Below are 142,975 nucleotides of genomic sequence, written 5' to 3'. Positions count from 1 at the left end.
TTTTTTTTAATACTATGACAAGACAATGAATTTTGTGGGATCATATCTCCCAATCAGAATGTCATAGAGAAATCGGGGCAGGCTCATTTCACTCGGGCTATCAATCAGTCTTTAAGTATCATCTTGGAATGGCATAGCCATGCCCTAGCAACCATTTACGGCACCCTAGCAATCGCCCCCATAGACTTCTATTCAAAATGGCTGAGAGTGATATCTTTGGATCAGAATGTCCTAGAGAAATGACAGTTGGCTTGTTTTACTTGAGTGAGCAATCATTCTTCAGGTATCATCATGAAAACTACTTAGCCACGCCCTAGCAACCATTTAGAGCACTCTAGTAACCAAACCCCATTGACTTCCATTCAAAATGCTTAGATGGTGATCTCAGGATCAGAATGTCGTAGAGACTTCTGGTTTCATTCATTGGACTCAGGGTAGCAAGGAGCCTTTTGAGTATCACCTTGGTAACTGCCTAGCAACCAGATGGGGTTACTCTAGCAACCAAGTAACAAATCACATATCTCTGCACCAGAACATCGTAGTGACTTCCGGTTTCATTCATTTGTCTCAGGGTAGTTAGGAGCCTTTTGAGTATTACCTTGGTAACTGCCTAGCAACCAGATGGGGTTACCCTAGCAACCAAGTAACAAATCACATATCTCTGCACCAGAACATCGTAGCGACTTCCGGTTTCATTCATTTGTCTCAGGGTAGCAAGCAGCCTTTTGAGTATTACCTTGATAACTGCCTAGCAACCAAATGGGTTTACCTCAGCAACAAATTAACAAATCACATATCTCTGCACCAGAACATTGGAGAGTCTTCCGGTTTCATTCATTTGACTCAGACAAAACAAATAAAATAAACAAAAATCACATTTTGGGCCAAAACTCTTGAATGATTTTGCTACAAAAGATATGGATTCAACCAATGGAGTCGTATTGATTAATTTTATTATTCCTTTATGTGCGTTTTACAGCTTCAAAATTTTGTCAATTTTGTAATTTCTGTCAATTCTGATTATATTGTTTATTTCTTCACATGTGTTTGGACCCCGATGATTGCCGTTTGCGGCTATATTTATTATTCTTTTCTGCCTTAAAAGTGTCTGAGCGTCAGAGACCGTAAGTCGCAGAGACTTGGTGGGATGGTCAGAAATCCCCCCCACTACTCAGGCACCCACACACACACCCGTCAGACACTAGGTGGCGCTATAATAAGCACCTTTGCATTTGTGGTCATAGCTCTGGTACCGTAAGGGCTAGGATCGAAATTATTTTTTCCTCTGAATCCTTGAGTTAAGATTTCATTTCCATCTATAACATTTTTCTGCCATTTTGAATTTTTGGAAAATTTTCTTTTTCGAACTCCTCCAAGGCCGTATGTCCGATTTGCATGAAATTTGGTATGCATCACCTATGGAACCTCCTGACAAAAAGCTATCAAAATAATTTTATTTCGTCGAAGTGTTACGAACATATAAGCCAACGAACTGGTCAGGCGTCGTCCATGTAATCGAAATTGACCTATATCTACCAAACTAAAAGTCCAAACGTTCTGAGGCTGCACGCCAAGTCGCGTCAAATTCCGCCTATAGGGGGCACTACAACTGAAAAACGCTCATAACTCCACAGCTGTATGATCAATGATGTTGAAAATCTTGGCCCAGGTCAGTGCTAGACCATGCAGGCGAAAGTTATCAAAATAATTTTGATCCATTAAATTGTCTAGAAGATACAATCTGATATATTTGACTAGTGTGGCCCATTATGACTAATATTCCTGTATCTTGTGTTCAAAAATGCCAAACTTCACAAAAATATGGAAAACAGGACATTCTGCGGAATCATACCAAATTTCATGGATTTATGATGAACGGGGGGCTAACAGCAAATTTTAAATAATCAGCCATTTCAACTTACCAATGAAAGCTGTAATACTATTTTTTGTCCACCAGAGGGAGCCACAGGATAAGAAATCCTTTTAAGTCTAAGGCAGGGGTAGTCAATTATTTTTTGTCAAGGTTCACATTTCTTGGTCAAGGTATAGCCAAGTTCTCATCCGAAAGTCAAGGTCCAAAACATTTTTCTTGCTGCAAGTGCCTCTGTCCAACAAACACATACAATGCTGTGAATTAGTAATATACCCAATTGCTTATATTTTTAGTCCATTAAAAAAAATCTAATAAATTAAATCTGAGACTTTGAGAAAGTACATATATAAAATGTCAAACAGATGTAAATATTAGCATTAAAAAAATTTCAGATAACCGTTTTAAGTTTTGAATTAGAGTTTACAAAGTGTTTACAAACTTTGGTTTTGTTAAATAAAATTATAGTAGGCATATATTAATATAGATAATCTACAAAGCCTTGTTGCGAGTTTGAAAGAAAATAATACATAGTACAGATGAACTCTATCTTAGCTTTATGATTAAAGTCTTTCCAATAACAAATACACACCCACACACATGTTTTAAGCAAAAGAATCATGAATAATTACTGTGAAATATCTCTTAACTATAGTATGGTATCACTACTGAAAATGTAATTTTATACAGCAATACAATTTGAAATAAAATATATTTGAATAATGCAGAATTATAATACTCACCATCAGTGGGAAAAATGACAGGTGCTCTGGTGGAGGTCTTGAAGTTTGGAGTGAGTTCAGTCAAGGCAAGACGGAGGCAGTTTTGATTATCAGTCAAAATGGAGCGATTACGCGATTTAATGTTGTTCATTGTTGAGAACGCAGACTCACACACGTATGTCGAGCCAAACGTAGTCAAGATGTTAAATGCCACCTTCCTCAAGTGTGGATACTTGGAGTCCAGCACAAGGGTTGTCCAGAAGTTTCACATGTAGTTTCAATGTGCCACATCTTAAGCACTTCATCAGATTGTAAATCAATAAGCTCCAGTTGTAGTTTTGCTTTTTCAACATCTGGAAAGGATGCTTTTGCTTGATCGCACCAAGTGCCGTTTGCTTGCCCCACGAATGGGTTCTTTACAAACAGGAAGACGTCTTTAACACTTTCAAATTCTTGGAACCTGTGCTGGAAGTTTTGAAGAAGTCTGTCCAGAGATGACGTCATCTGATTCAAGTCTGCAGTGTCCCGGCAGCTTATCAGCATTGGGAAATGCAGCATCCCCCCAGTTTCCAAATCACTTTTGAATAGACTCAGTTTGTTTTTAAATGAAGTGACACTACTATGGAGATCTACTACATTGCGATTTCTCCCCTGTAGCTTTAAGTTGAAATCATTTAAGTGGCCAGTCAAATCAACAAGGAATGCCAGGATGCTCATGCTTGCGACATTTCTCAAAAATGTGTATAGTTCTTCTGCCCTTTTCCCTGGAATTGTATGCAGATATTCTTCCACATGAACTTGAATTTCCCACAGCCTCCTTAGTACTTGCCCTCTGCTCAGCCAGCAGATATCATTATGGACCAAGAGGTCATCATAATCGGCAGCCACTTCTGAAAGAAAGCTTTTGAACTGCCTGTGTTGCAGTGCTGACTTTGACCGAAGGAAGCTGACAAGTTTTATCACCATTGACATCACATTAGAATACTCATCGCTGAGCTTTGCACAAAATGCGGTTTGGTGGATTGCAAAGTGATAGGAAATCAAATTGGGGTTCAGGTCTTGCAGATGTTTCACAAGCCCTCGGTGAGTACTGATCATAGCACCATCTGTTGTAATAGACACAATCTGATTCACGTCAAAACCTTCATTAAACAAAAAAGTTTGAACAGAATTAAACAAATCCTCACCTGTCGTGCGATTGTTATGTGGTGTAAGCAACAACAAATCCTCCACAAATTTCTCTCCATCAAAAAAACGGACATACATTGCTAGCTGACCTGAGTCCCTGATATCAAAGGGTTGGTCCACTGCCATGGAAAATGTTACCATTTTCAGTTTCTCACTTATCTGCTTAAAAACGTCTTGTGCCATGATCTCAGTGCACCTAATAGTAGTTATATCTGAGAGTGGTAGTTGTCTGAAAGCTTCAACAGTGTCTTTCTTCTCCGCGAAAAGGGTTTCAGCTGCAGTAACCATACATTGCTTAACCATGTCTGCATCTGTAAAAGGTTTCCTGTGTTTTGCCATAACCCACACACACCTCAGTGAAGTTTCAGTTGCCTTTTCTTGAGCACAAGTAGCCTTTGAAATAATATTTGTGCTATGAGAATATCCATCTTTTAATGAAGTGATCTTGTCTGATCTTTATTGGGAGCCCGGTGGATATTTGTGGTCAAAATCCATGTGCTTCTTTTCATAGTGCCGTTTGATGTTCCCACTTTTAATAACAGCAACAGCCTCTGTACATATTAAACATACCGGTCGAGCATTTGGTCGCTGTGGCAAAACAAAACAATAAGCATTGGTCTACTCTTCTTTAAATTAACGATTTTCAGTATCAACTTTCCTTTTTTTTTTTTTTTTGCTGCCATCACAATGCTGATAACTTGACATCGAAAGCACTGGAGGCAGGACTACAGCGTTCAACAGTGCGCACGAGTGTATAGTGGAAGGTGTATAAAAAAGGAACTCTTGTTCATTTTCTTTTTTATTTCTTGGAAACTGACGATAGTTCAAATTAACAGTACACTGGATCAGAGATGGCATTGTGAGGGAATGAGAGGGTAAAATTAAATTACAATAATGATAATATTAAGTAAATAAAACAATTTCGCGGTCCGTTCAAAAGTGTCTGGTGGTCCGGATTTGGCCCGCGGGCCACCTATTGACTACCCCTGGTCTAAGGGTTTCATTAGTGTAGTAAATATACATTTATTTGAAGAAACGTGGTACACTGGCAATGTCTTCTGACTTTTATAATATTAGCTGGCAAATAATTCTTTGATTTCCAAAATGATTATAGATAATCAAATGTCACCTTTTTTACATATCCTAAAAATATTGAAAATATATTTGTCAAGTTGCCAGACATGATTAACTGTCACATTGTTTTAGGGATATGTTTACATATGTCTGGAATTATATTATGTGTTTATTTTTCCATTATACCCGTTTCTGTCTCGCATCATTTCTATATGGCTGCGTCCGAAAACTGTAAAATGCTGCCTTAAAACCAGCCCAAAAATGCCCCATAGGCATACTATGGCAAGGCTTTTTCCCATGAAAACAATTGTTTTTCTTATGACAAGACAATGAATTTTGTGGGATTATATCTCCCAATCATAATGTTGTAGAGAAATAGAGGTGGGCTCATTTCACTCAGGCTACCAATCAGTCTTTAAGTATCATCTTGGAAATCACATAGCCACACCCTAGCAACCATTTACGGCACTCTAGCAACCACCCTTATAGACTCCCATTCAAAATGTCTCAGAAGGATATCTTCAGAAAAGCATTTTGTAGACACTTGGGGATTGGATCTTTTGAGTCAGATTAGTAATCATCCAATAAGAATCTCTCTGGTCACTGGCTAGCCATGCCCTAGCAACCATTTAGAGCACCCTAGTAACCAGCCCTATTGACTTCCATTAAAAATGGCTGAGAGGGATATCTTTAGAACAGAATGGACTACAGATATGATAGTTGGCTTGTTTCACTTGGGCGAGCAATCAGTCTTCATATATCCACTTGAAAAACTACTTAGCCACGCCCTAGTAACCATTTAGAGTACCCTAGTAACCAGCCCTTTTGACTTCCATTCAAAATGGCTGAGTGTGATATCTTTGGATCAGAATGTCCTAGAGAAATGACAGTTGGTTTATTTTACTTGGGTGAGCAATTAGACTTCATTTATTATCATGGAAACTACTTAGCCACGCCCTAGCAACCATTTTGAGCACCCTAGCAACCAAACCCCATTGACTTCCATTCAAAATGGCTGAGTGTGATATCTTTGGATCAGAATATCCTAGAGAAATGACATTTGGCTTGTTTTAAATGGGTGAACAATCATTCTTCAAGTATCATCATGGAAACTACTTAGCCACGTCACAGGAACCATTTAGAGCAACCAAACCCCATTGACTTCCATTCAAAATGCTTAGATGGTGATCTCAGGATCAGAATGTCGTAGAGACTTCTGGTTTCATTCATTGGACTCAGGGTAGCAAGGAGCCTTTTGAGTATCACCTTGGTAACTGCCTAGCAACCAGATGCATTTACCCTAGCAACCAAGTAACAAATCACATATTTCTGCACCAGAATATCATAGAGACTTCTGGCTTCGTTCATTTGACTCAGGGTAGCAAGGAGCCTTTTGAGTATCACCTTGGTAACTGCCTAGAAACCAGATGGGGTTACCCTAGCAACCAAGTAACAAATCACATATCTCTGCACCAGAACATAATAGAGACTTCCGGTTTCATTAATTTGACTCAGGATAGCAAGGAGCCTATTGAGTATCACCTTGGTGACTGCCTAGCAACCAGAATGGGTTACCCTAGCAACCAAGTAACAGATTACTTTTCTCTGCACCAGAACAACGTAGAGACTTCTGGTTTCGTTCATTTGTCTTAGGATAGCAAGGGGCCTTTTGAGTATCACCTTAGTGACTGCCTAGCAACCAGAATGGGTTACCCTAGTAACCAAATAACAGATCACTTTTCTCTGCACGAGAACAATGAAGAGTCTTCAGGTTTCGTTAATTTGACTCAGGGTAGCAAGGAGCCTATTGATTATCACCTTGGTGACTGCCTAGCAACCAGAATGGGTTACCCTAGCAACCAAGTAACAGATCACTTTTCTCTGCACGAGAACAACGAAAAGTCTTCCGGTTTCGTTCATTTGACTTAGGATAGCAAGGAGCCTTTTGAGTATCACCTTGGTAACTGCATAGCAACCAGATGGGGTTACCCTAGCAACCAAGTAACAAATCACATATCTCTGCACCAGAACATTGTAGAGACTTCTAGTTTTGTTAATTGGACTTAGGGTAGTTAGGAGCCTTTTGAGTATCACCTTGGTAACTACCTAGCAACCAGATGGGGTTACCCTAGCAATCAAATAACAAATCACATATCTCTGCACCAGAACATCATAGCGACTTCCGGTTTCATTCATTTGTCTCAGACAAAAAAACAAAAAACAAAAAACAAAAAAAAAAAAAATCACATTTTGGGCCAAAGCTCCTGAAACATTTTGCTTCAAAAGATAGGGATTCAGCCACTGGAGTCAAACATTTTTGTACCCAATTTTCAATAAATTTAGTTTAGGCAGGATCTATTCTGTCAATTTGTATTATTTGGCATCCACTGGATCATTTCTGTCAGTTCTGATTGTTTTATTTATTTCTTCATATGTGCTTGGACCCCAGTGATTGCTGCTTGCAGCTATATTTATTATTATTATTTATTATTCTGCCTTAAAATTGTCTGGGCATCAGAGACCGTAAGTCGCAGAGACACCAAACTTGGTGGTATGGTCATAAATCCCCCCCAATACTCAGGTACCCACACACACACCCGTTGGACACTAGGTGGCACTATAATAAGCACCTTTGCTTTTGTGGTTATAACTCTGGGGGCCGTAAGGGCTAGAATCAAAATTATTTTCCCCTCTGATTCCTTCAGTTAAACGCGATTTGAGTAATTGATAACTATCTACTCAACGCAAACTCCAAACGTAACCAAACTCGGGACACATGTCAGCAAAGTTTTGTACAATTCCATCCCTAGGGGGCGCTACAACTAAAAAACTGTGATACTTTTGCAGCCATTTGACCGACAATGTTCAAATTAAATATGGATATTCTTTGGTTCAAATACTAACATATTCTAAAAAAATTGATTCGACAAATTAACAAAAATGGCCGCCAGCAGCCAATCAAATTTCAGCATGTATTAACTTGAATTCTGAATGGCTGATGGTCCTGAAACTTATTATACACAAGGTGGGTCTCTACCGGAAGCTGTATATTCAATTTTGTGAGAATTGGCCACATGGTGGTGCAATAATAAGCTAATTTTTGTTTTTGCTAATAACTTCCGAACTGTATAGGCTAGAATATATATGTTTTTTTGTTTTTCCAAATCCGTTAGTACCCTTAAAGGATATGATCACATGGATTTTTGTTTCCACATGAAATCTTTTCTACTATTTAGATTTTTTGAAAAAACATACTTTTTTGAACTCACCTTAGTCCGTTTGTCCTATTTGCACAAAACTTGGTATATATCATCTGCAGACCCTCCTGACAAAAAGTTAACAAAATAATTTTGATATGTCAAATCATTTTAAAGATATAAGTGAATATGTTTTAGGGGGTGGCCTGTAATTACTAATTGGCCTGTATCTTGTGAGCAAAAAATTAAAACTTATCAAAACTTTCTGAGGTAACATGACAATTTTCATCAATTTGGCAGAGCTATAACATAAGAGATAGCTATTTTTACAGAAATATCTTCAAAGAGTACTAACAGTTAATACTAAAATATTTTGCCATTCAGCCACTCCTTGTAAATCAGACAAATAAATTATTACATTTACAGCTTTTTTATAATTAATTTCTTTTTTGGAATAATAGCTTCTGTTTGTCAGTTGCTTTGGATAAAAGCATCTGCTTAATGAAGAAAGGTAATAACAGGGTTCGCACAAGGTCCTTAAAGTGCTTGAATTTAGGTTTTCAAAATTTAAGGTCTGGAAAACCTGGAAAATCAGCTTGTTTTGTGGAAAAGTTCTTGAAATTAAAAATGGAATGTTTATGCGATTTGTACAAATTATAAAAAATCCATTAAAGTCTATAATGATATTTGTTATATTAACCGTAGGCAGGACACAAACTGCCCTTGATTGGAAGGGCTGTGTGACTGACAGTACAGCTGCCTTCTACCTTGAATTAGTCGTTAACAGTGGAGTCTCCCTCCCCCACCCTTTCACAACTACCACTGCGGTGGATGAATTTGATAAAATTTAGTGACATTTTCATGCTCAGATTCAGTTGATTTTGTGTGCTCATTTTTGTTAATCGGCTAATTTGAACCTTAGTAATGGTCATGGTTTAGATAACTATCATGACTGGTCAGTGTAAATTCAATCCAGCATAGCTGGACATTGCTCTTGTCTGGCAAGAGCCAACCATAATAAAGTGTCAATGTATATAGAGCTCGTTGTAATTTGTGCAAAAAAAGACTTCGGGCTGTCAAGTATGGGGAAGGCCACTGAAGAGCCACCTAAAGGGGGCGAAACATTTGGCGGCAATTTCTAAAGTTAGATCGTCTTCAATTTGTGACTTCGTGGGACATCCATCACATGCGAGAGAACAGGTAAGAATACAGAGCAGTTAAGTTAATACTGTGGGTGCAGTAGTAGTGTGACACGTCTATACTCTTAAAGTTGTGCAGCTTTTTCAACAAGTAGTGGAGTACCATCAGTGTCAAATTACTACATCACGTTTAAGTGATATTAATTTATGTGTTCCTAGTGATGGGTAGTTCATGAACGATTCGTTCATTTTGAACTAACCTTTTATATGACTCGGAAAAACGAGTAGTCTCGGAGAGTGATTCGTTCAATATTTTGTAGCTGCACATGCGTAAAATCCGTGCTCGTGATTATTTAATTTTAAAAACATTTGGGAAAAAAAACATGCACTTCCATTTAGCTATTTATATTAATACATGAATGTTTGTATTATTTGTATTAATTCAACTCATGTTCACATGGATTGTTATTAAAAGTACTTGTAGTCTGTTCAAGTGCTCTTGTATTTTGCAAGAATTTATTCATGTTCCTATGGATTATTAATATTAGTTGGAGTCTATTTTAAGTGCTCTTTTGTATTTTGCACTATTCCATGTTATGAGGGAGGTAGATATAGCCAGGGAACTAATGGCGATCAGGTGCCACTCACTGGCAGCAAGCTGGCATGATCAGCATTACTATGGAAACAATCACGGCTTCCATGGCAACGTAGATTACACGAGTCAGTGACACATGAACTTAACAGAGAACGTGATGACAAAAAAAAAAACAACAACAAAAAAAAAACAACAACGGACTCACTGAGACAGTGACAACAGATTCCTCACATCTCATTTCTACATCCCTTAATGATCAACATGGAAATTATTTAGCAATGCACTAGCAACCATTTAGAGCACCCTAGCAACCATTCAAAATGCTTAGTTGGGGATCTCAGGATCAAAATGTCGTAGAGACTTCTGGCTTCATTCATTGGACTCAGGGTAGCAAGGAGCCTTTTGAGTATCACCTTGGTAACTGCCTAGCAACCAGATGGTATTACCCTAGCAACCAAGTAACAGCTCAAATTTCTCTGCACCAGAACATTGTAGACACTTCCGATTTCATTCATTTGACACAGGGTAGCAAGGAGCCTTTTGAGTATCACCTTGGTAACTGCCTAGCAACCAGATGGGGTTATCCTAGCAACAAAGTAACAAAACATATATCTCTGCACTAGAACATCATACAGACTTCCTGTTTTTTTTATTTTATTTAGGGTAGCAAGGAGCCTTTTCAGTATCACCTTGGTAACTGCCTAGCAACCAGATGGGGTTACCCTAGCAACCAAGTAACAAATCAAATTTTTCCCAATTTTCAATAAATTTAGTTTAGGCAGGATCTATTCTGTCAATTTGTATTTGTCATCCACTGGATCATTTCTGTCAATTCTGTTTATTTTGGTTATTTCTTCACATGTGCTTGGACCCCGACGATTGTTGCTTGCGGCTATCTTTATTATTATTTATTCTTTTTCTGCCATAAAAATGTCTGTGGGTCAGAGACCCTAAGTCACAGAGACACCAAACTTGGGGGATGGTCAGAAATCCCCCCCACTACTCAGGCACCCACACACACACACCGTTGGACACTAGGTGGCGCTATAATAAGCTCCTTTGCATTTGTGGTCATAACTCTGGGATCGTAAGGGCTAGAGACAAAATTATTTTTTTCCAGTGATTCCTTGCGACATGCCGAAGAGTTTTGCCCCTGTCAGATTTTTGCTCCGCACCTTCGTTTTCCTGCTATTTTGGATTTTTTGAAAAAAATTCAAACCAAACTTGTCATTCGTCCAATCAGATCCAAACCAGTGCAGAAAGATTCAGCAGAGTCCCAGTATGATTTTTTTATTTTTATTTTATTTTGCTTCATCGTTAAACAGTATGCCAAAATGTAGGTAGAGGGCAGGGCCACTTTTACTTAAACGGTTATAACTCTTGGACGGAATGAGATATTATCACCAAATTTGGTATACTTAAGAAAGATGTCATTCTAAGGACACCCAAAAAAATTACACACCTCTTACTCTTGGGGCCAATATAATAATTAAAAATGGCAATAGGTATGGAACAATTGGTCCGATCGACTTGAAATTTTGCATGCAGTGTCTGTACAAGGTGCCATCAAGGTCTATGAGGACAGTCACATATATTTAAAAACATAGTCCTAGGCCGTTTACCCGATTAGAACCAAACCAGAGTCCCAAAATGAAAAGTTATCAAAGGAATTTAGAAATTTTGATTTATCATCAAACGATATGCCAAAATGTTCATGATGAGCGTGGCCACTTTTACATAAATGGTTATAACTCTTGAATGGAATCAGATATTGTCACCAAATTTGGTACACAAATGTAAGCAGTCATTCTAAGGACACACAAAAATAATCGTGTATCTCCACCTCTTGGTGGCACTATAAAAGTAAAAAACATTCAAATGGATCTAACTATGGATCGGCTGGGCCGATTGACTTGAAATTTTGCATGCAGTGTCAGTAAGGACAGTCACATACCTAGAAAAACATGGCCACCATAAACAAAATCATCTTTTAGCAGCTATTTGATCTAGTCCTAGTCCATTCAACTGATCGGAACCAAACCAGTGCAGAAAGATTCTCTGGAGTCCCTTTATTATTAATTATCAAAAAAGTGTAACCTTCGATACAATGTTACAAAGCTGCACCAAAACATACACTGTGGGCATTGTCACTTTTACTTAAACAGTTATAACTCTTGAATGGAATGAGATATTTTCACAAAATTTGAGACACGTATGTATGATATATGAAGAAAATTGCATACCTTTGCCTTTTGGTAGAGCAAAGTTCCCCTGACAACAGTCAGGAATGTAAAAAAATACCAAATCTGTGTGATACCTCACCTGATGTTTTTCGAAATTAAGGCATTTTAACATTGTTTTAGTTGTTTTCAGGCTAATTAATACTTAATATCTTTTGCATGTGATCTTAAAGGACCGTAAAGGCTTGTACCCCATAATCGCTGCTTGCAGCTATATTTATTATTATTATTCTCCCTTAAAACTGATCGTGCAGACCAAACCCTAAGGCCTAGAGATATGAAACTTTGGGGAATGGTAGTACTCACACAATAAACTCATATGCATGTTCTCAACCCGATCGTCCAATAGGTGGCACTATAACAAAGCAAACTCATTTTGGGCCATAACTACTGAACCATAAGGGCTAGAATACTATTTTTCCTCTGAATCCTTGAGTCAAGCCCTATAAAATATATCTCCTATTTCATTTCCGTCTATAATTTGTTTCCGCCATTTTCAAGTTTTTGAAAAACCTGCTGTTTCAAACTCCTCCTAAACCGTTAATCCGATCAGCACGAAATTTGATATACATCAGACCCCCTGTGAAAAAAATTATCAAAAGGATTTTGACACGTAAAATCGTTCCGAAGATGTCAATGATACAATTCCTTTGGTTTAACGCAATTTGAGTAATTGATCAATATCTACTCAAAGCAAATTTCAAACGTAACCAAACCCTATATACATAGTCAACAGAATGTTTAGAAGATGTCAGAAAAGTTTCGTACAATTCCTACCCTAGGGGGCGCTACAACTAAAAAACTATCATAACTTTGAAGCTATTTGAGCGACAAAGTTCAAATTATAAATGCATCTTCTTTCGGTTCAAATGCTAACATATTCTTAAAAAATGGATTCAACGGGGGCCTGGGTAGCTCAGCGAGTAAAGACGCTGCCTACCACCCCTGGAGTCATGAGTTTGAATCCAGGGCATGCTGAGTGACTCCAGCCAGGTCTCCTAAGCAACCAAATTGCCCCGGTTGCTAGGGAGGGTAGAGTCACATGGGGTAACCTCCTCATAGTCGCTATAATGTGGTTCGCTCTCATTGGGGTGCGTGGTGAGTTGTGCATGGATGCCACGGAGAATAGCATGTAGCCTCCACACGCGCAACAAGCCACGTGATAAAATGAATGGGTTGATGGTCTCAGGTGGCGAAGGTAACTGAGATTCATCCTCCGCCACCCGGATTGAGGCGAGTCACTACGCCACCACGAGGACTAAGAACACATTGGGAATTCCAAATTGGGGAGAAAAAGGGGAGAAAAAAAAATGGATTCAACAAATTCACAAAAATGGCCGCCAACGGCCAATCAATTACTTCTATTAATTGATCAATATCTACTCAAAGCAAACTCCGAACGTAACCAAACCCTGTATACATAGTCAACAGGAAATTTTAGGGGGTGCTACAACTAAAAAACTTTTAAGTTAAATTAAATATGCATCTTCTTTGGTTCAAATGCTAACGTATTCTTGAAAAATCGATTAGAAAAATTAATAAAGATGGCCACCGATGGCCAATCAATCTTCAGCACCTTATAACTCATATTGTGAATGGCCGAGGGTTATGGGAATTACTATACACAAGCAGGGTATCAAATTTTGTGACAATCAGCCATACGGTGGCTCTATAATTAGCTAATTCGTGTTTTTGCTAATAACTCTGGAACCATATGGGCTGCAATAAAACATTGTAGCTTTTCTGAATCCACCAGTGCCCCCAAATCATATGGTCACTTGAATTTCTATTTCCACAATAAATGTTTTCTACGATTTTGATTTATTTGAAAAACCTACTTTTTCGAACTCATCCTAGGCCGTTTGCCCGATTCGCACGAAACTTAGCATACATCACCTACAGACCCTCCTGACAACAATTTTTTGATACGAGAATTTTGATACGTCGAATCGTTCCGAAGATATAAGCAAGTATGTGTTGGGGTGTGGCTGATAATGAATAATTAGCCTGTATCTTATGATTGCAATTTTGAAACTTAACAGAACTTTGTACACATAGACAAGGGAACACTCTGAGTTAAGAGACTGAATTTCATTCATTTCTTATGCTAGGGGGCACTATAACTTAAGAAAATCCTAATTGTGCAACTGTGCTCAAAGCAGTTGAATTAACTCCAGAACTGTATAGGATTATATATATATATATATATATATATATATATATATATATATATATATATATATATATATTTTTTTTTTTTTTCTATGAATTCATCAGTACCTCCAAATCATTTGGTCACATGAATTTCCATTTCTGCAAAAAACTTGTCTACCATTTCGATTTTTTTGAAAAACCTACTTTTTCGAACTCATCCTAGGCTGTTTGCCCAATTCGCATGAAACTTCATGTACATTATCTACAGACATTCATGACAAAAAATTATCAAAATAATTATAATATGTCAAATCGTTCAGATGAAATTAGCTGATAGGTCTTTGGGTATGGCCTATAATGACTAATTGACCCATATATTGTGAACATATTTTAAAGTTAACAAAATTTAGTATGCTTGCTCAAAAGAACATTCTGAGGTAACATACAAAATTTCATCAATTTTGCATGGCTATAACATAAGAAATGCATAATTTCTCAACTGTATTTCAGGCAATCATAGCCATAAAAGGCTGTTGTAATGTTTTTCCACCAGAGGGAGCCATATCACAATAAATCATTGAATGTCTTCAAAGAGTAAATAAGGGAAATATTAAAATATCTTGCCACAGCTATTTACTGTAAATGAGACAAATAAAAATAATTATAATAAAATATTTTTTATTGTTTTATATATTCAGAGTGTGCTGATGTTTATATAATTTTATTTTTACCTTTATTATTTTCCATGTTCATAATTGTGTAGTCTTTTACACACTCAACAGATTTACCATTTATTTATCATCAAAGGTGTTTCCTTATCTTCTCAAGTTTATTATTTGTTTTAGATCTGCATAAGAACAGGTTAGTGTTTGACAAAGAAACGCTTGGTGCAGGTGTAACCTGACACCAGTACTCGCTCACACTGCAAAGCTTAATGCACAGATCCTATCTGATCATATCCAAAAAAAAATTATCCACCTGTTATTTACTTAAGACATATTTGACTATGTTTACAGAGTTTTTACAGAGTGTGTGCTCCTGTGCTGGTAAAAAAAAAATGCAGCATGTTTTATCTACTTACTATAAACTGCCCTGTAATTATTAAACTATTAATCGCCTTCGAACTGACACATTGGTAAAAAGCCTGTAAAAGCAGCACCTGTCAGCGATGTTGGTCAACAACAGACACCAGAAAATGTAGCTTTGTAACTTCAGATAACACTGACTGTTTTATGCTGCTGTGTTCACCCCACAAACCATGGATAAAAACAGACGGATGCTGCAGATTTCGGCTTTGTGCCATTCAAAACTGATAGCATCCATCTGACCAAAGTAAGTTCAATTTGTTATGTTAATGTTGCTCCATAAAACAATTTAACCATGAACAGAACTTAGCCAATGACATACGTGAAAGAATAAAACATTTTAACTTTCGCAGTGGGTTCCGCAATAGATGATAAAAAGTTCTCGTGAACGAGAATGACTAGCAGCGGTGCCTCTGTATACCATGCATACCGCCTTTACACGCTACTAAAAGATTGTTTGTCATTCTATGACCCTGCTCTATTTAAACATGGATCTTTTAGCTTGTACATCATTTTTCATTTTATTGGTTCAATAAATATTTATTTTTTATAATCTGTTACCCTAATTTGTATTTATTTAATCAAAATCTATTAATCAAAACAGACCATTTAAAATAGATTTACTGTGAAACTGTTGAGCACAGAAATGATGTGATGCTTTTTTCATGCTTTCATTTAGTTATAATACGTTTTGCTTACGCTTCAAGCAACACATCATTCATGCAGTAACAGACTAATATAATGATTGATCTATAAAGTAAATCCAAACACAATTGGTCAAAATAGACATATTACCTAATGTCCATGGTATTGGTGTCTTTTAATAGTTGCGCCTATATTTCTGCGACTGCTGTCTTTTTTTAATTTTTTTATCCCCTTTTCTACCCAATTTGGCATGCCCAATTCCCACTACTTTCTAGGTCCTCATGGTGGCACAGTTACTTACCTCAATCCGGGTGGCGGAGGACAAGTCTCAGTTGCCTCCACTTCTGAGACAGTCAATCCACGCATCTTATGTGCATGACACCGCGGAGACTCACAGCATGTGGAGGCTCATGCTATTCTCCACGATCCACGCACAACTTATCACGTGCCCCATTAAGAGCGAGAACCACTAATCACGACCACGACAAGGTTACCCCATGCGACTCTACCCTCCCTAGCAACTGGACAATTCAGTTGCTTAGGAGAGTCACTCAGCACACCCTGGATTCGAACTCACGACTCCAGGGGTGGTAGTCAGCGTCATTACTCGCTGAGCTACCCAGGCCCCCCTGCGAATGCTGTCTTAAGGTTCCTTGGGTCATGCTGAGTACACTGATACTCAATTTGCCACAACTAGCCATACTTCCTGTATGCCATTTTGAATTTAATTGAAAACCTACTTTTTCGTACAACTCCTAGGCCGTAAGTCCAATTCACTCGAAATTTGTCATGTGTCATCTAGGGACATTCAAAACAAAAGTTTTCAAAAGCTTTTTGATAGACTAAACAGTTTTTAAAAAGCACTTCAACAAATTAGATGGCAAGATGCCAAAAAGCATCAGAGGCTGTATCTCGGTGATGCTTTGCTGTATTGACATGAAATGTTGTGTCTCATTGGCATCAAACCCTGACAGCACCACACAAATTCAGTGACAGTGCCAACAATTGGTCAAAAGTTATCATGAAATGTTTTGCTTTATAACAATTTCTATTTGATTTTTTTACAGCTTTTCTTAAAATCATTATCAGAAATGTCCAATCATATTTGCTTACATGCTGATGGTTTGCTTGGCCCTGTAATTGCTGCTTGTTATTTTTATTCATGCAGACCAAACCATCTGCTGGGTGCTGGAATTCCTGTCAGGCAGACGCCAGGTGGTCAGAATGGGCAGCAACATCTCCTCCTCACTAACCCTCAACACTGGAGACCTGCAGGGCTGTGTTCTCAGCCCACTCCTGTATTCCTTGTACACACATGACTGAGTGGCAACACACAGCTCCAATGCCATTATCAAGTTCGCTGATGATCCGACGGTGGTAGGTCTGATCACTGACAATGATAAAACAGCCTATAGAGAGAAGGTGCACACTCTGACACACTGGTGTCAGGAGCACAACCTCTTCCTCAGCGTCAGTAAGACCAAGGAGCTTGTGGTGGACTTCAGGAGAAAAGACAGAGAACACAGCCCCATCACCATCAATGGAGCACCGATGGAGAGGGTCAGCAGCTTCAAGTTCCTCTGTGTCCACATCACTGAGGAACTCACATGGTCCGTCTACACAGAGGCCATTGTGAAGAAGGCTCACCAATGCCCCTTCTTCCTGAGACAGCTGAGGAAGTTTGGAATGAACCACCGTATCCTCACATGGTTCTACACCAGCACCGTAGAGAGCATCCTGACTAGCTGCATCACTGCCTGGTACAGCTACAGCACTGACCTCAACCGCAAAGCCCTGCAAAGGGTGGTGTGAACAGCCAGACACATCATCGGAGGTGAGCTTCCCTCCTTCCAGGACATCTATACCAGGCAGTGTGTGAAAAAAGCTCAGAGGATCATCAGAGACTCCAGCCACCCGAGCCATGGGCTACTCTCACTGCTACCATCAGGCAGGTGGTATCGCAGCATCAGGACCCGCACCAGCCGACTTCATGACAGCTTCTTCCCCCAAGCAGTCAGACTTTTGAACTCTTGATCTCTCAACATATATCAGCACTGCACTTTATTAATCTCACACTGGACTGTCATAAAGTCTCTTAACAACACACTGGCAACTGACTATCAACCGACAGCTTGAATGTCAATACAACACTATACAACCTTACTGCATATTTATATATATTATTTTTATTGTATACTGTGTGTTCTATATTGTGTGTATTGTATACTGTACATTGTATATTATTATTTGTATATTGTGTTGTGTGTAATTATGTGTATATTAGATGTGTAAATTGTGTTGTGTAAATCTTATGTTTATTGTAAATTGGTATACTGTATGTCTCATCACTGTCATGTCTGCTATGTTGCTTGGAACTGCACCCAAGACTTTCACACACTGTTGCACTTGTGTATATGGCTGAGTGAAAATAAAGTGATTTGATTTTTATCATAAATATCACAATAAAATAAATGAAAAATAAACAAATAAAATGATATTGCTTTAGTTCTATTTTAGGTGCTTACAAGCTATCTGAATAATGCTTTAACATTGTGACACAATTAAAGGCCCTATGCCGCTTGAACCATGATAATTGCTGCTTGCAGCTATATTTATTACTATTACTACTATTACTACTGGAACCTTTTTTTAGCACTATAATTACTATTATTTTCTTGTCACTCTTTTTGAGTCATTATCAAAATATGGTGACAAACATGCCCCTTAACTTTTCAGTCATGAAAAGGATTTCAAATGGCCAAAAAAAAAAAAAAAAACAGTTTAAAAGACATCGTTTTATAACATAGACTTTTGAACAGTACTGTATAATAAAAGGTTGACACATAAGATGTTTAACAAAAACATTTGTCTTAAGATGGTTATTTATATCTTTAGCTGTAGTGTGTCAGTAGGTAATATACATTTTAGACATTCCTTCTGCAAATAGAATAGAATAGAAGAACATGTAGCCCTGCAACAGATGGCATGGCCCCACAGAGACCCCCACTGAACATCAAGTCAGTCTGGGATTACATGAAGAGACAAAAGCAATTGAGATATAAATATATAGAAGAACTGTGGCGAATTCTCCAAGAAGCTTGGAACATCCTATCTGCCAGCAACCAAGAAAAACTTTGTCCAGGTGTCCCTAGGAAAATTTAGGCTGTTTTGAAGGCAAAATTGGTCACACCAAATATTGATTTAGCTTTTTTATGTTTACTAGACTTTGGATGATGTTAATTGAAAAATGAAAACTAATTATGGCACAATTTTTTGAAGAAATCCTCACTAGGCAACATTTTTCACAAGTGCCTAAAACTTTTGCACAGTACTGTATAACATGAAATGGTTTGACTCTATATGTTTTTACACATTTTGTTGAAAATATATTTGAATTTGTCAATTGCTTGAAAAACCTTCCTACAGTCCTACAGTCATAGCCTTACACAGATTATTGTTTACAGATTTTATTGTTGTTAATTTCAGTAAATTCACATCTGCCTCCCAATCTGATTATGCAGTATTAATATTGATAACTGCATTTGCAGTTTAATAATAATATCAAATATACTATATTATCAACCCTATTTCAGTGTGTTTTGTGATGCTATTGACACCATCTTAGAAAATGTATCTTTTAAGAAAATTTGTCACTGGTGTTACAACCCTTGCTTTATTCATTAAACAAAATCAAATAATTAAATAAACAACAAAAATCAAGTTGTCCTTAATGAGCACAAATAATGTCAAGATATTAAAAATGTTTATCCACAGCTTTTATGGGTGAAAACTGAGCTGACTTGAATGGAAAATGTTAACATTTGCAGTCGGAATGTTGAATTTTTTTGAATATGACCTTTTTGTTGTATGTGTTTATACTATGACAATTTTGTATAAAACAATCAAAGTACAAAATAAATAAATAAATAAACCACTCTTATACCCAGTCAATTTTAGAATGCCATCTTGTGGCGGAATGGCTCACAGATCCCCACCTTATGGAAGAATGTTGCTTTAAATCTTAAATACATGGGAATTTTCCCTAAAACACTTAACATTTTTAGAGACCCAGCATGTATATCTACCAAAAATGTATGTACAAAATGCCCAGATAGTGTAAACTATTTAAAATATTTTCAAGACAATATATATATATATATATATATATATATATATATATATATATATATATATATATATATATATATATATATGTATATTAATATATTTTGATGTTTTATTTTTCAGAATTTAAAAAGATAATGCAACAAATCAGGACAAATCAAGAACAGGATAAATTATTTTCACACTGAAATTTCATGAGATGCAACTGGCTGTCAAACACACATTGAGCTACACATAAAACATAATTTTGACAATTTTGTCAAATTGTCTAAATACACATACACGTATGTGTAACTTATGTGTAGCTTATCTGTATCTTATGTGTATTTTCACAGGCACTTGTTGAGTCTAAATACACATGTGTAATGTATGTGTAACTTATGTGTAGCTTATGTGTATTTTCACAGGCACTTGTTGAGTCTAAATAGACACACAACTTACATTATTTCAGTAGTACACCCAAATGACAATAGCCATATCATACTGTTCATGTGTTGTACTTGCTACAGTATTAGTTGACTTCAATGTTGTTTCTTCTTGAAATAGCAATGTCAAATGTAAATCAGGTCAATCACTGAAACAACAGCACTACCTTGAGTAAGAAATTGCATGTATATTATGCATGTGTATACGCACATATAATACTGATAATTCACCATTGTTGATAATTCATTGTTGCACAGAAAGTCAACATGATCTAGGATTTATTTGTATGAATATAGTACTCATTTCTCTTGTAAGACAAAAAGAAATATAGACTAACGGTCAAAAGTTTTGAAACACTTGACTGAAATGTTTCTCATGATCTTAAAAATATTTTGATCTGAAGGCGTATGCTTAAATGTTTGAAATTAGTTTTGTAGACAAAAATGTAATTGTGCCACCATATTCATTTATTTCATTATAAAACTAAAATTTAATTAAAAAAAAGAAAAAAAGAAAAAAAAAAGTTTTTGAAATTGTTGACTTGGACCAAATAATAAAGAAAATCAGCCAATAAGTGCCCAACATAGATGGGAGCTCCTTCAATACTGTTTAAAAAGCATCCCAGGGTGATACCTCAAGAAGTTGGTTGAGAAAATGTCAAGAGTACATGTCTGCAAATTCTAGGCAAAGGGTGACTACTTTGAAGATGCTAAAATATAACACAGTTTTGATTTATTTTGGATTTTGTTTAGTCACAACATAATTCCCATAGTTCCATTTATGTTATTCCATAGTTTTGATGACTTTACTATTATTCTAAAATGTGTTTCAAAACTTTTGACCGGTAGTGTATATCCTGTGATAGTAAATTTAAATAGATATGAAATCATTATAAAAAATATAAATTGAGGAATACTAAAGAGGTGTGGGCACAACTCCAAAAAATGGATGAGGTACAGGGGGTTGAATGAGGTCCCGGGTCTCTAAAGACCCGAGGTATGCATTTAAGGGTTAAACAAGAATGCAAAGCCAGCATTTATAAGAACAAACACTTCATAACTTTACATTGGCTACTTTTCCTTTGCACAGTTGCTTACTGACAGAGATCTTGTGCTAGCAGGAGGCAAGATACAAATCTTCAATATCATAACACATGTTGGAAATATCTCTCTGTATCTATGACAGTTTCTCTTTGGTTTGGTCACATGGTACAAATTGTTTTAGCTAGACCTGCAAGCTGTGAACATACTGTAGCAACAGTGATATAAATTAGTTTTAAAATAGGTAATTAATTAAAAATGAATTTATATCCAAAATAATCTGTTTTATCAGTAGTTTTAGATGAAGTTTACTGTAGATTTAGATTAGTAATTTGGTTAAACAGCATCATGTCAGTATTTTTTATGCTAAAGTTTGTGAGGTCATTTTTAATCAACATCACGTGTTGTCACTGTGACTAAACTAACAGACAGGAATTATTCATGATGTTTATCTAACACATATAAAGAAACAGTTTCACTTTCATGCAATGGCTTGTTAGTGTGACTGCAGTAATCGACAATAACTTGTCAAATCACAGGGCATGCCACATGCAGATAACTTCCTCCTTTCCTACATGCAGTGGCTGTTTGAGTCGCATGAGAAACACACTCGACTGGAAAGCACCAGATACATGCAGACTGCAGCTCAGCCCGACAGGTACGAAAAACTGCATCGCACAATGAAACTTGTGGTCATTTATTCTTCATTTATAATTTCTTGACATCAAACTTGTAGCAAATTTGCGGCATATATATATATATATATTATCTCATGCTTGCATGAATTTGTTGTAGAGTAAATTATTGTTGAATATTGATTATTGTAATGTAGATGATTATTGTAGTTTGTATTGTGTTGTTGCAATTCTTAATTGCTGTTCTATTTATCTGATGATGAAACATAATGCAGGATTGCTATACAAATTTTCATGAATTAAAAGTCAAAAAGCTTCAGAACAATGCCATATCATCAGTGTATCATCATAGGTGGGAGAAGAAAATGAATATAGTGAGTTCTAATAATTTGGAGAACTAAACTGAATTTATCTCAGTGGTTTGGTTGCAACACAGTTGTCTCACAGTGAGAAATAAAATTAGTCCAAAGAAAGAAAATGATAAAATGAGCAGTGTAAGTGTACTTGTGAAAACACAGTTCCTCCATTTCCTTTCTGTTTTAACCAGCACACCCGGTCTTACATGACACATCAATGCTCTGATGAACATGAGAATACTGTAATTCAAGTGAAATATGTGTTAAAGTGGAACACAAATGGAGATGTTCAGCAGAATGTGAAGGACTGACACTGTGCATGCACTGTATAAAGGTCCTAAAACTCAATTTCACAAGTTCCATAACTTTTTGTCGACAAAAATTTGAAAGATGTATTTTCAATGTTTCATCAGCTGAACAACCAACACCAATTTGAACAGACTGTACTTTCCCTCAGCCTTGTTTTCATTCTAGTGACGTCAAAAATTACACAAGGCGCTTCTCTGACTAAGGCCCAAAGTGAACACCTACACACACACACACACACACACACACACAAACACACACACACACAAACACACACACACACACACACACACACACACACACACGTTTTGTTTTATATCATCGTGGGGACTTTCCATAGACTTATATGGATTTTATACGGATCTAACGATAATTTCTAACCCCTAACCCTACCCCTAAACCTAACCCTCACAGAAACCTTTTTGCATTTTTACATTTTCAAAATAACATCGTTTAGTATGTTTACTAAGCTATTTCCCACATGGGGACCGATGGCTGGTCCCCACAATGTAGGTGATCTCAGGTTTTACTATCCTTGTGGGGACGTTTGGTCCCCACAATGGAGGTTAAACTTGCACACACACACACACACACACACACACACACACACACACACACACACACACACACACACACACACACACACATCCGTTAGACCTGTACAGGAAGGGAGTTGGCACTTGTGAAAGATGTCTTGATCTGCAGATGAATGATATTAATTTGCCCTGCAGAGGTTAAGATAATAAGCTACATTCAAAGTAACCAATCCTTTGGATATATACAACAAGTATATGTGTATATATATATATATACAGTTGTTGTATTGTTTGTGCACTGGAAGCTTCTGTCACCAAGACAAATTCCTTGTATGTGTAAGCATATTTGGCAATAAAGCTCATTCTGATTCTGTTCACTGTGAAGTCAGTATACTGTTGTCTTTTAATTTTAATAAATTGTCGAAATACTACTGTAAAATATACTGGGAAAGTCATGCAACTAGTAGCCAGGAATTTACTGTAAACTCACACTAAATTTTTTTACAGAGTACTTTGAGTTGTTATGACTGCACAAGTTGAGCCTGAAATACATTTTTACTCCAAATAACACTTAAATGGTTGTTGTTCTCTGTCTGCATTGCTATTTTCTGTAGTTTTTACATTGCTTCTCAAGACCAGATACAGAGAACAGGCAATTAGAATCATCATGGCGCCACCCAGTGGTTGCTCAGGAAAACTGTGGATTGATTACTTTGAATTTATATATATATATATATATATATATATATATATATACACTTGTTGTTGTATTGTTTGTGCACTGGAAGCTATATATATATATATATATATATATATATATATATATATATATGTATGTAAAAATACAAATATGTAATATTCAGATAGTGCGAGGGAATGTAATGGCAGAAGAGGTAGGATATGTTGGATAAATATAAACAGACTAAGCTGTGTATTGCACATAATTATTGCTCAATGGGGCAGTTTTAACTGTTCAAAACTGTTCTTCTGCCTGATGGTTCTGGTGCTCAGAGCTCTGTAGCGCCGGCCAGAAGGCAACAGTTAAAAAAGGTAGTGGGCTGGGTGAGAGAGGTCCAGAGTGATTTTTCCAGCCCTTTACCTCACTCTGGATGTGTACAGTTCTTGAAGGGAGGGCAGGGGGCAACCAATAATCCGCTCAGCAGTCTGAACTGTCCTTTGTAGTCTTTTGATGTCTGATTTCATAGCTGAACCAAACCAGACAGTTATTGAAGTTCAGAGTACAGACTCAATGACTGCTGAGTAGAACTGTATCAGCAGCGCCTGTGGCAGTTTGAACTTCCTCAACTGGCAAAGGAAGTACAACTTCTGCTGGGCCTTTTTCACAATGGAGTCAATGTGGGTCTCCCACTTCAGGTCTTGCGAGATAGTAGAGCCCAGGAACCTGAATGACTCCACTGCTGCCACAGTGCTGTTCAGAATGGTGAGTGGGGGCAAATGTGGTTGTGTTCCTCCTACAGTCCACTATCATCTCCACTTTTTAGAGCATGTTCAGCTCCAGGTTGTTTTGACTGCACCAAACAGCCAGCTGTTCAACTTCCCTTCTGTATGCAGACTCATCGTCATCCTGGATGAGGCTGATGACAGTAGTGTTGTCTGCAAATTTCAGGAGCTTGACAGAGGGGTCCTTGGCAGTGCAGTCATTTGTGTACAGGGAGAAGAGTAGTGGGGAGAGCACACATCACTTGGGGGCACCAGTGCTGGGCGTACAGGTGCTGGAAGTGAATTTCCCCAGTCTCACTAACTGCTGCCTGTCTGTCAGAAAGCTGGTGATCCACTGACAGATAAAGGTGGGAACAGAGAGTTGGTTTAATTTAGTCTGGAGAATAGCTGGGATAATGGTGTTGAAAGCCAAACTGCAGTCCACAAAAAGGTTCCTTGCATATGTCACTGGTCTGTCCAGATGTTCCAGGATATGATGCAATCCCATGTTGACTGCATCATCCACAGACCTGTTTGCTCAATAAGCAAATTGAAGGGGATCCAGAAAGGGTCCAGTGATGTCCTTCAGGTGGGCCAACACTAGTCTCTCAAATGTCTTCATGACCACAGGTGTCAGAGCGATGGGTCTGTAGTCACTAAGTCCTGTGATTTTGGGTTTCTTTGGTACAGGGATGATGGTGGAGCATTCAGGGAACTTCACACTGCTCCAGTGATCTGTTTAAGATCTGTGTGAAGATGGGGGCCAGCTGGTCAGCACAGGATTTTAGACAAGTGGGTGAAACACCATCTGGGCCCTGTGCTTTCCTTGTCTTTTGTTTCCAGAATACCCGGCACACATCCTCTACACAGATCTTAAGTACAGGTTGAGTAGCAGGAGGGGGGAGGAGGGTGGTTGCTGGAGGTGTTGATGTTTGTGTGAAGTGAAGGTCAAAGCGGGTGTGGGGTGTGAGACTGAGATTTCCAAATCTATAGTAAAACACATTCAGGTTATCAGCCAGTTGTTGATTCCCTACAGTGTTGGGGGATGGTGTCTTGTAGTTAGTAATGTCTTTCAGGCCTCTCCACACTGATGCAGGGTCGTTAGCTGAAAACTTGTTTTTAAGCTTCTCAGAGTAGCTTCTTTTAGCCACTCTTGTCTCTTTTGTCAGTGTGTTTCTGGCCTGATTGTACAAGATTTTATCCCCACTTCTGTAAGCATCCTGATGAAGCTGCCTGAGTTTTGCTGTAAACCATGGTTTGTCATTGTTGAAAGTTAAATACGTCCTAGTAGGAATGCACATATCCTCACAGAAACTGATATATAATGTCACAATATCTGTGAGCTCGTCCAGATTGGTGTCTGCAGCTTCAAAAACACGCCAATCAGTGCAGTCAAAGCAGGCTTGTAGTTCCAGCTCTGCTTCATTTGTCCATCCTTTTATAGTCTTTACAACAGGTTTAGCTGATTTAAGTTTCTGCCTGTAGGTCAGAAGAAGATAGACCAGACAGTGATCAGAGAGTCACAAAGCTTCTCTAGGGACAGAGTGATATGCATCCTTTAATGTTGTGTAGCAGTGATCCAGAATATTTCTGTCTCTGGTGGGGCATGTAATGTGCTGTCTGTATTTTTGCAGTTCATAAGTGAGGTTGGCTCTGTTAAAATCACAGAGAATAATAATAACTGAGCCTAGGTATTGTTGTTCCGTGTCTGTGATCTGATCAGCCAGCTGTTGCAGCGCTGCACTCACACACACTTGTAGGGGAATATAAACACTCACCAGAATAAACAAGAAAAACACAAGTGGCAAGTAGAATGGCTTACAGTTGATAAAGAGTGCTTCCAAATTAGGACAGCACATCTTCTTTAATGTTGTTACATCTGTACACCGACTTTAATTGATGTAAAAGCATGTTACACTGCCTCTCGTTTTACCCGTTAATTCCGCAGTGCGATCCGCTCTGAACAGCTGAAAGCCCGGCAGATGTAATGCGCTGTCCGGAATGGCTTCACTCAGCCAGGTTTCTGTGAAGCACAAGGCAGCAGAGTTTGAAAAGTCCTTGTTTGTATGGGTGAGGAGATGTAGTTCGTCCGTTTTGTTTGCAAGAGAACAGAAATTCGCTAGATGAATACTTGGCAGCCCTGTTCACGATGACGGAGCTTGGCCAGCGTGCCGGCTTGCTTCCCTCGCGTCTCATAGCGCGCTTGAACAACACAGCTGTGCCTCCAACTAAAATGTCCAGGAAAATGTTCGAATAGTCAAAAACCGGGAAAAAATGTTCTGCCGAATGTTCAGCTGTTCGTTCCTGGTAAAACTGATTGGAAAAAAAATGACCAAACACAGAACAAACAAACAAAACCAACAAAAGAATTGGAGAGCTCCACACCGAGGCTGCCATCCGTGGCGCCATCTTGAGTGTTGAACAGGGCCATGAAATGACTGTAATGTAGTAGTGCTGTGTTGTAGAATCACAGTGATCTTCTGTATTTTTTCTTTTATCTACAGTGTTTGTTAATTGTCACCATAGTTGAGCTTTGTATGCTCAGTTTTAATAATATCTGTGCATGCTTGGTCGACTATTTTATTTTTCTAAAAGTTCATTAAAGAAATATGAATCATATCACAGACTAGCACTGCAATCATCCCTCCCTCAATGTTCATTTAAACTGATAATATTTCTTTACTTTCAAATTTATCATATAGTGTAGACTACACATCATGGTCCGACATACAGTCAACGACTAAATTGTCTAATTTTCTCCATATATCACAGCACAATAACTTGTGATCTTAAACACAACTGCACTAACTGGGAGAAAATTAATTAAAAAATAAACAAGACAAGTTCCCATCCAAAGGGAACACTATACACCATAATGGTGACTTCAAATGAAACACCATTTTCCCACAATTCAGTGCGATATTCTACTTTCTTTTTTCAAAGTAATTTGTTGTGTTGTGAAAGAGAATGACATAGCCTGCATTGATTTTACAGTAAAATACTGAAAACAATATTTTACTGTAAGAATTTACTGTTAACCTTGTAAAATCCTGGCAATTTTTACATTGTAGTTAATGATATCAATGTAACTCACCTCTGACCATCGCTTCATGACATCTACACACTCAGGTGAGGATCTGTTAATACAAAAATGGTCATCTCGTCTCTATGATGTATCAGCACTATTCAGCCACAGGTTTTTTGGTAATTTTTACAAATGTAATACTCTAAACATCACATTACCCACTAAGAATAAACAAGATGCGAGTGAAAACACTGGAGACCGGAAATCGAAAACTTGCGAATTGTAGAACACTTCCGCCTTCAGGAAAAATGTGGATACACAGAGGGAAAATGTTATTGCTCAAAGCAGTTTGCTTATTCATTACTCTGGAGACTTAATGGAGTACATGGTTATGTTCCTTTTAAGTTCAAACTTTGTCTAGGATGTTTCTCATCCTCAAGAGAGAGAAAAAAAAAATAAATAAAAAAATAATGGTTAAACTGGGCATCTTAGATTAAAAATTAGCATGTGTAAACTTAACAGTAAAACTTTTTCATAAAAGTAATTCACACTTGTCAGTTGCGGATGCTGGTCAAGGTGGCATATTTGAGAGCAGCACCAGATGGCTCGACTCTGAATACATACGAGTGCTCCGCTGTCTGCTCTCTGTTCAGATAAATCACAAAATATGCCACCAACTGTGCACACATTTCTGGCAGTTACAGTTTTGCTTGGTTTATTAAAATGCTGAATAACCGACAGTTGAAGGGGTTTTGCAACCTGCTCTCATAAGAGTTGTGTGAAATAGTAAAAACTTTAAAAAATCATATGAGTTGGCTCGTATAAACCATTTCAAGACGGTTTAAGGAAATGACATCTTTTTGTTCCTTGAACATTTCCTGCTAGTTGTCGAACTCAGACTGCATTCCAAATGGGATAAATCACTCTCCGTAGGGTACTTTGAAGGGAGAACAATCATGATAGTCATGTTGTAAGATCATAAAATATAAAATATCATTATTAAAATGTGGATCATGCTCATCGGTGACTGGATGCTCCCTGGATGCCTGGAACTAACGGAAATTAAAGAGTTTAGATCTCCGAAAAAGCAATGACAAATGGACGCATGAACAGCTTCAGTGAAGCAAGACGGCTTGATATGTGCAGTAATAACAGCTGTACCACACGTCTTATCTTTAGTAGGTGAACAAAATGTATGCCAACTTATTGTAATTTTGATAGATAGAGCTCTAAAAGTGACTATAGATTGCTACAATTATAATGAATGAAGCTGCACAAGTCATTTACTACTATCACATTTATTAATTAAGCAGACGCTTTTATCCTAAACAACTTACAAATTAGGAACACAAAAAAATAAATCCTTCCCTTGTCCGCAGGTCACACAGAGAGCTTCACTGAATGGCTTCACTGATTATAACAGGAGCAATCCAATATACCCTGAGTTTAGATGCTCAGTTGTGAGCATCTAAACTATGATACAATTTCGTCGCCTTTCTCACATAGATGCTCAGTATCAACAACACGTCAGCATAAGACACTTAAGGTAAACATTTTATGTTATTTGAGGAAAATATGTACTCAGAACATTATTTAAAGGATCAGGTAATATATCGGAAGTGCTTCAGGAATAGTTCCGTTCTAATTCCTTTGTTATTGTTTACATCCTTGAAATGGCCTATAACATAAGACTGTTTTGTATAATGAAGAAAGAGAAACAGCTGTGTTTTGGAAGAGCATTCTGATGATTTATCTAAAGTTTACCCCTTAACACAAAACCTCCATAGGTGTAAAGTAATTATACTTCATTACAACACGTAAGTATTTTTGGGGGGAATTTGTATTTTACTCAAGTGTAATTTAAATTGAATACTTGTACTTACTTGTACTTAATCACATTTCCAAAGAAAAAAAAATAGTACTTACAATTAAATTTAGAATTTAAAAGTACTTGTTACATTTTTGCAGACCGTTTTCTTTAGTCTGACTGGACTGCAAATTGACAGTTCATTACAAATGCCACCAGGGGGAAAATATGACATATGACATTCGAAACATTGAAAGGGCAGTTTAATAAACTAGTCAAAATATTATTTATTTTGCCAATAAAATCAAATCAATCAAATCAAATCACTTTATTTTCACTCAACCATATACACAAGTGCAACAGTGGGTGAAAGTCTTTGGTGCAGTTCCGAGCAACATAGCAGTCATGACAGTGGTGAGACATATACCAATTTACAATAAACATCAGATTTACACAACACAATTTACATATCTAATGTACACATAATTATACACAACACAATATACAACTAATAATATACAATGTACAGTATACAATAAACACAATAAAGAATACACTTACACACAATATAGAATACACAGTATACAATAAAAAAGTATATATAAAATATACAGTAGGTTGTATTGTGCTGTATTGACATTCAGGCTGTCAGTTGATAGTCAGTTGCCAGTGTGTTATTAAGAGAAGTATAAAATGTGAGTCCAGTCTGAGGCTAATAAAGTGCAGTGCTGATATATGTATCATGAGCGATCAAGAGTTCAAAAGTCTGATTGCTTGGGGGAAGAAGCAGTCATGAAGTCGGCTGGTGCGGGTCCTGATGCTGCGAGACCGCCTGCCTGATGGTAGCAGTGAGAGCAGCCCATGGCTCGGGTGGCTCGAGTCTCTGATGATCCTCTGAGCTTTTTTCACACACCGCCTGGTATAGATGTGCTGGAGGGAGGGAAGCTCACCTCCGATGATATGTCTGGCAGTTCACACCACCCTTTGCAGGGCTTTGCAGTTGAGGGTGGTGCTGTTGCCGTACCAGGTGGTGATGCAGCCTGTCAGGATACTCTCTACAGTGCTGGTGTAGAACCGTGTGAGGATGTGGTGGTTCATTCCAAACTTCTTCAGTCATCTCAGGAAGAAGAGGCACTGGTGAGCCTTCTTCACAACAGCCTCAGTGTGGACGGACCATGTGAGTTCCTCAGTGATGTGGACACCGAAGAACTTGAAGCTGCTGACCCTCTCCACCGGTGCTCCATTGATGGTGATGGGGCTGTGTTCTCTGTCTTTTCTCCTGAAGTCCACCACAAGCTCCTTGGTCTTACTGACATTGAGAGAGAGGTTGTGCTCCTCTTTGTATGCTGTTTCATCATTGTCAGTGATCAGACCTACCACCGTCGTATCATCAACAAACTTAATGATGGCACTGGAGCAGTGTTGACACACAGACATGTGTGTACAGGGAATACAGGAGTGGGATGAGAACATAGCCCTGCGGGGCTCCAGTGTTGAGGGTCAGTGATGAGGAGATGTTACTGCCCATTGTAACCACTTGGCGTCTACCTTACAAGAAGTCCAGGATCCAGCTGCACAGCGAGCAGTTTAAGCCCAGAGCCCGGAGTTTCAAATCAAGCTTGGAGGGCACTATGGTGTTGAATGCTGAGCTGTAGTCTACAAACAGCATTCTCACATATGTGTTCCTTTTTTCCAGGTGAGAACACCACCAGTGTGTAGTGTAGATGCAATGGCATCATCAGTGGAGCGGTTGTTGTGGAAAGCAAACTGCAGTGGGTCCAGTGAGGCAGGCAGAACAGAGCAGATGTAATCTCTGATTAGTCTCTCAAAGCATTTGCTGATGATGTGGGTTAGAGCAACAGGACGCCAGTCACTTAATCAAGTGATTTTGGATTTCTTTGGTACAGGCACAATGGTGGATGTTTTAAAGCACGTGGGGACCACAGAGAAGGAGAGGGAAAGGTTGAAAATGTCCATAAAAACACCAGCCAGTCAGTTCACGCACGCTCTGATGATGCGGACTGGACCTGTGGCTTTACGGATATTCACCTGTCGGAAGGATTGGGTTACATCCGTGACAGAGACAGAGAGTGAACTAACCTCTGTAGCTTTGGCCGCGAGAGCTCTCTCCGCAAGGGCGGTGTTATTTCCCTCAAAACGGGCATAAAAAGTATTAAGCTCATCCGGGAGAGAGGCAGCAGTGATCACGGTGGAGTTTTTATTCCCTTTGAAGTCCGTGATGATATTAATTCCCTGCCACATGGTTCTAGATTCAGTGGTGTTGAACTGTCCTTCAATCTTGTCCCTGTACTGGCATTTGGCTGCTCTGATAGTTTTGCGGAGGGCATAACTGGTTTGTTTATGCTCCTCTGCATTCCCGGAATTAAAAGCAGAGTTCCCCGCATTAAGTGCCGCACGAACATCGCTATTAATCCATGGTTTCTGGTTGGGGTAGATCCGTATTGTTTTGGTCGGCGCTATGTCATCTATGTTAATCCATTTAACGTATAAGGTAATTGGCCACAACATGGTATAACGCTTAAAGAACCATTCAAATAATACATTTTTTATTTTACATTTAAAAAATGTTTATTAATGTTTATTATAGAAAATCAATAAATTTGCAACTACTGTAGATTAAACTTATACCAAACACCACAAAAAATATTATTACAATAAATATCACATTTAGCTTGGTCGATCTTTGGTGGAGTGAATTAACTCCAGATGATGTTTCTCTGTATGTCATTAACTCATGATTTGAGACTTTTGAATTCGTTCAAAAGAGACTATCACTCCGAAAATATTTTTTATTTTCAATAGAATAACCCTGGTAAAATAAAGGAATTATGAAGTATATATATATATATATATATATATATATATATATATATATATATATATATATATATATATATACAAACCCATAGAAATCTGAAATCTGATTTATCACAACATATGATATAAAAAAAAGTAGGCCTACACACAAATATGTGTCGGTTAGTTGTTTTCAGTGCAAATATTTTCTCCACTTCCATCTGCGTGGATGAGCATGAGGAGCAGGGTTTATCGCATGGACTGATTGACAGCGTATTAGACAAATCAGCGCTAATCTGAGCCAGTGTCTCCCCTCACGTGACTTTTCTTCTATATTCGGCAGTTACCTACCTCACATTCATGCCACATTGAGGAGCTCAATGATATTGCAATGAGCTGAAGGGAGGATTGAGAGACACTGCCTCACTCTGAAACTTTATCTGCTGGTGTCGCTGTTTGACAGAGTGACTTTAGAATTATGACATTATTTGAGCTCACATTTTGCAATATTTTATTTGTTTTATTTATGTACAGTCGTTAATTTTTCTCACCCAAATTTTTGAGGAGACACTGCCTCCCTTGCCTACTCCCAGAAATTGATATATATATATATATATATATATTTATATATAAGATTATTTCAGAATTGTTTACTTATTCGTTCAGGTAACCATTTATGTAAATCACACTTTTACGCCATGTCTTTCATATGTTTTGAGTAATTAAACCATTGATAAAGCACAGAGACCAATACAAGTCTAATTATCCTTTATTTAAATCAGCATGTCTACTAAGAGACTTTAGCAGTGTTTAAATATCACAAGCATTTTCCCTTCAAATGACAACAAACATTATCATTTTGTGAACTGCTCTGCATGACCATCAAGGAATATGCAAAAAAGATGACATAGCCTAAAAGTAATTACAGGTTTTAATTATGTCCTGTAGTCATTGTAATGTCATTAGTCCCTTTTACTCTTAATTAATGCAGTCGCTTTCTCTCCTTTTTAAACGAGATTACCGAACTAAATGAGCGACATGCCTCCTCTCTGTCAATCGGTCATAATAACGTCACTCGTTCATGAATCGAATTAGGAAATGGGTCGTATTCTTTCAGTGGGTCAAACAAATGATATGCTTCTTCACAGCCCACACTCCAATGGTATTGGCTCACACAACAGTCAGTCTTTACAGGTGGGAAAAGGCACCAAAGCGCCTCGCGATTCAAACCATTGCGGCTGCAGCTGTTTAAAACACTTATTAGCTGATTGCAAAGTCACATATTTTTAGGGGGGCTGAGATGAATTTTAGAGGGGCTGAAGCCCTCCTAAAAAGGGTCTAGTAACGCCTATGTTTAATAAGGATTCATTCAAGATGAATTGCTTCCTTTGTCTCCCACTCACCAAGGAAATTTCTGCCTTCAAAAGTTCACCATCAGAGCTTATCACATGTTGAGGTAAGTTGCTTTTTAATTTTTTACTGCTAATGTCATCCGAAAGTCTTTTAGTTATTTTCATCCATTTTGGCATTGATTAATTAAGACTGATTTTCTGTTATTTATCTGAACAATACAGTGCAACAATATGTTTCCGGAAGTAAAAATCCCCTTCAAAATTCCATTACCAATCTCCTTAAAGAAAGTAATTTTTAGTGATAACATGTAAACCTTTCAAGACAGGCCTACAATGAGCTTTGAGGTTTAAGAGGTGTGGTATATTTTTCTGTAGAAGTCAATGTGACTTTTTTGTGAATTTTTAAAAGTATTTAATAGGGGAGCAGTGACTGCCCACGGCACTAAGAATGACAATCAAATCAGTCCAGTCTTTCACCCTTACAGTAATGTGTTTCATTGGTGGGAATTGATAGAAAATTGCATATTTTGATGGCTACTTTTAAATTGTATGCATCTCCAAAAGTATTGAGTATTTAAGCTATTTAAAATGATAAATCCATTGTAAATGGCTCCTGTTTATTGATGAAGTGGTGTTTTAAATATTGAGTAACATTCAGCACTATTTATTTATTTATTTTTGCAGAGAATTCACCCACATGCCCTTAAAAACTACTCCAAATTGACATCTGTGGTGCAGAAGAGAAAGATTGATACATACATTCACACCAGCCACAAGCATCTGATAAGTGGATTCTGACTTCCCAGTCAAACATGTGTCTCAAGTCACTGTGAACAAAGTTATATTGAAGTACATAGTTCAAGGACTTTACTCTTCTAGCATTGTTGATCTGCCCTCATTTAAAGAGATGATTAGTACACAGCAGCCTGGCACTTCTGTATGAGGCCTGCTTTACACTCAAACATGATATACACATCATGATGGCGCTGCGGATGGCCGCCTTGGTGTGGAGCGCTCCTATTGTTTTGTTGTTTTTGATTGTTTGTCCTGTGTTTAGTAATCTTTTTCCAGTCAGTTCGACAGCTTATACCAGACAGTCTTTTCCCGGTTTTTGAATATTCAGATGTTTTGCTAGACATTTTAGTTGGAGGCGCGGCTTTGTTGTTCAGGAGATGCAGGCGAGGAAGACGAGCCGGTGTGCTGGTCAAACTCCGTCGGTGGGGCTTTCGAACAATGCTGCCGAGCATTCATCTTGCGAATCTCTGCTCTCTTCCTAACATAATGGACGACTCCATCTCCTCTCCCGCACAAACATGGACTTTTCAAACTCTGCTGCCTTGTGCTTCACAGAAACCTGGCTGAGTGAAGCCATCACGGACAGCGTGTTATATCTGCTGGGCTTCCAGCTGTTCAGAGCGGATCGCATCGCAAAGTTAACGGGGAAAACGAGAGGCGGTGGAACATGCTTTTACATCAATGAAAGTTGGTGTACAGGTGTAACAATGTTAAAGAGGATGTGCTGTCCTAATTTGGAAGCGCTATTTATTAACTGTAAGCCTTTCTACTCGCCGCAGGATTTTTCCTCCTTTATTCTGGTGGGTGTGTATATCGCGCCAAACGTGTGTTTGAATGCGGCGCTGCAACAGCTGGCTGATCAAATCACATACACGGAACAACATTACCCGGACTCAGTTATTATTATTCTTGGGGATTTTAACAAAGCAAATCTCACACGTGAACTGCCCAAATACAAACAGCACATTACATGCCCCACCAGAGACAGGAACATACTGGATCATTGCTACACAACAATAAAGGATGCATATCGCTCTGTCCCTAGAGCAGCTTTGGGACTCTCTGATCTCTGTCTGGTTCATCTTCTTCAGAAATTAAAATCAACCAAGCCAGTAGTAAGGACTGTAAAGAGATGGACCAATGAAGCAGAGCGGGAACTACAAGCCTCCTTCGATTGCACGGATTGAAGTGTTTTTGAGGTTGCAGCCACAGAACTGGACAAGCTCACAGATACTGTTACATCATATATCAGTTTCTATGAGGATATGTGCATTCCTAGTAGGACATATTTATAGTTCAACAACGACAAACCATGGTTTACCGCAGAGCTCAGGCAGCTTCGTCAGGCCAAAGAGGATGCTTACAGGGGTGGGGATAAAGTCTTGAACAATCAGGCCAGGAACACACTGAACAAGGAAATCAGAGTGACTAAAAGAAGACACTCTGAGAAGCTGAAAAACAAGTTTTCAGCTAATGACCCTGCATCATTGTGGAGTGGCATGAAACAACTCACAAATTACAGGACTCCTACCCCCAACCCTGTGGTGGACCAACAACTGGCTGACAACCTGAATGTGTTCTACTGCAGATTTGAAAGGCCCAATCTCACACCCCACACCCACTCTGACCTTCACTTCACACATACACCAACTTCTCCTGCAACCCCCCTCCTCCCCCCTCCTGCTACTCATCCTGCACTTAAGATCTGTGAAGATGATGTGAGCCGTGTCTTTCGGAAACAAAAGACGAGGAAAGCTTCAGGCCCAGATGGTGTCTCACCAGCGTGTCTTCGATCCTGTGCTAACCAGCTGGCCCCCATCTTCACACAGATCTTCAATAGATCACTGGAGCAGTGTGAAGTCCCATGCTGCTTCAAATGCTCAATCATTATCCCTGTCCCAAAGAAACCAAAAATCACAGGACTTAATGACTACAGACCTGTCGCCCTGATGTCTGTGGTCATGAAATCATTTGAGAGACTGATGTTCGCCCACCTGAAGAACATCACTGGACCCTTTCTAGATCCCCTTCAATATGCTTATCGAGCAAACAGGTCTGTGGATGATGCAGTCAACATGGGATTGCATCATATCCTGCAACATCTGGACAGACCAGGGACATATGCAAGAATCCTTTTTTTATGACTTCAGTTCGGCTTTCAACACCATCATCCCAGCTATACTCCAGAATAAATTACACTAACTCTCTGTTCCCATGTCTATCTGTCAGTGGATTACCAGCTTTCTGATGGACAGGCAGCAGCTTGTGAGACAGGGGAAACTCACTTCCAGCACCTGTACAATCAGCACTTGTGCCCCCCAGGGATGTGTGCTCTCCCCTCTACACTTCTCCCTCTACACCAATGACTGCATCACCAAGGACCCCTCTGTCAAGCTCCTGAAGTTTGCAGACGACACCACTGTCATCGGGCTCATCCGAGATGATGATGAGTCTGCATACAGAAGGGAGGTTGAACAGCTGGCTGTCTGGTGCAGTCAAAACAACCTTGAGCTGAACATGCTCAAAACGGTGGAGATGATTGTGGACTTTAGGAGGAACACCCCAACACTGACCCCCCTCATCATTCTAAACAGCACTGTGGCAGCAGTGGAGTCATTCAGGTTCCTGGGCACTACCATCTCACAGGACCTGAAGTGGGAGACACACATTGACTCCATTGTGAAGAAGGCCCAGCAGAGGTTGTACTTCCTTCGCCAGCTGAGGAAGTTCAACCTGCCACAGGCGCTGCTGATACAGTTCTACTCAGCAGTCATTGAGTCTGTCCTCTGCACTTCAATAACTGTCTGGTTTGGTTCAGCTACGAAATCAGACATCAGAAGACTACAAAGGACAATTCGGACTGGTGAGAGGATTATTGGTTGTCCCCTGCCCCCCCTTCAAGAACTATACACTTCCAGAGTGAGGAAAAAGGCTGGAAAAATCACTCTGGACCTCACTCACCCTGCCCACTACCTTTTTGAACTGTTGCCTGCTGGCCGACGCTTCAGAGTTCTTAGCACCAGAACCATCAGGCACAGGAACAGTTTTTTTCCCTCAGGCTATCCATCTCATCAACAGTTAAATTGCCCCATTGAGCAATAACTATGTGCAATACACAGTTTAGTCTTTTTTTATATCTATCCAACACATCCAGCCTCCTCTGCCATTTCATTCCTCTGAACTGCACTGTACATAACAGATAACAGATTTGTATTAGATTGCACTACGTATGTGTATGTGTGTATGTATGTATGTGTGTGTCTGTGTGTGTGTATGTACGTATGTGTATAACTATTTTTTTTTATTATTATCTATGTCTTGCTGCTTGTTGTACACTGGAAGCTCCTGTCACCTTGACAAATTCCTTGTATATGTAAGCATACTTGGCAATAAAGCTGATTCTGATTCTGAAACAGGGGCAGACTGGGAAGAGAAATCGGCCCTGGATTTTACATAGAAACCGGCCCAAAAATTGTTGAGTTGGGTTGCTGTCCTTTTCTGCATATCACGGTGCCATTTGGCGGCCCTCTTCAGCCAATCGTTGCCCTTTCGGCATAACGCGGCAAGCCGTTTCAGATTCTTGCCACCTGTTTCTGCCCCATTTCGCAGCCGGCCTACCAGGAAAAGTCCCGGCTCTCCCTATGGCCAGTCTGCCCCTGCACTCAAAGATAACTGAGGCTGCTCAAATCATGATACAGAAAGCGACAGCTGCCATGAGAAAAGTTGAATGGATTGCAACCACAGTTGATTGCTGGACTGCCAGAATAAAATAATTAATTTGTGTAACAGAACACTGAAAGTCTTGAAAGACATTCTGCTGCACTTGCCTGGAAAAGACTGAAGTGCTCCCATCCTTGTGATGCACTGGCCAGTGCTTTAAAGATATCTATTAAGAGTACACCATATGTGGCAAGATTGTCTGCACCTCTACAGATAGTGGTTCCAACTTCCTGGTGTTCAGAGTTTTTGGTACAGATTGTCTGCGCCTCTACAGATAGTGGTTCCAACTTCCTGGTGTTCAGAGTTTTTGGTACAGAAAACAGTGATATGGTGACTAGGGGTGTAGTGGCTCAAATTTCTCACTGTTCACTTTGTATCTCGGTTTTTGTACGGTTCGATACTTGCAATTTTCAGGAAAAAAATACTGCAAAATCCAAAGTAAGAATACTCTATTTGATAACAAACACTTCTACAGGTTGCCCTTACAAAAAAACATGGTTTTACTTCTACAACCATAGATTAACCATGGTATAGTAAAATCATAGTAACTAAAAACGTAACCATATTTACTACAGACATGGTTTCAGTATTACTATAGTAAAACTATGATTACTATATGGATACTACAGTATTACTGTAGTACAACCATGGTTTCTGGTTACAGCAGTCATGTTACTACAATATTTGTCGAACCATAGTTAATTTTTGTTAGGGTCCTAAACAAAAAATATAATTTAAAAAATAATAATAAAATAACTCATAAAAGATCAACCTTTTATCATAATACATGCATTATTATGCTTCATGTATCAACATAAAGTTAATTTCAAACTCAACTTTCTAAAGTTGGACATCACTATTGATGTCGTGCGCAATAAACATCCCGAATACCTTAATGATAAATTATGTCTGTCACTGAGCACTGAGTGCCTGCTTAAGTAAGGAAGGGAGTATGCGCAGGTTCTTTCCCAGAATGATGTCGGTGTATATGGTTAATCATATATCGATGTGTTACTAGCAGGCTTATACGGCACTCACGTTGAGCAGTGTCTGCAAACAGTGCCTGTTTTTTGACCATCACTGTTGTAATTGACTGCAAATCAAAAGCTTTCAGACAGGAGACTTGAATGATCCAGGGGGCTTCTTTCTCAGTGGCTTGTTTTTTCCACTTGCCATTTTCAACTACACACCAACACATGCAGTCAAGTCAAGTCGTTTTTATTTGTATAGCGCTTTTCACAACACACACATCGTTTTAAAGCAGCTTTACAGAAAATCATGCATTAACAGGAAATGAAACTGAACTATCTATAAAGTCTTAGAGTCAATTGTGTAATTGTAAATTGTGTATAAAAATAAATAATTAAATAATAATTGTATTTAGAACCCCATTGAGCAAGCCAAAGGCAACTGTGGCAAAGAACACAAAACTCCATTAAATGTTGGTTAATGGAGAAAAATAACCTTAGGAGAAACCAGGCTCACTATGGGGGCCAGATCCCCTCTGGCTAAACAGCACGAATATAATGCCAATATTACTTATTTATGTGCAGTGCAAGTCATGGTTTAGTAAATTAAGTAAGTGTAAAGGGCCAGTGTTTCAACAAAGATTTTGTAAGAACTGTCAGATTAATGACTAATGTCTTTGAAGTTCATCCTGGATTAACTGTAGAAGTTTACATAGATGCATTGTCCTTTGTTAGTTGGCTGATAAAGACTTTTGTTGGCAATTAAATGATAGTCTATGTATTCCATTTCAGGAGTGTGGTCCACCACTGTTGGGCCCTTGAGCAAGGCCCTTAACCCTATCTGCTCCAGGGGCGCCGTATCATGGCTGACCCTGCACTCTGACCCCAGCCTAGCTGGGATATGTGAAAAAGAAGAATTTCACCGTATATGTGCAAATGTATAATGTGTGATAAATAAAGAAAATTATTAAATTATTATTATTATTATTATTATTATCATTAGTCCAAGGTGATGCAGGCAGAGATGAGTGAGGTGCATCGCAGTTCAACCAGCAGGTCATTTTGGTGAGGTCTATCCTAAGTCCAAGGTTCAGGCAGTGGCATATGAAGTATTCCATGTCTTATGGTTGGAGAGTCCATTATAATAGACTGAAGTGATGTCTGGCTGGCATCGGGTTAGGAATCCCGAGGTTGAGACAGGGATACAAATAGAATAATATTAGCGTAGATGCCATTACATATTTTGCAGAGTTATAGATCATGATAAATGTTCTCGTTCCGGCAGACATAACTAAAGCAGCCTAAGAGTTGATGGATAAATTAGGTGTATGCCTGGCTAATTAGTTGAATCTTTAGTCTAGACTTAAACTCGGTGAGTGTGTCTGCATCCTAATGTAACATTGGGTACTAGGAGTGGAAGAGAGGAGTCACAGGAGTAACTTAAAATTTAATAAAATGATGCTGGAGTGGAAGATAACAAAACAAGGAATCGATACAACAAAACTACACAACATTGCAATACAAGAACTGACAGGATTAAAACAAAACAGGAGGGTATTTATACAAACAAAGGCAGATGACGAAATGGAGGACAGATGAGGATGATTGGAAACAGATGGAAGTGATGGGGCAGTGCACTATGGGAAATGTAGTCCGGGGGAAAACTTCAAAATAAGAGTCCTTGTGAAACATGAGGGAGAAAGACTGTGACATTACCCCCTCCCCCCAAAGGGCAACTCCTGGTGCCCAAAGATGGATTAGGAGGGTAGGGTGATGCAGAAGGTGAAGAAGGATCCAAGGAGGACGATCAGGGGACCTGGGGGGCGGCTTCAGGGCTAGGAATGGATCCGAGGGCATAGGGGGTGGCTTCAGGGCTGGGAATGGATCTGGGGGCCTGGGGGGTGGTTTCAGGGCTAGGAATGGATCCAGGGGCCTGGGGGGTGGCTTCAGGGCTGGGAATGGATCCGGAGGCAGAACCGCTAGAGGAGGAGACTCTGGGGAAGAGGGCGGAGCCGTAGAAGACTCTAAGAGTGGAGCCTTGGGAGGCGGAACCAGGGAAGATGGAGCCAGTGGAGGAGGAAGGGTAATCAGGGTGGGAACCAGGGTGGGGAGCAAGTCCAGGTCTACTAACATGGCAAGAGCTGGCTCAGAGGTGGTCGAGGCTACAGGCGTCGGCACTGGGACGGTCGAGGCTACAGGCACCGGCTCTGGGATGGTCGAGGCTACAAGCATAGGCACTGGCTCATTAACTGTGGCAGGTGTGGGAAATGTAGTCCAGGGGAAATCTTCAAAATAAGAGTCCTTGTGAAACATGAGGGAGACAGACTGTGACACCTGAACAGTGTTATGGAGACTATTCCATAGTTTAGGAGCCAAATAGGGAAAGGACCTACCTCCTTTTGTGGATTTTGATATTCTAGGAACTATTAACAGGCCATAATTTTGCAATCGTAATTAACATGATGGAATATAGCGTTGTAGATGGTCACTTAAGTATTGCGGTGCTAGACCATTGAAAGCTTTGTACGTAGTTAACAAAAATTTTAAATGAATATGAAATTTAACAGGTAGCCAATGTAACGATGATAAAATGGGGCTAATATGATCATATTTCTTGGTTCTAGTCAGCACTCTGGCTGCTGCATTTTGAACTAATTGAAGTTATTTATTGAACTTGCTGGACATCCTCCCAGTAATGCATTACAATAATCTAGTCTTGAGGCCATGAACGCAATGAATTAGTTTTTCGGCATTAGGAACAGAGAGCATGTGTCGTAACTTAGCAATATTTCTGTGGTGGAAAAATGCTGTTCTACAAACATTGGAAATGTGATTTTCAAAGGACAGATTGGTATCAAATATAACACCTAAGTTATTCGCTGTAGAAGATAATGTAACAGTACATCCATAAAGAGTCAAATTCTATTTTAGTGGCTTATTTTTAGAGGTTTTTGGTCCAATCATTAGTACCTCTGTTTTGTCGGAATTGAGTAGAAGGAAACTTCTGGCCATCCAGTTTTTGATTTCACTGATACACTCTGCTAATTTGGAGAATTGTGAAATTTTATCAGGTTTCAAAGAAATATAAAGTTGGGTATTGTCGGCATAACAGTGGAAACTTATTCTACGATTTCTGATAATATCTCCCAGGGGAAGCATATATAAGGAGAAAAGCAGAGGCCCTAAAACTGATCCCTGTGGCACTCCATACTTAACTTTTGTTTGATTTTACAATTCCTCGTTTACATAGACAAAGTGGTAGCGGTCTGCTAAATAGGACCTAAACCATTCTAATGCAAGTCCACAAATGCCAACATAATTCTTAAGCCTATTCAAGAGAATGTTGTGATCTGTGGTGTCGAAGGCAGCACTAAGATCTAAAAGCATTAGAAGAGAAATGCAGCCGCGATCAGATGATAGGAGCACGTCATTTGTAACTCTGATAAGTGCAGTCTCTGTACTGTGGTGGGGCCTAAATCCTGAATGAAATTATTCATATATACTATTTCTCTGTAGAAATGAGGACACTACCTTTTCTAGTATTTTTTACATAAATGGGAGATTTGAATTTGGTCTATAATTAGCCAATTCTCCAGGATCAAGCTGTGGCTTCTTAATAAGTGGTTTGATAACTGCCATTTTAAAGTTTCTTGGGACATGTCCTAAGGATAGTGAGGAGTTAATAATATTCAGAAGAGGTTCTGAGATTACAGGGAATGCAGAACTGTTATGTCATCAACTGACCCACGTTAGACACAGGCAGAGTGTAACCATCTACAGAGCAATACAAGTGCATTAGCTGAGGTTCAAACTATGACTGTCTATTTTATGCTTTTTCTTCGCCAAACACGACACACAAATGTGAAAGTGGCAACAATACTAATTCTGAAGACAGCGATGAGGGAAATGACTGTGTGGAATTCCAAGATGCCTCTCTACTCCTGGATCAGGATGATGGCTTTGAATTCCAACTACCAAAACTTCAAAGGTGTGCTTGCCACATCCTTAACATGGTCTCAAGTGTTGATGCCCAAAAAGCTTCCTCAGGATGTCTTCTAATTAATCTTGGCTACTTTAAGCATTAAAATGCTTCATGAATGACTCTTAGATTAAAATTTTAGGAGTCCTAAAATTAGCAGTGACACACCCCTAATTTTTAAGAGTTTTTCCTAAATTTTCATGTTAGGAGCTACTTTTAGCCTTAATTTTGTTTTTTGAATACGGGCCCTGGACAATATCAGACTGCATTTGGAGTCCATGGACCATCATCAGGAATCCCAAAACAGTTTACCTGATGATGACGATTTTTTTGCTCCTTTCAAGTCGATAGCACATGAGACCTGCAGAGAGCTGGGTGATACCTGGTCTGTGTGACAGACACCAGAGTGTCTCTGGTGACTTTCCGTGCTATTTGCCGCCTCTCCATCAGGACCAATACACCTCTTCCTGCATCAGCAGCCTCTGAAAAGCTTGGCTTGACTTGGCAACAACTTTGAAAAATCAGTTACTGCTGAAGTTAAACCAGAAGTTTAACAATTTTGAGTAGCACATTGACTATTATAAATCACATATTAACACATTGGCATGTCCTACAGTTGCAGGTTTATTATTATTATTATTTCTTTAACAACGTGCAACAAAATTTGGTTGGTTAAGTTAAAATTACAATGTTCAGTTCTAAAGTAGGACATAACATGTTATGCAATTAATTGTTTTAATAACTTTGCATTTACAAAATAATTAAAAGTACTTACTGAGTATTCCCCTCCTGGCTGACCATGAGGGTCATTTATCTGCGGCATACTCATGTCGGTCACCGTCCCGCAGGACTGCGGCGTCATGTTTCCTCTCTGAAAGGTTATGTTGTGTAGTGTGGCGTGATGGGACTCTGTTCCCCATATGCATCAGCTTAGTGATGCATGTCAAGTGTACTGAGTTGTGTTGGACCATCTCGGTTACGAATGCAACCTCGGTTCCCTGAGACGAGGGGAATGAGACATTGCGTAAGCTGGCTGCACTTCAAGACTCAGAGTTCTTTGAGATGCGAGTGATGCGCTCTTTGTCCCTCAGTCAGAAAATTCTGAGGAATGGTGTTTGCACGTCCGCTTTTATAGTGGACAGCTTCACGCCTAAAAGGGCGAGGCTCAAACACCATAGCCAATATTAGAATTGCCATTATTGTAGAGAGGTTTCAATTAGGTTGTGTAGGACACTCCCCACGTGCATCACCTTAGTGACGCAATGTCTTGTTCCCCTCGTCTCAGGGAACCAAGGTTACGTACATAACTGAGACGTTTCATCACAGGTATCTATTATCTTTATTATTATTAGTAGTAGTAGTAATGTATGGGTTTATAGGCTACGTTGTGCAAAAATACTGTAGAACTTATTGATCTGATCATGACACACTGATTTTAATTGACAACTCATTGAAATCATTATGATACACAGAACACAACATCATTTACTCTTGGGGTTTCCTCTCGGCTGCTTATCTTGATGCAAGAGCTGGGGGGTAAATAGGCTAATAGCAATAACAAAAATGTTTATTTACTAAACAATATTGGCAACATTCAAAGTCATTGCTTTTCCACACATTTTTTGGAGAAGATCAACCTCAATAATTTCAGAGAAGGCAGAAAAATCTGCATTGCATGTTTTGAAGTAACTCTTAAATATGACACAATTGCTGGCATCGAGGCTGTATGACAATGCAACCCTTGCCGCACACTGTTGTGCTGGAGCACCATGTTTTTTGGATGCCGTGTCAAGTTAAAAAGTATTTCAGATGTTAAAAACAAATCCAGGCCACCTGTGTTCTCCTCTATTTGTGGTGCTGCATCTAGTAAGGCGTCTTTTCCTATAGATCAAACAATTAAAAAACTGGGTGTGTTGAAAACATTCAGGAATGAAGCATTGTGGGGTCTGTTTTTTGTTTTTAAAATTAAATTTATTGTAGAATAATAATGTATTCATTTATTAGTTACCCTTACAAAAATTCAGTGTTCACCTCAAATTTGCAGCAAACTTGCTGCAAATTCACCACAGATAATTTTCACATGCAAATGAGCTTTGCGGCAAATTGTCCATTGTTGCCAAAGATTTGCCGGAGGTTCACCACTAGTGGTGAAGAGCTGCAAACTTCTGGCAAACATTTGCGGTGAATCACAAGCTCATTTGCATGTGAAAAAAATGAGCTGCAAATTTGTGGCACGTTTGCGGCTAGTTTACATTTTTGTAAGGGTATTCTTTTTTATTTTATATCATCATAATGTGAATCGGCCTGCTAATGTGAAACAACAAAGTTGTTTTCATTTCTTTCTGCAGATGTAATTTTCTTTGGTCTCCAATAACTGAAATCATAGTTACAGCATGACATCTATGAATTCATCGTGTGTAGTGGTGAACTACTCTAGAATCTCCTGTTCCTGTAACTGTACCACTAACATGACTGAATGGGATAAAGCCATGAACCAGCTCTACACCTACTTTTACCTGATCATCTTCATCCCAGGGCTACTGGGCAACACTCTGGCTCTTTGGGTGCTGTGTCGATTCATAAGGCAAGTCTTTCATGCACAATATAATGTAAACTTGTATTTTTTGGGAAAACTCATGACTTATTTTCAAATTGTACTACTTTCCCTGAGGTCCACATATTACAGTTTTTACAGTCATAGTTTTGTAATAGATTATAATTTTCCACCCTGTCTCTCAGGGATTAGGAACAGAATTCCGGTTTCAATGTTTCTAACATTTATGTACATTTTTTTGGGGGGGGGGGGTTATAACGGGAGGGAGTCAAGGACAACAACTCATTCAGTCTCACTCACGATAGAGATGGCTAAACATCATCGTGTGAGAGGAAACAAAAGCAAAAGAGTTTTGGGGCACTTTGCTGTATATAAATCATAGGACAAATGTATGAATGTGTAAAGAGTGAAGACGATAAAACAGTTTGCAATCAAAGATTCAAATATTTTGTTTAAACTTTTGGGAATGAAGTGAAAGCAGCACTCACAGCAGGCACTGTCACCAAAACCAGGATGGCTTAGAGACTTAATAAATAAAATAAAATAAATAAATAATTAAATGAATTAATAATTTAATTTGTGTGCCTAAACCAAGGGTGTCCAAACTTTTTCTATTGGAGGCCAAATGCAGAAATAAAGGTGTTGCAGGCACCTTACAAAAATAATTGGTGCTAATAGAATGCCGCTTTTTTAAAAAAACAATATTATTTTTTTATTTTTTTATTGTACACTTATGTGAGTAATGGTATGCTTGCATAGATGGTAATAAATAATAGGCTATTTCACTCACCAAGAACACTGGTAATGAACAGTGCTGTGTCTTCTTTACACATTTTTTTGTCATAGCCCTATGTCTAAATTTAAATATTAATAGGGCTGTGAATCGATTTAAAACATTTTAACTAATTAATTGCACAGTTTTCTGTGATTAATCGTAATTAACTGCAGTTAAATTATGGTACATGATACATTACAAGAAACATTAAAAAAATTCATAAAAAATAAATATATTTATTTTATACTTTGTCTCAAAGAACTTGCAAGAAATTAGTTAATCATCATTTATTTTAATTATTTAAATATGTACATATTAAAATGTTCTTTTTTGGCAGATAGTTAAAGGGGTCATGTCATGAGGAATCACATTTTCCTTTATATTTTGACAAAAAAGAGGTGTTTCTACTATAAAAACATGAATGTGAATTTCAGAACTCAAAACTTAATCCCCAATGCAATAAAAGCATTTATTGAAACCAAGCTACCAAAACGCCTCATTCTCTACTTCCGTAAAATTGTGATGTAACAAAGCGTACTCATTAATTCAAAATCCATGCATACTTTACATCATCGCACGTTTGGCCCCGCCCACTTAGGCTCAGTTAGTACTCACAGAGAGAGAGAGAGCAGGACAAACAGGCCTAGAGTGTCCTAACTATTCCTGAACACCTCCCATCTGTGCTATTTTTAATTGTTGGTGTATGTAAACACGCAGTAGATGGATGTCTTTGATAGTTTTAATGCATTTCCAGCGATGTGCATTTCAGTCAGGATGATACTGTAAACTGGATGTATGCATCTTCATTGTGATTTGGACTATGTGTGTGCGTCATGTGGATGTGTCTTCAGCATATTTAAGTGTGGATTGCATGTTTTGTCGACTCGTATCAGCATGATTGCTTGTGAACCTGTCATAAAACAATTCAAGCTTTGCTAAGGATGGGGAAGTTAAAAAACACGGGGACCAGATCAAAAACGTAAGTAAACAATTCCATTCATAAATATTTCAAATGTCATGACCGTTTGATGGTTTATGGTACTGACACACTGTTTACACTGGGCACATGTGTTGATGCGACGGGTCAAAAAGGCTTGAGGCTGTTTACACCGGGCGTGTCGACACAAACTTTCTAAACCGTTTATTTGTGTCATTGGCAGTAGTAGCACCAGTGCAAAATGGAACAGGACATCTGTTTACTGTCGGCGCGACGCACCACGCAGCAACGGACGCTTCCATGATAGACAGCATCATTGATTATAATGGGTTCTATTGCTTTTGACACGCCTCTTGCATCTGGTGTAGACAGGATGTGAGTTTTAACAGTTGTGCTTGAGATTAACAGTTTTGTATATTCAGATGTAATTTGTTGGATGCGCGTTATCTGTAAACCCTGAAATTTAGTTTTATAAATCTTGTGCAGTTTGTTCCTTCTCTTCTGACGGAGTTTCAAATATGACTGAATTTGAGGGGCTGCACAATGTTAGCCAATCAGAACAGTGGGTGTTGGCATTTAAAGGAGGAGCTGAGGCCAAAACCGAGTGTTCAGACAGAGGGCCTGAGACAGGGTGGTAAATGATAATATATAACTAGATTATGACTGTTTTATCCAAAAAACCTTCACTAACATTATCAGTGTACCTCAGGGAAGAAATAAAACTAATAAAAAAGAGCATTTCATGACCCCTTTAAACAAACATATTTTTACAGGTATTAATCTTTTATACAAGTACACTGTATGTGTAAAAGCCAGAAAATCAGTGGACATTCTGTAATTAAATGTTGGGCAAAATCTTCTGGTGTTTTACAGCAGACTTTTTTTTTAATAATATGATCAAATGGGCAGATTCAATTAATATCAAACTTAATTGGCAAGAGAAACTTAAGTGTACACTGCTAGTGTATTATTTGACACTATACATACAGATATAAAACATACTGAAAGCTGAAGTTTAATCTGCTTAAGTTTAAAATCTTAAAACTATTATTTTCTCTGGCTGCCGTTCAGTCTCTACAAGTATACCTGACTGCAGCTTGGTGAACGGCCATGTCCTTCTCAGTCTCTTTCGCACAGATGCTGGGTCTCACTCAGGCAGTTTCGCTTTTGACACTGGTTCAGATGAAATTCAGTGAGTGTTTTCTGGCAATGCGAAGAGATACGACAGCTTGCCTAGGGTTGCCACCCATCCTGTAAATTACGGGATCGTCCCATTTCTGGGAGAGTGTGCTCGACTCTGTACTCAATAAATTCAGTGAAGCCGCTCACACATTGTGTGGTATCTGGACATTTTAATCAAAAAAATTACATAACCTGTACCTGCAAAGTTTCTAACCTGATACCAGTCCTATACTATGGCACTTCATCCATGGAAATCAGAAGTCTTCTGAACTCCTGTTGAACTCTGACAGAGGATTAAGCTGGTGGCGACTGCGAAGAGAACGCACCAGTGGAGATGATGCACTGTGAAATATGATGGTATATGACAGCAACATCCAGTGTTCTAATATGAATTTAATATAGTTACTTAAAAGCTGGCCAAATTCTGTTCTATTTATAAAATCTCTCGCGGGATATAATTTTTTCAACCCAGGTCTAAACAGTGCTGCTTCATGTTTGGAGCGCTAGAGTAGCAAACTGAGGCCAACAAACCTGCTCGCTCTGGTTATGGACAGCAGTCCATTCTGATGACTACACCACTGTGTTTATTGTAAAATTCCACTCTCATATCTGTTCTGTGAGTGCTGTTGAACTTGAGCCAGCCAGGAACCACTGTCAGGTCAGTGAGTGATTTTGAATTCTCCGCTGTTATGCGATCTCATGCATGAGGTAAAACAGTGATTGTATGGAAGCGTTCCTTCTCATGAATAATGTGGAGAAATGCTCCGGATCTAATAATGTAGACATGTACTCTCTATTTAATCACATCTTAGACATTATGCATATACCTCACATTTTGTGTGTTCTATGCTTATCAATCACTCACACTGGAAAAAATTGGGGAGGGAAGTCACTTATTCTTGGCTTGTTTTTCTTGCGAGATCTGACAACACTGCAGCTGGTTTATTTAGAGAACGTTATTAACCGTTATTTTATTTTGTTCCAACTGGTTACTATTTGGAAAGAAGCCGTGGAATACCAGAGGCAGAATGAAAAAAGTATTGTTCCCCTTCTGTCACTCACTCGATGTTGTGTCGATGTAGTGACACTAGGGGTCGCTCTTGAGAGCCCCGATTACCTCAGATCTTTGAGCCCAGTGAGAAGGCCAGTGAGAATTGGCAAGTGGAATTTGCATGCCACTCCCCCGGACATACGGGTATAAAAGGGAGCTGGAATGCAGGATTCATTCAGATTTTTTCTTCGGAGCCGAGCGGTTGTACTATCAGCGAGCTGAAAACTACTGCTGTTCCATTCACTGCTTAAGAAGCGTATGCTGTTGGATATATGGCGCATTTCCAGCGGCTTTCTCTTCTTCTGCACGACGAATGCAGATTTCACCCCTGGGCACTTCGACAGCACTAAAAGAGTGTATATTCCTGCTAAAGAGTATATTTTCTCTATTAGAGCACACACATTGACATTGAACGTCTTTTTAAAGACGCGTCTTTTTAAAGATGCCTTTCCGTCTTTGTGTGATTCCTGGATACGGTCGTTATCTCTCTGCCTCCGATGGCCATGGGCACTGCCTCATGTGTCTGGGCAGCGATCACACTGAGGGAGCGTTTGTGGATGGTTCATGTTCTCATTGCGAGGATATGACCATGGCAATGTTGCGGTTGCGGCTTTCTTCTTCCGAGGGAAAGCCACTCTAGCCGCTCCCTGTGCTGTGCCTTCTACCCACGGGTGTGAGGTCGGCCCGGCTGGTGCTGGAGGTGATTTGGGGAGTTCAATGGGCGCGGTCTCGCCGGGTAATTCCCCGCGGATCTCCCATTCCCCAGTACGCTCGTTTGCTGTCCGGTTCCGAAATGAGACCAGCCTGCCTCATGGCCGGCTTGACGTCTCTTTCGGGGCCCACAAGAAGGATGAGTCTTTGATTTCTGCATCGGAGATCACACTGGCGATGTCGGATGCCAAGGACTCAACTGGGCGGCCACCTTTGGGTCTACCCGCCCAGTCTGAGGCTGACGCAGAGCTGACCGCCATGCTTGCCTGGGCTGCCACGAGTACTGGGTTGGACTGGAACCTTCCAGCCTCCCCTGAGCGCTCGTGGCTTGATGATTAGTTCCTGGGTTCCCTTCTTCCCGGAGGTGCAAGACGAACTCACGGGGTCGTGGAGGGCACCTTTTGCTACCCGAAACAGACTTCCGGGTTTGTCCGCTCTCACTACCCTCGATGGCAGGGCAGTCCACGGGTACACGGAGGTCCCTCAGGTGGATCAGGCGGTTGCAATGTACCTGTGCTTGCAAAACACCACCACCTGGCGGGATTGTCCGGCGCTCCCCTCCAGATCCTGTAGGACTACGTCATCTCTGGTGGCCAAAGCCTACAGTGCCGCTGGCAGGCCGCCTCTGCCCTGCATTCCATGGCCCTCCTGCAGGTACAACTGCACATGGGTAGTCCTGATCCTGATGTGTTGCAGGAGCTGCGTTCAGCGGCCAACCTCGCCCTCCGGGCGACGAAGGTCACGCCGTGAGCACTCGGGCAGGCGATGTCCACCTTGGTGGTCCAGGAGCGCCACCTGTGGCTGAATCTGGTCGAGATGAGGGACGCAGACAAAACATGCTTTCTCAACGCGGCCATCTCCCAGATTGGACTTTTCGGTGACACCGTTGAAGACTTCGCCCAGCAGTTCTCGGCGGTGAAAAAGCAGACGGAGGCCATCCAGCACATCTTGCCCCGGCGTGGCTCAAGATCCCGCACCCCGTCTGCTCGCCGAGGGCATCCCCCTGCGGCAGTGAAAGCCCAGGCGGCTCTGCCTCAGCCCAAACCTAGCTCTCGGCCCCAGCGTAGAGCCTCCCGCAGGAAGCTGACGCCCCCGTCTCTCAGGCCGGCACAAGGACCCGGAAGGCTCCTAAGCGCCCCTGAGACGGACGGCCCAGGGAGCGAGACGTCCGCTACGGAGCTGGTATCCAGACCACTCCATCCCCCTGGCCGGGAGGTAAATCCTTTGTTTCCTTTTCTTTTTTGTTTGCCGCACCCTGAATGGGCTGCAGTACCCAAATTATCAAAAAAGAGCGGTTTCCTCACTCCTTGGGTCACATAGTCGGTGTTCACAGCTGCTGTTGTCACGGCCGCCAGACACCGAGCATTCGCAGCCAGGGCCCTGTGAACACGCCCCCCCCCCGCCTTCGCGCACCCGGCCGCGCCACACCTACGGCCAGCCGGTTGTGACGAGTCTCGAGGACGGCCCAAGAAGCCCTCCTCCTCAGTCGCTAACCTGCCCTATGCCGGGTATGCAGAGCAAGGTAAGTGCTTTGAGGTCCCCCTCAGCGCAGCCGCCTCGGGTCGAAGCAACGCTCTTCGACGTGGCGTCACCTGCTCCCCCCTGCCACGAGGCCCCACCCCCAGATACGTCAGACGTGATCGTCCCCTTAGTGCCCCTCGCCCGGAGCTTGGACGTGTGGTTAACGCTTTCCAATCTGTCGCGATGGCTGGCCAGGACCATCCGACTCGGCTACGTGATTCAGTTCGCCAGGCGCCCACCCCGGTTCAGCGGCGTCCTCTTCACTTCAGTGCAGGGCGAGAATGCCACCACCCTGCGTGCGGAGATCGCGACCCTTCTACGCATGGGCACGATAGAACCTGTCCCTCCAGCCGAGATGGGGAAAGGGTTTTACAGCCCTTACTTCATTGTACCAAAGAAAGGCGGTGGGTTGTGGCCAATCTTGGACCTGCGAGTTCTGAACCGGGCCTTACACAATCTCCTGTTCAAGATGCTAATGCAGAAACACATTCTGGGGTGCGTCCGGCATCAAGATTGGTTCGCAGCGGTAGACCTGAAGGACGCATTCTTTCACATCTCGGTTCTACCTCGACACAGACCCTTCCTACGGTTTGCTTTCGACGGCCAGGCGTATCAGTACAAGGTCCTCCCCTTCGGCCTGTCCCTGTCCCCTCGCATCTTCACGAAAGTCGCAGAGGCAGCTCTTGCCCCGTTAAGGGAAGTGGGCATCCGCATACTCAACTTGCTGTGCGCGCACAGGGATTCGGTGCTCTGGCACCTCAGCCATCTAGGGCTTCGGATCAACTGGGAAAAGAGCAAGCTCTCCCCGGTTCAGAGCATCTCTTTTCTCGTCATGGAGTTAGACTCGGTCTCAATGATAGCTCGCCTCACAAGCGAGCGCGCAGTTGATGCTGAACTGCCTGAAGTCATTCAGGCAGAGGACAGTGGTTCCACTGAAACACTTTCAGAGGTTCCTGGGGCATATGGCTTCCTCAGCGGCAGTCACGCCACTCGGGTTGATGGATATGAGACCGCTTCAGCACTGGCTTCAGACTCGAGTCCCGAGATGGGCATGGCACTGCGGCACACATCACATAGCTATCACGCCGCTCTGCCGCCACTTATGTGTCGTGGTCACCACAGACGCCTCCAAACTGGGCTGGGGCGCCATGTGCAACGGGCACGCAGTCACTGGTTCCTGGTCAGGACCGCGACTGGGTTGGCACACCAACTGCCTAGAGATGCTGGCTGTACTACTCACCCTGCGGAGGCTATTGCCATTGTTCCAGGGCAAGCATGTGTTGGTCCAGTCCGACAACACAACGACAGTAGCATATAAAAATCGCCAAGGCGGCGTACACTCTCGTCACATGTTGCAACTCGCCCGCCGTCTCCTCCTCTGGAGTCAGCAGCGGCTGAGGTCGCTGCGGGACACTCATATCCCGGGCAGCCTCAATGACACAGGGGATGCGCTGTCGCGGCAGGCAACGCTCAGCGGAGAGTGGAGACTCCACCCCCAGGTGGTCCAGCTGATTTGGAGTCGAGCCGGCAAAGCACAGGTAGACCTGTTCGCTTCCCGGAAATCCTCCCACTGCCCGCTCTGGTATTCCATGACGGGAGCCCCCCTCGGGACATACGCGCTGGCACACAGCTGCCCCGGGGGCTGCGCAAATACACATTCTCCAATTGAGCCTTCTTATACAGACCCTGTGCATGGTCAGGGATGATGAGGAACAAGTCACCCTCATGGCCCCATACTGGCCCACTCAGACTTGGTTCTTGGACCTCATGCTCCTCGCAACAGCACCTCCCTGGCGGATTCCCCTGAGGAAGGACCTTCTTTCTCAGGGACGGGGCACCCTCTGGCATCCGCTCACAAGTTTGTGAACACTTCTGGGAATTAATGGCGCACATCTTCAGCTCCAAGGGAGATGGAAAGCGCTATGTGCAAGCGATACACCCGGTCAGCTATCCCGGGCTTATCCGCAGTGTTGCGTGCCACTACCTGGGACAAAACTGGTTCCACCCGGAGGCTGTAGAACCTTGCACAGGTGTTGGGTGTTGCCCAGCCCGCTGCTCTGCAAATGTCTGTTAGAGAGGCACCCCTGGCCAGGGCCCAGGGAGCCGCTACACCCCTGGTAGAATGGGCTTGTAGCCCATGTAGGCATGTCCTGGGCGACATATGCAATAGTTATGACAGTGGGCTATCCTCTGCTTGGAGACAGTGCTTCCTTTCCACTGTGCACCAAAGCAGACAAAGAGCTGCTCAGAGATTCTAAAGCTCTGCGTGCGATCCAAATAGATGCGTAAAGCACGAACCAGACATAGCGACGACAGGGCTGGGTCTGCCTCCTCCTGGGACAGCGCTTGCAGGTTCACCACCTGGTCCCTAAAGGGGTGGTGGGAACCTTGGGCACATAGCCCGTCAGGGTCTCAGGATCACATGAGAGTAACCCGTACCGAACTCCAGGCACGTTTCGCTGACAGAAAACGCTTGCAGGTCACCTACCCTCTTGATGGGAGTGAGTGCAGTCAGGAGGGCAGTCTTCAAAGTCACGAGGAGCTTGAGGTCCGAAAACCATGCCTGGGTGGGCCAGTAGGGTGCTACTAGGACGACCTGCTCCTCGTCCTCCCTGACCTTGCACAGGGTCTGTGCAAGTAGGCTCACTGGGAAAAATGCATATTTGCACATGCCAGGGGGCCAGCTGTGTGCCAGCGAGTTTATGCCGAGGGGGTCTCGGTCAGGGCGTACCAGAGCAGGCAGTGGGGAGGATTCTTGGGAGGTGAACAGGTGCACCTGTGCCTGTCGAATCGACACCAGTCAGCTGGACCACCTGAGGGTGGAGTCTCCACTCTCCCCTGAGGGTAACCTGTCATGACAGCGCGTCCGCTGTAGTGTTAAGGTTGCCCGGGATTTGAGTGGCTTGCAGCGATTTAAAGTGCTGCTGACTCCAGAGGAGGAGACGGCGGGCAAGTTGTGACATACAACGAGAATGCAGCCCACCTTGGCGGTTGACATATGCTATCGTTGTCGTGCTGTCTGTCTGAACTAACACGTGCTTGCCCTGGATCAATGGCCGAAACCTCCACAGGGCGAGCAGAATTGCCAACAACTCGAGGCAGTTGATGTGCCAATGCAGTCACGGACCCGCCCAGAGGCCGGCGGCGGCGTGCCCATTGCAAACAGTGCCCCAACCCGTTTTGGAGGCGTCTGTTATGACCACGACGTGCCTGGAGACCAGTTCTAGAGGAACGCCTGCCCGTAGAAACGAGAGGTCGGTCCAAGGGCTGAAAAGATGGTGACAGACTGGCGTGATGACCACGCGACGTGTCCCGTGGCGCCATGCCCATCTCGGGACTCGAGTCTGGAGCCAGTGCTGAAGCGGCCTCAGGTGGCCCCCGCCGAGGATGCCATATGCCCCAGGAGCCTCTGAAAAAGTTTCAGTGGAACCGCTATTTTCTGTTTGAACGCCTTCAAACAGGCCAGCACCGACTGGGCGTGCTCGTTCGTAAGGCGCGCCGTCAAGGAGACTGAGTCCAACTCCAAACCGAGAAAAGAGATGCTCTGAACCGGGAGGAGCTTGCTCTTTTCCCAGTTGACCCGAAGCCCTAGTCGGCTGAGATGTGAGAGCACCAGGTCCCTGTGTGCGCACAACATGTCTCGAGAATGAGCTAGGATTAGCCAGTGACCCCTAGTGCGAATGCCCACCTCCCGTAGCGGGGCAAGGGCAGCCTCTGTGACCTTCGTAAAGACGCGAGGAGACAGGGACAGGCAGAAAGGGAGGTCTTTGTACTGATACGCCTGACTCTCGGATGCAAACCGCAGGAAGGGTCTGTGTCGGGGAAGGATTGAGACGTGGAAGTACGCATCCTTCAAGTCTACCGCCAATCTTGATGCTGGACGCTCGCCAGAATGCGTTTTTGCGTCAGCATCTTGAACAGGAGTCTGTGTAAAGCTTAGTTCAGTACTCACAGGTCCAAGATTGGCCGCAACCCATCTCCTTTTTTCAGTACGATGAAGTAGGGGCTGAAAAACCCCTTGTTCATCTCGGCTGGAGGGACAGGTTCTATCACACCCTTCCGTAGGAGGGTAGCGATCTCCGCGCAAGGTAGCAGCGTTTTCGTCCTTCACCAAGGTGAAGTGGACACCGCTGAACCTGGGCAGATGCCCGGTGAAGTGAATTGCGTAGCCGAGTCGGACGGTCCGGACCAGCCCTCAGGACGGATTGCAAAGCGCAAGCCATGCGTCCAAGTTCTGCGCAAGGAGGACCAAAGGGATAATGTCATCGGACATACCGGCAGGTGGGGCCTCACGGCGGGGTGGAGCTCGAGGTGTCACACCACGTCTTGGCCGTGCTGAGTCTAAGGACATCGAAGCACTTACCTGGCTCCTTGTGACCCCCAGAACAGCCTGGGACGGGGGAGGAAGAGGCTTGTCCTCATGACCCATGGAGACTGTCACACCGTGGGCGGATTTGTGCCACAGCTGGGCGCTCAGGGGCAGGAGACCACCGCTGGAGCGCCAAACCTGCCAAATAGAGTGGTGGACAGTGGTCATGATGACGCCTGTGCACACCGGATACGTGACCCAGGGAACAAGGAAACCGCTTTTGCTGACCTCTTGAGTACTGCAGCCACTTGGGCATGCAGCGCAATTAAATGCAAAAGGTAACAAAAATATGGAGAGATCTGCTTACCAGCTCCAGAGCAGCGGGTTTCGTTGTCCCTGGGTCACCCGTCTCAAGGGCGCTTTGAAGCCTTTCGCGGGTTCTGGGCGGCCGCAAGACAGGTGGCGTCTGCAGTCACCGCAGGGGGACGCCTTTGGCGATGAGTAGACGGGGTGCGGGATCTTGAGCCGCGCCGGGGCAGGATATGCCGGCTAGCATCCGTCTACTGCTCCACCATCGAGAACTGCTGGGCAAAGTCCTCGACGGTGTCACCGAATAGGCCCGCCTGGGAAATGGGGGCAGCAAGGAACCGTGTCTTGTTGGCCTCGCCCATCTCGACCAGGTTGAGCCAAAGGTGGCGCTCCTGGACCACTAGTGTGGCCATCGTCTGCCCGAGAGACCACGCCGTGACTTCCGTCACTCGAAGAGCGAGGTCGGTCACTGAGCGCAGTTCCTGCATCAATCCCAGGGTGGAACTACCCTCGTACAGTTCCTTTAGCGCCTTGGCGGACTTGCAGGAGAGCCATGGCATGCAGGGCAGAGGCGGCTTGTCCAGCGGCACCGTAGGCCTTGGCCGTCAGAGACGACGTAAACCTACAGGCCTTGGACGGGGGCCTTGGGCACCCGGGCCAGGTGGCAGTGCTCTGCAGGCACAGGTGCACCGCGAGCGCCTTTATCCACCGGGGGATTGCTGAATAGCCCTTGGCTGCCCCACCATCGAGGGTAGTGAGGTCGGGGAAGCTGAAAAGATCGGGACCGGGCAGTAAAAAGTGCCTCCCGTGACCTTGTCAGCTCTTCATGCACTTCCAGGAAGAAAGGAATGGGGGCGGGGTGTGGCTTTGAGTGGCACCACGAGCCCAGGAACCAATCATCGAGCCGCGAGGGTTCAGGGAAGAGCAGAGGGTTCCACTCTAGCCGACGCTCGCGGCTGCCCGGGAAAGCATGTCATCATCTCCGCATCAGCTTGTGACTGGGCAATTGTTCCCGAAGGGAGGAGCCCAGCTGAGACTTCCAACTGGACGAGCCCGCTTTCCAATGCTGCGCTCGAGAGCTCATCACTTTTGCGGGCTCCGAATAAGAGGTCGAACTCGCCGTGAACTTGCCGAGCCAGCAGACTCATCCGGAAGCCCGATCGGGGCAGACGAGTGTGCTGGGGAATGGGAGGTCTTCGGGGGATACCCGGCGGAGGCGGTCCCATTGGGGTCCCCAAATCGCCCCCAGTGCTAGCTGCGCTGGCCTCATACCCGTGGGTAAAAGGACTGAGGCGGGGAGCCTCTGGGGTGGCTTGCTTTCTTACGAAGGCAAGCCGCGACCGCAACGTTGCCATGGACATGTCCTCGCAATGAGAACATGACCATCCACAAATGCTGTCTCCGCGTGAGCAGTGCCCAGACATGAAAGACAGTGATCGTGACCGTCAGAAGGCGAGAGATAACGAGTGCAACCAAGAATAACACACAATCGGAAAAGCATCTTTAGAAAGACACGTCTTTAAAAAGACGTTCCATGTGTGCTGCTCTTTTAGAGAAATATACTCTTTTAGAGAAATATACTCTTTTATTTCTGCCGAAGTGCCCAGGGGCATTCTCTGCAGTGCACCAGTGCAGAGGGGGGAGAAGCCACTGAAATGCGCCGTCAGATCCAGCAGAGGTGAATGAACAGTCGTGGGAATTCAGCTCAGTGAGCATGACCGTTCGGCTCCGAGGAGAAAAACTGAATGAGTGGTTGCATACCAGCTCCTTTTATACCTGTATGTCTGGGGGAGTGGCATGCAAATACCACTCGCCAATTTTCATTGGCCTTTTATCAAAGACCAGAGGTGTCTCGGGCTCCCAAGAGTGACCCCTAGTGTCACTATATCGACACAACGTCGAGTGAGTGACAGATAGGGAACTGATGTATTGGTGGTATTTTGGTGCGATTGATTTGAAATTGGCTTTGTTAAAGTCCCTGGTCACAATGAATGCGGCTTCAGGGTGCGCGGTTTCCTGCTCACTTATACTCCCATACAGTTCCTCGAGTGCCTGGTCTGTGTTGGCTTGTGGGGGAATGTACACAACAGTGATAATGACCGCTGTGAATTCCCTCAGTAGCCAGAATGGTCAACACAGAAGCATGAGAAATTCCAGATCAGGAGAGCAGAAAGACTTGATAGAATGTATGTTCCTCTGATCACACCAGGATTTGTTGATCATAAAACATACACCACCACCTCTGCTTTTACCTGAGAGAACTTTCGCTCTGTCCGCTTGGTGCATGGAGAACCCCGCGTGTTCGATGGCTGAATCTGGAATCTCAGCAGACATCCAAGTTTCTGTAAGGCAGATAATGCAGCAGTCCCTCATCTCTCGTTGGAAAGAGATCCGCGCTCTCAGCTCACAGAGTTGTCCAGAGACTGAACATTTGCCAGTAGAATACTGGGTAGCGGGGGTGATTTGCGCGATGCCTTACTCTGATGAGAACACCGGCTCTCCTTCCACTTTTCCTTCTGTGTTTCCGCGGCCGGGCTGCCCAGACAAAGCTGCCGTGTTTGTAAACAGTGGGTCAGCATTGAGGAATTTGAAGTCCGGTTTTCGGTGTGCAATTGCAGAACCAATGTCCAAAAGTGTTTGTCTGTTGTAGACAATAAGGCAGACAACATCCAAGAAAAAAATATATGAATTGTAAACAAAACAAACAAAAAACTGCAATGTTGTGTCGGAGCTCGCAACGCAGCAGCCATATTCGGCACCATCTTGAGTCGAGGGTTAAATGGGGAAACGATGAATTAACACTAATATTTCGGTCAGTCCCTCACACAACACTATCGAATGGCTTCAGAAGAATTGATGTATAAGGCACAAGAGTTAAGGATGACTTGTATGGTGCTTTTGGAATTTGGACAGCCTGTCACCCACTGTTGCCAACTACTTTCAAAAGAAATTAGCTAAAGCCTGCTCGAAAAGTCGCTAAATGATGCTATATGACGTCATGCGTTAATTACCATATTCATGACGTCATTGCGGTGTATTGGCATTCTGCCTTGTGTCAGCAGGTGTTAGCCCTTTACATCTGTTTGGTGAATTCCCAATAAAGCTGTTCTCATTTACATATTTCTGTTGTCAGAAAACAGAACGGGTATGTAATAGTGACTGAAACGCAGCCCATTAAGACTACATGTTAACCAGCAATCACCTCCAAGCCATTTCCAAGCTGCTGCCCTGCACTGCTAAAATCCTGATTTTATAACCGCATCATCATCTAACAAAATCACCATAAACATAAGTTAAAAGCAACGGCAGTGCTGTGATTTTGGCTATATTTACATGTAAAATGATCACTCAGAGAGAAACTTAGGAAAGACAGAATGTCTTTCTAATGTCAGAATGTCTAACTTAGGAAAGACAGAATGTCTTTCTAATTTTTTCTCACTCAGCGCACAGCCTGTTAGCTATTTTTTTCAATGTTTGTGTAATATTCAAGGCTGTGTGTATTTTTATTTATATTTGTATTATGTGTATATAAGTTTAGTAAAGTTTAAAGTGTAGTATTATGTGTAAGTACAATGTACAGACTTGTCTAAATAAATTATCTGAATTTAGAGAGTTCAGAAACTGGAATGAACTAAACCCCTGTGATAGTGAGTGATAAGACAGTGATAAGCGCATGAGAAGAATAAAAATAAAATTAAACGGTCAAATTAAATTGTAACAAAGGAGGAGCAAACAATACAGATTAGTGATTGGTCCTTGGCAACACTGTTTGCACATGCACAGCTCATTCACGTCTATGTCAGCTGCTGTGCGGTCAACTGAACATGTTGCTCCTCTCTGCCACTCACTGAACAAGAGTAGATGCTGAGAGAGGTGTGTCTGCAGCGGGAAAGCAAGACCTCATGCTTGAAGAGCAGTACTGGCGACACTCTTCTATGGAAAGTAGCTAAGGCTTGTCCAAAAGGTCGCTAGATTTGTCACCAGGTGCTTTTTGGGGGAAACAAATCTCTAAAAGGGTCTGAAAAGTCGCTAAATCTAAGTTGGCAACAGTGCTCTCACCATCCTCTCATCCATCAGTCTTGTCGCTGAAACATGCATTAAATGCTTTTTTAGATACTGCTGAGGCGGATTAACATTCATAGGTATGAATCCTTGAAGTTATTCGTTTTTATTAAAACAAATTTTAAAAAAATATCCAGTGTAAAATGTCTCCATTGAGAGAAAAACTTTTTGCTATTTAAATGCAGATGAATGGAGGATTTGGTTTGCAATGTGTTCATGCTCGGTTGCTCCCGCAGCAGTATCACTTTTTATTTATTTATTTTTCCTTCTGTTTTTGTATGGTTTGAAAGTGTATAGGCATAATTAAAATAGTTTATGTATTTATGTAATACAGAAATTATACACAAAATAACAGAACAGTGTTGGCATTGTAACAAATGTTCATTCATTCAGATTCTTTTTCAGTGAAATGTAACTTTTCATTCAGTTTTCATAGTATTTTTTTTTTCAATTAACATTTTTATTGATTCATAAATATATAACAAAATAAAAAAACAACAACAACATATATACACTGAATCAACATTTAACATTAACGAGTGAAATTCGAGTGCCTAGTTTTCATAGTATTTTTAAATAAAACTTTTTTTCATGCTATGAAGATTAAAGAAAAAGCTGTTAATTTTGTACATTTTGATAACTTTCCATGAGTTTTTTTTTTTTTTTTTTTTCAGAAGGGATAAGTTATTATATTTATGAAAGCAAAACACAACACAGCAGAATAAAACAGAACGGGTGTCTTCTTTTAAAAGTTATAACTTGAAACAGCATCTTTTAAAAGCGGTGCACATGGGGAAAGGCACACGGCAATGGTCAAAGACTTCCCTCTAGTGCAGGGGCACTAAACTTAGTAAAGCCCTGGGCCCACAAATCAGGATCCCATTAGCCATTAAAGCCACATGCGTTTTTATTGTTTATTTATTTATTTATTTTTACATTTTTATATTAATAAGGCAAGCACTATATGTATTCGAAACATATTATTTTAATACATCTTGGAAACATGTTATTAACAACAATGAATAAAGCCATTATACACACACATTTTAAATATTTATTTATATCCACTCATCATATAATTACAAAAAAGACTTAAATTATCATTACATACTTTTTATTTGAAAGGTATTTCACTCTAGTAAATTATCAAGTAAGTTTATATGTAAATACTGCATCTCTTGTGGACTCTACAGAAGCACAATATAGTTTTGCATTTTAAGAGCTACATTGGGTCTCTTTAGAGTTGTAAATGTCCTCTTATGCCACATATTATGTTTTCTTCACAGCAAAAAGACTAAAGCCATCATCTTCATGATTAACCTGGCCATGGCTGACCTGGCTCATGTGTTATCGCTGCCACTTCGAATTCATTACTACATCCGAGAAGAATGGCCTTTTGGAAACGAGTTATGTCTGCTGTGTTTCTACCTGAAGTACCTGAACATGTACGCCAGCATCGCCTTTCTGGTGTGCATCAGCATCCAGCGCTGTGCCTTTCTCATGCGCCCGTTCTGCGCCAAGGGCTGGAAGCGGCGCTATGATGTTCGCATCAGCGTTGCGGTGTGGATCGTGGTGGGCCTCTGCTGTTCGCCTTTCATTTTAATGAGGAGCAAATCAGCAAAGGAAACCAGAAGTTGCTTCAAGGACCTGCCAATGCGCAAACTGGATGTTCGCTTGGCTATTTCTATGATGGCCGCCGCAGAGCTCTTGGGATTTGTCAGCCCGCTAATTATCATCAGCTTCTGTACTTACCTAATAGTGAGCTCTTTGCAAAAGCAGTACCTTGGCCAGCAGTCCACTGGTGACAAGCAGAAAGCCTTGCGCATGGTCAGGGTGTGTACGGGCGTCTTCCTCTTCTGTTTTGCTCCCTACCACATCAATTTCCTGCTGTACCTAATGGTTTCCCAGTGCATCATCACAGACTGTGCACTGAGTCAGGCTGTCAGACAGTTTCACCCGGTTTCTCTCTGCATGGCGAGTCTCAACTGTTGCCTTAACCCGCTCATTTACTACTTCCTGACCACAGAGTTCAGACAGCAGTTGTCCCGGCAGGGCAGTTCTGTGCTCAGAGGGCGTCTGATGAGTTTGGAGAGCACATCCTCCTATAGGGAGTGAGCAATCAGTGACCATGCATACTGATCATTCATATAACCAGTGCACCTGTGTAAAGAACCAAACTTATGAAGACTTTTATTGTCCAAGGATTTCATTATCACTGTAAAATACAGTATTGGTTGGATGGATGGAAATTTTTGCATCGCAGAATGTTCTAGGAACATTTATTTTTATTATTTTTTTATTTTATGAAAACCTAAAAATAAGTATTAGATAAGTTCTGTATAATTTGTTAGTATTAGGCTGTCACAAAATCTCCCTGCTACAATATTAGTTTATAGTTATAAAAAAAAAAAAAAAAATAGGAATTGGTTCTCATAAATAGTATTTATTTACTATGCTGGTCTAGCTGGTGGACCAGCATAGCCAGCTGTTCACCAGTAGAACCTAGCTTTAATGGACTGGATGTCTACAGGGGCAGTCTTCAGCAGTTCCCAATCTTAAAACCATTGTACTCCTTTATATTATTATTATTTTATTTTTTCAAAATAAATAAATATGTTACTGAACATACTTTAAAAGTTAAATTAGTCATATAAATATTAACAAATGAAATTAAAACCAAGGCATATAGCCTTCAAGTGTTTAAAAGAATAGTTCACCCAAAAATTACAATTCTGTCATCATTTACTCCCTTTACCCTTACTGCATGTTGTTACAAACCCAAATTACATTGTTATGCAGAACGAAAAAAGGAGATTTTCACACACTTTTCACTGTGTGTGTGTGTGTGTGCGTGCGTGTGTGTGTGTGCATGTGTGTGTGTGTTTGTGTGTGTGTGTGTGTGTGTGCGCGTGTGCTATGTCTTGTGAGTAAATGTCAGGACATGTGAATCGTCCTTATATTTAACACTTGCTGTAAATAGTTTTTATGGTGGTGACAAATAAAGAATTAAATGTTTGTGTGAAATATTGCTTTAGGTAAACATTGAAGTGTTCAAGTTTTTACAAGTACTGTAATTATTCAAGAGCAGTAAACAGTCAGTAATGAAATGAAGAACAAAGATACAACAGTGGCTTCCAGTTTAACTTTTCCAGTAACCTCAACTTTCAACTAGACATTGCAATTGTAAAAAAAAAAAAAAAAAAAAAAATAATCAAATAAAAAATTAAAGTACTTAAATTATTGACACAGTCTTGCTGCATGATAATTACATATAATGCATTCAAAAACTGATTTTAAGCGGTCAAAGTGAGCGCTTTTCCCTTTTTCTAGTCAATGGTGTTGTTTGATTAATATTAATATTAATGCAGGAGTGCAACTACCCATTTACGGGGGGTATGCAGAATCAATGCTGATGCTCCCTTGAACATTTTGGTACTCATATGTTTAGTCTACGTCACATCCTATCACATGTGCATGCACGTGCAAAAGCAGTTTTTTGAGTTCAGATTGAGTTCCTCTGAAAAGTCAGTTTGATGGCTGTATTTGAAAGTCAGGGAGGATAAAATCTTCCTTGACGCAAGATATACAGTAGCCTAAAATATATTGTTACTGAAGGTCATATTAAAACATGCCACATCATCATTTTAAATCACCATCTAGACATTGTTTTACTTTTTCACTGTAAATAAAGCCTTGATTTCATGATATTCATAGCGTTGTTTTATTTCTTGACACATTACAAATTTGTGTAACAATCAATACATATCTAACTTAGGAATGATTGAAAATACCAAAAATGTATCATAAAACATACAAAAAGTAAAATAAATTCTAAAATTAATACTATTTTCCTTTTAATGAGATGTAAATTTGATTTGTAATGCTAGGTGAAGGGTTTAAAGTTAAGTTCTCTGTGACTGAGTTATATATTATATATACAAATATTACTTTGCTATTATTTCACAACAGTGCTCATTTTTCATTTTGGCAGTGTGTGTGTGTGTGTGTGTGTCGGTTTGGTTGCTGTGAACAGGAAACAGGAAGTAGGTGCTGCAATCACGCATTAGAGTAGCAGCTGCAAACACAACAAGAGCAGCCTTAAGATGTTTGATGCATACAGATGCTGGAGAGGCAAACCTGTTTAACTGTTTAATAGCTCATCAGCTTACAAATCCAATGTACAGTTAAGAATTGTCACTATGTTACTGCTCAACTGAGATTATAATAGCATTTTCTTACTAATATACACTGTAAATTTACCACTAAAAATATAATAGTATTATATATTCTTCCTAACAAGACTGGTCAAAAATGTATTTAGGAGTATCCCAACAGGGTTCGCTGATTGAATGTTATGACAAATATACCATTAAGCTCATTGAACAAACTGCTATCAGACTTGAAAGTGCTGTAAGTGATTTTTTTTTCATGGAAAAGTATGCAAAAAAATGTCCTACTCCCTTAAAAATATTAATGAAATAAGTGTCCTGAGATATCTCACCAGTCTCTGTGACAGCTGTAGACTTTGTAAACAGCAAACAAAAATGTGTCCGCAGACACTGACGCTTTTCACCTGTCAATCATTTTGCTCGTTCTCATAGTGTTGTATTTGAAGTGGATCATTAAGGCTATGATTCATAATGTTTGTCAGCTGAGGGCGCTATTGTGCCTCTGTTGAATTTGACAGCCACAGGAACAAACTATGCTGCTTTTTTGCTCAGTTTTGGTCTCAAAATTATCTTTGCAGTGCAGGGTTTTTGGATGAGAGGGTGTGTCTAATTCAACAGCTCAGTCACGTGAAAGCTTCAGAACAATAAAATCACTTACCGCACCTTTAATTGGTACCATGATGCTGCTCATCAACTTTCTCCCTCAACTCTGGATTTGATCCTGAGTTTAGTTAATGCGCGCATGCATATGAATGAGTGACGTTAGCAGCGAACAGCCAATCACGTGAAACACGTAGAGACCACGATTCAGAATCACTTCTCGCAAGATAGTCAGCAGGATTTACCTCTCTGCTGAAGCCCGAACGTTATGAAAATATGAAGAATTTAAATATATTTAAACAACACGAGATTTTTATAAAAATATGAAAAATTAAAACAAATTTACACTGCACAAGAGATCACCATGAAATCATGAAGGATTAAAACACATGATTTAGACAGCACAAGAGATCACTTTACAATTATGAAGAAATTAAAGACATTTACACAGCAAGAAGAAACGAGAGCTCAAGAGGACTGCTGGAAACTAATTCTGAATGTGATAACAATATAAAACAGCTGATATATGTGTAAGTGAATTCAAATATGTCCACAACAAGAACACACAGGCGTGTTAATTTTGAAAAACTTAAAAACTATTTGAAATATAAATTCAAAATAAATTGAAAGCTTAAAACCTAATAATACCATTGTAACAGTCTTAGCTGTTACCCTTGTATTTTTTTTTATTTTTTATTTTTTTATCATACTCACCGCTTGAGCGCTAAAACCCCTGGTATTTAAACTGGTAATATCATAGAAGAAGTCAGTTTGTTTGGAAGAGGGAAGCATGGTATTATCCTAGCACCTCCAGCAAAACTCATGGGAGTCCTGATTGAGAAACTTTGTTTCCAGTTCAATCATGTAAGTTTTGTTTCTCCTTATATTGTGTATTTGTTTTCACTTAATGTATATAATTTATCTGTGGGCTCTCTAGCTAATGCTAGATTCCTTTTCTTTTTGTAGATGGACTCTTTAAATGTTGCTTTATATTTTGTCATCTTGAAACTGTATAAGTAGTTGCAAAGGCTCTACTTACATGGATATCAAGTAGTTTCTCCCCAATGGATTGTTCTCACTGCATTGCCTTGTGGATTATCAAATATCCTGAGTACAAGGATTTGACTCTGTGGACTATCTTGTTTTAGTTGGATTATTTGAAGAGCACTCGAAGGGCTATTTTCTTTTTTTTTGTGTGAGTGTTTTTTTTTTTTCATCATCAAAGGGATTTGGACATCATCCTAAACATTGTGTTTGGCCTCATGTATTCAGATAGAAGACAAAGGCAGGCCTAACACAGTCGTAAAACCTAACTGAGGCCCACACACAAAGTCATAAATCTTGCTGTTAAAAACCACGCAAAAATCAAACAAAGGGAGTCCAAAACAGACTACAAATCCCATGAAGCCTTGCTCATTAAAGGATCGAATTCTCAGCTCCTATTGGATGAGGCAAACTACAGAATGCCCCTCAACCTTGACGTCATCAGGAGTAGAAATACTTCCGGGATTTGCTTTCAGCAACTTTGCTCACCGTGTGTAGACGCAGCTCGTTGCTGCTCTCAGCTGTAACCTCGTGCCACAAGGATGTAACATCCGACTTGAAACTGTGGCCATACAGTCTCCATCTCGCTGGACGAGTTGAGATTACTCTGTGCATCCGAAGGAGACCACCGAGCAATCTGCATCTTCATCCGTTTGCCTGCAGAAGTGAAGAGAAAAGATTTCTCTTCCCTCTACATTCAAGTCGATGTCGCTGATTTCTCCGCCAGCCCGCCGAGAATCAGCAGCCGTACCGCCTGCCGACAGAGCGAGGAAACGGCCTCCCGTCATCACCCGTTAAGAGTTAAAGGTCGGATGAACACACATTTGTCTGCGTCCTCATATGATTCAAGTAAGAGGTTTACGTCTGGGCAGAGATAGAATATTATAGTGTGTTATTCTTGTGTATCAAGGTTATTGCTTGTACAGTTTACGGACAGCCGAGTCCGCTCATTGCTGATAATAATACTCAAGGTATTACTGTAATGTACTATTATCACGAATGAGATCTGCTGTGTTGTAGTCCAACCACATTGGACTGTTGTGTATTTCCGCTGTCGTGGGTGAGACGGCACACTGAGTTTATCCATTAAAGAACCAAAGACCGCGGGATGGTTTACAAGCCGTTCACCGCGTCTCTGAGTGATAAATTAACAGCTGCTTTCTCTCCCACGATCGCGAAACCGGCTTTGGTGCCGCCACTTTATTCTCTCTCTCTCTCTCTCTCGTACTAATCACACACACACACACACACACACACACACACACAAACACAGACAAACACACACACACACACACTCACACACACACACTTTTGGCTACTAGATAACTTCGTGATAAAGCTCAGCTTTGTCCCTAAGTTATCGTACAAGCGGAGACACGCGGTAAACTGGCAGACGCCATTGACCGGCTTCTCTCCGCCCACATTCGCGGCCATATTCTCTGGCTGGAAATCTTGCGTGATGTACTCTCCAGGAGAGTCAGGTCTGCCATTTTGTGCACGTCCCTCCTTACACACCCATTCTCTCTCACACACACACACCTTCCTCTCATGTGTTATAGGATTATTTTGGTTACCATATCTAACCTTGTCACTGTTTAGTTTGTAGTTGTAAGTCGGAAGTTTATTGACTGTATTGTATTGATTATTAATTGATATTACTGCATAAATAAACTTTGTTATATTTCAAAGAGAAGTGATTTGGTTTGTTTTGCATACATCTGTGTCAAATGCTGACAGGGGATGTCAGTGCTCGGATTCAAGCCTTCATTGTTTCTTTTCGAAGTTTGATATTCTTCGGATGTCGATTTTCCTAAGAGAACAAGCTAATATTGAGACTGTTATACTATCTGGTTATTAGTCCCTGATTCCAGGGTGGTGCCCCAGTGATATTAATCCTTATTAATATTCTATTGATTTTTGATAATTGATTATTATCTGTAATGATTGTTGAATTTGAAGGATCAATAAGCTAGTGTTAATTTTAATCATCGGTTAATAATTAATGATCATCTTTGGTAATTGTTGATTTAAAGGATTAAAAAAGCTAACATTGATTCTCATCAATGTTCTATTGATTTTAATAATTAATAATTATCTTTGATAATTATTAATTATAGCTAATAACCAAACCCGCTCCTGAATGTGGCGCACTACATTTAATGGTGCGCCGTGTGAGGTTTTAATGAGTTAGATTCTATTATTTAATTTAAATATTTCTTTAGTTATTAATAAAGAATTATTAATTATTTCTGATAGTAACACTGATCTAAACAACCAGTAGAACCTACAATTGACTATTTCAACTTTCATTGTAGTGATTCCATACTTACCCAAAGAATCACTCATCTACAACTTGAACTGATCAGATAAGCCTTTTTTATTTTTACTCTTTTTCTACTGGTTCACATTACTTTACAGTCCATCTTTGGGTATATTGCTTTGATTTACTGTACTGGTTTCATTTCAATTCATTCTCATTTTCATGTACATGCATTGTTCTGTTTATTTCTTCTGGTTTACTCAAAACATTCAATTTATATAAAGGTATAAAATGTCATTCTTGCCTTTATTGTTTGTGACAACACAATGGGAAATATAATATGATATTTTTTAGCAGCGTTAAGTTAATAGTTGGTGGGCCCCTCCTGTTATTCATATATATATATATATATATATATATATATATAAAACAGGGACCCCCAAACTTCATATATGTTGTTGAGAATTTCCCAGTGTTTGTCACTAAGCAAAAAAAAAAAAAAAAAATTAAAAAAAAAACCCTAACCTAAAACACACAAAGGAGGAAAAATGGCTAGTCAGGAAGCTCTGGATGGGGATGAGTCCGTATCTGATACAGATTTCTCATCTGCACCATTCAGCACTCACAGAGAACCACTATGAGAGCTGATTAACACGTTCAGTTACCTGAACCTTGATTCAGAGGAGGAAAATGAAGAGGTTATTATGGACAATAGTCCTAATGATGTCCAGTTTCTACCTCCACCACCACCACCTGAAATCTATGAGGAACCCACACATTACACTTCCACTGCCATTTCAGCCATGTTAGAACAACTCACGGAACGTTTCACCAAACTTGAGGAACGGATTACCGACTTCAGTCGATTACTTTCCTTCCACAGGAAGGAAAGCACTGATCCGACTGCACATCTCTGGGGGTCTTCCCGTCAGGAAGAACACCACTTAGCGAACAGACGCCACTTAAAGGCATACAGGCGCCTCATAGAGGGGGCCCTAGTCTGAGTGATCGTGTCTACCACCGCGGGTCCAGGGGCCAGACATGGAGATTCCAGAGGTCTGGTCGCGGGTGCCAGATAGTGCCCCGTCCCTGAGAAAGAAGGTCCTTCCTCAGGGGAATTCGCCGGGGGGGCTGTCGCGAGGAGCATGAGGTCCGAGAACCACGTCTGGGTGGGCCAGTAGGGTGCTACCAGGATGACCTGCTCCTCGTCCTCCCTGACCTTGCACAGGGTCTGTTCAAGTAGGCTCACTGGGGGAAATATTTGTGCATGCCAGGGGGCCAGCTGTGTGCCAGCACATTTATGCCAAGGTTGGCCTCGGTCAGGGCGTACCAGAGCGGTCAGTTGGGAGGATTCTTAGGAGGCGAACAGGTGCACCTGTGCCTGTCGGAATCGACTCCAATCAGCTGGACCACCTGAGGGTGGAGTCTCCACTCTCCCCTGAGGGTAACTTGTCGTGACAGAGTGTCCGCTGTAGTGTTGAGGTTGCCTGGGATGTGAGTGGCTCGCAGCGACTTGAAGTGCTGCTGACTCCAGAGGAGATGGCGGGCGAGTTGTGACATACAACGAGAGCGCAGACTGCCTTGGTGGTTGACATATGCTACCATTGCTGTGTTGTCTGTCTGAACTAACACGTGCTTGCCCTGGATCAGCGGCCGAAACCTCCGCAGGGCGAGTAGAATTGCCAACAACTCGAGGCAGTTGATGTGCCAATGCAGTTGCGGGCCCGTCTACAAGCCGGCGTTTGCGTGCCCATTGCAAACAGCGCCCCAGCCTGTTTTGGAGGTGTCCGTTATGACCACGACATGCCTAGAGACCAGTTCTAGGGGAACACCTGCCCGTAGAAACGAGAGGTCAGTCCAAAGGCTGAAAAGACGGTGACAGACCGACGTGATGACCATGCGATGTGTCCCGCGGTGCCATGCCCATCTCGGGACTCGAGGCTGAATCGGTCTCATATGCATCAACCCGAGCGGGGTGGCCACTGCTGAGGATGCCATATGCCCCAGGAGCCTCTGAAAAAGTTTCAGTGGAACTGCTGTTTTCTGTTTGAATGCCTTCAAACAGGCCAACACTGACTGGGCATGCTCGTTCGTGAGGTGCGCTGTCAAAGAGAGAGCCAACTCCAAACCGAGAAAAGAGATGCTCTGAACTGGGAGGAGCTTGCTCTTTTCCCAGTTGACCCGAAGCCCTAGTCGGCTGAGGTGTGAGAGCACCAAGTCCCAGTGTGCACACAACATGTCCCGAGAGTGAGCTAAGATTAGCCAGTCATCGAGATAGTTGAGAATGCGAATGCCCACCTCCCTTAGCGGGGCAAGGGCTGCCTCTACGACCTTTGTGAAGATGCAAGGAGACAGGAACAGGCCGAAAGGGAGGACCTTGTACTGATATGCCTGACCCTCGAATGCAAACCGCAGGAAGGGTCTGTGTCGAGGAAGGATCAAGACGTGGAAGTACGCGTCCTTCAGGTCTACCGCCGTAATGCGTTTTTGCGTCAGCATCTTGAACGGGAGTCTGTGTAAAGCCCGGTTCAGTACTCGCAGGTCCAAGATTGGCAGCAACCCACCACCTTTTTTTGGTACGAAGAAGTAGGGGCTGTAAAACCCCTTCTTCATCTCGGCCGGAGGGACAGGTTCTATCGCGCCCTTCTGTAGGAGGGTAGTGATCTCCGTGCGCAAGGTAGCATCATTTTCATCCTTCGCCAAGGTGAAGTGGATACCGCTAGACCTGGGCCGACGCCTGGTGAACTGAATCGCGTAGCCAAGTCGGATGGTCCGGACCAGCCATCGCGACGGTTTGGAAAGCGCAAGCCACGCGTCCAAGTTCCGCGCAAGGGGGACCAAAGGTACAACGTCGTCAGACGTACCGGCAGGTGGGGCCTGGTGGATGGGGCGGAGCTCGAGGTGCCACAGCATGTCGTGGCCATGCTGAGTCTAGAGACATCGAAGCACTTACCTGGCTCCTTGTGACCACCCCCAGAACAGCCTGGGACGGGGGAGGAAGAGGCCTGTCCTCGTGACCCGTGGAGACTGTCACATCGGGGGCGGATTTGTGCCACAGCTGGGCCCTCAGGGGTGGGAGACCGCCACTGGAGCGCCACACCTGCCAAATAGAGTGGTGACTGGTGGTCATGATGACGGCCATGCACACCGGATACATGACCCAGGGAACAAGGAAACCGCTTTTGCTGAACTCTTGAGTACTGCAACCACTTGGGCATGCAGCGCAATTAAATGCAAAGGTAACAAAAAGATTCTCCTCCTGGCCTTCGACTGGGGGATGGGGAGGTCTGCTTACCAGCTCCAGAGCACTGGGTTTCGTCGTTCCTGGGTCACCCATCTCAAGGGCACTTTGAAGCCTTTCACGGGTTCATGGCGGCCGCGAGATGGGTGGCATCTGCTTTCTGCAGTGGGCTCCATGCCGGGGCCGGGCCGAAGGGGCGGGCTGCGGCAGAGCCGGTGCAGTGACCGCAGGGGGACGCCCTTGGTGACGAGCAGACGGGGTGTGGGATCTTGAGCCGCACCGGGGCAGGATATGCCGGATAGCCTCCGTCTACTGCTCCACCATCGAGAACTGCTGGGCAAAGTTCTTGACGGTGTCGCCGAATAGGCCAGCCTGGGAGATGGGGGCAGCAAGGAACCGTGTCCTGTCGGCCACACCCATCTCGACCAGGTTGAGCCAAAGGTGGCGCTCCTGGACCAATAATGTGGACATCATCCGCCCGAGAGACCGCGCCGTGACCTCCGTCACTCAGAGAGCGAGGTCGGTCGCCGAGCGCAGTTCCTGCATCAATCCCGGAGCAGAACTACCCTCGTGCAGTTCCTTTAGCACCTTGGCGGACTTTCAGGAGAGCCATGGCGTGCAGGGCGGAGGCGGCTTGTCCAGCGGCACTGTAGGCCTTGGCCGTCACAGACGATGTAAACCTATAGGCCTTGGATGGGTGCTTTGGGCACCCGCGCCAGGTGGCGGTGCTCTGCGGGCATAGGTGCACTGCAAGTGCCTTTATCCACCGGGGGGATTGCCGAATAGCCCTTGGCCGCCCCACCATCGAGGGTAGTGAGGGCGGGGAATCTGAAAAGATCGGGACCGGGCAGTAAAAAAGTGCCTCTCACGAACTTGTCAGCTCTCCATGCACTTCCGGGAAGAAAGGAACGGGGGCGAATGTGGCTTTGAGCAGCGCCGTGAGCCCAGGAACCAATCATCGAGCCGCAAGGGTTCAGGGAAGAGCGGAGGGTTCCACTCTAGCCGATGCTCGTGGCTGCCCGGGAAAGCATGTCATCATCTCTGCATCAGCCTGTGACTGGGCAATCGTCCCCGAAGGGAGGAGCCCAGCTGAGGCTTCCACGTCCAACTGGAAGAGTCCGCTCTTCGATGCTGCACTTTGAGAGCTCATCACTTTTGCGGGCTCCGAATAAGAGGTCGAACTCGCCGTGAGATGAGCCGGCGGACACATCCGGAAGCCCGATCGGGGCAGACGAGTGTGCTGGGGAATGGGAGGTCCGTGGGGGGATACCCGGTGGAGGCGGTCCCATTGGGGTCCCCAAATCGCCCCAGTGCTAGCCGCGCTGGCCTCATACCCGTGGGTAAAAGGACCAATGGCGGGGAGCCTCTGGGGTGGCTTGCTTTCTTACGAAGGCAAGCCGCGACCGCATCGTTGCCATGGACATGTCCTCGCAATGAGTACATCCACGAACACTGTCTCCACGTGAGTAGTGCCCAGACACGAAAGCCAGTGATCGTGAAAGTCAGAAGGCGAGAGATAACGAGTGCAACCAGGAATAACACACAATCGGAAAGGCATCTTTAAAAAGAAATACTCTTTTAGAGAAATATACTCTTATTTCTGCTGAAGCGCCCAGGGGCATTCTCTGCAGTGCACCAGTGCAGAGGAGGGAGAAGCCACTGAAATGCGCCATCAGATCCAGCAGAGGTGAATGAACAGTCATGGGAATTCAGCTCAGTGAGCATGACCGTTCGGCTCTAAAGAGAAAATCTGAATGAATGGTTGCATACCAGCTCCTTTTATACCCGTATGTCCGGGGGAGTGGCATGCAAATACCACTCGCCAATTTTCATTGGCCTTTTATCAAAGACCAGAGGTGTCTCGGGCTCCCAAAAGTGACCCCTAGTGTCACTACATCGACACAACATCGAGTGAGTGACAGATAGGGAACTGATCCCACAAAGGTGTCAGCAGTTAGTTCATTTCCCATCCCACAGTCTCTCAAAGACGTTCAAAGGTTATTGGGCTTGGCCGGTTGGTACCATTGGTTCATCCCCAAATTCTCAGAGAAGGCTGCACCGCTTCACGCTTTGAAACAGAAAAACTCTACCTGGACTTGGACAGATCAGTGCAAACAAGCACTTGATCTTATCAAACAAGACTTAATTCAAGCACCCGTTCTAACATCTCCAGACTTCAACCAACCATTTCGAGTTCAAACCGACGCTAGTGAAATTGGATTGGGAGCCTTTCTTACACAAGAATCTGCAGGGAAAGAACACGTTATTGCATATGCATCCAGACTACCGAGAGGGGCAGAAAAGTCATCTGAGAAAGAATGCCTAGCAGTAGTATGGGCCGTAGACAAGTGGAGGCCATATCTCGAAGGGCGACCATTTGAAGTATTAACTGATCATGCTGCATTGACATGGACTTTTCAGCACCCATAACCACCTCATCACGCCTCATCAGATGGACCATACAACTACAAGGATTTCACTTCACTGAGCTCCAAGCCTCACCATTTCACCTAACATCATTGCAGTTGCTCAAGCTTCCAATTCCATTTCAACACATGTCATTATGCCAGTAGACCTCCCACAGATAGCCGTCGCACAGAACAATGACCCAGAAATACAGGAATTGATTTCCAGAGTACTAACTCAGTCCCCACAAGACACATCACAAGTTCATTATGTAACAGAAAATGGATTCCTATTCCGTAGTGTTCCAGATGGATGAAGAGGTCAAAAACTTCAACTTGTCATTCCATCCATCCATCCTCAAGCCTTTCTTAAGTATGCTCATGACAATCCTCTCAGTGGTCACCTGGGTAAACTCATGACCTTACTCAGACTACTGGAAACTGTATACTGGCCAACTATAAGAGCTGATGTTTGGAAACATTGTAAAGAATGCCAAGTCTGAACAAAAATACAAACCATCCTTGTCAAAATTATCTGGTCATCTGCAGTCTACACCCATTGTTGAACCTGGTTACATGATGGGCATCGATCTCATGGGGCCTTTTCCAAAAAGTGTAAAGCAAATCCTGTATCTACTTGTTATCGTGGATTATTGTTCTAAGTGGGTGGAGATGTTTCCTTTGAGATCTGCTAAAACCCCTCAGATAGTCCGAATTCTGGTAGAGGAGACATTTACCAGATGGGGAATGCCAGCATACCTAGCATAAGACCAAGAGGATATGGACACATCCTTTATCTAGAGCTGATGAAGGGTTCATGGCAAAGCTATCTGCCAAGTGGAAAGGGCCAGAAAAAATTAACAAAAAGTTAGGGCCTGTAATTATTCTGTTTCTTTTATTTCTGATCCAGACAGCACTGAAACATATCATGTGCAAAATCTTAAGATTTGTCATGGCTATAGCAAATCTCCCTCTGAGGGGAGGGGTATGTAACAGTCTTAGCTGTTACCCTTGTATTTTTTTATCAGACTCACCACTAGGAGGTGCTTGAGCATTAAAACCCCTGGTATTTAAACTGGTAGTATCATAGAAGTCAGTTTGTTTGGAAGAGGGAAGCATGGTATTATCCTAGCACCTCCAGCAAAACTCATTGGAGTCCTGATTGAGAAACTTTGTTTCCAGTTCAATCATATAAGTTTTGTTGTGTATTTGTTTTCACTTGATGTATATAATTTATCTGTGGGCTCTCTAGCTAAAGCTAGATTCCTTTTCTTTTTGTAGATGGACTCTTTAAATGTTGCTTTATGTTTTGTCATCTTGAAACTGTATAAGTAGTTGCAAAGGCTCTACTTATATGGATATCAAGTGGTTTCTCCCCAATGGATTGTTCTCACTGCATTGCCTTGTGGATTATCAAATATCCCGAGTACAAGGATTTGACTCTGTGGACTATCTTGTTTTTGTTGGATTATTTGAAGAGCACTTGAAGGGCTATTTTCTATTTTTTGTGTGAGTGGTATTTTTTCATCATCAAAGGGACTTGGACATCATCCTAAACATTGACTATTTCAGCTTTCATTGTAGTGATTCCATACTTACCCAAAGAATCACTCATCTACAGCTTGAACTGATCAGATAAGCCTTTTTTATTTTTATTCTTTTTCTATTGGTTCACATTACTTTACAGGCCATCTTTGGGTATATTGCTTTGATTTACTGTACTGGTTTCTTTTCAATTCATTCTCATTTTCATGTACATGCATTGTTCTGTTTATTTCTTCTGGTTTACTCAAAACATTCCATTTATATAAAGGTATAAAATTTCATTCTTGTCTTTATTGTTTGTGACAACACACTGGGAAATGTAATAAGATATTTTTTAGCAGCGTTAAGTTAATAGTTGGTGGGCCCCTCCTGTTATTCATATATATATATATATATATATATATATATATATATATATATATATATATATATATAGCTGCGTGCCGCTATTGTGGTCAGTGGTTATACCATTACAAATTCATATAGGCTATACTAATGAATAATTAAAAGGTGAGCACCCAGAACACTGTGTGCAATAATTGGCATGCAATAACAAGACATTTGTTTTGTTTTTTGTCTTTAAAGATATATTTTGTGTACTGTTATATTGAACTTCATGTGAAATACTGTATGTTAATCTCTAAAAGGAGTTTGGGTGGCATTCATCCCTTTCTGTAGACCATTTCAAGTATGTAAACAATAACAAAGGAATAAGAATGCTACTGACCCTAAGGATATCATTATATCTGATATCATTAGCGGATCCTTTAAATAGGGTTCTGAGTGAACATATTTTCTGAAAGAGCATCAAATATTCATCTGAAGTGACTTATTCAGACGTTCAAAAGACTTATATCCTGTCCTCTGAGTAACAACAAAAACTTCACTATAATTTGTAGCAACACCTCCTCCTCGACCCTTCAGATGAGGTTTATAACAATAACCTGGGGGGGTAGATTCATTTAAACTAATATATTCATCTGGTTTAAGCCAGGTTTCAGTCAAACAGAGCACATCCAAACTATGATCTGTAATAATTTCATTTACAATTAGTGATTTGGTTGAAAGAGATCTAATGCTTAGTAGCCCTACCTTTATATGATGTTATCTTCCAATTTGTTTTTTTCATGTTTGACCTTAATCATATTTGTTTAAATGATTTAGTGAGGGGTTTGTGTTTGGGGAACAGACACAGTCTCTATATGATATAGTTGTGCTCAAAAGATTGCATACCCTTGGAGAATTGGTAATATATGTACCATTTTTAAAGAAAACATGAGTGAGCAGGCAAAACGCATTTCTTTTATTTCTTATGGGATTCATATTCAACTGTAGGTTATAACAGAATGGTACAATCATAAAACAAAACATGGCAAAAAAAAAAAAAATGAAATGACCCCTGTTCAAAAGTCTGCACACCCTTAGTTCTTAATACTGTGTATTGCCCCCTTTAGCATCAATGACAGCGTGCAGTCTTTTGTAATAGTTGTCTATGAGGCCCCAAATTCTTGCAGGTGGTATAGCTGCCCATTCATCTTGACAAAATGCCTCCAGGTCATGCAGAGTCTTTGGTCATCTTGCATGAACCGCATGCTTGAGATCTCACCAAAGTGGCTCGATGATATTAAGGTCAGGAGACTGTGATGGCCACTCCAGAACCTTCACCTTTTTCTACTGTAACCACTGGAGGGTCAACTTGGCCTTGTGCCAAGGGTCACTGTCATGCTGGAAAGTCCAAGAGCGTCCCATGCGCAGCTTTCGTGCAGAAGAATACAAATTGTCTGCCAGTATTTTCTGATAACATGCTGCGTTCATCTTGCCATAAATTTTCACAAGGTTCCCTGTGCCTTTAGAGCTCACCCCCCCCCCCCCAAAAACATCAGTGAGCCACCATCATGCTTCACAGTGGGGATGGTATTCTTTTCACTATAGGCCATGTTGACCCCTCTCCAAACATAGCGCTTATTGTTGTGACCATAAAGCTCTATTTTGGTCTCGTCACTCCAAATTACAGTGCGCCAGAAGCTGTGAGGCGTGTCAAGATGTTGTCAGGCATATTGTAACTGGGTTTTTTTGTGGCATTGGCGCAGTAAAGGCTTCTTTCTGGCAACTCGACCATGCAGCTCATTTTTGTTCAAGTATCGTCGTATTGTGCTCCTTGAAACAACCACACCATCTTTTTCCAGAGCAGCCTGTATTTCTCCTGAGGTTACCTGTGGGTTTTTCTTTGTATCCCGAACAATTCTTCTGGCAGTTGTGGCTGAAATCTTTCTTGGTCTACCTGACCTTGGCTTGGTATCAAGAGATCCCCGAATTTTCCACTTCTTAATAAGTGATTGAACAGTACTGACTGGCATTTTCAAGGCTTTGGATATCTTTTTATATCCTTTTACATCTTTATAAAGTTTTATTACCTTGTTACGCAGGTCTTTTGACAGTGCTTTTCTGCTCCCCATGGCTCAGTATCTAGCCTGCTCAGTGCATCCATGTGAGAGCTAACAAACTCATTGACTATTTATACACAGACACTAATTGCAATTTAAAAAGCCACTGGTGTGGTAAATTAACCTTTAATTGCCATTTAAACCTGTGTGTGTCACCTTGTGTGTCTGTAACACGGCCAAACATTCAAGGGTATATAAACTTTTGATCAGGGCCATTTGGGTGATTTCTGTTATCATTATGAATTAAAAAGGAGCCAAACAACTATGTGATAATAAATGGCTTCATATGATCACTACCCTTAAATAAAAGACATTTTGCATGATCAGTCATATTTTCCAAATCAATGCCAAAATTTCACAATTTCTGCCAGGGAATGCAAACTTTTGAGCACAACTGTATATAGGTGATTCATTCTCTGTGTGTTGTAGTTTATGTGACCTGTGTGACGTCTCAAGGCAGCTTGTTGACAGATGGTTAAGCCATTCTGTCTGCTTCCTGACCTGGGCCCCAGTTAGTCAAATACTATCACTATTAAGACTATGAGCCAAATTACTAGAGGAAAGTGGCACCTTCCCTGGATGGATTGAGTCCATCTCTTTAGCAGGTCAGGTCTACCCCAGAAACTCTTCCAATTGTCTATAAATCCAACTATTATCTGTATGCCACTCAGACATCCAGCCATTCAGTGACACTAATCTACTATGAACCTCATCACCACGATGAGCAGGTAGGGGGCCAGAGCATATTACAGCATTTTGCAAGTTCATACACCTCTTTAATATTATCTTTAGTGATCTCCGACTGGCAAAGCTGGACATCGTTAGTGCCGCCATGAAAAACAATTTCAGAAAATCTGCGTTTAGCATCTACGTTTAGATGTGCTGTTGATACTGAGCATCTACGCGAGTGAGGTGATGAAATGTTATCATAGTTTAGATGCTCACAATTCTTTCCTCAGCAGAGAGATCGGGAATATTGGATCGCTCCTATTATAACAATATGTAACACAATTTTTGTTCCTGGGTAGTAAGTGTTATTTCCTAATAGCTTATGCCTCAAAAGTATTGAAAATGGCTATTTTTCCCCACAAACTTTGCTTTTGTGACCAGGACAGCGATATTTTGAAATGTACCTATTTCCAATGAGAAAATGGGCGAATTTGTGTCTTTTCGTTCACATAAAGTCAGAAAAAACAACAACATATGAATCCAAAATCCTTCTTTATCTGTGGTCCGACGAAGACACCGGCTTTGACCTTTGCCTCAGACAGCTTAGGGAAGAAGTCTTGAAGGTACTTGAAGGCTGCTGACTCCTTATCTAGAGCTCTGACAAATTGCTTCATAAGGCCCAATTTGATGTGCAGTGGTGGCATCAGCACCTTCCGGGGGTCCACCAGTGGCTCCCAAGTTTGTTAAGACAAGGTGAAACAGAGCATGGGTCCATTTTGAACTATTTTCTGGACTGGTGTGAAAATTCCCATCTAAAAATGAATGTCTCTAAGACTAAAGATATGATGATAGATTTAAATAATTCTGTTGATGTTATGGCTAATTTGGTTATTGCTGGTAAATTAGTAGAGAAGGTTAGCACATATAATTATCTTGGTACAGTTATAGATAAGTTAAACTGGGTGGAAAATACAAATCTTGTTGTATCAAAAGCTCATAAACGGTTATATATACTGAGGAAGCTTAAGTCTATTGATGTAGACAAAGCCATACTGATCATGTTTTACAGATCTTTTATTGAATCCGTTTTAACCTTTGCTATGATCTGTTGGTTTTATGGATTACGTGTCAAAAGCAGATCACAATTGCAGAGAGTTGTTAACCTTGGGTCAAAATTTACAGGCTCTGTACAGTTAAGTCTGTCTGCTCTGTGTGAGAAAAATGTTCTTAGAAAGTCGTTGGCAATTTTAAATGATACATCTCGCACCTTGTATTCAGAATTTGAACTCCTCCCTTCTGAAGAAGAGTCCCCAAGTGGAGGACTGTTAGAGCTTCAAGATCTTTTGTGTCAAATGCAATTTTGATTGTAAATACTTACTTGAAGCATAAGGAACCTTCCCCTCTCTTTGTCTGTAGTCCCCACATGCTTTAAAACATCCACCATTGTGCCTGTTCCAAAGCAATCAAAAATAATTTGCTTAAATGACTGGCGTCCTGTTGCTCTGACCCCCATCATCACCAAATGCTTTGAGAGACTAATCAGAGATTACATCTGCTCTGTGCTGCCTCTCTCTCTTGACCCATTGCAGTTTGCTTACCGCAACAACCGCTCCACTGATGATGCCATTGCATCTACAATACACACTGCTCTCTCCCACCTGGAAAAAAAGAACACTTATGTGAGAATGCTGTTTGTAGACTACAGCTCAGCATTCAAGCTAGATGAGAAACTCCGGGCTCTGGGCTTAAACAGCTCGCTGTGCAGCTGGATCCTGGACTTCCTGTCAAGCAGACGCCAGGTGGTTAGAATAGGCAACAACATCTCCTCATCTCTGACCCTCAACACTGGAGCCACACAGGGCTGTGTTCTCAGCCCACTCTTGCATTCCTTGTACACACATGACTGTGTGGCAACACATAGCTCCAATGCCATCAGTAAGTTTGCTGATGACACGACGGTGGTAGGTCTGATCACTGACAATAATGAAACAGCCTACAGAGAGGAGGTGCACACTCTGACACACTGGTGTCAGGAGCACAACCTCTCCCTCAACGTCAGTAAGACAAAGGAGCTTGTGGTGGACTTCAGGAGAAGAGATAGAGAACACAGTCCCATCACCATCAATGGAGCACCAGTGGAGAGAGTCAGCAGCTTCAAGTTCCTCGGTGTCCACATCACTGAGGAACTCACATGGTCCATCCACACTGAAGTCGTTGTGAAGAAGGCTCATCAGCGCCTCTTCTTCCTGAGACGGCTGAGGAAGATTGGAATGAACCGCCACATCCTCACACGGTTCTACATTTGCACTGTAGAGAGCATCCTGACTGGCTGCATCTCCGCCTGGTACGGTAATAGCCCAGCCCACAACTGCAAAGCACTGCAAAGGGTGGTGCGAACTGCCAGACACATCATCGGAGGTGAGCTTCCCTCCCTCCAGGAAATATATACCAGGCGGTGTGTGAAAAAAGCTCGGAGGATCATCAGAGACTCCAGCCACCCGAGCCATGGGCTGTTCTCACTGCTACCATCAGGCAGGCGGTATCGCAGCATCAGGACCCGCACCAGCCATCTCCATGACAGCTTCTTCCCCCAAGCAATCAGACTTTTGAACTCTTGATCTCCCACAATCAAAATACATCAGCACTGCACTTTATTATTATTACTACTTTTACTCTTATATCTCACACCGGACTGTCATAAATTATATTATTATTATATTATGTTCTCTCCTAACAACTTACTATCAACTGACAGCCTGAATGTCAATACAGTACAATACAACCTACTGTACATTCTATATATACTACTATATATACTTTTTTATATATTTTTTATTTTTATTGAATAATGTGTATCTATATTGTGCGTATTGTATACTGTACAGTGTATGTTATTATTTGTATATTGTTGTGTGTAATTATGTGTATATCAGACGTTTAAATTGTGTTGTGTTAATTTGATGTTATTGTAAATTGGTACTGTCTCATCACTGTCACGACTGCTATGTTGATCGGAACTGCACCCAAGAATTTCACACACCATTGCACTTGTGTATATGGCTGTGTGACAATAAAGTGATTTGATTTGATTTGATTTGAGGATACAAGTGTTTATTAAAGTTTTTTTTTTTTTTTCTGACATCCTTAAGTTATGAGGAAAATGGAAGTACGTAAATATCCGGGTTTTTATGGTTCATGCATGTTTGTGATGTTTTGTGTTATGTTAGTTTTTTGTATTTTATTGTTGATGCTGCAGAAATTGCCCTGTGAAGGGACAAATAAAGAGTATTACTACTACTACTTGACATTGTTCCTCCCCACAGAGAACTTGGTCTGCTGTGGCCAGTCCTGCCTGTGGTAGTGCACCTTGGTGTCCCTACTGTCCCAAAGGCAAAGATAGCAGGGAAACATGGTAAAACCGCCTTGGAGACCCATCAGGATTGCCACCATTTTGAAGTCTCCTATGACCTCCCAGCCATACTCATCATAATTCAAGGTGTCCAGCAAGGTCTTGATGCTGTTGTAATCCTCTTTGGTGTACACCGAGTGAGCCAGGGGAAGAGACAGGTACTTATTACCATTATGGACCAGCACGGCTTTGAATATTACTTTAGTATAAATACATGTTAATTTGGATTCATATGTTGTTTTTTTCTGACTTTATGTGAACGAAAAGACACAAATTCGCCCGTTTTCTCATTGGAAATAGGTAAATTTCAAAATATCACTGTCCTGGTCACAAAAGCAAAGTTTGTGGGGAATAATAGCCATTTTCTATACTTTTGAGGATTAAAAGCTCCATTAATTAGGAAATAACACTTACTACCCAGTAAGTGTTGACTTAGCAAAAACACAGGAAGTCCCAGCTGCAATGTATTTAATGGCCACCAAATACATGATCTGTTGACACTCATTTTTTATGCAAATTATAAATATTAATGAGTTGTAAGTTACATAAATGGGTTCTACTGAGATGTATAAGTACCTTAAAGTGGTTACATTCAAAAAGATCCATATATATACTATTAAACCTCATATAACAAAAGAGATAAATTTTTTGATCAAAAGCTCTAAGTCATTCAGGAAGATCCCAGCTGCAATGTATACAATGGTTTGTGAATACTTGCTTTGTGGACATACTTTTTATAAGGTACAACATCAAATTATTGACTAAAAAACATACTTAGGTTATTATATGTGTCACGAATCCACCGGGCTCGCTCTCTCCCTCTCTGCCGACACTGCGCTCACTCTCCCCTGAGTTCTAATTACATGCACTTGCACATCATCAGCATTCTAATCAAGGACTGCATTTAAACCCCGCTCTCACTCACAATCATTGTCTGTTCTCATCTATGTTCTACCTGTGTCCACAGACTCCCTAATTTGTCGATACTTACCTGTTTATACTTACTGTGTTTAATGTTCTCCTCTTCAGAGTTTGGTGTTGTGTATTCCCACGTTATCTCCCCTGTGTTTGGACTCTCCTGTGTTTGTTTATGTTCCCTGCAAAGATCAAAGGACTGTTATGAGTTTACCTATCATCTATACATCGCTACATAACCCTGTCTGGATCATATTCAGCATCTGTTACCATCGCTACTGTTTCTGGATTGTCTCACCTGTTGTTTACTTTGCTGACTACATCTGTTCAATAAACCCTGCGATTGGGTTTATCTCTCTGCCTTTGTGAGCTTCTCTGTGACAATATGACTCCCCCTGAACAGTATGCACCCTTCAAATCCTCAAAAATCAACTGTCCATGAACCATGTATGTTTTTGTATTGTATACATTGCAGGTTGGATCTCCATATCTCAGAGATGGGACCACTTGGAAACTTGAAACCTGCACTCATATGCTTGCCCTAGACTCCCCAGTTCATGTTTTCAATATCAAGAAGATTGAAGAAACTCAAACATTTCTGACTTTCTCTGAACTACTTCAAGTTTGCACCGTTGGAAGGGGAGGCTAGGGCATGCACAGCAGTGCAGGTTTCAAGTTTCTAAGTGGCCCCAACTCTGAGATATAAAGATCTCACCTGCAATGTATACCATTCAAAAATATACATGGTTCGTGGACAGTAAGCAATTGAAGTATTATAAGGTCTATACTATTCAGGGGGAGTCATATAGTCACCTAAATATGTTTTTTAGTCAATATTTTGATCATGGGCCTTATACAAATATATGTCCATGAACCATTATATTCATTGCACAAGGGACCATCTAACTTATAATGTATTTAATTGGTGTTAAAGACATGGTTGGTGGACATCAAGTCCTCAGGACATCAAGTCATACAGGAAGGTCCCAGCTGCAATGTATTCAATTGCCTCCAAATACATTATTTGTAGACAGTACTGTTTTATGCATGTTATACATAATTTCAAATTAAAAGTTTTGTATATTTTTCATTTGTATGCCCTGAGTGTAAAACTGTATGCCCTGAGTGTAAAACTGAGTGTAAAACAGGATAAGCAATCTATCTACAGGAGTCTGCTGTTGCGTGTAAGTGTGTTTATTTCATTGTTTTACTTTGTTGAAGAGTGGTATTCATTGCTAGACTTGTGCTGTTTGTTTACTGTCTTGAACCCGCGTCGCTTATACGAAGGTTGATGTGTGTGTACTATATTGTTTTTGACTTGTCCCAGGTTACTCACTGCTAGATTTGCGTTGATTGGCCAGTGTGTGTGTAAAACTATCCTGGTTTTTAGTGTTTATAAACAGTGCTTCACTTGTTTTAGGGTATTATTTATTGCTAAAGTGCAGTAGAATTTATTTGCGGTGCACGGAAGTCGCACTTGTCACCTCGTGCGACCCTTAGTTTCGGCTGACCACGTGACTAGCTTTGTTGTGCTAAGTAGCATTAAGGCGTGTCCTGCCTTTATCATTGAATGGCTCATTATCATCGCGTATATATTAGACTCGAATGCTGACGCGGAAGCAGCAGCGGAAGTGGTAGCCCACGTGTAAAGCCCTCCTCGTGTGAAGACCTACTTGTGTAAAGACCAGCGAGTCTACCTGTGTGAGTCCACCGAGCAAGGACATTGACAAGGCGCCACTCACCATAGCACTTAAGTATCTTGTTATTGTATCTCTTTTCCTTCTATATACTAACATGTCTACTTCACGAATAACACATGCCTTCAAGCACATCCCTGAAACATGGATACGTCCAGAGGATACAGTAACACCTGCTGCTCTCTCCAATAACTTCTCCTTCTCTCACACCCCTTGACACACCAGTAGGGTTGGGGGAACAGGTTTGCTCAGTCATAACAACTGGACTTTTTCACCACACTCTTCACTATGTAACAATACTAGTTTTGAATTCCATGCTATTACTACAATGCAACCCACAAAAATCCATGTTGTTGTCATCTATCGCCCTCCAGGTCAGCTGACAAACTTTCTTGAGGAGTTGGATGTCCTGCTGTCCTCCTTGCCGGAGGATGGTAGGCCACTTGTGGTTCTTGGTGATTTCAACATATACCAAGACAAGCCCCAGGCCACTGAATTGAATACTCTCCTGGCCTCATTTGACTTGGAAAAACTACACACCACAGCAACTCACAGATCGGGCAACCAGCTGGACCTCATCATTACACGTAACTATACCAACTCAAATATTCTTGTTACTCCTTTACATGTCTCTGATCACTACTTTGTTCAATTCAACATGACACTCCCATCTACATTAAAACAGACTCCACCATTGGTTTTCTTTCACCGTAACCTCCGTTCCCTCTCACCCTCTCGCCTTTCCACTGCTGTCTCTACATCTCTTCCTACACAAAATATATTTAACACACTTAATGTAAACACTGCCACAGACACACTAAGCTCTACTTTAACAGCCTGTCTAGACAACATCTGTCCTATCTCCACTAGGCCAGCACGTGCTACACCACCCAGCCCCTGGCTGTCTGACGTCCTTCGTGAACATCGGACTGACCTCAGGGCAGCTGAGAGGAGATGGCGGAAATCTAAAGATCCAGCAGATCTAGGTAAATATCAGTCCCTGCTTGCAACTTTTTCAGATAAGGTCAAATCTGCAAAAACTTCCTACTACCAGAACAAGATCAACAGCACCACAGACACTCGCAGCTTGTTTAGAACATTCAACACACTTCTCTGCCCTCCCCCTCCACCGCCTGACACATCACTGACAGCAGATGTCTTCGCTACATTTTTTACTAATAAGGTTGCAGCCATCAGCAATACATTCTCAGCACCACACCTTGTCAAACACCTGTCTCCTGTATGCAACTCTTCTGTCTCCATGTTCTCTCCTCTGACTGACACTGAGGTCTCTAAACTCCTCCTCTCCAACCACCCCACCACCTGTTCCCTTGACCCCATACCTTTCCACCTTCTCCAGGCCATTTCTCCGTCCATCCTACCTGCACTCACACACATAATTAACACATCTCTACTTACAGGCACTTTTCCCACTACATTTAAGCAGGCTCGAGTAACCCTGCTGCTGAAGAAATCTGCACTTAATCCCACACAAATAGAACACTACAGACCAGTCTCTCTCATACCATTCATGGCAAAAACACTTGAAAGGGCAGTTTTCAATCAAATCTCTGCCTATCTCTCACAGAACAAGCTGCTGGATGACAATCAGTCAGGCTTTAAAAGTGGACACTCCACCGAGACCGCCCTGCTGTCTGTCACCGAGTCGCTGAGACGAGCGAAAGCTGAAGCCAGATCATCAGTCCTGATTCTGCTGGACCTTTCTGCAGCCTTTGACACAGTCAACCATCAGATATTACTCTCTACCCTTTCCTTGCTGGGCATCACAGGGACTGTGCTTGACTGGTTTAATTCCTATCTCTCAGGTAGGTCCTTCAAGGTAGCCTGGAGAGGTGAGGTATCCAAGCCACATCAGCTACTTACTGGGGTACCTCAGGGATCAGTGCTTGGGCCACTTCTCTTCTCTATATACACAACATCACTGGGACCCATCATTCAAGCACATGGTTTCTCTTACCACTGTTACGCTGATGACACGCAACTCTACTTGTCTTTCCAGCCCAACGACACCACAGTGACTGCTCGAATTTCTGCCTGCCTGGTGGATATCTCGGCCTGGATGAAGGAGCACCACCTGCAACTCAACCCAGCCAAGACTGAACTCCTTGTCTTTCCAGCCAACCCTGATGTTGAACACAACATCACCGCGCAGCTGTCATCACAGTAACACCTTCCAAATCGGTCAGAAATCTAGGTGTAACCATCGACAACAGACCAAATTTCACAGACCACATCTCAAAGACCACAAGATCATGTAGATTTACACTCTACAATATCAGGAAGATAAGACCCTTCCTCTCTGTACATGCCACACAACTGCTTGTCCAGTCACTTGTCATAACTAGACTGGACTACTGTAACGCTCTCATTGCAGGCCTCCCTGCATGTGCAACTAGACCCCTCCAAATGATCCAGAATGCAGCAGCACGTCTGGTCTTTAATGAACCAAAGAGAGCACGTTACACCACTCCTTGTCTCTCTCCACTGGCTACCGGTTGATGCACGTATCAAATTCAAGGCTCTGATGCTGGCATACAGAACAGTTACTGGGTCTGCTCCAGCATACCTAAAATCATTTATGCAGAGCTACGCGCCCACTAGAAGTCTGTGGTCGGCTAAGGAACGCCGCCTTGTTGTACCAACACAAAGAGGCACCGAAACACTTTCCCGGACTTTCAGCTACATCATACCACGTTGGTGGAACGATCTTCCCAACTCCATCCGTGAAGCTGACTCACTCTCTGTCTTCAAAAAACGACTAAAAACACATCTTTTCCATGAGCACTTAACCAGTCATTAAAAAAAAAATAAATAAATAAAAAAATTCTGTTGCACTTTATTCTATTTTGAATACTATTATGATGCTAGTGATACTTTGTAATACAGCACTTTTTATACCACTGTCTCCTAGGATGATTCGCTCATGTTTTCCTCTCTTGTAAGTCGCTTTGGATAAAAGCGTCTGCCAAATGAATAAATGTAAATGTAAATGTTTCAATCAATAATATTTATTGTAAATAATAATTAAATTCATTTAAATTAAATGTCCATAAACCTAGTATTTGGCGGCCATTAAATACATTGCACATGGGATCTTTGTGTTTTGGGATGAAGTGGCATGATATAATTGGTAAGTGGACAAGTACTCTGTTTATGGATTGCCCCACCCCTCCCAGATACACCCCCGGGGTCCGGGACCCCAGGGATGAAGTGGCATAATATAAGTACAGAGACTGCACTTATCAGAGTTACAAATTACTTGCTCTTATCATCTGATTGCGGCTGCATTTCTCTTCTAGTGCTTTTAGATCTTAGTGCTGCCTTCGACAAAATAGATCACGACATTCTCTTGAATAGGCTGGAAAATTATGTTGGCATTAGTGGACTTGCATTAGCATGGTTTAGGTCCTATTTGTCAGACTGCTACCTCTTTGTATGTGTAAACAAGGAATTGTCAAATCAAACAAAAGTTAATTATGGATGTGCCACAGGGATCAGTTTTAGGACTTCTGCTTTTCTTCTTATACATGCTTCCCCTGGGAGATATTATCAGGAATCATGGAATAAGTTTCCACTGTTTTGCAGATGATACCCAACTTTATATTTCTTCTAAACCCATGAAAATTCACAATTCTCCAAATTAACAGAGTGTATCAATGAAATCAAAGATTGGATGGCCAGATTTGCTTCTACTCAATTCCAACAAAAGAGGTACTAATGATTGGACCAAAAACCTCTAAAAATAAGCAGCTAGAATATAATTGAAACATTGGGTGTCTAGGAGTGGAAGAGGAAGAGAGAAGATGCAGGAGTAGATTCATTCGATCCTTTAATTATAATCGTTGGAGTTGAACATTCGCTGGAGTGGAAACAAACTATTAAACATAACAATCCTTAAACACAAAGTAGCACTTCATTAACTCAATGAAACACTTCAAAACGTAACACTTCAAGGACTAACAAAGGAGTGGATAAAACTAGAGGACATTTATACAAAAGGAACTAATGAGGGAATAGGATACAGGTGAGGATAATAAGAAACAGATGGAAGTGATTAGGGCAATGAACTATGGGAAATGCAGTCCAGTGGAAAACTTCAAAATAAGAGTCCTTGAAGAAAATGAGGGTGATAGATTGTGACATTACTTTTAAAGGATGACTCCTGGTGCTCAATGATGGATGAGGAGGGTATGATGACGCAGAAGATGAAGGATCCAAGGATGATGATCAGGAGGCCTAGGGGGCGGCTTCAGGGCTGGGAAAGGATCCAGAGGCCTGGGGGTGCGGCTTCAGGGCTGGGAATGGATCCGGAGGCCTGGGAGGCAGCCACAGGGCTAGGAATGGGTCAGGAAGCCTGGGAGGCAGCCACAGGGCAAGGACTGGGTCAGGAGGTGGAACCGCTGGAGGAGGAGACTCTGGGAAAGTGGGCAGAGCCGAGGAAGAGTCTGAAGGTGGAGCCAAGGAAGGCAGAGCCAAGGGGGCGGAGCCGTGGAGGATTCTGGGGACAGATCCATGGAAGGCGGAGCCATAGGAGGCTCGAGGGACTGAGCCATGGAAGGCTAGAGGGGCGAAGCCATGGAAGAGATTTCAGGCTGAGACTGGGGATCAACCTCCATGGTCGTGAGCATGGGCAGAGACTGGGGAACGACCTCCATGGTCGTGAGCATGGGCAGAGACTGGGGAACGACCTCCGTGGTCGTGGGCATGTGCAGAGACTGGGCAGGAGGAGTCCTTTTTCTTCTCTTCTTCCGGCCAGCAGGGAGCGTAGATACGGGGACTGTCGAGGCTACAGGCACTGGCTCTGGGACAGTCGAGGCTACAGGCACTGGCTCTGGGACAGTCGAGGCTACAGGCACTGGCCCTGGCTCATTTACCGTGGCAGGCTTGGGCACTGGCTCATTAATCGTGGTATTGGCTACCTGTTAAATTTCGTATTAATTTTAAAATTCTGTTAACTCATACAAAGCGTTGTATGGTCTAGCTCCACAGTACTTAAGTGACCTTCTGACATGCTATATTCCATCATGTTCATTACAATCACAAAATTCTGGCTTGTTAATAATTCCAGGAATATCAAAATCCACAAAAGGAGTTAGATCATTTTCATACTTGGCTCCTAAACTATGGAATAGTCTCCCTAACACTGTTCAAGATGCAGACACACTCACTCAGTTTAAGTCTAGATTAATGACTCATCTATTTAGCTAGGCATACACCTAATTTATCCTTCAACTCACAATTAGGTGCTTTAGTTAGGTCTGCCGGAACCAGAAACATCCATCATGATCTATAACTCTGCATAAAATTGAATGGTATTTACGCTAATATTACTTTTTTTCCTTATCTCAACCTTGGGATTCATACCCCGAGGTTACCAGAGCCAGCCAGATTCAGCTCCATTCCTGCTTGGTGTCAGACTCCACTGCTACGTGTCGCTGAAAGATGACGACAAACAGCCAGTGCCAGCCAGACATCACTTCAGTCTTTTGACTTCAGATGATGAACTGATGCCAACTCCAACTGTAAGACATGGGATCCTTCATATGCCACTGCCTGAACCTTGGATTTAGGATGGACCCCATCAAACCTCACCAAAATGACCTGCAGTGCTACACACTTGAAATGGAATACATAGACTATCATTTAATTGCCAACAAAAGCCTTCATCAGCCAACTAACAAAGAACAATGCAACTTCTGCAGTTAATCCAGGATGGACTTCAAAGACATTAGTCATTAATCTTACAGTTAAAAAAAAAAAAAGAAATTTTAAACAATGGACCTTAATGGTTACTTAATTTACAAATGTAAAACCATGACTTGCACTGCTCATAAATAACTAATATTGGCATTATATTCATGTTGTTTAGACAGAGGGGAACTGGCCCCCACAGTGAGCCTGATTACTCCCAAGGTTATTTTTCTCCATTAACCAACATCTTATGGAGTTTTATTATCTTGCCACAGTCACCTTCAGCTTGCTCACAGGGGTTCTAAATACAATTATTATTTTATTATTTAATTTCTATACACAATTTACAATCATATTTAATCAAACTACACAATGATCACTCTAAGACTTTATAGATATTACAGTTTCATTTTTTTGTTAATGCATGATTTCCTGTAAAGCTGCTTTGAAACTATTACAATACTATACAAAATAAAAATGACTTTGTTTAATGAAGAGTCTGATTGTTTCGTTTATCTATAATTTGCAGGTCTGAGAAGGTGGGATGAATGTTGGGATCGAACTGTGTATTGACAGTGATTTCTGAGCAACGCAGAAAGCCGAAAAGGCTAGGATAAATCAAATCAAATCAAATCACTTTATTGCCACACAGCCATATACACAAGTGCAACGGTGTGTGAAATTCTTGGGTGCAGTTCCGATCAACATAGCAGTCGTGACAGTGATGAGACAGTACCAATTTACAATAACATCAAATTAACACAACACAATTTAAACATCTGATATACACATAATTACACTCAACAATATACAATATTAACATACACTGTACAGTATACAATACGCACTATATAGATACACATTATTCAATAAAATTAAAAAAATAAAATATATAAACAAGTATATATAGTATATATAGAATGTACAGTATTGTACTGTATTGACATTTAGCTGTCAGTTTATAGTCAGTTATTAAGAGAGAATATAATATAATAATAATATAATTTATGACAGTCCGGTGTGAGATATAAGAGTAAGGGTAATAAAGTGCAGCATGGGCAGAGACTGGGGAACGACCTCCATGGTTGTGAGCATGGGCAGAGACTCAGTGCTTGGATTCAAGCCTTCATTGTTCCCCTTTTGATTGTCGATGTTCTCCAGACATCGACTTTCCTAAGAGAACAAATACTATATTGAGACTACTATACTGTCTGGTTTTTAGTCCCTGATTCCAGGGTGGTGCCCCAGCAATATTAATTCTTATTAATATTCTATTGATTTTGATAATTGATAGTTATCTTTGATGATTGTTGATTTGAAGGATTAATACAGGTGCATCTCAATAAATTAGAATGTCATGGAAAAGTTCATTTATTTCAGTAATTCAACACAAATTGTGAAACTCGTGTATTAAATAAATTCAGTGCACACAGACTGAAGTAGTTTAAGTCTTTGGTTCTTTTAATTGTGATGATTTTGCTCACATTTAACAAAAACCCACCAATTCACTATCTCAAAAAATAAGAATACATCATAAGACCAATAAAAAAAACATTTTTAATGAATTGTTGGCCTTCTGGAAAGTATGTTCATTTACTGTATATGTACTCAATACTTGGTAGGGGCTCCTTTTGCTTTAATTACTGCCTCAATTCGGCATGGCATGGAGGTGATCAGTTTGTGGCACTGCTGAGGTGGTATGGAAGCCCAGGTTTCTTTGACAGTGGCCTTCAGCTCATCTGCATTTTTTGGTCTCTTGTTTCTCATTTTCCTCTTGACAATATCCCATAGATTCTCTATGGGGTTCAGGTCTGGTGAGTTTGCTGGCCAGTCAAGCACACCAACACCATGGTCATTTAACCAACTTTTGGTGCTTTTGGCAGTGTGGGCAGGTGCCAAATCCTGCTGGAAAATGAAATCAGCATCTTTAAAAAGCTGGTCAGCAGAAGGAAGCATGAAGTGCTCCAAAATTTCTTGGTAAACGGGTGCAGTGACTTTGGTTTTCAAAAAACACAATGGACCAACACCAGCAGATGACATTGCACCCCAAATCATCACAGACTGTGGTAATTTAACACTGGACTTCAAGCAACTTGGGCTATGAGCTTCTCCACCCTTCCTCCAGACTCTAGGACCTTGGTTTCCAAATGAAATACAAAACTTGCTCTCATCTGAAAAGAGGACTTTGGACTACTGGGCAACAGTCCAGTTTTTCTTCTCCTTAGCCCAGGTAAGATGCCTCTGATGTTGTCTGTGGTTCAGGAGTGGCTTAACAAGAGGAATACGACAACTGTAGCCAAATTTCTTAACATGTCTGTGTGTGGTTGATGCCTTGACCCCAGCCTCAGTCCATTCCTTGTGAAGTTCACCCAAAATCTTGAATCGATTTTGCTTGACAATCCTCATAAGGCTGCGGTTCTCTCGGTTGGTTGTGCATCTTTTTCTTCCACACTTTTTCCTTCCACTCAACTTTCTGTTTACATGCTTGGATACAGCACTCTGTGCACAGCCAGCTTCTTTGGCAATGAATGTTTGTGGCTTACCCTCCTTGTGAAGGGTGTCAATGATTGTCTTCTGGACAACTGTCAGATCAGCAGTCTTCCCCATGATTGTGTAGCCTAGTGAACCAAACTGAGAGACCATTTTGAAGGCTCAGGAAACCTTTGCAGGTGTTTTGAGTTGATTAGCTGATTGGCATGTCACCATATTCTAATTTTTTGAGATAGTGAATTGGTGGGTTTTTGTTAAATGTGAGCCAAAATCATCACAATTAAAAGAACCAAAGACTTAAACTACTTCAGTCTGTGTGCATTGAATTTATTTAATACACGAGTTTCACAATTTGAGTTGAATTACTGAAATAAATGAACTTTTCCATGACATTCTAATTTATTGAGATGCACCTGTAAGCTAATGTTGATTCTAATCAACGTTCTATTGATTTTAATAATTAATAATTATCTTTGATAATTATTAATTACTGCTAATAACCAAACCCGCTCCTGAACAAGGACCCAACATTAGATTTATCAACACTTGTAAGGGATGCAAAGGTTAGTTTGTACTTACCTGTAGGGGGAGCGAATGATTATTTAGGAATATGTAAATGTATTACCTTTATATATGTCTGTAAGGGAAGCAAAAGTTAGTAATGGAAAACATGTCAATTATATTTGTACGCAGCTTTGAAGAAAGCAAAAGGTTAGTTAAGAATACAACTTTATTACGTTTGTCATGGCGGGGCACTGTTGCGGTAGTATCAAAATGTGAAAGGGGTGCTGCTGTGGAATTATCGAGAGTATGTGGGTGATGCTTCAGCAGTATCGAGCGTGGGCAGGTGCTGCGGCACATTGTCTGGTGGGGCACTGCAGCTGCAGTATCAAGTGGGGCACACAGTTTTATTACATTTATGCGTGCCTTTAAGGAAACAAAAGTTATTTTGAAGATTATATCAAGCTCTATTTATTATGTGTTGGGATCGTTTTAACCATGAGCGAAGGAAATGCCAATGTGTAGGTTAACGGGAAATGCTAAAAGTTTCTTAAGAGTACTGCACAACCACTGCGCTTGAATGGGAGAGCTCATACTGCATTCGAATGGGAGAACCTGTGGCCAAAATTGCATAGGTTTACACTGCATCCGAATGTAAGAGCCCACACTGCAATCGAATGGAGGGTGGTGCCGAGTAGAGAACCTTGCTGTATTGTGGTTTGCGATGTGTGTATATATATTGATGAGCTACACCCCTAGACTTTTAATAAGAGGGAAACAGGCCCATGAATGCAGTGCTTGGACCGTTTGCAGGAATGACACCACAGTTGTTGCACCTATACGGTATGTTTGCGCTACTTTGCAGTGTCAGGGGAGTTTGTCATATGACAGCCCATTTGTGCTGCTTAGGGATGTTTTGAGCCAATGGTAGGAGCACCGCAGTTGTGCTTTCTAGAAACTTTAATGTTTGCTGTCTTTGGCTCCTTGGAAGGTAACGGTGTAGTCTTGGAGCGATACCTAGATAGCGAAAGCAAGAGGATTTTAGATGGGCTCTCATAGAGACCGGCTGGAAGTAATATTGGTGAAACCCTTGTGGATGGCGCAATTTCAGGCATTTCTGTAGAAACGACAAAATATTCATATTTAGGTGAAACGTATACACATTTGAACCCTAAGAAATCTGTGAAAAGTTAGATCCACGGCCACTGGAGTGTGGGCTGCACTTGCACCGGTAGAGGGGTAACCTCAGGCTGCTAATGCTTATTTGAGGGAAAAACATGCGGACTGCTAATGCTTATTTGAGGGGAAAGCATACAGTCGACGTTTCGGAGACATGAGTTTAGAGAGAAGAGAAAATAAATATTAGTAACATTTAGAAACAATGTGACCAGCAGCATAAATTATCAAGGAATAAAGAGAGTTGCAGCTCTGCAATGCTGAAAAATACATCTCAATAAAAAATGTGAAAAAACAACATAAAATTATCTGAGAAATAAAAGAGCTTTGGCTTTGTACTGCATACTGATATGCAGGAGAAATGGACTTGCAATCATTATTGAAGGATTCGCTTGTGGTCATTCGCTCCTTAGGAGTATGACTGCCACCTGCTGTACAATATATGTCTTGCATGGGAAATGCATTGCATAGCAATAAGTGTGAACAGCATATCTAGGAATAAAGAGAGTTACAGCTCTGCATCTGGAAATGCAGGAGAAATGGATTGATTTTACCTGTGTAAAGCGTTTGTCCTGACGGGAGGAGTGAAAGTCATGTTATAGTGTAGAGATGAGTGGAAGTTTGTAGCAGCGCTTGCTTCGTGTTATCGGGGCTGCGCGGCTGGGCGAGCTCGAATGCTGAGAGGAGGCGAGACACGTTGCAGGGTGATTATGAATGAGTTTGGACGCGGCGTATGATCAGCCTCTTGCGGAGCCGAATTTGGCCTGTGTCTGTTCGGACAGAGGCTGTGTATAACTGCAGTGTGTTGTGGAATGGTCAGAGCGAGTGCTGCGTGGCAACGAGCTCACGCTAAAATGTCTGTGTTGGTTTGGAAAAAAGTTGTAATTAGATTATCGGTTCACTGGTTGCATGATTGCACTTGTGTTCAGAATGGAATAAATCACGCACCGAAGGGCACTTTGGAGGGAGAAACAATCGTGATATTCATGTTAGAAGATGATGAACAATCGCTGGATAGAGCACGCCCTAAAGGAGCTGCGCGGCGAGGTAATGAGGCTGACATGTATCACCTGTGCTGAAGAACCAGATCAAAAAATGCTGGGGGGTTGAAATGGTGGTTGAATTTTTTCCTCTCGCTTTCGAATGAAAAAGGCACTGTAATGGAACTCGAATGGCATGAAGCCGGAACGGCACCTGTTCGCGAAGGCAGCTCATGCGATGGGACATTCTGTGTGGAAAGTTTAGATAAGAGAACATATGAGCGTTGTGGAGAGCTGTTTCACATTTTTCAGAGCCAAAGCAGCCAGTTTGCGGAACCAACTTCATGCTATAAACTGCTTCGGCGAATGGAGCATAGAAAGAAAGGCAGAGTAAAAAATATAACACTTAACGTGGTAGTCGTCAATACTGTAAAAAACAAATGAGCTGCTATGGCAGCTTTTGTTGAATAACGAGATTGTTTAGATCTGTTCTGATGAAGGCGAATGCTTTGCAGCAAAGTTGCATCCGATGATCCGACTGCCTGGGTCTGTTTGTGGGCAATGGGCGGGGCCGAATGCCAGAAAGTCTGTCATGTCAGGAGAGTTATCACAGGAAGCAGGCAAGCAATGTCTTATATACTCCTACTCGCGGGCAATGATTTGTCAGATTAAAATTAACACGCTCCTCCTGAACCTCTGTTAATTAACTCTATTTTGAATTAGTCTGACAACTAACAGGAAATGACGTCACTTCCTTAGACTGACGAATAGTCCTTGAAATGGTCTATAGCCATCTTGTGGAGTGATATAAGCTTTTACTATTTTAAAATCGATCACTATTGGCAATTTGGCAGGTATTCTATTAATCCATTTTACTAGCTGTTTTAGAGATAGCTTAATATTATATTAAGTTTATATTTCATAAATATATTACTGTATCACTAGAGTAGGTGAAAGAAAAACAATTATAGTGTATTTAAATGAAATACAAGACTCCATCTGCTGAAAATTTCTGTTCAGACTCTCAAATAAATAATTTACCATGAAAAGTCAATTTTGTGGATTTCTGGACGCCATGCAAGGAGCAGACTTGTGAGCAACGAGCTCTGCGCACTTTGCTAAATTTTTAATTATTTTCATGTTATAATCTGGTGAATTTGATACACCCAGTTATACATTTGCTCTTTGATGTAAAACATGGCAAAGAAGTCAAAATCCTCGGGCTCTGGGGACATTAAAAGACACTTACGTGTTCAGGATGAAAGCCCCGACAGACCTACAGACCACGATTTGGATGGCGCGGTGGGAGAAGGAATCCAGTGTCAGTTGTCCAACATGTCATTGATGTTGATGAAGATTCTTGCTGACTTGGAGGATCTCGCTGTAATACGTTGATTGATTACGGCGATGGAAATAAAATTCTCTGAGCTAGACACAAGAGTGACTGATGTTGAAAAACGAATCGATTTTCTGGAATCTTCTGAGAGGGCATTAACCGCTAATCTGCCCACGACCAAAGTTGATTTGGACCATCTCTTTGACAAGATTGAAGATCTTGAGAATAGAAGCTACAGGAATAACGTTCGAATTGTTGGAATTCCTGAGAATGAGGAGGGCAGAAATATGGTGAAATTCCTAGACGAGTTTTTCCCGAGTCTGCTCGACATAACAGGCCACAAGCTGGAAATCGAGCGAGCTCACAGAGTCCCAGCTCACAGATTTGCTGAGGGAGACAGGCCCCGAAAAATTCTGGCCAGATTTCTGAGATCATCTGATAAAGGTCTTGTGTTGCACCAGGCGAAGGAGCAAAGGGAAGCTTTCATGGAAGAACCATAAGATTTTCTTGTTCCCGGACTTTGCGAGTTCGACAAGAGAGAAATGCGATCGGTTCAAGGAATGCAAGAAGCTCTTACATCAGAAAAAGGTCTCATTTGCTCTAATGTTTCCGGCCAAACTGAGAATAGAAACGAAAAATGGTCGCAAAGTATTTACGTGTCCAAATCAGGCAATGTCTTTTATTGAATCAATGTCTGTGTAAACCAGTGGATATTTCTCATGTGAGTGGGTTGACTCACTGTACTTCCTCTTGAGGAAGCTGGGTGACATTTTGTTTTTTTTTCATTGGCTCCACTGTGTGGCTGGAGCTTGTTTTGTGAATTACACTTTTCCTTAAAGAAACTTTTGCATTGAAGTTCCCGGACAGATTGAGGATAGACACTACGGATGACCGCAAAATATCTACATGCTCACACAAAGGATGTCTTTTATAAAGTTGACGGATTGTGTAAGTCATGGTATGTAGTTTTGTGCGGCCTCCGAGTGAACTGACTCCATCACCAGGGGAACCGGGATGCCGATTTTGTTTCTTTTTGTGTTGGCTCCACCTAGCGGCTGGAGCTTGTTCTATTGAATAACACTCCTTTGGAACAGCTGTGGATTAATCTGTTCGTTCTTCGTGCTTATTCCTTCTGCTGGCTGTAGTTTGTTTTGAGTTTTTTTAAGGGACATTGAATGAATACGTCATCCGTTGAACTCATAACAGCTGGCTCACTGATCATTTGTTTGTCTGTCCGAGGAATCTGAATGGTTTTATATCAGCTGGAATTTGTTTTGTGGAAGATCACATCTTTGAGACAGTTCTGTGAATGAATCTACACATTATTTGTGTAGGGCTTTACTGGTTGTTTAGATCAGTGCTACTATCAGAAATAATTAATAATTATTTCTTTAGTTATTAATTAATATTTAAATGAATTAATTGAATCTAACTCATTAAAACCTCATATGGGGCTCCAGTAAATGTAGTGCGCTACGTTTAGGAGTGGGTTTGGTTATTAGCAATAATTAATAATTATCAAAGATAATTATTAAAATCAATAGAAAATTGATGAGAATCAATGTTAGCTTTTTTAATCCTTTAAATCAACAATTATCAAAGATAATCGTTAACTGTTAACATCGATGAAACATTAATTGAAAATTAACACTAGCTTATTGATCATTCAAATTCAACAATCATCAAAGATAATTATCAATTATCAAAAATCAACAGAATATGAATAAGGATTAACATTGATGGGGCACCACCCTGGAATCAGGGACTAATAACCAGATAGTATAACAGTCTCAATATTAGATTGTTTTCTTAGGAAAACTGACATCCGAAGAACAATGAATGAAGGCTTGAATCCGAGCACTGGCATCCCGTCAGCATGACACAGGCATATGCAAAACAAACCAAAACACTTCTCTTTGTAATATAAACAAAATTTATTTATGCAGTAATATCAATTAATAATTAATACAATGCAGTCAATAAACTTCCGACTTACAACTCATTACTTTCTTCCGTGGATGTTAGGCAGAACGTAGTACTGACAGTCACAAGCCCGAAGACACATGCAGCGACTTCCAGTGACAAAGCGACCTCATCTCAATCATTTTCAATAAGAGTTGGCGACAAGAGCGACAGCGATCTCTGGCGACTAGATGTAGCCATGGCGAGTGACACGACAAAGTTGAGAAAAGTTTAACTTTATGTGAATGAAAAGCGACTTTTGAGGTGTCAGTGGAGCTCATGTCACTCATCTCCTTTGAGAAAATTGAGTCTAATGCAGGCAAGACAGAGGAGAAGTTTTTGTGAGCGATTTCAGTGTTCTGTATGATTCGTCTGTAACCACATACATGGAAATAATAAAAATGATGCGTGGAAAAGTAAATGTCGGCAGTCTGAGTGAGTTTTATTCATACATTGTTCATTATATTAATGTTATGATGTATTGAGCACTGCTGCAGGTTATTTATGCAGAATATGCAATTTTAGGGACAAGAAAACTGATGCGTTGTCAAATTAGAATGAAATCTTAGTTTTACTGGCAGACAGGGTTGGGCGGATTACTTAAAGTATTCTAGGCTGAATCCTGAATACTATCTCTTAAATGTGTTCGGTAAAGTATTCCAAATACATCAAATAAAATGTAACATATTCAGAATACATTTAAAATACTTATTTATAAAGGCAAGGCACAATTGGAGGAATTACGTGTGATATGCCATTATTATCTTATCTTAAGTATCTTAAGTACTATCCACTTTTAACTAATGTAAGTGGATCTGAATAGTTTCTTTAAATTAGATGTTGAGTTAGACACTAATGTTTTTCTTTATGGAAGGCAGAAGACAAACAGAAGGCAGTTTGTGGTCAACTACACTATTTTAATATTTTAACATTTTTTTTTATCTTAAGCCATTATTTGATTGGACTGACAAAGATTAATACATTTTGACACAAAATTAGATAAGAAATGCAAATAAACCACATTTATTTTTGAGATGATAACGGATGCAATAACGTTTTGAGGTCATGTGACAACAGTGTAGTATGTTAATGATTTTTAACTTGGCTTGCTTGCATATTTCCATATCAAGGCATATTTATTAATTTTATTTTATATCTCTTTTATTACCAACACTTTTATATCCGGTGCTTTTGATTATTTTACTCATCCTTTGTTTTTATTTATTTTTTATTATTGTTGTTTTTCTATATATATATGAGATGTTTTCTAAAACGTGAGAAATAATATTAATATGCATGTATGTTACAATGTGCCACACTGTACTATAAGCCACAAATTTTACAATAGTTATTTACACAAAGTTTTTCTGTCGTCATTTGGACTCTGATCTACTTCAAGTCATTTCCCCTCTTTCAGTCTTTGCAGTACTTTCTCCCATATTTGACCTATTCAAATATGCAGTTAAATAAATAAGTTAAATTAACTATTATTGTAGTTAATAACTGCTATTTCTCATTCTCAACAGTTCTGCAAATTTCTGATGAGGATGTGACTCACCAAATTTTTGTGAGTTGTCTGTCTTTACTCCGCCTTTACACAGTAGCCACATCTGCAGCTGCATAAATAAATTTACACAGCAACAATCGTGGGGAAATGTATCATGCGCCAGAATGTTGTATTTGCGGGGGAAAATAACGTTGCAGACTGTATTGATACTGCTGCACAGCTGACAGCGTGCTGATTACGGAATATTCCTGGTTCAATAAAAGTTAAGCTCAATCGACAGCATTTGTGGCATAATACTGATTACCACAAACATTTATTTTGACTCGTCCCTCCTTTTCTTTAAAAAAAGCAAAAATCTGGGTTCCAGTGAGACACTTACCATGAAAGTCAATGGGGGCCAGTTTCTGAACGATAAAATACTCAGCTCAAAAGTATAGCCACAAGACATAAAGGATGATTTTAGTGTGATAAAATCACGTACTAACCTTTTCTGTGTAAAGTTATAGCCAATTTTACAACTTCGTTACCATGACGATGTAATGTCAACAAATTTAACAACTTTGATTTAAACAATTTTACAGCTCAAATAATACACAATTTTTAACAGAAGAGTTAATGTAAGTGCTTTTATAAAATTATAAGCTTCACTTTTCTGTGTTTAAATCCTCCAAATATTGGCCACATTCACTTCCATTGTAAGTGCCTCACTCTTACCTTGATTTTTGCTCTTTTTAAAGAAAAGGAGGGACGAGTCGAAATTATTTTTTGTGGTAATCAACATTATGCCACAAATGCTGTCAATTGAGCTTAACTTGTATTGAACCCGAAACATTCCTTTAAGATTGCCAGATATTAAATCCAGGAATCATATATGAAGACGACGTTGCATTTCCATTCTTTAGTGCCTAACATCAGACAGACATTTTGGTGACCGCGGACCATTTTTAAAGTAACCCAAAAACACAACCCATGATTGTGTTTTCAAATTAGCCCAATTTGTTGTGAATGCTGGTGTCCTAACATTTTATCCTACCCGTCAGATTGTCATACCAGGGCTTACTGCGCATGCAAACATCAATATTGCGTCATTTTTGTCACGCTTAACAACACGACCATAATTTTCGACTACATGCGTATGGATTTTGTTTTTTGTAAGATTAGTATTGCATGTTTTTGAATATTTCTGTTATTTTCAAGACATTTCCTTTCTTGTGTATTATACAAAGACAGCTAGCAGTAATGAGAACTGTTTACGGTCACATTCTTACAAAGCCAGCTAGCACCAGTGATCAACTTTGTTGGCATTATTCATGGAAAAGTTTGAGTGTTAGGCTACATATGGGACAGGCATATCTGATTAGTGAACTATTGCAAAATGATTTGTTTGTTTGGTGTAAAATATAATTTTGAAATTTTTCAGTTGTATTTAAACTGTCTGTCTATTGATGCTTTTTGTTTCATCTTTTTAACAGCCATGGAAGATAAGTGGGAAGCACTATATAATCTTGTGTCAGTGGGGTCATGCCCAAAAGGCAGAACATTTGTCGATATGCACTCAAATTCCAACTAAAGGGTAGTTATGTTAACTTTTAAATTTCAATTATGTTTATTATATTATTCATTTGTTGCCATCTTGTTCTTTCTTTTCCAACACCATTCGGTATCTGTAGTGACTAGCAAATGTCCTATTAGTCTACCTCTGTCATAGTCGTGTTTTCACTTTTGAAGTAGATGGATACCTTTTTATGGAAGTAGAAGAGTGATCAAAACCAGAAAGGAAGCCAGAATGCTCCGATTGGTGGGCACACAGGGATCGGTAAAACACGTACTACCATCTGTGCCAGATTTTACTGGCATGGCATGTCAGTTGAAATTTAAAATCGGGTATGTGTTATTTTATATAGTTATTTTAGTTTTTCGAACCAACTGTGTGAGGATCATTTACCTTGGACACGGAATGCTGAGGGCTGAATAAGCAAAAGCAAGGACTCTATAAGCACTCTCACCGGCATTAAATAAGGTCTATAGCTCAGTATGCTGAAGGTGTTAGAAATCTATTTTTGTGCCTTAACTTTTCCTAACCAGTGTAGGTCAGGAAAAGTTAAGGCACAAAAATACATTTCTAACACCTTCAGCATACTGAGCTATAGACCTTATTTAATGCCGGTGAGAGTGCTTATGGAGTCCTTGCTTTTGCTTACCCAGCCCTCAGCATTCCGTGTCCAAGGTAAATGATCCTGAGAAGCTCCAAGAAGATTCAGCTTTACAAAGACCTTACGTTATTCAGTTTGCCCCTAAAAAGCCTGACCAAACATATGACAACATCAAGGAGGTAAAAGTAACCACAACAGATAAAAAGCCAGCAATAAAGGTCCCATCAGATGTAAAGCAAATCACAGAAGAACAAGAAGGATTTATATCTACGAAGATCTCAGTTCATCATTAGTTGCCAATTTGGCCTACCTGACCAGTTTGGTCTTGGATTTACAGTTGTTTGCCTGCAGTGTTTAATTCATGCTGGCCTGTTGGCCATTTTGACCTGTTGGTCACAGGTCACAGTTAATTACAAAAAAGGACACAGTCCCAAAAATAATAAAAACACAATATGCCTAAAAGGATCAAAATGCATGAAAAATGACGAACAGTATTTGTAAATCAAAGCTCACTGTAAAACCTACACAATTACGGCCACCAAATTATTAAATTATTAATAATATGGATACCATAAATTGTTTTTGAGTTAAGTCCACTTCTTCTACCTGTCCTGTACACTCTTTATATGACAACTGTTTGCAAGGGTGTAGGTTTGCATATGGATGGTAGGGACATGTCCCTACCAATATTTTGGGAGGACAGAATTGTCCCTACCAATATTTTGGGAGGACAGAATTGTCCCTACTAATATTTCAGTGAACTTGATCGCGAGTGAAGTCATATTAGATAATGATGTGGGGGGGTAGGGGATGGATTGTTCTGTCCCTACCAGTGTAGAGACCAAACCTACGCCTTTGAATGTTAGGCACTTCATTTTGCACAGTTTATTTTATGTTGGCTCGTTGGCCCTGTCAGGTTGATTCATTACAAAAATTATTGACAACACTAATTTTGTCTTTTCTTTTCAGTAATGAAGGTCTGGTCTGCAAATGTCAGTGGTCAGGTAGAAGCAGTTGTTGGGCCATATAAGCTCTATGACTCTTCTTTTCGCTCACTGCAATGGACTGAGTGGCTTTCTGGTGAAGTAAGGCTCAAACTGCGGGAGAAATTATGGATTCTTATGCTATGGGTGGGCTTTCTGTAATCGGCCGAAGTTATAAATGACTTATAAACCCAGAACCTGAAGCTAAGAGTCACACCATTGGTGGAGATGAAAATTTCTTCCACAAATCTAATAGTTTATTTCTAAGCAACATTTCGGTTCATATTTATTTTTCTTAATATAGGTCATTGATGCATACCTGCACCGGGTCATTGAAAAACAACAGGTATGCATATAATGTCTACTTATTTAGGAACACCTGTTTCATTTTATATACTTACAAAATGTTTTGTTATTTTCTTCAGAACCATGTACACCAGCTTTGTGCAGTTGTTGCATCTTCATTGTTTGCTAGACAGTTCAGATGCCTCAGGAATGTAATTTAGCTATCCAGAAAGTAATAGATATTATTTAGGTGTTTTGGAACCATCACAAACTTGTTATTAAATACTTTTCACAGATGAAGTTCCCCATTGAGGACTTTTGGCTGTGCCCTTTGAACTTCGGAGCACATTGGATTCTTGTGATGCGTGTGTATTTTCAAAGTACATTGCAAGTGAGATTAATAAAGTGTTTCTCCTTCTTCTTCTTCTTCTTCTTCTTCTTCTTCTTCTTCTTCTTCTTCTTCTTCTTCAGTGATCTTATGCTATTGTTCAAACATTATTGTTCACAATTATGAAATGATTTGCAGTTGTTTGGACTTTTTGTACTGGGGGACCATACTTCTTAATCTGCACACATTCTTTAATGCTTTAGCTCAATGATTTAAAGGTTTATTTATTCCATTTTCCTAAGAATTATTTAAGAGATTGAAAGCGTCTTTACCAAGCAGCTTCCTATAGTTGTAAGTGGTGATCTAAAAATGTTTTTTGATTACATGACATTATATTCTAGATTATCAACATATCTGAAAAACACTCCTTCTGATCAACCCAGTGGGAAATTAAGGTTCTTATGAATGGAAAATTCTGCGGAACTGGAGGTAACATTGTTAGAACTATGTTTCATCTTTGTTAAAAAAAAAAAAAAAAAAAAAAAAACTTTTGTTGCTATTAGATTCTAAACAGTACAAATGTCTCGGACCACACCTGAGCGGGTGTGATGACCAAACAGCCAAGTGGCAATTACAGACCCTGCAACACAACCTGCAGGTGGATTCCAGCAGTTGTGGAGTTTTGGTATTGAATGTACTGTATGTTAAAAATTTGTGTTAGTGGCTTTAGGTCTGAAAATGTTAAAATAAATTAGATTTAAGATTAATATCGATTTCTGTCAATTTATGTTTCAGCTTGCTGAACAATACCTGCTGACAGGAATGATCAGCAACGTTCAGACTACGTCTGAAGCTGTGAGTTCGGCATACATGAAAATAGCCTGCAGACTTCTTAGATGTCGAGGTGAGTGCTGTTGTAATTCTTAATATTGTAAAAATGTAATGTAGTTTACCTCTGTAGATGCTATCTACAGTCTGAAAAATTTAATTAAAGAAGAATATTCAAAGATACAGAGGGAGTGCATCATAGAGGAGAAAATAACTTGAAGACTGCAAAAAGTAATGCAAGAATGATTTTATATCATTTCAGAAGGATCTGAGATGGTAGTTTTCATGGTGTGTACGTTGACATGTAGTACGCCATGATATGATTTCCCAGTGAATTAATATTTAATAAGTTAATGTTAACCAATTTGTTTATAGGTAATACAGAGGACTACTGCATGGTTTGCAGCATGTTGGAAGACGATCCTAACAAAAGCATGATTTAAATGGTATACATACAATCAACTTATAATACGCACACCAAAAACAATAGTTTACCTTTATGTGCCATGTTTTTTGTAGAATTTTGTTATTTAAATGAAAAGTTAATCTAAATTGTCTAGTTTAAAATGTAAAATGTCTTTCATATTTTTACTACATTGTTTCAGAATACTAATATATTCATCTCTTTTATTTTCAGGTACAGTGTGAGAGCTGCAATAGATGCGCACATTTTGAATGTTGCAACTTCAAAAAGAATAGCTTAAAAATGTTTATGTGCAAAAAATGTTTGGGGGAAATTTTTTTTTAAATAGTTTATGAAAGTGTATTTCCCTGTATCATTTGAATTACACTCTGTATTATTTATTTCATGTTTAAGTTATTGTCTTAGAATGCAGCACAATGTGGTCTTATTTAGTCCATATTTCTATTAATAATATTTCATTTTATGCCTATGTGTTGCATGATTAAAAAAGTAGCTGACAATGTAGTAGGCTCCAGAATTATGTTTTTTATTAACATTAACATTAATATTCTCTTTTCTTTGTATTATTGTTTGCATGATAATAAATTATCTCAATAGCTAATCTTATTTCAATTTTATATTATCATCTGTTTTTAAGGTGACTTTGTAACATCTATCCAGGGACTACAGATGAAAAACTACCCCTTCATTTCAGACTGATAGGACAATCTCATAGGGTATTTTGCACTGTAAAATCATCCTAACCCTTCATTTCAGATTGAAGTTTCTGGCAAAGTTACACTGGTTTATATTACATATTCACAGACGCGAAGCAGAAACCCACAGTATGATGGGGTAGGATGGATCAATAGATATAACTATAATTTTGCGCTATGGTAGAAAAATCTGACACGGTAGGACAAATCGACAGAAAACTGGCATCACTGCATGCCCTGCTGCTGATCTAAAAGGAAGAGAGAGTGTGTAGTGTGTGTTGCTTGCACCTTTAAATATTTCAAATAAAAGATGTACAGTGTGCTCCAAGAGCACTCGTAGTAATGTACATATGCGCCCAAACGGTCAAAATACACTTCAAAATTCTGCAAAAATACCTTTGAGTTAATGTAAATACAGTCAGGAATGTCTAAAGTGAACGTTAACAGTGGAACAAAAAAGTGGATTTATATCAAAATGTCAGACTTTAAGTGTAAATGTAACCTAAAAGACCTGCTGCTAATAAGTATGTCATTAATATTAATCAAACAACAATAACAAGAAAACAAGTAAACCAATTACTGCTGTTGGATGGTAGCTTTAAAAAGTATTTATGGAATATAATCAAACAGTGAAGACAAATAGCTAGAAATTTCATGTTACATTTAATTTCATTTTGAATGTTTACTTGAATACTTGATAGGCTACTACTGTAAACATTGTTTTAAAGCTATTAAAAAAGCGCTGTTTTCATAATTGGACTTTTTTTCTATTGTTTTTAATTTGTTTCAATGTATTGTTTTATTTGTATATTCATTTGTTTCTTTGTTCTTATTTTATTACAGACTTGTCTTGAATAATTACTTGAGAATGTGAAACAATGCTTACATTGATATATATATATAAAAAAAAAGCATTATTTTTTGTTGTGGAATCAAAATAGGTATAGAGATTCATCAAATTTCACTATCGACTATGTATATATTGTGTATGGTAGATCTTGCTATAATAATATTATGAAAAAGTAGCTCTCATTCCATAGAAGTGTTAGCACCCATGGTGTAGTCTGTGGGACTGTGTAAGTATTTAGCGGTTGCAAATAGTTTCTGCCAATAGCAACTGACTAACACTAAAAACTAACACTGCCTTAAAATGATTTTTCATAAATGCCTTGAAACACCAGCAAAGCAAAGGCAATTTCTCTCAGGATCACACAAGCACAGATCAGACAACACTGTGAGAAATAGCAGAAGTAGGAATAATAAAAAAAAATAAAAAAAAAATACTGTTCACTCCCCCACAGGAAACGTTAAAGCAGTGAGTGAGAGCCTACACACAAACAGAAAGTACAACGCCTGCGATTAAAAGACACAAATACATTTGATACTTTGAAGAAACATTGCAAAACTGTTCAATAGGCCATATGTTGTGTTTTAGAGTGACTGGATTGACTTGGACGGTGAGAAACTAGCAGTTTGTCTACTGAACTCATTCAGCACTGATGCTGTGGCTTCAGATCACATGTTTATGGGCTGATGTTCCTGTCAGCCATTAATGTACAGGAGACACATGACCATCATTTCACAAGGTGAGAGACTCTTTTATTGTGTTGCTGGTCAAACAGTTATATTCACTGGTACCTGTTACACTTTAACTGTGGTAAATCTAATCCTAAACCTTAATTAGTCTTAACCTTAACTGAAAGAACGTTAACATGTTCTTCTGATGTACCATGATGATGGTGGGCTGAGAGATTCACAGGCTGTAAACATGCTGTCAGAAATTTACAAGGCTTTATCTCTAAACACACTCCATATACATTCTGAGATTAAGATGAAGATCTGGTGATGCTTTTACTTTCTTATCAGAACACATGTTCATGAATTCAAATTCTGAGTCAGAAAATTAATGGGCCTTCAGGGCTCTGGGGACCTATCTGAATCCATAGACAGGCTGAAACTTATCAAAACCAAAAACTATAGAATAATTTATCATTCAGATACTGAAAAACTGCCCCACATTTCCATTCCTACTTCTGTCACATGATTATGGTGGAAAGTAGGACTTGTTACTCAAATATAATATTTTTTTTTGTTTTTTTTTAAAGACCACACAATCAAGCTTTAAAGGCTCACTCAGTAATTTTTTTCACATTTAAAAAGTTTTACTTCTAAAAAAAAATGAATAGTCATTTTAAAATGTGTATAAAATCATTCTATAGCATTCCCTAGCTCTGGCTGCAGTCATTTTAGACCCTGTTTATAGCTGGTAATAAGACATGTTTTGGATGAGCCGACTGCAAATGGTCAGTGCTAAATATAGTTAGTTGTAAACAGGGTGAAAAATGTTTTGTGATTGGATCATACAGAGCTAGTCAAAAACCACATCACATTTGAGGTTTAAAACGCCATCCTGATGCATCCCGGATGGCAGCGAAGCACCACCTCTCACCTGTCAATCACCCACCAAACAAATGTCTAAACTTACATGCGAATTTAAAAGGAAATAACTGTCCAAGCGGAAAACTTAAAAAAGCGATTACATACCCAAGTATCACATCTCTTCCTCAGTGTGTCTGTCTGATTTGAACATAGAGGGTGACAAGATGACAACCACACACATCTGAAGCTGAACTAACACTAAAACAACCGATAATTTTGTTCGCACTTTCTTTGTCTTCATGACTTTTTTGCAGTTTATAGTTGTTCAGTAACACACTGATATAGTGACTGATGTATGTCCTCACGAAATCATACATGCTGTCCTCAAAATCCCAACAATGTAACGAAAGCATGAATGGATGTATGCCACAACAACAGCTGTGTTTACTTGACAACAGAAGTAACGCCCATATTTCTTGCTAAGCATCATGGGACATAGGAAAAAGGTGGATAAAAGCTGTTTTATTCTACATAGGGCAGGGGCGCCTCATGGGGGCAGCCATGTTAGCATCACATGACCAGCTGAAAACTACTCACTTAATCTCAGTAAGTGCCCTGTTATTGAACACTTTCATTCATGGATTAAATTAATCATGGTTTACTGTGCATAGTGAATTTCTACAATGGCATTGGTAACTAAAAAACTACTGTGTTTGAATGATGCAGCATCCAGGACACTAGGTGCCAATGTAAGTCAATGTAAGCCACTTCGACATACAAAAAATTACCTAGTGCACCTTTAATTAAGGGCATGATTCAAGATTTCTTAAAATGGATAGTTCAAGTTCAAGCGAAAATGAAAATTCTGTCATTTACTCACCCTCATGTTGTTTAAACTCATATGACTTTCTTCCATGGAACACAGGAGATGTTAGGCAGTATATTACAGTCTCATTCAACATTCACTTTCATTTCATCTTGTTCCATACAGTGAAAGTGAATAGTGGCTAAGAGTCTGCCTAACACATGCACATGAAATTGTTAATTAGTTTCTAATTCATTTGAAAGGAATTGTTCACCCAATTTAACTGAATTTAAAGTCGTTATTCTCATCATGAAATCATTGATACTCATGTATACAGAGCCCAAGGGCCCTATCTTAAGAGTGCTAATGCTAATCGCAGTGCTATGCCATAAGTCATTCATAAGTCAGTGGGCATGGCCATGAAGTTTTGGTATTTTCATGCAAGCATGCGCTAAGTCTAGGCGCAAGTAGGTTTGGTGAGATCGTATGTGCAATGCACAAATGGGCTGGATAAAGAGCAATTTAATTCTGAGGTTATCTCCAGTTATTATTCCATCATCTGCGTCCTATTATAGGGTGACCAGATTTCCCCATTTTCCGGGGACAGTCCTGGTTTTTGACAGTCTCCCAGTTTTTACTGGCAATTCAAAACAGTCCGCAAAGTGAAAATATATGGCAAGAAAGCCGCTATTGAAGCCTACCGGCAACAAGTTTTACCGCGTGCTGTTTTTTGTGACCAACAGAGGGGGCTGCTTGCTGTAGCAGCTTTAAGTCATTCGTCTTTCTTTACTGATTACTTGTTTGTGCCAGTTTTGCCATTAAGAACTGGGCCAGGGAGCAAACACAACTGAAAAGAATCATCATCATCAGCTTCGAGGTGAGGCACATACTAGTTATGTTATAAATTAGTTATATTGTTTTGTATTATATAAAATGTATGCATTTAAAATAAGAATACAACGTTAAAAATAAATGAAATGTATAATAAAGTATCTGCAAAGAACAACAATAAATGTAAGTCAGCACATTACAGCATAGATTACATTGTGTTTTGCTGGGAAAGAAGTGACTGAAAAGAAGCATCATAATGCATAAGAGTTGATCAAAATAAGAGGTATAATTAAGAAAAACAGGTCCATAAGATATCAGAATCAGAATGAGCTTTAATGCCAAGTGTGCTCACGTACACAAGGATTCTTTTTACTTTTTTTTTTTTTTTTTTTTTTTGGCCATAGGAGAAACAAGCCAGTGCACACAAAACATTACAGTGAGACACAGAATATAAAACAAGAGTGAATGGATGTATATAGGAAAATAGGACATATAACATAGAATGGTGTATGTACATGTGCAAGTGGTAATATATGTGCAAGGTAGGGGTACGTACAGTTATTGAATTAAATATGAGTGAATTTACATATGTACATGCCATATTAACATTATTGCACTATAGGAGTCCTGAAGATAAACCATGTGAGATAACTGATAGAAACGGTTAGGCGAAATAGTGTAATAATAATAATTTATTATTATTGTACAATATTGAATATCTTTGTGTCATGACTCCAAAGTGGAAAAAATGCCCAACAATATGAAGCATATTGTGGGGGTCAATCAGCCCTTCAGAAATGAATTTCAGGCCCTGATATAATACATAGTGTAAGTGTTTCATATGATTTCAGTTGTAATACTGAGGTAAATGGTAGTCAAGGGGGTCAATCAGCCCTTCAGAAATGAATTTCAGGCCCTGATATAATACATAGTGTAAGTGTTTCATATGATTTCAGTTGTAATACTGAGGTAAATGGTAGTCAAGTGAGCTCATTTCTTTTGAAATTCCTCTACCAGTTTGCCAGCAAGCAAGTATGCAGCCTACCGTCTTACTTTTAGGAAAGTGCCAGGTATAGGTGAAGGAAAAAAGGAGAAGGAATTTTAGAAGAGAGTAAGAGTGATGCAAAGAGTGTGAACAAGGGCAGGACCCCTGTGCTGTGGAGTCGGCTGCAATATTTCCTATATTCAATCATTGTTTATATGTTTGTTTAGTTCACTTTTATCAAGCCACAATGTCATCTACTGTATGCAGTGCAGAAAAGAATGAACTCATGTAACAGAAGACAATTAAAAATGATCAACTTTTCCTCTGTATCAGAATTTCATTGAGACATATTCAACAGAGTATGATATACCAAAGTTCATCACATTACTACATTCACCATGGTCAAAATAACATCCGGATTGTCCCCCTTCTTTAATTAATAGATAAGTAACATGTGAAATTTCAATGACATATTTACCACTGAACTAGAAATGTCCCATTTTTCATTTCAGAAATCTGGTCACCTTATCCTATTATATAGTTTATTCCATCAAGCACCAGTGAAATAAATCAAGACAGCACATTCATAAGAAATTGGTAGTGTAAATGACTGTATGCAATTAATTAGAACAATTAAAAATTACATTCTTTTGTGTATTAACTGTGTCCTTGATGATTGTCTGGCATATTTCTATGACAGTGACACACTCCTTTTATATGCATGGAAAATGTGATTCTCATTAGAATTTGGATGTAGGCTCTGTTAATTTTCAGAGAATGTAAGTATTATTAGTCATTTTCATCTACTGACACACAAATCATGGCTAGTATTAACAGTGATTGTATGAGCACACACTTCAAAAAATTTGAAAAATTAAATACATTTATTGAAACATGAAAAAATTAAGACAAACATATTTCTACATTTAAATTACACTTCAAACGAAATGAAAATATAATCAAAGTAATGAAGTGGTCAAAAAAAACATAGCCTACCAATTCCAAAATTTTACTCCAACTTCTTCCACCTGCCCGTTTTGCAGTGACTTAAAAATCACTCTATGACAACAGGTGGAAAAATACCTTTAGGCCTACAAATTAGACCATAAATAAAATTGTAAATTTAAACAATAATAATAATTGAAAAATAAAATATGACCTATAGATAACACAAATCTCATAATTTTTTGTTTCATATAAGACAGCTACAACTCTGATCGTCAGGGAAATAATTTGATGTTCCACTATATTTTCAGAGTTTGGACATGAACTTTATCACCACCTGCTGGTGGAATCTCCAAACTGCTAACGCAGGAACTGAGTTTACACTTTACGCTGAGTTATGACGTGGTTTTCAAACGTCTTAGCTCAACGACCTATTTCTCAGGAAAATTGTAAATTGCACTTTGCGCCACTTCATTAACATACAATACACCCAGAGTTTGTGCGCATACACCCACAATAGCGCAAAACACTCCCACGCATGGCCACTTGCGTTTTGCCCCGGCACGAAAATTGCACTCTCACGAAAACTGAATAAGTCGTTGCGCACTGTCGTTGCGCATTGCGCTGCGCTTTGCGCACTCACGAAAATAGAGCCCCAAGTCAGATATGGCAACTTATCATTAACATCTCAAGAACCTCAGTGGTTCTTGAGTCATGATGTCATGACGTTTGGTCAGAAGATGCGCAAGAACCAATGAGGTATTGACGTGTTGTCATATTTGATTTGACCTCTGCACACAAGTTGATCAATGATTTGATTTGACAGTGAATAATGATTTCAATTTTGTTCAGTGAATTAAGTGACTGTATGCCTACAGAAGATTCGAATATGACGGACGAGTCACCTGGACTACTGACGCTTTGGAGTGTTTTTTAAGCTTTAAAGTGAGTCATTATTAACTGTTACTTAATTGAAATCAGTGATTGTGACATTCTTTCAAATATATAGTGTATATATTTGAATGAAATGTATACACCATGGTCTGTTTGAATACTTGATTCTGTCATCCATAATGAGACATTGCGAGAGTTTTATTCCTCTGTTCAAACTACCTCCAGATGCGAATATAGTGTTAGAGTTTCACACTATAGTGTAGAGTCTCAGTGCCATGATTAACCGTGACATTACAAAACACTACATCATCAAGTTATGCAATACCGTCTTTAAATAAACTCTGAAGCACTACAGGAATAAAGAATGATTGTATGCAATTAATTAGAACAATTCAAAATTACATTCGTTTGTGCGAATGTGTATCAACCACATATTACTGTCATATTATACATATATATATATATATATATATTATAGTCCACCTTGAGATAAAAAGAAATGCACCTGCACTTTTCCTTAAAGGGTTAGTTCACCCAAAAACTAAAATTCTCTCATGATTTACTTACTTTTAAGCCATCCCAGATGTGTATGACTTTCCTTCTTCGGCAGAACTGAAGTGAAGATTTTTATAAGCAAATTTCAGCTCAGTTTGTCCATACAAATCATGTAAATGGGTGCCATCAGGCTGCTGGCTGTTTGATGGTCCATAAATCACATTTAGGCAGCATAAAAGTAATCCATACGACTCCAGTCAATCAATTAATGTCTTCTGTAGCAAACCGATAGGTTGGTGTAAGAAACAAATCACTAGAGTGCACTTGCAGCCTTTTGCGATTTAGTAATCGTGCATTTCATTCTTAATTCAGTCAGTCCTGCAGCCTTAATGGATATCACACCGATGTCTCAGAGGTCAAATTCTGCAGGTTTCAGAGTAGTTTTTTTTCTTTTCTTTTTTCGGATGGTCACATCTGTAACAAAAAAGATATGACATCCGCATAGCTGTTTATTCCTCATTTATGTCAAAATTACAAAGAACAAAAATTAAATATGACATCTTATGAGTTCTTCTGAGTGCCAGCCCTTCTACATTCTGTGGCTATCATTATTTTTGGATTGTGGATTTAAATTCACAGAGTTTAGGTCTCCAAAAAACTCTTGTCAATTTTTCCAATTATCCGTACAGCACTTTAATCAATTTAAATAAATATAACATTATCACACTATTTTATCTCTGATGAACGGGCAATACTCTAGATCTGATGACCCATAGATTAATTTAACCGTTATATTTATCCTTCCAGTCGAAATGTGCACAGCAAAAATCAATGACAGCTATAAATAATCAGTGCAGGCAATTTACCATGTTATAAGTGAGGTAATCCATGGCTAGTGGTGCATAAACAATTTTAATGCATGACTTAGAGGCAAAGAAATGACTTATTATGTATATATATCAAAATGTCCCTATTGACACGATATTAATGGAAACAGACCTATTAATGTATTACGTAAGTGTATGCAGATAGGATAAAGACATATGTAGGATCTATGTGATGTGTAAATACAGCCCAAAAAACCTGCTGCTATTACAGGCCATTAATATTAATCAAACAACAATATAGACCTTTTTTACGTGTCCCTGTGTCATCATATTCGACTCTGAGAGCTAGGTATCAGAACTTCTGCCTGCATTCAGTCAGTGGACGGTCGTCAGTTTTTGAACTACCTTAATTGAACTTGACAGTAAATAAATTTTAAACAGTTTATTTATTGTAGCTTGACACTGCACTTTACTACGTGTATCATCTTCATTTTAATGTACACAAGTATCTGATATGAAAAATAGCAACAGCAATTCTCAGGTAAAGTGAGGAAAAATGAGGAGCTGCACAATGTTCACGTTATTCTCCGTGTAATAAACGTAGCGAAATAAATTTAGAAAATAACTTTTTTTAAAGCCAGTTTATTTTTAACATGGTGTTTTTATTGATGATGCATTTACAGCATGTTCATTTCCCATTTGTATTTGAAATCTAATGCTATTGCTGGTTTATAGTATGTTAAAAGCGTACAATATGCAATAAAGAGAGAAGCAACTTGAAGTATTATGATTTATTACTAACAACCAAACTTTCGTTCTTTTTTTTTTTTTACATATGTAATTACTGATAATGCATTCATATTAGATAAGGACCCTCAAATCCAAACTCACTCCTGGGATGTATTTTGTTGTATTCATAGTCACTAGTGAACACTTACCCAAACATTCCACTTAAATTTGGAGGTATAACTCAACATTAAATACAGTGGTTCCCAAAAAAATTGGGGAGAGTGTGCAAAATTAGGAAGAAAACTCTGTGGTGAAAAGATTATTTTATTTCATCAATTTAAAGTTGATCTTTAAACATACACTGAAAAGTATATTAAAAGAAAGTTCACAAGTGTAATGTGGAGTCTGGTGAAGCGAAATGCGGATATAAGTGCTCTTTTAATAAAAGGCAAACTAAACACAAGAAACCAGAACACTCCAAGACAACAGCCTTACAAGGACGAGAACTGACAAATACAGAAAACATGAGAGCATTATATATACAAAGACAAACACGGTTAATAAGACTAGGAACAAGACACACCTTATACTAGACACCAGCCAAAGCTGAAATGACTGCATTACTGTGGAAAAGTTAGTTTTAGTTTCATGAATTGCTTTTGTAATCAACTTCAAAAATGTACATGAAAGCGCTTTTGCGACAACTGTTTTGTTGTGACATTGATTAATAAATATATCTTGTCTGATCTGTCATCACACATGGAGGGAGTTTGTAATGCCAAAATTGCCTAAATAAGAACATTTAAGTGCCTTTTTTATTTCACTCAGAAACTGACAAATAGCGAGTAAAACACACACACACACACACACACAAAATATATTAGTTATATCATTCTCATATTTTTATCTATAGTAAAGCCCTGTACACACATGCAGTGACTATCACATGAAGTTGCTAGTCGCTGTACTGTGAAGTTGCTTGGGGGTCTCTACTGCTATCGCTCTAGAGCACCGTTCAGACCAGGCCAGCCTCTTGATTAAGACAACACAATAGTGACCTTTTTCCTGCACCATAAAAATGTGATTGTTATGCTGTTCTCACATCAGTTCGGACAATTCCATCACAGGCACGGCAATCTTTGGATTTATTGCATTTTACCACAGTATGTTTCATTATACTTATAAACATTGAGTTGAGTTGCATTATACTATCATATTGATATTTTTACAGTCACTTGAAAAGAGAAAAACTTCATTTAATAGCAATTACACATATAATAACATTAGCGTAAGTGAACAGAGCTGTTTATAATGTCTCATTACACACTCATTTTGATGCTGTGAAATGTTTATTTACTATCGCTTTTACTATGACTTGGATCAATACATTAATTAATGTTCAGTTATTAGCTTTAATTTACCTTGGTGCAAATATAGGTGTCGTTGCTGATGTTATATGTTCATTTGGGAATGAGGGCTGACACATTTTAATCTATTACATGCTCTTCTCCAGATCTATTTAAAGATTATTGAAAAAAAGAAAGAAAAACACCTCTCTCTGGGTAACTCGTGTCACTATTACAAATTACCTGGCAACAACGTGTTTTAAATTTTTTTGATAATTTTGATCAAATCCAGCTTGAAAGTACTCAAACACACATTACTTCCATAGGTTCTCATTGGAAAATAGCAAACGTGTGTCAGAGTAATGGCGGCAGGGCAACAGTTCCAAGACAGGATTGGTCAAATATGCTTTTAAGGCGTGGCTTAGTGAAGGGTCAGTTATCTTGGTATATGCAGCACTTACAGTTGAGAAGAGCTATCTGACTTGCGATTCAACACAGTTCTTTTAAATCCAGCATTTTGAATGTGACATCGCCTCAGCTCCCGAGGGATTATGGGATCATTAAGTGTCCAGTCGATCCGCACTTCAGAATCTCACCAGAAATAGTAGGTCATCCAAGTACTTCTTACTGCTTCATGAATACTGTGGATTCAGACATACTACTCCATTAGCATACTGTTTTAGCATACTATATATTAGGGAAGTATGGATATTCAGATGCAGCAACTGTCAATATTTTAAGTAATATTTACTAGGGATGCATCAATCAATTGGCCTCCAATCTAGGTTGATGGATCTTTGTCTTAAATCTGTGATTGGCCGATCGTGCCTATGTAACTGGTCCTGCTTGACCCACTCTGAGTGGGATTCGAACCGGTGTCAGACAGCACGGGAGGCGGGTCTGCTAACAAGGAGGCTAAAGGCTATAACCTCTGGCAACGGTTGCTAGTGTGCCTCTTGAGACCAGGGGAGTGAGGTCTACACACACTGCACAGCTATCACTTACCAGTTGGCTCCTGTTACACCTTGGTTCAGGGCTAATCTTTTTTTGATCACAGCAGGCACAAAGTCACACATACACTGCTACCCTAATGAATGAGCACTTGCTCAGCCCTCAAAGCATGATCTTGAGGTAAAGCATGACCTACTCTGCCCTCGAAGTTGTTGGCAATTCTAAGCATTCACAAATTTACAATTTCAGTCATGCTGTAATTCAGATAAATATGCCGGTTTGTTATAAAAATGTGGATGAATTTCATGTGCATAAATATTACAGTGCCCATTTCAAGAGTTATTACAGTAATAATTCTGACTCACTACACAGTTAGACACAAAGAGCACAAAGATGCAAGTTGCTTCATAGCCAAATGTAAAAAAGCTGAAGAAACTAAAGTAATAGCGAGAATAACAATTCTGTCTCAGAAGCATCCAGATTGTATTCTAGAGGAAGAAAAAATAGAAATTGCTGATTTGCAGATTAAATTAGATGGTTTGGATAGGAAAAAAGCTGAAGGTGCCTTTTTTTTCAGTCAAGAAGAAAATGGCTTGAGGAAGGGGAGCAAAACTCATATTATTATTATTTTTATTTAGAAAGACGTAATTGTATTAATAACGCTATTAGTAAGTTAAACATTAATGGAGTTATAACTGATGATCAGACATTTATATCTAGATATTGTAGTGACTTTTATAAGAATATGTATACTTCCAAGTACTCTCAAGTGACAGCTGATGCCTTTTTTAATTAAATAAATAAATAAATAAATAAATAAAAAAAACTGAAAAGGAACTTTGTGATACACCTATTACAATTCTCGAGTTGATGGATGCAATTAATCGTCTTAAAAATTCCAAGTCACCAGATACTGATGGGTTAAAGGGATAATTCACCCAAAAATTAAAATTCTCTCATTATTTACTCACCCTCATGATATTCCAGGTAGAAAATAGAAAAATATCGTAGCTCAGTAGGTCCTTAAAATGCAAACTATATTCAGTTTTTGGTGCAATATCTCCTGAAGTTTGTATGCCTTTCAAACAGCAAACAAGAACTAATAATCAACAGTGGCCCCTGTTTAATATAATAAACTCAAATGTAGGTAAAATCTTTTTTTTTCCTTTCATTCTCAAAATAGGTCCATGAGAGCTTTGTTCCAAAGAGATGTTGTAACTCTGTCATATGTGTGTTAATACTGGAATCGTTTTTCAGACAATATAGTTTTGAAAAAAGGTTTGGCCTATACCTATTCAGTATCTAATTACAAATAAATTTAAGGAAGTTTAATTTAAACTCATACACAGGATCTACCCAGCGATACATTATTTTGTAACATTTAAAGATTCCATTGATGTAAGCTGTACCTTTTGTTATAGCTGCTCTGAAACTATGGTTCATTTGTTTTGGCACTGCCCATTTGTAAGGCCTTTTTGGCAAAATGTATGTGATTTTATTTTCAAGTATATTGATGATCAGTTTGTTTTATTGTGGAAACATATATTGTTTGGTTTCCTGGAGAATCATAAAAACAAAGGTAGTCATGTTTATATGATAAATCTTATTTTATTACTAGCAAACTTTAATATTCACAAATGTAAAATTTCCTGAAAAAAATACTGCTTTATAATTTTTTTTTTTTTTTAAATGAAATGGAACATTATATTGAGTCAGTACTATTTTCTGTGGAACATAAGGCAATCAAAACTTTGTAACCTCTTTCATATATTTATGTAGATTTGTATTAAGCTCTCCCTAGTGTATAAATATTGTATGACACTCATGGTGTTACAAGTTAACCTGATTATAATAAATGAAGAAACAAAAAAAGATACTGCAAATGTATTGCATGAAAACACAAATCGAGGGGTTACATAGATAACCAAGGTTCTATGAAAAATGTCAATACACCACCATATGGGTCAGCCTCGACAAGAGGATCAGCTTTCAGGAGACAGTATATCAAATTATTCATGCCTCCCACCTGCATGCAATCAACATCTATAAATACCGGTGTGATTCCGCCAGTGCATCTTATTTTGCTGACTGGTACCATGCAGCTCCACACTGTGTGGCGTGTTGACCTTATTCATAGGACTTTGGTTACCTGTGTAACCTCTCGTTCTATTTCATCTCAGTCAACACACCACCATATGGGTCAACAGTGTATCATATAAAGTCAGGTGGGGAATGTGGTGGGGCAATCAATGCAGGAGAACAGATTAGAGTTAACTTGATTACTTTATTGAAACAAACATGTTATTCAGTCCAACATAAGATCAACACTTGACTGCCACTGGCCTCTTGTGGATTTGTTTCCACAAGCCATGGCCACACTAAACTGAAGAGAACAGAAGTCCCTGGAACTGAGGATTAAAATATAAACAAAACTACCAGGTATTTATAACACCTTGAAGGGAACCAAGCTTGTTAGGGACCTATTAAACACGCCCCTGCCCGTAGGACAGAGGTGGCAACATAGGATGCCACATTCAGGCGATAAAACTGGGCGAACATCAATGAGGAAACCCAGCCAGCAGCTGCACAGATCTCCTCTAAATAAGTGCCCTAAAAAAGTGCACAGGTGGAGTGGGCTATAACCCCAGCGGGTGGAGACACACCGGCACTGTTATAGGCCAATTCAATTGCCCTGACCACCCAGCGGGCAAACTGTTGTTTAGACACAGCTTGACCAAGTGCTGACTCCCCATAGCAGACAAACAACTTATCCGTCTGCCTTATGGGATGGGTGCGAGCAATGTAACTCCTCAGGGCTTGGACTGGGCGAATGAAAGTGATACAGAATAAAAGGCCTGGATACAAAGGAACGTGGCAGAACCTTGGGCAAGAAAGCAGGGTTCGGCAGGAGCGAGATGGCACCGCCCTCCTCCCCAAGCCTTAAGCATGTTGGGTGTAAAGAGAGAGACTGCAACTCACTTACACGCCTCACTGATGCAATGGCGAGAAGGAAGGCTGTCTTAAAAGAGAGGAGCTCCAGACTTAAGCTAGAGATGGGCTCAAATGGAGGCTCTGTAATTGCCTGCAACACAATAAGCAAGTCCCATGAGAGGACAAGTCTTGAACGTGATGGGCACAACCTCCTGGCACCTTTCAGAAAATAGCTGACAATAGACTGATTGAAAGATTGAAAGGCCCTTAATTAAATCATGGTGGTCAGATATAGCCACCACATATCCCCTCAGAGTTGATTCCTTAAGGCCCCCTTCCAAAAAGAACTGAAGAAAAGACAACACTGAGGACATGTCACATGAAATTGTGTTGAGCTCCTTAGAATGGCTCCAGCGACTGAATCTTTCCCAACGACCAGTGTAGATTGTTATCATGGACGGGGCTCTAGCCGCCTGCAAAGTTTTTAGAACCTTTTGGCCTAGACTGTCTGGTCACTCCCGTCCAGCCACCAAATGTGCAACTTGTACAACCCCGGATTGGGGTGCCAGAGTTCCCCCAACCCTGGGACACTATGTCTCTCTTAACAACTGACTATCAACCGACAGCCTGAATGTCAATACAGTACAATACTGTACATTCTACATATATACTTTTTTCATATATATTTTAATTTTTATTGAATAATGTGTATCTATATAGTATCTATATAGTAAAAAACAAAAAAAACAAAAAAACAGCATATTGTATACTGTACAGTGTATGTTATTATTTGTATATTGTTGAGTGTAATTGTGTATAACAGATGTTTAAATTGTGTTGTGTTAATTTGATGTTTTAAGTTGTGTAATTATGTATAACAGATGTTTAAATTGTGTTGTGTTAATTTGATGTTTTAAGTTGAGTGTAATTATGTATAACAGATGTTTAAATTGTGTTGTGTTAATTTGATGTTTTAAGTCGAGTTTAATTATGTATAACAGATGTTTAAACTGTGTTGTGTTAATTTGATGTTATTGTAAATTGGTATATGTCTCATCACTGTCACGACTGCTATGTTGATCGGAACTGCACCCAAGAATATCACACACCATTGCACTTGTGTATATGGCTGTGTGACAATAAAGTGATTTGATTTGATTTGATTTGATTTGACAGCATGTCCTGCCTGATTGGAAGATGCCCTGGGGATCCTGTGAGCAACGCCACCAGATCTGGCATCCATGACTAGTGGGACCAGTCGGAGGCTATAAAAAAAATCTTGGCTGACAAATCTTGTATCTTGGTGAGCACCACTGGCAGAAGAGGAAAAGGTGGAAAGGATACAGAAGGCCCTGTGGCCACTCATGCACTAGAGCATCTACCCCCAGTGTCCCTTTGGGGCCCATCATTGAGTACCAGAGGGGGCAATGAGTGGTCCCCTGAGAGGCAAATAGGTCCACCTGAGCCCTCCCAAAGTTGGCCCAAATGGCCTGCATGATTTCTGTGTGCAGTCGCCACTTCATTGGCCTTGATCCTCCTATTGACAGAAGTTTGGCTGCCACACTGTCCACCCCTGGAAGATGTAAGGCCCTCAATGAGATACCTTGTGAGTGAGCTCATAGGAGCAGCTGCCGAGCCTTGCTGTGAAGAGATGGAGAGCTGACCATTCTCTTGTGGACTTACTTTGTTTCTTGCAAACCACTGCTGCAACGGCTGCATTTGGAGCAAACCCAGCAGCACTACCTGAGAGGCCACTGCCATCAGGCTGAAAAGCCTCTGGCCACACTTCACTGTTGTTTGAGATTTTCCCATGAGTTGGGACAATTGCTCTCTCAACACCAGATGCCTCTGAGGTGTAAGACAGGCACTCATGGTGGTTAAGTCCAGCACTAAGCCAAGATACATTACGTCATGCATGGGTTAAGACAACTTTACTCCTTGTTCAAAGCCAGGCCCAGCCATAGGAGGTTTAACACTACCTCTGTATAGCTCCTTGCCTGCTGCTTGATTGGGACACATATCAGCCAGTCGTCCAAGTAGTTGAAGACACAAATTCCCTGGCGAATGAGTAGAATGAGTGCCGCGTCCATGCACTTGGTAAAAGTATGAGGAGCTAGGGACAGACCAAAAGGGAGAACCTTGTACTCATACGCGTCATCCTGAAAGAAAAAATTTAGGTACTTCCTGTGACTTCTGTGAATAGGGATATGAAAATAGACATCGTGTAGGTCCAGTGTGGTGAATCAATTCCCCTGCCTTATGCCCTTGAAGAGGGTTGACAGGCACAGCATTCTGAAAGGTAAATGCTTGAGATAAACTTTGAACCTCTTCAGATTTACGATGGGACATAAGCCCCCATCCTTTTTTGGAATGAAAAAGTAGGTGGAACAAAACTCCTGCCCTATCGACTCTGAGGGCAGGAGTGTTACTGCTCCTTTTCTCAAAAGAACTGAGACCTCCTCTGAAAGGGACACACTCTCTGCATTGCCCTTTAGGACTGTAGGGGAAATACCCCGGTAACGTAGGGGCTTGGCCATGAACTGGAGCCTGCATTCTGACTCCAGGGTGCTGAGCACTGGGCACTGGGTACACTGGTGTCAGTAAGCCAGGTGTCGAGGTGTGAAGTGTGAAACTGGAGGCTGACAACTATCAGCGCCGGGACCGGTGCCCAGGTTGTTGCATGTATGCTGGCTTAGTAGGACGCTGCTGGTGAAAGGAGCGGTGGGCTTCCTGGTGTGAACCTGCTGAAGAACTCTGCATTGAAGCCTGCTGTGAACCTGCCCACACCTGGACAGACGGAGCTGAATGGCCCCATGCACCTGAAGGCCGCTTTGTTCGCACAATCTGCCACACCCAGTGTGTCAGCTCTCTCGTCCTGCGTGACTACTCTAGGGCTGCTTCTGATGGTGGGCCAAATACTTCTCCTGGCACAACTGGGGCAGCCAATATAGCCCCACAGTCCTGGTCTGACAAATTTGACTGTGCCAGCCAAACTTGATGGCGTGCTTGGACCACAGAAGCCATGGACTGGCCTAGAGCCTGGACATGAGCACTGGTCCCCCAGATCAGCATATCCACAACTCGCAGCATCTCTGGCACTTTGTTGCTGGGAGCAATGGAGAACAAATCCTGCAACAATCCTTGCAAATAAACTAGCAAGAGGAAATTTGTGCAGGAAAGCCTTGCAGCCAAAGCAGATGCCTGGTAAGCTTTACGCAGCTGAACATCCACAGCACTGCAGCACTTGTTTGGATGGGTCACATCTCTGCCTGCCCTTGCTGTTGCACCAGCCAACAGAGCGAACATTGGCCCCACCAAGGGAGCTGTAGAAAGGCTGCAGCCTTCTGCCCAATCCAAGTTGGCCAGCTGTGTCCTGGGTAATGCACTAGTGCTAGGTGCCTTCCAGGATGACTGCATCTCAGCCACAAAATCAGGAAGGATTGGTAACCCTTCTGATTTTCAGCACTGAGGGCCTCTATTAATCACTGATGAAGTAACAGAGGCTAATAATGGCAACTGAGCACACTCTGCTGCTCTAGAAATTATGGCCTTGCCTTATGGGTCTAGTGGAGCTGGATCTGAGGCCCAGGAGGTGTCTTCATCCAGCTCAGAATCTAAGGGGTCCTCTGGGTCCAACCTCAGAAAGCCATCCCCAACATCAAACACACCTGAAGCCGTTAAGGACAGATAATCTGGATGGAGACAAGGGCGTCTAGTTCACTGGTTCAGCCGAATTCAAGGCATTGGTTGGCAGATGTTGTGCCTGCACATACTATCATCCTTCTTTCCCACCACACACTCCGGCTGACGCATTGCTTGGCTGGGGGGGGGGCTGCCTGAAGTAGGGCTTCGGTCATCCTCTTCCTGCATCATCATTCCCTCCACTGGGTAGTGTGCCAGGAAAAATCTTGAGTAGCTTTCGACCTCATGGACGAAGGGGCTTTAAAACACAACAAAATTAGCACTGTTAACAAACAGTCAATACACCCTAAGCCAATTAGTAAAACTCCTGCTTCCGCATTGTACTTACTACACTGGCTTGGTTCAGAACAAAAAACTCTGATGCTGAAACTGTAACTTTCTCCTTCGCGAGAGAAGAGGTTCCACCAGCTCTCAACAATCACTTAAATTCTTTGAGAAACGCAAGTCTCGTTGCAGCTACCATCTTTCACGAGGCAAAAAAAAAAAAAAAAATGCGCCGTAGGGATCACACTGGTATTTCTATAGGTTGACTGCATGCAGTGGGGGGTGTGATTAATTTCATATACTGTCTCCTGACAGCTGATCCTCTTGCCGAGGCTGACCCATATGGTGGCGTGTTGACCGAGATTAAATAGAATTGAGTATACTTGATGTAACATGAGTTGCGATAGACAGTGTGTTTGGAGCAATAGAGACAATTTGAATGATTATGCGCACTCTCGGTTTCACTCCATTCAACACGAGCACTCTTGGTGTCAATCAAACATGCATGCTCTCAATCTCTCATCAGTCACTTATCCTAGCGCTATTTTGTGAGAACCCGATTTTAATCAGAGACATATGTTTGTCACAATCCCCCTATAACTGCAATAACAGTTTAACCTTCAATAACATTACCGCATCTTCACAAAGTTCCTTAATAATTAGCGATTTGCATTACAACAAAATGCCAAAGGTGGTAAACAAATCATAGATACTAATGATTTCTTATTAAAGTTTTTTGGGAGCTTGAAATAGATATATATCTCTTATTTTTGAATGAATCTCTTTGGTGTATACGGGTTGTCATATCAATTAAATTTAATAGTGACAACAGAACTATACCTAACTAATCATAAATGTTTTCAATTCAAAGTGTGATGAGACTAATTCAGCTGCTAAATCTGGCAGAATATAGAAAGATATTACAAAGTATTCACACTTGATTTTTGTTCAGCATGTTGTGTTTTTAGTAAAGATTGTGGACTGACTGAAAAATGTGTTAGGTAAACTAGTGCAACAATATGGTGCCCACATCTATGAATATCAAATCAATCAATAAAAGTTTATTTTTATAGCACACTTAAAAACAACAAATGTTGACCAAAGTGCTGTACAAAACTGACCAACATGTAATAAATAGTAAAATAAAATAAGAATAAAATAAAATAACACCATAAAATGATACTGCACAATATGTTACAATGACTCATAAGCAAGGGAGAATATATATGTAAAGTCTCATTTTGATATAAATGACATGGTTTCACGTTGAACCACGCCAACCAAAAACTGAAACACAGTATGAAGAAAACATGGCACAAAATTGTGTCTCATATTAATGAAACTTAAATGTGAAACTAAATATTAATGCAGCTATGTATAAACATCAAATACTGTATCAATTAGCTGGAATTTTAAGAGAAATAATAAAAGATACGAAGATGAATAAAATAATGTGAAAAGTAAATGAATCTGTGAATCTCAGACAAACATGCCAAGGTCACGACATTTCACACACACACACACACACACACACACACACACACACACACACACACACACACACACACATATATTGAAGAAACAAAACAAAGAAGCTGATTTGCCTTTAAAATTCTCATTATTCTATGGAGCCCAGAAATGTTTCCTTTTTTTCTTTTTATAATTCTCTGTAATTCATTAAGTTTCATTAAAGGGTTAGTGTCAGGACTCTGGGCTGATCGACTGTGCTCTGTGTGTTTGTATTCTTGTTTTTGTTTTGTGTTTGGGCACAGGTCTCTATTTATTATTATTACTAGCCATGTGCTCTCTCTACTCCTCCCTCTCGTTTGTACTTACCACACCCCCCTCATCACCGCTGAGTTAGAGTGTTTATGCTCACCTGCTGATGATTTTCCCTATGGCTATTTATACCCTCTGTTTGCTCTGTTTGTTGCCAGATTTTCTCTTGAAAACTATGGTTGCAGCTTAGGCTAAGTCTTTGTACAGTTTGCTGTTGCAAAACATTTTTTTCTTTTCCTTCTTACTGAGTTTGCAGATCTCGGTTTTTACAGTATTGGTACGTGTATTGCCCTGGCTCTTGGATCCATCCAGTTCTAACTGTTTTCTCTCCGTGTGTTGCCAGCCCAGTTTTGTACCTGCTCTGTATTCCCTCAGACCCCGTGGATCGGTCTGCGGGCTCTTTCTCCTCCCAGCACCTCTTCTCTCACAAGTTGGATTGTTAATGTCTCTGCACTCTCCTCCCTGGATGGTACCTCTCTTTGGCTAGTCCTCCAGTGGTTTCAACCCCACTACCAGTGTGTTTGTGTGCCTCACATATCCCTTCAAAATAGTGAGAACCTCCGTTCTCATCTGCCAGTTGTTTCTCTGTTGATGGAATAATAAAGACTCTGTTGTTGTCATCAGCTTTTGGGTCCTCTTCTCTCTCTACACTCCTGTGACAGTTCACCCAAAAATGAAAATTATCTCATCATTTACTGACCCTCATGCCATCCCAGATGTGTATGACTTTCTTTCATCTGCAGAACACAAATTAAGATTTTTAGAAGAATATTTCAGTTCTGTAGGTAAAATGCAAGTGAACAGTGACCAGGCTGTTCCAAAAAGCAGATCAAGTCAGCTTAAACATAATCCATCAAACTCCAGTCATTAAATCCATGTCTACTGAAGTGATCCAGTTGGATTTGGGTGAAAACAGACCAAAATGTAATTCCTTTTTCATTTACATTTATTCATTTAGCAGATGCTATTATCCAAAGCCACTTACAAAATGAGGAAGGGTACAACATAAGTGATTCATCTTAAGGAGACAGTAACACGAAAATTGTTGCATTGCAAAGTTTCAAATGCATCTGAAAAGTACAGAGATTAGAGTGCAACTGAGTGTATGGTTAAGTGCTCACGAAAAGTTTTTTGAAGACAGAGGGAGTCTACTTGTCGAATGGAGTTAGGAAGGTCATTCCACCACTGAGGTACAGTGAAGCCAAAAAGTCAGAGAAAGTGTTTTGGGGCCTCTATATGTTGGTACAAAAAGGTGCTGCTCATTTGCAGAGCACAGACTTCTGGTGGGCAAGTAGCTATGCAGCAATGATTGCAGGTAAGCTGGTGCAGACCCAGTGACTGTTCTGAGAAACAATGAGGGGTGTAACATGTGCTCTCTTGGGTTTGTTGAAGACCAAACGTGCTGCTGCATTCTGGATCATTTGCAGAGGCGTAATTGCACAAGCAGGAAGGCTGGCTAAAAGCCCATTACAGTAGTCTAGTCTAGATATGGCAAGCGACTGAACAAGGAGTTGTGTAGCATGTTCAGAGAGGAAGGGTCTTATCTTCCTGATGTTACAGAGTGCAAATCTACATAATTTGGCTGTTTTTGAGATGTGGTCTGTGAAATTAAGTTGGTTGTCAACAGTGTTGGGTGTAATTTGATTACAAAGTAATTGCTGTAATATAATACTTTTAGGCACAAAAAGTAGTGTAATGCATTACATTTTAAATTCTTGTAATCAGATTACAGTTACTGATTAACAATTAAATTAATTACTTTTAAGTACATTACTTGGGTTAGAAATCTCTCTAAAAATATTATTTTGAATAATACAATTAAAATGTGATTTCTTATGTTCATATGTACATCTGTTTGCGTTTCTGTGACAGCTAAAGGGTGTGCGACAATGAACTAGGAGAAAATAGACATTATTTAGAATTTTTTGAGCTGAATTTTTTTTTTGTGACAACTGTTTTGAAAAGTAACTTAAAAGTAAAGTAATTAGTCATTTAATTACTTTTTCAATTAAGTAATCAGTAAAGTAATCTGATTACACTTTTTAAAAGGAGTAGTTAGTAATTGATAGTGGATTACTTTTTTTTAGTAACTTGTCCAACACTGGTTATCGCTGGTTACCCCTAAATTTCTGACCGTTTTGGAAGATGTTATTGTAGATGAACCCATCTGAATGGTAATGTTGTGCTCAACAGCAGGGTTGGCTGGAAAGGAAGAGAAGATCGGTCTTTGCTTGGTTGAGTGAAGGTGGTGTTCCTTCATCCAGGCCGAGATGTCTGCCAGACAGGCCGAGGTCCGAGTAGTCAGACTGGAAAGACAAGTAGAGCTGTGTGTCATCGCTGTAGCAGTGGTAAGAAAACTCATGTGCTTGAATAATTGGTTTCAGTGATGTTGTGTATATTGGGAAGTGGGCCAAGCACTGATCCCTGAGGTAACCCAGTAAGTAGCTGATGTGACTTGGACACCTCACCTCTCCAGGCAAACTTGAAAGACCTACCTGAGAGATAATACTTGAACCATCCAAGCACAGTTCCTGTGATGCCCAGAGTATAGAGGGTGGACAGGAGGATCTGATGGTTGTCTGTGTCAAAGGCTGCAGATAGGTCCAGCAGAATAAGAACAGATGATCTGGAGCCAGCTCTCACCTGTCTCAGCGTTTTTTCACTGTACATCTTGACAGTAGTTTCCTTGATGATTGTGAGTTCAAGCTCAGTTACATTAACTTTAGCACCATCTAGCTCTCTGTGCATGCGTCAAGCACTAGGAAGTGTAATCAAGCTTGAAATCATGATCGTGCCTAGAGACTGCAATGGCAAGATGTACAGTGAAAAAAAAAGAGTTATATTTTGGTATGTTCTCACCCAAAACTGACTGGATCACTTCTGAACACATGGATTAAACCACTGGAGTCTTATGGATTACCTGTACGCCTCCTGTTTGGATCTTAAAAGGCCTGGCCACCATTCACTTGCAAATATTTTTCTAAAAAACTTTGTTTCTTCTGCTGAAAATAAATTAAGTCATAAACATCTGGGATGGCATGAGGGTGAGTAAATGATGAGAGTTTTCATTTTTGGGTGAACTATTCCTTTTATTATCTGTAATACAGTATTATTATCTGTAATACAGTATTTTAAACTATTTCAGTAAAAAACAAACAAAAACTAAACAAAAAAAAAAACAAAAAAAAATATATATATATATATATATATATATATATATATATATATATATATATATATATATATATATATATTATTTAGCATAAATGAAACAGTACAAATATGTTGCCAACCTGTATGTAAATACTTTCAATTCAATAACTGTTTTCATTACAGACATATAATTTGGGGGTAGGGTGTGCATAATTTGTTGTGTAAATAATGTCACAAAGTTAATGTTAAAAAAAAATAAAATAAAATAAAATAATAATAATCACAAAGGTCCTACAATTGATTTACTTTATAAAGAAAATATATCTACATTTGTTTTCTTTCGATTTTTGGGTGAAAAGTGAGCTGCACATGTTTTTGTGTGGATGTAGACAAATGTTAGATGAATATGAAAGTGAATATGAAAACAACATGCAAAAAAGCTGTAGCACAGTATGTCAATCAGATGAAACACAAAAACCTCTTTATAAGTACTCTGTGCATGTCAGAAATGCAAATTCTGTGTTGAGAACATGCATGAACATAACCCCCCCCCCCCCCCCACACACACACACACACACACGCTGCATCTAACTAGAACTTCTTATGCTGTTTTCCAGAGCTGGACACACTGAAACTCCAACCCTCATGCTGAAAAACAACATATACATATGTTCATCGATGTAACCATGTCAGAAGGCAAATTGTTGGATTTTGTCAAGGATATTCTAAACAACCTAGTTTTAATTGACCATCACTGTGGATCATTAATGTTTCGGATTTTTGGACTCTGAGAACTTGAGAAAATGTGCCATCTCGGATCTACAGCACACAGCCAGATGAACTCAACAAACAAGATGAATTATACAGGCTATTTGTAGAGTTTTAGGACTCTCAAATTCCAGTCAAATGATATGAAAATGAGTGCCAACGACATCTCTTGCAACATCAATACAACATCAATACAAGAATATCAGCATAAAATCTATGCAATCTTCTACACAGTCATTCTCGTTCCTGGGTTGATCTGCAACGTTCTTGCACTCTGGGTTTTCTACGCCTACGTGAAGGAGACAAAAAAAGCCGTAATATTCATGATCAATCTGGCCATAGCTGACCTGCTGCAGGTGTTGTCGTTACCTCTGCGCATTTACTACTATCTCAACGAGTCATGGCCTTTCGGTCAGGTCGCTTGCATGGTCTGTTTCTATTTGAAGTATGTCAATATGTACGCCAGCATCTTCTTCCTGGCGTGCATCAGTGTGAGACGCTGTCGACTCATTATCCACCCATTGCGCTGCGGTGCAACAAAAAGACGGCAGGATCGTAGCTGGTGCGTCGCTGGGTGGTTCGTCGTGTGTTTAGGATGCCTACCATTCCCGCTTCTAAGAAAAAACCCATCCACTCCTCTACATTGCTTCTCTGAACTACCAATGATGCAACTGAAGATGGTGTTAGGAGTGTCCCTAATGACGGTTGCAGAAATCATGGGTTTTCTTCTTCCATTGGCTGTGGTGATCATTTGCACGTGGTTGACCGCAGCAAGTCTACGTGAGAAAACCTGCATTCTACAAGACTCTGGGGAAAAACACAAGGCTCTCAAGATGGTATTGAGCTGTGCTGCTGTGTTCCTGGTCTGTTTTGTTCCCTATCACATCACTTTCCCTTTAGACTTTCTGGCCAAATCCAATTTTACTGTTAGTTGTGCTTTTAAGAGTGCTGTGCTTCATACGCATCCCATCACACTGTGTCTGGCAAGCTTGAACTGCTGTCTGGATCCAGTCATGTACTACTTCACCACTGATGAGTTCAAGCGCCGTCTGTCCAGGCCAGAGTTGCAGGAAAGTTTGCAGTTTCACCACAGGATATCTTGCTCCACACATGAGGCTGTGAGATCTGAGCCCGAAGAGTGAAGAACAGACCGAGCACACTGAAACACTGGGACAACAACTTCCTTATGTACATTGGGAATTAGAGGAACCTCTTTTCCTGAGAAATGTGAATGTTCAAGCTGCAGAATATTTAGGAAATTGAATTAACCTTGACAATGCACAAAAACTTTTACAGGTGTGTGAATACAAAGAGTGAATATGACAAGTAAATTTCTCTGCTCTGGAAGATCATGAAAATGGACAAAATATTTTCAATTACAAAATAGCAGTAAAACTATTGTCAGCGGTATATTTAAGGAAAAGGTGTAGTGAACACAAAAATATTCTACTGTAAGAAAAAATGTAGATATTAACTTTGCTTCATAAAGCCTTCATTTTCTATGACACACAAGTATTTGAATGAAAAGTGGGTCATTCCGAGTAATTTCACAATACAATAGCTGCGCGGGTCAATTTGTGCATCTCAGAAAAAAAAAACAAAAAAACATTAAAAATGTATATAAATAAACAAGTTGCTTCTGCCTGAATTCCGAGGACTGGACATTTTTTTTTTTTTTTTAAATACAAACTGTAAACATACAAACAGGAAATTTCATGAGAACACATCAGTATTTAAAGAAGATGACATCTGGTGGTGAGATGGTGGTATGACAGGCTCGGAATACACATACACTTGCTAATTATGACATTAAATACACTAATCATGCTGTTGCCCAGTGCCTCCTGTCCCACCCTAGGTGATCCCCCCAGCACCAGTGGTTACCAACTACCAACCTACCTACTAGTATCCCTAACAAACTGTGTGCTTACAGAGGTGAAGTAAACTGAAAAGAGTAAAAGAGAGAAAAGCAATAAGCTGGCAAGGGTAGTGGTACCTGACAGCGGATGGCACCGTCACCTTGAAACACAGGAAGCCCAAACCGTATTCCTTCTTGCGTCTTTCTTTGTTGGAATTAATTTATAAAAAAAAAAAAATAATAATAATAAATTAAAAAAAAAAAGTTAATCCACGGGGAAAAAAATGAAGGGTCTTTCAAAAGTGAAAGCTCTCACCACACAGGTGTGTGGCATAACTTCCTAGACAGTCCCACCTTCATACTAGCCAAGAAGGAAGCTGATAGGAGACACTATGGGCCTGTCATCTAACATACCAACACTATTGTGCAGAATTAAAGGTGCACTCAGTAATTTTTTTTTTTCTTTAAAAAAAATTAAATAAAAAATTTTACTCCTAGAGAAATGAATTGTTATTTTGAAATATATGTATAACATCATGACATGAACATTCATAATAAGCTGAAGACTCCAGTAATATCAGTGACCTTATAAAAGCTGTTTTATTCTTTAAGGAGACGGTTCCCTCATGGGAGCTGCCATGTTAGGATCACATGACCTGCCGAATACTACTCACCTAATCTCAGTAACCACTCTGTTATTGGACACTTTCACTCATGGATTAAATTAATTATGGCTGACTGTGAACAGTAAATTTCTAGAATGGCATCAGTAACTGAAAATATTGCATTTGAATAATGCTGCATCCACACAATTAGGTGTCAGTGTAAGTCCAATAGGACAAATTAAAACAATTACTGAGTGCATCTTTAATGTATGTAAGTGGACTGGACTAAAAACATCCCTAGACATTTTTACATAAACACAATTTTATCAAAATCGTATTAAATCAAAATGACCTTTTACAAAATTAACCTGCTGTTGCAGTACCATGCTACAGTGGTGGTAACATATGGCAATACCATAGTATGTACATGGGAGGCTACTACAAAGTAAGATAATGCCATGGTAATTTTTTTTGTACTTTTATGTGCTTTCATGTTTTTTGCTACAGTTTTGGTTGGAAAATGTCTTTACCTGCAGTTCGCAGGCTGCATACACACATGCACGTCTTCATCATTGGAAAATGATATGATGCAATTGTAGACTTTGGTTCAATCCATAAAGATGTCTTTGTTCTTCAGCCAGATCTTACTTACTTAATTAATTAATTTCAACTTTATTTGTCCCCAGAGGGCAATTGGTTTTGTGACAAGACATACATACAGAACAATAAAAATACCAAAATACAAGACAATAAAATACATAGGGTACTATACACAAGGAGGGGGATGTGGGGGACACAGCAGTGGGCCAAAGTTTATTTAATATATATATAAAATAAAAATCTTAAGATTTTAAAAATAAGATCTTAAGAAGGAATTTATGGCCAGACCTTAATGTTAATTAAATACCCCTGACTATTTTAATGTAAATAAAGGCATACTATTTACAGTTTTGATTTCCATGTTTACATGTCAGTTACAATGAAAGTGTTAGGTAAGGTAATAACGGAAAAAAATTTGACTTCCATTGAGTTTTTTTTCTAGATAATAAGGACCATGCAAGAGAGTGGTTGAAGAGCCCTGCCGTACAGTATAAACACCCAAATGTATTTATTTTTTAAATAAACATATGTTGTTGAAAAAAATCTCTCAGAGTATCATTTATTCAGTAAAATATTGATTTCAATATCATTTAAGACTAACAAAGAGAGTATCCTGCACTTTTTATTCCACTTCAAGCACTGTGATTTTCTATAAAGCATTCATGCCTTAAGTCTTTCATTTGAAGACATAAGGCATGACCTTCTGTAAAGCTCTTTTGACATAATTGTGAATTATCTATTGTGAAAAGCGCTATACAAATAAAAATGACTTGACAAGAGAATCACCACAAGGCATCTGATTCTTGTGAGGTCAGTGTAAGACCTAAAGCCCAGTGCACAGCAATAAGTGTTTTTATATCCTTTATGATTGTTAATTGTTTTTCAGATTGTAAAATAAGATCCCAGTAAAATCATCAACTGTCACTTATTTCAGACTGTTCGATATACATCTCAGCAAAGACTTTGGACATGATGATTGGCAGTGTTGGCTGGACATCACCATTCTGCATCTGTTCTGACATCCTCATTTACATGTGAAATTCAATGACACCACACAAGCCCAAGTACGTTATTTTGCAAGTGTTGGAGCTGCTCACGCCTAACCCTAATAACCAGTCCTTCTAGTATTTTCAACCAATCTCCGCATTATTTGCAGTAGATTGCAATTTTATTTAATTTATGTAATTTTTCCACATAAACTGTGAATCTGAGGTATTCCCATTGCTTTGCTCATGTTTGACAGCGGCAAAACAAGTGCTTGAAAAGCTTGAAGCGGTCGCAACATATTCAGCTACACAGCTGCCATTCTATCATCGCCAAAGTAACAAAGTAAGCCTCTCCTCCTTGACTTCTCCTATGAGTCACGCATGTCATTAACCTTGCATGTAAGAACATTTGCCATTACATGAATGTTCAATTAAAGTGAAACTGGAACATTTTGCATTCACTATTAAAATCCTTAAACTTTCGCTTGACCACTGACAGCACACATACGTCACAGCAGGCATTTACTGCTGAGAATGAGAAACTACTTCAAAAAAGTTCTCATCAAAAAATCCTCCACTTGCAGCAACGACAGCTTTGCAGATCCTTGGCATTCTAGCTGTCAGTTTGTCCAGATACTCAAGTGACATTTCACCCCATGCTTCCTGTAGCACTTGCCATAGGTGTGGCTGTCTTGTCAGGCACTTCTCACGCACCTTAAAGTCTAGCTAATCCAACAAATGCTCAATGGGATTAAGATCCATAACACTCTTTTCCAATTATCTGTTGTCTAATGTTTGTGTTTCTTTGCCAACTCTAACCTTTTCTTTTTGTTTTTCTGTTTCAAAAGTGGCTTTTTCGTTGCAATTCTTCCCATAAGGCCTGCACCCCTGAGTCTTCTCTTTACTGTTGTACATGAAACTGGTGTTGAGCGGGTAGAATTCAATGAAGCTGTAAGCTGAGGACATGTGAGACGTCTATTTCTCAAACTAGAGACTCTGATGTACTTATTCTCTTGTTTAGTTGTAAATCTGGGCCTTCCACATCTCTTTCTGTCCCTGTTAGAGTCCGTTGTCCTTTGTCTTTGAAGACTGTAGTGTACACCTTTGTATGAAATTTGGCAATTTCAAGCATTGTATAGCCTTCATTCCTCAACGCAATGATTGACTGACGAGTTTCTATAGAAAGCTGTTTCTTTTTTGCCATTTTTGACCTAATATTGACCTTAAGACATTTGGTCTATTACATACTGTGGCAACTCAAAAACAAACACAAAGGGGGCCTGGGTAGCTCAGCAAGTAAAAGACGCTGACTACCACACCTGGAGTCGCAAGTTCGAATCCAGGGCGTGCTGAGTGACTCCAGTCAGGCTTCCTAAGCAACCAGTTGGCCCATTTGCTACGGTGGGTAGAGTCATGTTGGGTTAATCTCCTTGTGGTAGCTATATTGTGGCTCTCGCTCTCGGTGGGGTGCATGGTGAGTTGTGCGTAGATGCCACGGAGAAAAGCGTGAAGCCTCCACATGCGCTAGGTCTCCACGGTAACGTGCTCAACAAGTCACATGATGAGATGTACGGATAGACGGTCTCAGACACGGAGGCAACTGAGATTCATCCTCTGCCACCCGGATTGAGGTGAGTCATTATGCCACCCACAGCATTGGGAATTGGGCATTCCAAATTGGGGAGAAAAGGGGAGAAAAAAAAAAAAAAGGAAAAATAAAACACACATAGACAATGTTAAGCTTCATTTAACGAACCAAATAGCTTTCAGCAGTGTTTTCTAGTACCGAATTAGCAATTTAGCATGATTACTCAATGATAAGATGTTGGAGTGATGGCTACTGTAAATGGGGCCTGTCTAGATTTGATCAAAAATGACTTTTTTCAAATAGTGATGGTGCTGTTTCTTTACATCAGTAATGTCCTGACTATACTTTTGTGATCAGTTGAATGCCAATTTGGTGAATTAAAGTACCAATTCCCTTCAGGAACAGCAAAATCTGTACATTGTTTTAAACTTTTGGCCACCTGTCTCTCTCTCTCTCTCTCTCTCTCTCTCTCTCTCTCTCTCTCTCTCTCTCTATATATATATATATATATATACTGTGTATATATGTATATAAATATATGTTATTTTTGTGATATTGTTTAAAAGTATTGTATTCATGTCTTTAGAAAAAAAAAAAAAAAATTCTGTATGACTCCCCCACAAAAGGAGATCTGGAACAGAATGCTAGCATCATTCAATTTTCACTTTTACTGCAACTTTTTTCCTTCAGTGAAATGTAACTGAGGCTAACGTTACATAAATCTCCTTTTGTGTTCCAATGAAGACAGAAAGTCATATAGGTTTGGAACAACCACAGCCTTCACATAGCCCAGAAACCACTCGTACCCAAGGTTAGGAGCAAAAAAACAAGCAGCTGAACTGAGGTATGATGAGTTGGTTTTAAAATACTTTATTTCTTCTTATTATTTGATTTTCAAATGAAAAAATAAACTAAATGAATACGAATTTAAATAATTAAGGACAAATGACTTTTATATTATATTTACTGTTATGACACTCACAACATCATAGGCCTTCAGTTCGCAACCGTACTGATCAATCTAGAATTCATGAATACGTTAAACTTAAAATGACACTGTGACGAGGAGGAGGGTGTGGGTGAGGGTGCACGGCCGGCGCTGAATCAGATGATCGGCGGGAGAGCAAGATAAAGGGGGGCCGGAGATGCCAGTTCGAAAGAGAGAGAGACGCATGCGGCCGCGTTGCATGTGTGTCTGTGTCCTTATGTTTTATGTTGTTTTAAATTCATTTATATCATTACATTTTACATTGACCTCCTTGCCCGTCCTTATACTGTTACAGACACGTACATGAAATCACAGACTCTCTGTGAAAAGTTTATCTGTATACATATGTAGGACCAGGGGAATAGGTTTGGTTTGAAAGTTGGTAGGAACATATTGCACGGATAATACTCAAAATGTTGGTATTAATAAAATGCGAGAAAGTCAGTCTGATAATGTAGGCAAAATATTATTACTAGCCTACCTCACAAAACATGTCTCATTTCATATTTCTCTCTCCCACCATACTAAATATGAACTTTTTTATTTTTTATTTCTAAAGAATAAACAAATCAAAAACTGTCCACCAGAGCTGCATGGTTAGGAGGAAAAATGTGATGTGCGTGAGTTACTGCCGTGCGCTCTCCGGTGATGTCACAGTCCTGTTATCTTGTCAGGTTGGGTTTTCGACGAGGACCCTGGCAACATCGTTCTCTGTTTGTTTTGTTCCAAGCATGCTGACGTTTTCTTACTCATGTATTTCAGGTGCCACTGGCATGCAGAATCAGCGTTTCCATGGGAACCCTGATTGTTTCCATGGAAACACTGATCATGCCGACTTTCAGCTGGCGAACGGCACCTGTTCTTTGTTTGTTAATGCCTATTTTAATTCCCTCATGTGTCATGTCCTTTGCTGTATTGTTAAATGTTGAATGATTAATGTTGTTCAGTGTTGATTGAGTGTTTGAGCACTGTTGTTTGATGTTGAGTACTAACCTCACTCTCTCTGCCTAGTTGGTCCTGTCTCGTGTATCTGTTGGTTTCCTGCATGTCAGGTGTGTGGTTGCCTTCCAGTTTTGCTGCATGTCAGCTGGTCTTCCACAGAGGATACCTTGTCTCTGCCCACATGTCGGGAGTATCATTGCCCTACCCTGCCGGGTGTTGTTCTGCACTTCACTAAGATTCACTGGAGGATTCCACGAATCTGAACTTATTATTTTGCCAATAAATCCTTTGAACTGTTCCTCTGCTATTGGGTCTGTTTGTCTTGCTAGCGCTTGTTACAGAACAATCCAGCCAAGTATGAACCCAGCAGAGGAATCCACTCTTCGCTCTGCACTCTCTCAGCAGGGAGCTTTTCTGGGAAGTCAGCAGGATCAAATCGCTGCTTCAAACCGGGCTCTGGAGATGATGGCTTTGCAGCTAGATCCTCTCCTTCTGGGAATTTGTGGGATATGTCCATCATTGAAAGGAGTGGATTACACCTCAATACAGGCAACTCTCCTACACTGGCCATCCCACCATCCCTGCCTTAGACTGCCAAGTCCCCAGCGGTCTGCTAACCCATACGATAGGGAGGAGAAGGAGAAGGGCACCTTCTTCTCAGCCACTGCCTGTGTCCACAGCCACAAAGGCTGTTCCCCTGTGGCCACAGCCAAGAAGGCCATTCCCCTGCTGCTGCCAGAGCCCACGGTCACTGAGGCCGTTCCTCTGCTGCTGCCAGCACCCACAGCCAAGAAGTCCATTCCCCTGCCGCTGACAATGCACACAGAGGCCGTTCCCCTGCTGCTGTCAGCGCCCACGGTCACTGAGGCTGTTCCCCTGCTGCTGCCAGCACCCACAGCCACGAAGGCCATTCCCCTGCCACTGACAATGCCAACAGCCAGGGAGGCCGTTCCCCGGCTGCTGTTAGCACACATGGTTACTGAGGCCGTTCCTCTGCCACAGCCAGTGGCCATGGCCATGGAGGCTGTTTCCCTGCCGCTACCAGAGTCCACGGCCATGGAGGCCATTTCCCAGCCACAGCCAGTGTACACGGCCATGAGGGCCATTCCCCTGCTGCTGCCAGCATCCATGGCCACGAGGGGTGTTCCCCTGCCGCTGACAATGTCCACGGCCATGAGGGGTGTTCCCCTGCCACTGCAAATGTCCACGGCTACGGAGGCCATTTCCCTGCCACTGTCAGCATCCATGGCCATGGAGGCCAATCCTCTGCCGCTGCCAGCGCCCACGCTTGCCATGGTCAATGAGCCAGCACCCATGCCTGCCACGGTCAAAGAGCCAGTTCCTGAAGCCTCCCAGGCTGCCAGACCCTGCCTCTACTCTGAGGCCTCCTCCCAGGCCTCAGGACCACGGCCCTTTACTTAAATTCCCTCCCTCGTTTCCCTCCCTTTCTGTTGTGTTTCCTGTTCTTTGTTAAGTGTTTGTTTTGTTTGTCTTGTTTTTTTGTTTCATGTTTTTGTTGTGATGCCGGGAGGGGTTCTGTCACAGTTTTTTCACCTTGTCAAGGTTGGGTTTCTGTCTGGCAGGACCGTGGTATTAATGTCGCCTGTCTGTCTCATGTTTCGTGTACATTCTTTGTGAGCACACTGGTCCGGTTGTTAGTGACCGTCGTGTGCAAGTTACCGCCATGTGCGAGTTACCGCCGTGCACTCTCCGGTGATGTCACGGTCCTGTCACCTTGTCAGGTCGGCCCCTGTCTGTCTTGTGTTTTGTGTTTGTTCTTTGTGTGAGTGCATGGGTCCGGTTGTTGGTTACCACCGTATGTTCAATGTTGCTCAGCGTTGACTGAGTGTTCGAGGACTGTTGTTTGATGTTGAGGACTAACCTCACACTCTCTGCCTAGTTGGTCCTCTCTTGTGTATCTGTTGGTTGCCCTTGTGTCGGGTGTGTGGTTGCCTTCCAGTTTTGCTGCATGTCAGCTGGTCTTCCAAGGAGGATACCTCGTCTCTGCCCGCGTGTCGGGAGTAACATTTCCCTACCCTGCTGGGCATTGTTTTGCACATCACTAAGCTTCTACGGAGGATTCCACAAATCTGAACTTATTACTTTGTCAATAAATCCTTTGAACTTTTCCTCTAATATTGGGTCTGTTTGTCTCGCTATCGCTCGTTACAAAAGTATTTAGATTTTTTAAGTAAAAAATACTGTTTTTATTTTGAAGTGACAAGGTAAAGTTAGACCTTTGTGGTAAGATTGTTTGGGGCATAAGTTTGTTTCTGGTGTCATTATTATTCAGTTTAACAATTATTAACTTATGGGGTTATTGTTAAATACATTCATGCATTAGATATACATTTCAAACATCTTCTCTATTTCTTAATTTTAAAATGTATTTCCCTTGATAATATGTTAGATGATGCATCATCATCCTGTACATGCTAAAAGTTTTTCTTCAGTATATATGTTACAATTTAAAAGTAATTGAATATTGTTCTTAAGGGGGCGTCTTACCCCATCTTACCCTACATATAAGTAGGCCTCCTAAACAAAGTAGGCTTTAGGCTTACAACAAAGGACTTAACACTCCTATGGTATTCGGTCATTTTTGACCTAAATACATTTTTACAATTTAACAAAAATGGTTTCATTTATCTGAGCAGTTCAAGACTTGGTGACTTTTCCTCCATTTGCCATCTGAACATACAAAATAAATAAACTGGGCTTGATTCAATGTCTAAGTGGTAGTAAAAAAAAAAAAAAAAAAAAAAAAAAAAAAAAAGTGACACCTTTGGTATTCGGGACCATTGAAAATGAATGGGAAAGACCAAAAAAACAGAGCAATTTTTTTAATCTGTCAAATACAATCAATAAATCAGCCACAATGCAAAAAAAAAAAAAAAAGACAGAAATTACGGGGTGAGACTCTAAAAAATCCTGTGTATGCCAAACTTACACAACCACTCACATACAAACACATTTACACACACAAACACATGAATGAACTTGTGAGACTTTAACACAACGCCTTTTTATTTATTTTTTTTATTTTATTTTTTTACATTTGTCAAATAAAACAAATAAATCAGCCAAAATTCTAAACACACAAACTCAGAAATGAAGGGTTTAGACGAGAAAACACTCACAATGCAGAACACACACACACACACACACACACACACACACACACACACACAACCAGGGCATCAATAAGTGGAGCTCTACATCCATCTTTTGGTCATTGTTGGCATTACAAGTCATCTGTTGTTTTCCAGCTGATGACAGCAATCTCACACACAAACACACACACACACACACACACACACACACACACACACACACACACACACACACACACACACACATACACATATTTACAAAATAAATTTTTACCATAGAAAGTTTGAAATTGCAATTGTTTTGAAAATATTTACTCTGGTTCTTCTGTTTTATACTCTAATTGTATTTTCAGAATTTTGCAGTTCATTTCTGTTTCTTGATGTTTATTTTCCTGACATTATTATGCATTTACTTTAAGTTACTACATTTTTATGTTTGGAATACATTATTGGTAGAAAAATGCATAATGACATAAACTGCAAAAACTGACATTTCAAATCAATTTTAAAATGCTAAACTTTGACAAATAATAGTATGATAATGTCTAAATATATATCCAAATGCATATCTTGTGATAAAATATAAAATTAGGTGACATCAAGCCATCAGACTACACAGTAGGTGGTTACAGCTATCTACTGTCTGTTACTTGCAAGACATGGTTTTCAAGTCGTGTCATTTATATTTTGTTCACCAGATGGCAGCAATCTGCCTCCAATCTGTCACATTCTCATATTTTCTTCATGTTTCAACTTATAGAAGTGTAGGTTCTGATTTGTTTTATTTATTGTTTTTCCCAAAAAACAATGCTAATTTGTTAATGAAAATTAATGGTAACATTTATAAATTGACATATAAGTATAAATAAGATCAAAATAGCATAAAATCACAAAATAAATAAATACATTTATTGTTCTTACTTTAGGGAAGAAAAAAAAAGAAAAGTTACACATCTAAAACTTCCGGTCAAAAATAACAGTGAATACCAAAGGGAGGTGCCATTTTTGAATACCATAGGAGGGTTAATAATTATGCTAAGGACCTTTAATAGTTGTTAAATGAAATGTTGTTAAAATGAAAATAAAAACATAGTATAAAGTTAAAGTATTTTATGTGTGGTAAAACCGCCCAAATGTTGGTCAGTACATTTCTGATATTCTGAAAGTTGATAAGTACATCATGTACTTATTATCCCTACCTAAAATTATGCATATAATATAAACATTTATTTACTGTTTCTTAATCAGTATTTCTGTTTGTTTTCCAGTAAAGATGTAGAAACATCCTTAAAATGAGATACATGTATATTTACTTGAGAAGCAAATGATTTAACATAATAAGTGTAGTTTCCAGAGAAATGTAACAAAATTTCAGGAGGTTTATGCTTAAAAGTAAATAATTAAATAATTTGCCAGTGGGGTAAGAAAAATTACCTTAATTCAAAAGGAAACTATGTTTATTTTCCTTACACCAATAATCCAGATACATCGACATTAGAACGAGGACATGAACAAATGTATGTGCATATGCACCTGCTGTGAATGTGACATAAGTATGTAACTTTGCATGCATTTATAAGTGAATAAGACCCCCTGTCAGCTTCTTGGGCCACTGGAGTGTTTTCTTCCTAGTCACGTTTATTAAAGTGCTTTCACTTTGTGGTTTTACTAATGTTCTATAAAGGTCTCATTACTTCCATAATAGCTTTTTTTGTAAACTTTTATAATGTAAAGAACTAACTCCCATATGTTAATTATTTTAAGCTAATTAAACAAACCTAGGGTTACGGGATATGTTTCGAGTTGTCAAAACCAAAGCAATCTAACCCAGTTTAAATGGTACCATGAAGCTTGATATAAACCTTCTCTGTCAACTCAGAGCACATGACTGTGCGACATTTGCAACAAACAGCTAATCACATGAAACGTGGCGTGTGTGTGTGTGAGAGAGAGAGAGAGAGAGAGAGAGATTCACTTCTCGTGAGAGAGTCGGTGCGATTTACAGAAGATCAAAAGAACATGAACATTATGAAGAATTGAAACAAATTTCCACAATAAATTGTTATAAAACATATAAAAACACATTACCACAGCATAAAGGATCAC

At 40.4% G+C, this 142,975-nt stretch overlaps 2 protein-coding genes across 12 annotated transcripts; both read left to right on the top strand.

The window, feature by feature from the left end:
* The first annotated feature begins 22,004 nt into the window (after positions 1-22,004).
* p2ry10 (P2Y receptor family member 10) lies at positions 22,005-106,316 on the top strand. 5 transcript variants are annotated; one of them, XM_051658595.1, is made up of 14 exons: positions 22,005-22,158; positions 45,585-45,820; positions 61,934-66,280; positions 66,383-67,309; positions 82,348-82,591; positions 100,729-100,769; positions 102,182-102,593; positions 103,832-103,992; positions 104,150-104,191; positions 104,271-104,521; positions 104,860-104,947; positions 105,022-105,362; positions 105,662-105,732; positions 105,924-106,316. In XM_051658595.1, exons 2-3 carry the CDS (start codon positions 45,630-45,632, stop codon positions 62,760-62,762), a joined length of 1,020 nt encoding a protein of 339 aa, XP_051514555.1. In that variant the 5' UTR covers positions 22,005-22,158; positions 45,585-45,629; the 3' UTR covers positions 62,763-66,280; positions 66,383-67,309; positions 82,348-82,591; positions 100,729-100,769; positions 102,182-102,593; positions 103,832-103,992; positions 104,150-104,191; positions 104,271-104,521; positions 104,860-104,947; positions 105,022-105,362; positions 105,662-105,732; positions 105,924-106,316. The 5 variants fall into 5 exon arrangements, with proteins under 5 accessions (XP_051514555.1, XP_051514557.1, XP_051514556.1 ...); XM_051658597.1 differs by lacking the exons at positions 100,729-100,769; positions 102,182-102,593; positions 103,832-103,992; positions 104,150-104,191 and having other exon boundaries at positions 104,426-104,521; XM_051658596.1 differs by lacking the exons at positions 100,729-100,769; positions 102,182-102,593; positions 103,832-103,992; positions 104,150-104,191 and having other exon boundaries at positions 104,426-104,947.
* Positions 106,317-107,730: 1,414 nt separating this feature from the next.
* Positions 107,731-133,748, top strand: LOC127418166 (probable G-protein coupled receptor 174). Of its 7 annotated transcripts, XM_051658602.1 has the most exons (5): positions 107,731-107,991; positions 121,700-122,905; positions 122,944-126,818; positions 128,462-128,616; positions 130,039-133,748. In XM_051658602.1, the coding sequence occupies exon 5, from the start codon at positions 130,333-130,335 to the stop codon at positions 131,329-131,331; it is 999 nt and encodes a 332-aa protein (XP_051514562.1). In that variant the 5' UTR covers positions 107,731-107,991; positions 121,700-122,905; positions 122,944-126,818; positions 128,462-128,616; positions 130,039-130,332; the 3' UTR covers positions 131,332-133,748. The 7 variants fall into 7 exon arrangements, with proteins under 7 accessions (XP_051514562.1, XP_051514565.1, XP_051514567.1 ...); XM_051658605.1 differs by lacking the exons at positions 121,700-122,905; positions 122,944-126,818 and adding an exon at positions 110,333-110,466; XM_051658607.1 differs by lacking the exons at positions 121,700-122,905; positions 122,944-126,818; positions 128,462-128,616 and adding exons at positions 109,320-109,390; positions 110,333-110,466.
* Positions 133,749-142,975: the final 9,227 nt, after the last annotated feature.

Source organism: Myxocyprinus asiaticus, chromosome 27 (genome assembly GCF_019703515.2).
Source record: "Myxocyprinus asiaticus isolate MX2 ecotype Aquarium Trade chromosome 27, UBuf_Myxa_2, whole genome shotgun sequence".
NCBI lineage: Eukaryota > Metazoa > Chordata > Actinopteri > Cypriniformes > Catostomidae > Myxocyprinus > Myxocyprinus asiaticus.
The sequence above is the reverse complement of the archived record's forward strand: the minus strand, read 5'-3'. Positions and strand labels throughout refer to the sequence as shown.

Coding starts and splice junctions, on each gene's coding strand:
- LOC127418166 (XM_051658604.1), top strand. CDS start 130,333: ATGAAAATGAGTGCCAACGACATCTCTTGCAACATCAATACAACATCA.
- p2ry10 (XM_051658597.1), top strand. CDS start 45,630: ATGACATCTATGAATTCATCGTGTGTAGTGGTGAACTACTCTAGAATC. Junction 45,821..61,933: donor GTGCTGTGTCGATTCATAAG/GCAAGTCTTTCA, acceptor TTTTCTTCACAG/CAAAAAGACTAAAGCCATCA.